Genomic DNA, 127,941 nt, shown 5'->3' with positions numbered 1-127,941 from the left:
TAATTCTTTACGTCTTAGATCATGTGAAGATTTTAAAAAAAATTTTAAGCTAAGACACAAAGTCACTTTGAGAGATTTCCCCTTAAGAGTTTAGGACTAAAAGGAGGAAATGAACGACAGAAATTTCAAAGTGAAGAGCTCAGTCAGGCCACCAGGTGGCGGTAGGAGGCAGATTTGATTGTATCCTGTCCTGCAGGGACAGGAGTGGAGGGATTGTGGGAGAAAAGAGGATGTTTTGGGTTTGTTTTTATCCAAATATTACAAGTGGAAATAAGTTACAGTGAAACAGTGGCTCATCAGGAAAAGTGCAAAAAGGACTGCTGCAAAATGGTTGCAATCATGACCTGTAGCATCACTCCCTTTTACTTTTGTTTGATTTTTTTTGTTTTTGGCCATACTGTCGTCTCCTAACTGAGTTCAGAGAGATGTTTTGTGTGCGTTATCGACCATCTGTCCAGTGAAAGGGAATAATCTGTTTTTACAGATAAAACAGGAAGAGGAGGGATATAAAGCAGTGTGAATCGCTCTCGTCGAGTGCCTCGTCGTTGCTCTTTGTCTCGTTTCTTTTCCTCAGATTAGTTTTAATAGCAGTTCATACTAAGAGTTTCTAAATATGTAAATCTATCGCTGTATATTGCTGTTTTCTTTCTTTAAGTGCACCGTTTATTTCTTTTGCCTTTTTGTTAGGTTTTTTTTCATTGGGGAAAAAAAATACTTGACAGATGCGAGGGGGATTTTTGCATTGAGGTTAGTCCCAGTGTTTTCGGTATCAAACAGACTGTACTGTACATTAAATGGATGCAAGTTGCTGGTTTTATTCAGTCTTTTCAGAACAGGGTCTGTATTTTGGGGTAATATGTCAAATGTTTTCCGTTTATGATGTTGGACTTCACTTTTTTTTGTTTTCATACATGAAAACATTATTTTTGCACAATGTCTTTTTGTGAATGTTAACCTGTTTCTGTATTGTCTTGTATTTCCTTTGTGTGTGTGTGTGTGTGTGTGTGTGTGTGTGTGTGTGTGTGTGTGAGAGAGAGAGACAGAGAGAGCGAGTGTGCGATAATGGGAGAGAGTCTGTGTGCATGCATGCGCACACATTTTTGTTGTGGAGCTGTGTTTCGACTTCTGTCTCGTCCTTACAGGTCACATTTCTTGTCGGAGAAAAAAAAACATAGTTGTTGCCTTGTCACAAGTTTGTGGCTACATATAATTTATTATACTTTTCTTTTGCTTTGCCAAACTTTCACCAAATATGACATTCTTTCTCTCTTAGTTTCATTATGTATTATTCAAAGTAAAATGCCTTATTTAGCTAGTATTTTTTGTATAGATGTTCGGTTACATCTCCATATACTAGGGACATGTTATCATGTTGGTTTGTCCTTTGCTTGTACACGGCCTTGGTGATGTGCATTATCTTAAAAAAAAAAAGAAAGAAGCCAGCAGTAATGCGAAGGTACCACTGTCCAGATCACTGCGTTAATTCCCAAAAGTCAATCAGTCATCCCTCAAAGCACAAAAGGAGAGTTAACAAAAAGTGACTGTTTTCTTACCAGTGCCTCTAAAACGACTTTCAGTAGTTTCTCTTTGTGGGCTTCACTTGATGTTGACATTTCTGTAGTGAAATCGTGCTCGGAGAAGTGAAAATGTAACTCCATGTTGGATTTCACCGTTAGCAGATGATGCCATGCTGTTCGTTAAAGGGGGATTCTGGATTATTTTCAGCCTGGTTCTCCTCTCGTGTATTCCTGCATCTCGTGTGATCCGATCACAAATGGCCGGCGATAAACACAAATACAAACAACCACCGAGACACGCTGTGATGTGGTCACTGAGAACGCTCTCTGAGGGGGTCTGGGACGCTTGTGACCACGAATCTTCTGCAGTGTGAACACCAGTGTGTCCTGATGCGTTCCCTAAAAGAGCTACTTAACTAAAGCGGTGGTTGTTTTGGTGACAGAACGCTAATTCTCTTTAATTTGCCCATTTTACGAATCATAGGAAAAAGTGTTGCGTAACCGTGCATTGTTTCGCACCATGGAAGGAGACAAACTGAATTATGCTCACAGCTAGCGTGAGAGTAGATGAAATCACAAAGCGCAATGCCCTTTGACTTCTACAAGGTTCGTACGGTCATAAAAAACCTTGGAAAGTTGTAGAATTTGCAGTTAGCAATTTCTACGCCTGGGAAAGTTTTGGAAAACTAAATATACCCTGAAAGTTTTGGAAAAGTCATGGAGTAATATTTCACAAACCTGTATAATAACACATGATGCGCCCAGAGAATGTTGGAAGTTTGAAAATCCAATGATAGCGTCTGCTTTTCCATTTTTTTTTAGCCAGTGATAAATGGTGTAATTTTGGTGATTTTTTAAGAGGGAAGGCATGTAATAAAGAAAAAAGAATAGCCAAAATTTTCTTCAAAAACTGCTCAAAATAAATTCTAAAAAATCACCCGAAAGTGAAAAAGCCCAAATGTTTTCTTCAAAAATCACCCTAAATTAAGAAAAAAATCACTAAAATGTAATCGCCAAAGATTTTTGAATTTAAAAAAAATTGCCGAAAGAAAAGAAAAAAAGTTGGCTTTTTTTCTCCTCTACAGCCTCTTAAAGACGGGAGTGTCAGCCAGGATTGCCTGCATGTATCACAATTTTTTTTTTTTTAAACTAACGCGTTATGTTCGAACTTTAATGGCATTGACATTAACATATTAACGCTGACATCCCTAATTAAAATATGTATTTATGTTATCCAACCCCCACAATCCAGCCTGCACGTTCCCTGTTTCACCAGGCCAAAACCAAACCCGGTAACAAATTATGACAAAATACTGCAAACCACCTTTTTTGCCGGTCTTTCGTTGGGTTTGTCACCTGATGCAGGACTCTGAGTCCTGTTGAGTAAAACGTTTGGAGAATAACACACAGTTTGTAAAATACCAGAAATCCCTTTAAGGACAGCCGTTAACACCCATACCACTCTGTTACTGCACGAGGCCTTCTGTTCAGCGTCCAGCCCGCCGTGGATGATAATGCACACACTCTGTATCCAACACAAGTTACGTGATTGTTCTTACGTGTTTGTTGAGACTCCTGAAGGGAGAAAAAGCATCATTGAATCAAAATGGGAACCGTTTTTTAGCTAAACTATTTGAAAACAAACTTTAAACTCCACAGCCCGTGTATGCACATCACGTCCTGTTACTGGCTTGTTCTCGTGTAAAAACTTGAAACAAACTCGTCGGTGCGGCGTGTGACGACAGTTGGAGGTCGATCAAGGCGATGGCTCTGTGTTGTCTGTTTGTGTCACACCATGCCTTCTTTAACAGTGTTCTTTTTTTGTTTCCATTTTGGTTAATTTAAATGTTCTCCAGAACGGTCACCTCAAAAATGTTGTTGTATCTCTTATCATAAATAATGTATTTATTGTATAGTTCTTGTCTTCACATCGTTGTCTCATGACTGATCAATGGCTGGTTTTGCTACTCTTGAACGCGTCCTGAAAGACAAAAGCATTTTGGTTCACATGGAAGTTTAACACATCTGCTTTTTCTTTGTCGCCCTCGTCGCCTGCTAATCTGCTTTTTTTTAAAAAATGTAATTACATGGTAAAGAGTCCCGTGAATACCTCTTTATTTTCTCAACATCTGAACTCTCTGTGCCATACCATAATAATCCAATCTAAAGCCACTCTCTGGGATTATCGGGCGGAAACAGCTTGTCCGATGCGGTAGATCCAGATGATAAAATGTTCATTTTTTTGACTCCATTTTAGGAGACTGAAATCTGTTTGGAGCGTGACGGTTCATGTGTTCTGCTTCAGCAACGGCACAAATGAACAAGAAAACAAGGCAGAAATTTACACAATTTGAGCTTTTAAGGGAATTTAATTTCTTACTTCTTTTTTCTCTGTATTAAAATCATAAATATTGGATTCTTAGTGTAGATCCAGAATCAATTAGATGCGTAAACGAGAGGACAGAAGCTGGATTGTGTTTTAGAGAGTTTGGTCTCAAAATGATGTCTATTATTAGCATCTTGTCAGTTACTAGGTAACCAAACCATGGCGTACTGGTTCCACTGGTTTACTTGCAGTCAAGAGACCGCCTGCATTACCACCATCACACTTTTTGTGATGACATCAAAGGGCCGGCTGAGTTTTGTCTTTGGTTTGAAGACTGAGTCCCCGTCAGCTGATTTGTGGCTGACTGCGACCTTTTGACCTCGCTGTAAAAGGAGGACAGTTCTGGTTTACAATCGGACAAAAATGTAAGAAATTGAATAGAAAGACAGAAAAGAGGAATGTAGTCAGGTCATGTGATACTCTTTGACTCTCACAGCAGCCGCAGAGAAAAAACAAACACACTCCAAACGCCCCAAAAAGGATCAACACGTGTCACATAAAATCTCATCATTCTCCACCAAATTTAAAATATCAAAGCCTGTTTTGCCTTGTAAAGATTATTTTCGATTAAGAAAATCGTTTGTGTCACTACATGGTTTTCTGTCTTAAATCATGACTGGCTGGTTTCACAGACACTGAAAAATTATTTTGGCAGAGGAGGTGAAATTAGAATTACAGCTCCTGGATTTTGTAGTATTAACAGGGTTCTTACGGTCATGAAAAACCTGGAAAATTCATAGAATATTGCAAAAAGCAATCTCCAGGCCTGGAAATGTTTCTGACAACCAACTTTTCTTTGAAAGTTTTGGAAATGTTATGCAATTTTGCTTCACAAACCTGTGTAATGATGCATGATGTGTTCAAGGAATGCCAGAAATGTGAAAATCCAGAGATAATTTATGTTTTTACAGTATTTGACTGTGATAAATGGTGTCATTTGTGGTGATTTTTAAAAGAAAACATGCCTTCTGCAGGTTTGGAGGGCATGTTTTCTTTAAAAATCACCCCCCCAAAAAAAAAACAAAAAAAATCAAAGAAAAAAAAATCCTCAATATTTTTTTTCTATTAACCCCCCACCCCCCAAAAAAAATTGAACGGAAAAACAAGCAGTTTATTTTCTTTAAAATTACCACAAAAAAACCTAAAAGAAATCACTTGACTAAAATAATTCCAATAAATTCAACATTAAAATATTTTTTCCGAGTTACCGTGAGCTGATTTGAGTCAGATGATTGCAGGTTTGGATCACGAGTGCGAGCTTCACCTCCTCGTCCTCGCTCGTGTCTGTAAACCAGCCGGCTCAGTTTGACAAAGACAGGACGAGTTAAATGACGTGTGACCGTCACAGCTCCTGTACCGGCCTCACTGAACCAAGTGCAATGTAATCCTCGAGGATGTTGTTCATAACGGCGGAGAAAAGACAATAAGTGGCTGCTCCTGAAGTCAGACACCCGGTCATTACTGAGTAAGTTATGTGGTGGGGTTTTATCTTTTTTTTTCTTCTTTCTTTTATTTTCTTATTTGTAACTATAGCTCTCTGTATTCCCATGTGGACCAATCTCATGAGTCAAAACATGGTATGTGTGATCTTTTATTGTGCAATAAAAGATGACTTTCAACTTTCTTTGGTCCTTCGTGAGTAATTCATTCTCTCTGTACGAAATTGCAGCCAGAATTTCTTAATTTTGTGTCAAATTTCAGGTCTGGGGACCCTGAAGTGGTCAAGCAAGGCCGATAAGTTTAGGACGTTTCTAGGATTTTAGGGCATGTTTAGGATTTTAGGATGTTTCTATGATTTGAGGACATTTCCAGAATTTAGGACGTTTTGGATTTCAGGATGTTTCTAGGATGTTAGGATGTGTTAAGGATTTTGGGACGTTTTTAGGATTTTAGGACATTTCTAGGATTTTCGGATGTTTCTTGGATTTCAGGACATTTCTTGGATTTTAGGGCGTGTTTAGGATTTTAGGATGTTTCTATGATTTGAGGACATTTCCAGAATTTAGGACATGTTTTGGATTTCAGGGCATTTCTAGGATTTTAGGATGTGTTAAGGATTTTGGGACATTTTTAGGATTTTAGGATGTTTCTTGGATTTCAGGACATTTCAAGGATTTTAGGACGTTTCTACGATTTTAGCACATTTCTAGAATTGTAGGATGTTTCTATGATTTTAGGATGTGTTTAGGATCTCAGGATGTTTCTATGATTTGAGGACATTTCCAGGATTTTAGGACATGTTTTGGATTTCAGGACGTTTCTAGGATCTTAGGATGTGTTAAGGATTTTAGGATGTTTCTAGGATTTTAGGACATCTCCAGGATTTTAGGGCGTTCTTGGATTTCAGGACATTTCTAGAATTTTAGGACGTTTCTCGGATTTTAGAACATGTTTAGGATTTTAGGAAATTTCTAGCATTTCAGGATGCTTACATGATTTCAGGACATTTTCTAGGATTTTAGGCTATTTCTCAAATTTTAGGAGGTCTCAGGTTTTAGGAAGTTTGTCTGATTTTAGGAAATTAGGGGCTCAGCTATTGCCTCCGTTGAATGCGGGGGATGCCACACTGGCGTATTTTGATGCTGTTTATGCACTCTTATGTACACTAAAAGTACAAAAACGATTCCTTGTAGTAGTCTTGTAATTTTTATTTTTAATTTGAAAATGGATTGGTGGGCCACCTGGCACTCTTTCAAATGGGCCAGAATTGGCCCGCGGGCCGTAAATTGAGTATCACTGGTGCGGGATTTAGTGGCGTTGTATAAAAACTACAATGACCGACCCCCATTGGTAAAGTTTGTTTCGTCCGTTGGCGGCTGCTGAAGAAACAACATGGCGGAGCACCTGGAGGAAGACCCGGCTGCCGCTCGGTATGAAGGACTAAACTAAAGCTGGGAAGAGTACTGGGAGTACTGGGAGTCAACGACCTACCACGGCGTTAACAGGCGTCTTATATATTTTGTTATATTTAAAATAGCAGCGTATCTCTCTGCTCAGGGTCGTCTCCTCGCGCTGCTGTCACGGCCGCCGGGTGTGCTGCCTCCACCGGGGGCCAGTCGGTGAGTTTCCCCCGCACACACCCTCACAGTGTCGGGGCTAACCGTTAGCACCACGTTCCCCAACGGTTATTAACGGTTTAACGGCAGAGTAGAGCAGTTACGGTGTCGGGGTGAGTTTGTCGAGACCGTTAAACGGCTCCGTGTCAGATGTTAGCCGCCGGCTGTGTTAGCTTAATGCTAACCGGGCAGACGTTGGGCTGAACGGGCGCAGAGCGGCTCCGGACTCCGGGGACGGTTGTTGATTGACGGTTCTTCGGGACTCAGCTAACCCAGGTGATAAGGACAGGCAGTTTGACCAGTTTTATTATGTCAACTTTGACGTTATCTGCTGATTTAAGACAGTTTACGAATTAATCACAAATTGATTTCTGCTGTGACACATTAAAAGTTGTATTGATAACCCTCTGCGGTGCTGCTGCCGCTTGGTAACATACGCATTTTTGGCTTTTTTTACGCTCAGACAATACATCCTCAGATATGTCGCAGTGATTTATTAAAGAGCCAGGGCCCTATGGAAACTAAGAGCGCTGTTTATACTGTAACATGACTTTCTGGGGGCCATACTGAGTCACCTTTATTAAAAAATTTAAAAAAAATCAAAATAACAAATGAGTAAAGTTTAATTTTGAATCTTAAAGTTTGCTGAAATATGCCACATGTAATTCTTGGACTGTTTCACTGTGGTATAATGTTGCTTGAAGGTAAACACTAGCCCTCTTTTCTTATTAGGTATGGTGTTGCTTTGAGGTAACTTACCCAAAAGTTTATACTGAAAAATATATATATTTTAAAATTATGTCTACTTAGATTTATTTATGACAAAAAAGAAACATTGAAGACTTTTATATAAATATATTTTTTAATTTTTTACCAACTGGCATCATAATGCGTACCATAGTGGGTTAAGTTAGACGTTTTTGTGAGTGTGCCATTTGAGTACTCTAATACTTTAATGTGGGCAGGCTACTGGAGTCAGGATTTGCACGGTCAGGTGAAGCTGAAAAAAGTAATGGAATTTGCATATAGGAATTTCTAATCCTGAAATAGTTTCGGAAAATTAATTTTTTTCTAACACTTTTGGAAAAATCACAAAATTTTGTTTCACAAACCTGTAGGCCTACTAAAACTTGATGGCATGTTATGTTATTAAAAATTTTTTTAAAAAATACCTGAATATTTTCTGTATATAATGTAATATTTTCTTGTTTTAGTGTGTTTAAACTAATATAACTCAATGACAGAAGCAGCTAAAGTGATTATGACAGTTGGGGAAAAACACATTTTACCTTTCAAATAAGACCATGTATGTACATGTATTAAAACTGAACAGAATCAGCTGGTCTCGGATAGGCGTTTTATGTGGATTTTACAGGAGGCTAATGAGGTTTAACAATATTTCTGTAATATTTTAATCTGTATTTGCCCTGCTTTACATTATAATACTGTGATTTACATAAAAATGCAGTTGAGACAATGTTTGTTAAATTAAGATACCTCAAAATGATTATTTATACATCTTTTTTTAATAATCCAGGCAGAGTAAAAAGCACAATGACACAAATCAATAGAAGGAGGAAATATTTTACTCCTCTGCTGTCAAATCCACAATCTTAATGTCACATGTATACCATGTTAGGAATTCAAGCATTTAAAAGAAGGCAAAACTTCTGCACTGAACACAAGTCTGCAAATAGTTATAGGTTAGCAGTTGGTAAAACTATGCAAATGAAATATGTCTGCAGCATCAAAATATACATTATTTTAAACATACATTCATGTTATGGAATAAAATTCCATTTAGTCATAGAAATATTGATAAATAGACAACTGACAGAAGCTAGCCAATGAACAGACAGGAAACGTTTTATCAGCTCTGAAAAAAGAAAGAGTTTCAAACAATTTTAGTGACGCTACACTTTACTGCAGCTTCTCTTGTGCAATATCTGATAAGACAGGCAGATAATAAAGCTGCTGAGTTACTTTATACCACTTTTAATGCATATATTGTCTCAGCCGCCTCCCTTCATATATACAGCACGTGTATATTGATAAACATGTCAACTAAGTACTTAAAATGTGATTTAAAGGTAAAATGTGAAGTTAAATGTCTTGGTAACAATTTTTACAGTTTGGGAATTCCTTCTTTTTTCTGACAAATGCAACAACAAATGCTTGTGATACACAATATCCAACACTTTTGTCTTTTTTTTTAAATTCAAAAGCCATCGACAAACTTTTCTATATTTAGAATGATGACTTTCTTATTTTATTGAGCTTTCTCTCTTTTTTCAGAGTTTACATCTCTGCCCAGACCTCTCTAAATTTGGAAACGACTCACAGGACACAGCAGGTAACATATCACCAAAATTACACATTGAGCATCTGTTCGTTCACTAACTGCGCAATAGAAGATAGAGGCTTATCGTCATCTTTAATTTAATAATAGATTTTGGATTATCATATACTGTAAAACACTTTACTTTGCCCACTTAATAGTTGTCTGCAGGTGACAACACACAGGTCGTGACTCTGCAGAATTACTGAAGCTTACACACTTTTTTGATAACTTAATGAGTTACACTGTTCAGATTAAAGCTGCTGCAGGTCAAAGAAATTAAGAGGTTTAGGTCTCGAACAGAAACTGTGTGCATTAAAGTGAGACTGTCAGGTTTGGTGAATTACAGGTTGATTTTTATTGATATTGATACCATTATTGAGGCTCTTTTTACGATCTGAGCCTCGATACCGCTGTCGATACTTTTCTGTTATTCAGTGGAAAGACAAGGCGACATAACGTTTTAAACAGAACTGGTTTTCCTTTTTTTGCCTAACAAGTGACTGTTGCTGAACAGACAAAACCTTTCTAGCCCTCAGTAAACATGGCTGATGTAACAAGACATCTTCATCGTAACATTAAACTGAAAATAGCAACAATATATCAGCAGCAGTAAATGAAAAACATTGTTTTTCCGTCTCTCCCATCCATTTTATTTTGCTGGGAAAACACATTTCTCACCCAAACAGCCGTATTATTGAAGTTTCTTGCCAAAACCTATATTTGATTTTTCTTGATGTTACATTTGAAGTGAGCCGACCTTAAACACGTCACAATGAAGCCTTATGTAACCTCATTCATTTAGCTAACTAGCTCTTATCCTGCTGATTTCAACTTTGATTTCAACATTGGATCACTAATTTTAACTGACATGACTTCTTACGATGTTTGGGGATTTAAATGACCTGACATGAGATCTAATGTTAAGTTTTAGGACCTGTGGGACACGACAGCAGTATTTATAAGCTCAAACAATATGGATTTTGGGGTTTTGAAAAAAGTGGAAGGGGGTCCTCAATAGAACCGGGTTTCGATCCCTCATCCCTTGTTCTGACCATAATTAATGTCACAGAGTTTTGTTTTTTTTTATCAGCGCATTCCTACTTGTGCATGTGGGTGTGTGAGAAACACTCCCACCAATGGTTGATCAATATTCCACTGATCAACAGGTGGTGGTAACTGGTCAGAAAACACATAAACACACCGACAAAGACGGTGAAGATGAAGGCTGTTTGTAAACATAGATGTAAACAATGCAGGTTTCAAACTTTTGAGAAAAATCAGCTTTGCAAAGGCTTTATGAAAAAAGAAATGCACTCCACATGTTTGCTAGAGCTTTTAAAGGAGAACTGGTATTTTTCAGCCTGGTCCCTATTTTCTGATGTTTTTGTGTCTAAGTGAGTTGTAAGAGCAGCATTTTTTTGAAATTGGTCTCTTATTGAGAGAAAATGCTGCAGCCAGCAGGCGTGCGCTTTTCTGTACTTTTTGCTTGTTCTTGTTTGTTTTGTTTCCAGATCTTGCGTATGGGAGGTCCCGTTCTGAAATCCTGTGAGAGGCGACTTGTTGCAGGGAGGAAAAAGGGGAAATGTTAATGAAAGCTTGAGAGAGGAGCGTGTTGTTCTGGAGCATAGAAAGCATATCTTTCTGATCAGGGATACTCTCCTAGCTTTGCTCATAGGGGCCATTTTTGTCAAATGATGGAGGGGGCCAGTCGCAGCAGCACCATACACGTGTCTAGGATTTTAAGGCATTTTACGGATCAAATTTTAGGATGATTCTAGGATTTTAGGACATTTCAAGGATTGTAAGAAATTTATCAAATTTTAGGGCCTTCCTAGGATCTTTAGACATTTCTTGGTTTTTATGACGTTCCCAGGATTTCAGGACATTTTTAGGATTGTAGGACATTTCTAGGACTTGGGGACGTTTCTAAGATTTTAGGACATTTATCAGATTTGACATGTTTGTAGGATTTTCAGACATCTCGAGGATCTGAGGACATTTCTAGTATTGTAGGATGTTTCTAGGATTTTAAAATATTTCTATTATTGTAGGAAATTTCTTTTCGGTAATCCTGTCCATTCTCTTCTGTGTTCTTAAGGACGTTTCTAATATTTTAGAGCATTAGGTGCTTAGCTAAGACCTCTGTTGGGGGTTGCAGTGGATCCTCCACTGGCACTTTTTTTGATAAACAAGCCCTTTTTCAATGCTGTTTTAAGCACTCTGGCACCATATTTATACTAAAAGTACACAAATAGTTGAATCATATTATTTTTATTGTGCGTTAGAAAATGTTTAGGGGACCACCCGGCATCCTGTCGGGGGCCAGATTTGGCTTGCGAGCCGTAAATTCAGTATCACTGTTCTAGATAAATGCTGGATTTATTCATGAAGGGACAGTTGTTTTATTGGCAACTGCCAACATTTCTTGGGTGGGGAAATTTGACTCATTGGTCACATGCATCACATTGTAAGAATTTCTTAGTCATAATATCGACTTATTTGTTTATTTTCCCTGTAAACAAGATTGTAATGAATGGCAGCGCGTTTTAATAAAGATTGCACAGTCTGATTGGAAACAAAATAAACAATGAGTTGTCTCTCAGATTACAAAGCTCCTGCTGACGTCAGCTGACTGATATTCCAACATGTGTCAGGTGCGGTGGTGAGCTGTGCGGCCGTCTCATCCTTGGGGATCCTCGTGCTCTCCGGCGCCGTCTGTTGTTCCGTTGGCCGAGTTGCCAGCGTTGTCGTTGGCCAGCAGCCATTGTCGTTTTCTCTCCCTCTTCCTTCCAAGTCCTCCTTTTTTATTCTTTCTTCTTTCTGACGGATGAAAAACAAAGTTAAAACGGTAAATAGTACAAATATTTGTGTTTCAGTCCACAGTTTATGTTGTCAGGCTTGTGCTCGTCACACATCTGTATTTGGTTACAGTTGCCCGACTGCATACTTTGTTTTATCATTTATAAACAGCCTCACCTCAAGTGCTCGTGTAGAATAAGCAGAATAATGCTGCTGTCGCCCTCTTTTAGTTTCATTTCTATATGAATAAGCCTGACTGAGTGAGACACTTCTCTGTATATATCCCTGTGTTATTAGCTACGACTTTCACTTAGTCCTTCAGCTGCTCAGTAAACATCGACTAAGTGGTTTGGTTGAATGTTGAACGTTATGTCATTTTTCAACAGCCTCTCATTGACTCAATGAAGCAGCCTCTAAGTACAAAATGAAATAGAGTCAGTAAATCTTTTAACCAGATTTAGTTTGTCCTACATCTACATGAATTCACTTTACTAAATCATGGGAATTAAGAATTACTTTTTTATAAGGAAATATAAACTAATGATTCTGCAGTTATTGTCCATAGTTTCCTTTTTTAAAATGAATGATAAAATTTGGGAATTATTTGTGGGAACAGTGTCCAGTGTTGAAGTAAGGGTTGGGCTGGTGTGAACATTTTCGAAATGGTTTGATATGAAGCCAAAAACTAGACCGGACAGGATTACTGAAGCAAGTGTTTAACTATCACGTAGCATCACATAACACCAGAGCTCTCCATCAGCACATAATCCATTAAATTTGTACTTCTGTTACTTCATGTAAGCAAACCCAGTAGCTATCAGCTGTGCGCTCGAGATCAGACTGAAGACGTAAACGGAGCACCAGTGCGACTTGCAAATTTTAGAAATATATGAACTGGAGAGCTGTTAGTTTGTTTCCTGCTCAGTGAATGAATCCTCACGCTTAAAGGCGCTGCGGTACCTGTTTTATTGTCCTGCTAATGCCAGCATCCAACTGTTGACCTGAGGCAGCTAAGTAGTAAACATTATTTCAAGGGACTTGATATATATAGTGTATCACTAGTGTATCACTAGTGTATACTGATTAGCAAAAAGTTTTTTAATTTCTGTTCAAGTGTACATCGAAAAAAATCTCCAACTCTCATTTAACAGAGAGTTTAAGTGTATCCTCTTTTTTCATGCAGAGGTTTGGAGGCAGAATAAGTGTTCAGGTTGCGAAAACTTTCAAAGCCAGAAAAAATAGACATGCATTAAGGGACCCATGTGCCTCACACAGTGCTACACTGGATCAGAGTTCACCTTATAGGCCTTAAATCCCCATAAAACTGTCTCGAATTGTTCTAACAGAAATGTGTGTGCTTTATTGTGCAACAGCAGACCTGAGAATTCACACAGCTGGTCTGCACCTTACTTTGCACATCACATGATTACATGTTTGGCTGCACTGAACAAAAGAAATGTTGGTGTCAGTTCCTCTGACTCCCTCCATCAAGAGTTCATATTTCATCAAAAGATTGTGAAAAATGTGCAAAACTGCAGAAAAGCTGTTGCTAAAAAGGTGGCTAAATATTTTTTTCATGCACTGTAAAATGTTGTTCAGGTGTTTGATAGTTACTGTGACGTATAATGTGAACTGATGCGCTGCATTCGGCCGGTTGAAGCTCTGTGCGGAGTCCAGATCTGACAGGCGTCAGTGAAATATTCTCTGTGATGAATCGCTGCTTTCAGAGGGGAATTTTGGCCTCGAGTTTACAGAAAGAGAGAAAGCTTTTTACAGATCTGATGTGTTCTCTCTTGCAGACACTCGGATAGATCAGATTTTATGTCATTTTTAAAAGCTTCAGGAGTTCTTATCTAAAACTTTAGTGGGTTAGAGCTCATTGAATGAGTATTCTGATATTTCACAATGTATCCTGACATATCGGATTCAGACTTATCCGTATATCTCATATAGCTGTCTGGTGCTATTACGGCAGGGTTTAGCCTGGATAGAAAATGTGGTTTTGATGTTCAGCGATGAAGAAGAGAGCTTCAGTATTTTTGGCTCTGATTTAAAAGTGGAATAATTTTCTGTAATATACAGAACTGAGGTTGATTTAGAGGTTGGTTGGACATCAGAGAGTGAAAATAAATGCAGGCAGAAGGGCAGGAAGGAAAGAAGAAAAGAAGACAGCCTAAAACTTTACCTCTAATTAGCTTTTTGGTTCATCTGCTGAGGGCTGTGCCCAAATCAGAATTATGTCACATGTATCAGATTTGGCCCGTTAATATGAATATTAGACTATCAGTGTCTTTTTTTCCATATAGAGTTTGATTGGGATTCAGCAGGATGTTGTTTTGTAACAACATTCACGTAATATAGTAAACAAGCTAATTATGACAATGACGGATTGGAAATATGCATCAACGTGTTTTTGCTGACACTACTGACAATGTAGGACTGGGACACTGTTTTCAATGTGGACTATTTTAATTATGACAGTAATTGGTGAAAATGAAATAATAATAATAATAATAAGTGCAAGAAAATATTGATGAATCCTGGGTTTCTACCCAAACATTCATGTGCATAGTTTAATCACAGATTTGTATGTATGCACTGTTAGTGATTGAGGCCCGTTGTCTTTCTGAATAAGGGCAAAAACCGGTATATTTTGTTCATGTTAACGCAGCTACTTTGAGTTTTATGTCTGGACAAATTGTCTCTCCCTCCCCTCCTTATTTTCCAGAAAAAAAGAAAAAAATAGCAGAATATTTTGTGCAAGTAAACAGTAATTGACTGTTAGTGAAAAACAGGAAACAAACATGCTCTCCCAATTCAGTCACAGTTTTTGTCCTGAACATCCACCCTGACCTCCGCTCTCAGAACACCACAGTCGTCCCCTGAAAGACAACAGTCAAAATTCCTGCGGTCACAATAGCTCTTCATCACGGAAACATTGCTGTTTGCTTTTGCTTTTCTTATAACTTCTCTTCCTCTTTCTTCATGTCAAACTCTGCTGGGTTTTTTTTTAAAATGTACTCCGTTTTATAGTCCTCTCCATCACGAGTATTCTTGCCGGGTCAAAACAAAAAGTCGCAGCGGCGTGATTCATGTTTATAGGATTTCCGGACATTTCTCGGATTTTAGCATGTTTTTATGATTTTAAGGATATTTCAAAGATTTTTAGAAAGTTTCTAGGACTTAAGTACTTTTCTAGGATTTTAAGATGTTTCTAGGATTGTAGGTCATGAGGGACATTGTCAGGACCTCTGTCGGAGGTACGGGGGAACCTCCACTGGTACTTTTTTGATAAACAAGCTCTGTTTTGATGGTGTTTTATGCACTCTGACACCTTATGTATACTTAAAGTTAAAACAATTCAGTGTGAAACAGTTTTTGAGTACCACTGCTATAAGTAATCTTGGAAAACACAAATGATTCAGAAACAAAATGGTTTCCTTCGTTTGGCTCTCTTCCTCTCCTTTTTTATCCAAAGCATATGTACACAAATTTTTTAAGAGATAAAGACAGTACTGATGGTACTTTCATGATGTTGAACACATTAGCTTACATCCATCAGTCTGAACTACTACCACAGTCAAGTTGGGGTGTTGTTGAAAGTGCTGCTCGAAGGCACATCACTTGCATTTCAGCAGGCAGCGCTGGAGTTCCCAGTTTCCACCCACAAACCTACACACGAGTCTCACACTGACAACGTTTTGAGCTCGAGCCAGATGCTCGCATGACATCTTAGCCGCTGGTGTAGCAGTGAAAACTTAATTCCACGCTGGAGGTCGGCTGCAGATTGCTTCTCACACGTTGCCTTGAATGATATTTTGTTGTTTATCTCTTGTGTCAGAGGCCAAAGTGATGAGGAGAGCGGTTCGGCTCCGTGTGTTTACATCAGGACGTCTCTTTTCTCCCCCTCAGTTATAGGAAGACTGCGGTGCCACGCTGTAATGCCCCGCTGTCATCTGCCCTTCATTAGTAATGAGAGCCCATCTTCAGAGATTGGGTTTTTAAATCCCCTCCTGTCTCCTCTCCTCATCCTCTTCCTTAAATCAATCAGCTCTTCCTCTCCTTTTCCAACTCTGTCTCCATGAGCTCCTTCCCTCCTTTCCTCCTCTGCCATCCCCTCATTCCTGTAATCTGTCCTTCATTAGCAATGCTGTCACAATGGCTTTGATTTTGGACGCTGCGCTGATGATTGGGAATTAAGACAGGCTGTCCTGAAATGACTCTATTTTCTCTCTGTCTGGACATTTGCGTTTACACGATTTAACCGTGAAAGTTTCAATGAAGTAATGCTGAGGAAGCGTGAGGGGCTATCATAAATGGTGTCATTGTAGTGATTTTTTTTTAAGGAAAGATGCTTTCCAATCCCACGGGCTGCAGGTTTGGAAGGCATGTTTTCTTAAAAAATCATCAAAAAATTTAAAAGAAACACAAAATCTACAGAAATCTTTAGAGAAAAAAAATCACCAAAAATAAATAAAAAATACCAAAAATCGGAAAAAAAAATCACCAAAAGTTTTAATGAAAAAAGGGCAAGAATTTATAAAGAAATTGATGATCCATTTTGTGCCAGAACACTGACAGTAGACCTGTTTGACAACGTGACCAGAGTTAAATGTTTGAGGAGCAAACTCTAGCCTAACCTAACTTTATCCACGTTTTCCTTTGTTTTCTAGCTGCTCAGATGATGATGATTTTCTGATGATTTCTTTTTAAAGGAAAACAAAAAAGCACCAACATTTTTTAAAAACATGGCATGTTTTCTTAAAAAAACAAAACCAAAAAATGAGGGTAAAATGATAAAAATGATTGAAAAATACAGTTAAAGTTGTCTGCCACTTCCCTAAGGCGAAATATTTTTTTAACAAAAACATAGGTCCCTCCACAGTGCTTAAAAATACATTTGAGATGCGTCCCCCTTTTTGCACCACCCCGTCCCCTCTCATAAAAATGAACAGTCTCTTATTTACTTTTAGATATTCAGTTTTTATCCTGTTCTTAATTCATTTAAAAGTCATGGACATTTATTGGTAAAAATGTGTATAAAGAAGCTGGCTGTGTGGCTGTGAAACATCAAAATCCTTTTCCCACAGAAAAACAACAAAGAGCAAAAGAACCTTCTGACTGTGTAATTGAGTGGTGGCATAACTGCAAATTATCCTGATCATCCCACTAATTTCCTGCCACCTTGACCCCTTTAGCTCCTGTAGGTTTTATCCAGCCTTTACTGTCTGCAGCTGGTCCAACTGGTCCAGCGTGCTGCTGCTCGGCCTCCTACTGGCACCAGAGAATAAAGACCGTATCATCCCTGTGCTGGCCTCCTCACTGGCCTCTTGTGCATAGAACCGATTTTAGGGTGTTACGGTTTGTTTTTAAGGCTCTTTTGGGGTTAGACGCTCCATATATCTCAGATCTTTTAACGCTTTTAAGTCTCCCTCGCATCTCTTAGGTTGTCTGACCTGAGGTGGTTGGCTCTTCAAGTGGTCTAGGAAGGGGAAAGGGGAAGCTGTTGCTGCTCGACTGTAAAGCTTCTCGTGCTTCCTTTTTAATTACCGTGCCTCCACTATCGGCTCAAAACACATTTCTGCCTCTTAGCTTTTGGTTATCTTGATGTTAGTGTGTTATTGTTAAAAAAAATGGTGTTTATGCCTGTTTTCACATCATTTACATGATTACATGCTTCTCCAGTTCAAAGAGGGTCTAAAAACTCTCATGTTTTCTTTTGCTCTGTCCACACACACCAGGGTTTCAGGACAGACACCAAACAATCCGGCCCAACAAAATCATCTCACTTATTATGTAATGGATACTTTGAAAATCCCATACCATACTATATCGTGTGTCAGAAGAAGATTCACTGTTTCCCAATTCATAGTATGTTTAATGTGTTATGGCAAAAGTACCAGGATGTTATACTGCATCCGCTCAGATTTTGCAGTATGCAATAGCCAGCATGCTATTCTGCCTATGATAACTTTGTGATTTGGTGTTTTTATTCTAACTTTTAAAATAATTTCATTTTAGTTGTGAGATGATTTTGTTGGTCCGGATTGTTTGGTGTCTGTCCTGAAACTCTGGTGTGTGCGGACGGAGATTCTACATAGGAGAGTTTTTAGAATGGGATATTTGAACAAACACAATATCTTTACATGCAACCACACTCACCTCCTAACTCCTCTTTCTGTTACAGTAGGTGTCTCTCTCTCTTCCACTAACTCATGCATGCACGTACGCACGCACACACACACACACACACACACGGAAATGGAGACAGTTAACCAAATGGGATGTAGCCGGTATGTCATGAGAGTGAATTACCCTTTAGCCATCTTAACTGAATCCAGCATCGCACTGGAAAACTGCTCATCACATAACAACCTAACCACACACACACACACACACACACATACATACACACACACACACACACACACACACACACACACACACACACACACAAATGTATATTCACTCATCATGCATGAACACACACAAGAATGCAAATGTTGTTTTGTGGATATTCTATTGAATTCCACTTATCCTCTAAAACAAAAGCATTAAATGTTTGACCACATCACAAACGTCAGTGGATAATCTCAGTTTTTTGGGGGGATTGTTCCGACGGTCAACTTCTCTGTTAAACAATGAAAACAGACACCAGACTCTTCTCTCATGTGTTGCCAGTATTCTTTTGACCTGAATACACCAACGCCAAAACGTCAGGATGTTTCAAACGCTTCTGTTGAATGTCTCGGCTTTAAAACTGACCAGTAAATTCCAGTTTGCGGGCAGGTTTGGTTGTTTTTGTGATGAATGGAATTTCATTGCATGCAGTACTTTATTTAAATGTCACATAGAGTTATGTAGGATGGTATATTTGATACAAAACAAAACTGACACAAAAGCCAGTACTGTTTGCATAATTTTTTTAAGTTTAAAACTGCAGCCTATTACAGGAATTAATAAACACAAATCAGCACTTAATGTCTTCCAGTGAATTTAATTCATAATTTCTTTTTTCTCCACAGGTTTTGAATCATCAGTAAAAAACAGGAAACTGAATTATGAACCCACACAACTGTGCAACTTCCAGATGACGGGGCCACTCCTGAAAGCTCTCATTAAAGTGAGTAATTGATCCTTTAATTTAGATTTCATGAACGTAATATGTAAAGTTATGTTAGTTCACTAAAATCGGCCAATCTCTGCCACCAAATTACTTCGGTCAGCAAAGTTTCCATCCTGTTTCCTATAAATATTCAAAGTAGAGAAAAAGATGTGTCTCAGATTTTAGAACTTTTCTAGGACTTTAGGATGTTTCTAGGACTTTAGGATGTTTTTCCAAAATTTTAGGACGTTCTTGTAGGACTTGAGGACATTTCTAAGATTTTAGCATGTTTCTGGGATTTGAAGATGTTTCTAGGATTTTAGGACATTTTGTAGTGCAGCTCCTTCGAGTATCTCTTTTATAAAGAGATTGGATGATGATGATGATTCTGGTAAAAAGTATATTTTGTATGATTTTAAAGCTGATTTGTGATTAATATTGTCTTGTTGTATGGTTTGTTTGTTGTAGTCGATGAATTTGGTGTGGATTTATGTCCTGGATCAGAAAAAGAAAAAAGTATAGGATTTTTCTAGAATTTTAGGACGTTTCTCAGATTTAGTAACATTTCTGTGACGTTGAGACATTTCTAAGGTTACAGGACATTGCTAGGATTTTGGAATGTTTCAAGGATTTAAGGATATTTCTCTAATTTCAGGATGTTTCTAGAATCGGAACCTTACTGGGGGTCCCATTTAGCTTTGGGCCTTATGTTGAGTATCACTGCTTTATGTGATCTTAACAATGAGGTCATATGAGTTTATTTTAGAGTTTATTTTTGGAAGGTGACGACAAACAACCTATTCAGTTATTTAGTTATGAAGACTTGTTGACTTTTTCGATTTTTCCCATGCTTTGACCACCACAGACATAATCCAGCCTGTTTACATTGTATTCTGTATACCTCATTACCATTAAGGTTAAGTGAGAACTGTGTTTTTCGTGATATGAATGACTGACCCTTTAAATTAAAATAATAACTGACTGAGATGTGGCAAAGTCTCAGAGGGATAAAATATACTAGACTAAAAGCGAAAGGATTTTTCAAAAATGCTGGTTTTATCCTCCTGAGCCTTTACTGACTCCTTGCACAACAAAGAGGTACACTCAGAACCACATGTTGTGGTGAGGTAAAAAGTACTGTACATCAGCATAACGGGTGATAAATCCACATAAAGTTATAAACGGCATAGAGCTATGTGGGCCAACATGTACGCACGCACGCACGCATGCACACACGCACACACACACTGACTTAGAACAGTAAAACCAACTGTTGGGTCACAGACAAACATGCACCCTCACATGTACGCAGGTAAATACATGGTACAGCAGAGCAACAGAAGCTGAGAGGTTAAACAAACAACCCCTAAATTTGACATTTGGAGGTTGAATCCAGATCAGAAAAATCTGCACCACGTTGCAGTTGGTGTGAAAAAAACCCAAAACAAACATCCAGCAACTGGTTTTATATGTTAGTTTTACCAATGTTGAGAGTCATTTAGTGTTTTTAAGCAAACCAGACAAGATTCTTCGGCTATGGCAGTACCATACTTTGTGATATCAGGTAATAAAGAGCTTTGACTTGACTTGACAATGGCATGGCAGTGGTATGAGCTAAAGGCTAATGTGAGCATGCTGACATGCTCACAAAAACGATGTTAATATGTTGAATATATTTTTATTATTTTAATATATATACATATATATATATATAAAACATGTTATAATATTTTTTTTGTATTGACATCCATTGCACAGCATATATCAATGAACTGGTCATTCTTAAAATGAATGATAACAATACAGTTCATCAGGCGGGGGACATAAATGTCTGGAGAAAAATGTTGTGACAATCCAGCAAGTAGATCTTGATAAATTTCACTCAAAACCCTAAATTTGAACCCTTTTGTTGGCACTAAAGAAAAAAATGCAGAGTTTCACCAAATTCAAAAGAATTAATCCTCTTGGGACCATGATTTTTATTGTGTTTTTTATGTGACAGTCAACTAGTTGCTGAGATATTACACAGGTTAAATGAAATCTTTGACCTGCTAAGTTCACCAGAGAAACAGTCTTGAAAATCAGAGGGCTTTCTCTTCTTTGGACCATGGATGTCTGTGCAAAATATCACAACAGTCTATCCAGTAGTTGTTGAGATATGTGGTCTGTGTAACTGACATCGCCATTTCAAGAGTCAAGACATGTTTTTTGCTGTTTTACAAAGTAGAACTAAAACATTTGGTGATTCTGCTTTTAGCCATTACGCTCCAAAACACTGGAACAGCCTGCTGGAGAATCTGAGGGGAAATGGACATCTCTTTAGTCTGGCTTTTATGTAGTGTCTTACTCTCACAATTTTATGGTTTATACTTATTCTATTTTTTAAGATCCATTTTTGCTTGTTTCCTGTGTTGTTGTTTTTGTTTTTGTTTCTTCAATTAAACTACAAGGCACTTTTGACTGGCTAAAAATGTAGAACTTAAACATTAACCTATATTTGTATTGTGGTTTGTTGTGGCTTTTTTTGTGGTCTGTATTGTGATTTATAGGTTTGGTATTTTCTTACTTTGGCTGTATGATGCCAACATTGTGTTTCAAGCTGAACGCCTGATATTTAATCAAAACTTCCCCATTTCTTCTCACCCAGAACGTAGTGGAAACATTTTTCCTTTTAATCCCATAGATGGAAATATTCCATAATTAAGTTATGGCGTGCTGTGTGTGTACCACAAATATAACACACACATACACACTAGCAGGAATGTCAACATCCAGCAATGCTGTAATGTGACATCATACCTGACAGCACGCAAATGTTTACCAACTCAGACGTTCTCTCATGCTGTGAATCAAAAGACACCAGAGGCTTGTGTAATAGCGTCACAGCAGGTGCAGTAGGAGCAGATCTCTCTAATTACTGTAAAAAGTACACCTGTCCTCATTTAATTTTAAGAGCGAGTCAAATAAGTCCTACTGAGGTTCTCAGGGATCACAGGGTAGCTGAAACAGATACCAGCTGAGGGAGGTGTCGTGCAGAATGATCCTCTCAGGACAAAAGATGCCTGTGAGTTGTAAAATAATTATAAAAGCAGACCGCTGAGGCATCTTTGATACATTCAGTACTTCAAAACAGTGTATACAAGGACCACCTGTGGAGCATACCGGGGCTCTAAATTCTTGATGATCTGATAAAGATTTTATAAAAGTACATTGAAAGGGACTGAATCCAGCCAAATTGAATCAGTCACACTAACACGAAACCTTATGAAAATGCCTGGAATCCACCTAGAAACATACTTTTCTCATCTCTGCCCAAAACTCTAAAGGGAAAGGGAGAAAAAAAATCTCGTTATTTGCTTTCACTCAGGCCTGCCTCCAAAATACATTGAGGACATTCAAGGCGTAAAAGTGAGAAAAAAAGTTAGTGTGCAGCGAGCTCCTTGTTCTCTAATGAATACCTGTTGTCCAGAGTTTTAGTCGCCCCGAGGCTACGTCTGCACCGGGATCGCTATGCGTTAACTTAATACATATGATACTCGGGAAAATGTACTTTAGATGGCTGTCTGTGTTGTGTTACGGTACCCTGTAAGCTCTACCCAGATCCATGTGTTGCTGGATGAGAGGGCCACTGAGTTTAGCATAGTAGCTACAGACTGTATGTTGAAGTAGCAGTGTCTGAAACCATAAAATCTAAAGCAACTCCTTGTCTATCAGGCAGGATTTGTCAGACTGAATTGTGGATATAAGATTGCTCTTTGCAATATAATCCAGTGCCATATATTAAGAATATTACTTTTTTTCCCTTCTGCCCTTAATGTATATGACAGAAATATTGAGTTGGAAAATTGATGTACCTAACATCTTCCTATCTATGTTTCTATGACCCTTTATATTACACTCTTTTGAAGTGGGATTTCTAAAAAGGTTACAAATCTGCCCCTTGATAGGGTGCCTGGTGTCTTCCTGGTGCCTGAAATGTCCTAAAGTCCTAAAATCCTGAAAACTTCCTTAAGTCCTAGAAAGGTCCTTAATATTTTAATTGTCATGAAATCCTAGAAATTTCTTAATATCCTAAAAACGTCCTTTTGCCTTAGAAACGTCCTTTAATACTATAAACATCTTTAAATCCTGGAAATGTCCTAAAATCCTGGAAATGTCCTGAAACCCTAGAAACATTTATGGGGCTGCTGTGACTGGCCCCTGGCCTCGTGTCATAATACAAAAGCTAATCGTGTATCCCTAAAGACATCAGAAAAGAATTCATTATGATTTTATTAATTCTGACAGTAACACGTCCTGATGATCCTCAGCTGTGTGACACATGAAAAGGTGTTATAAAAACAAAGCCAAACTTTGGTAAGGTTAATGCATTTCAAACAGAGTCAAAATTAAAGTTTATAAACCTAAAGATGGAACTTATCTGCACTGTCTGTGAAGCGGTAAGAAGCATTACAGAGGTTTGGGACATTAGCATAATTCTCTGTCTGAGAACACACTGTAAGTCAAATGAACTCACTCCAGTGCTCAGATGTTTTGTGTACCAACTGTTGAATATTTAGCTCCACATGTCTGAATTCAATGAGAGATAATTTAGTTCCCTCGCTGCCAGAAGTGCCCACTTTATCTGATGCACATCTGTTCTTAGTGGTGGACTAGCCTTGGAAATCTGAGCCAGACTGGCCCATCTCCACCGACCCCACAGATACTGAAACATCCATCTTTATTGAATGTTGAGCCTTAAACTCCGATTTTATAGAACCATTCATTTTACACACATCACATTCAAATGTAACAATATCTCAACTGTTGCCATCGGTCACTTTTAGACTTTGTCAGTGAAAATTTAAACTTTCCACAACATACACAACTGTGTGGTTTTAGCCAGGCAGACTAATGCAGGGATAAGCAGCACAGCATGCTTAGAGGTAAAATTTTGTGTTTGGGCTGTTGGAAACACTACAGGCACACAGCTCGAATTTTCCACCATTCCTGTCTGTTCAGAAGTCAAAGAAATACCTTGTCTCTGTCCACAGTGATCCACAGACACATCAAACAATGCAATCCACACCAGCAGCATTTTAAAGTACTTTTTTTTGACGTTCCAAAAATATATCAGATCTTTCATTTAAGAAATATGCTGATTGAAGTGAATGTCCACAGGTATCTGTTCAGATCACACAAATATTTGACTGTAAATGTTCGAATAACAATATATTAAACAATTAATCTTCAGTTTCACTTTTTAAGTGTCAGTATGACCATATCAAGGCTGGGTTAATAAAATAAAGCCTGCTTTTTATCCACTGTATTCTGAGGTTACTCAGCCTGGTAAAGACATTTTGTCCTTGCAGCAGCTGGTAGTACAGCTGGTTCTGAGGACAGTAATGCCATTAACAGCTGAAGCCAGTGTGGATCAAACGGATGATTCAGCAGCACTTACATGCAGCGATGTATAAAATCTGGTGTGATTTCAGGAGACTGTTCTCCGCAGTGTGAATACATTAGTATTTTGTACAAGAAATTTATTACATCCCATATTTACGTTTTTGTTGGGCGGGACCTTTTATGGCCCAGAGTTGTAGATCAGATTGGGACGTCCCGGACTGCACCTGTTTCGCAACACTAACCATGTGTTTAAAACTGTGATTGTTAATATATAAGCTATTCTATAATTTTGGTACGATTTTAGGAAACACCACTGCGGGTCATATTACAGGGTAAAAACAAACGACATGCCGTCTTATGGGTTGAAATATTTGTTGGATGTCAGGGTAAGAGAACAGACGATGGTTCTCAGTTCATAACATCATCACTCATACACTGACCGATAAACCCGATCCTAAATCTAGCGTGCTAATTACAGAGATTTGAGTACTATCAGCAGTGATGAAGATGTTTTCAATCTCGCATCAGAACTGATTTGAGTTATCAAAAGTACACATTTCCCCTTCCTCCATTGAAATTATACTGCAAAACAGTCGTGAGATTGATGGGAAACATCGGGTAATGACATGCAAAAAGAGTCTGATTTGAACACATCACAACATCATGGTCACAGCAGAATGCCTCAGGCCATGCTTTTGTTTGTGCCTATACGCATAAATTAAATAATAGCTGAATTATTTTGTTGTGCTAAGAGTGCCCGACCAGAAAGTGAGATCATATCCCCATAAAAAATTGATCTGGATAATATCACCGTGTCACTCCAAATGTGCCCCTGATAAAGTCACACGTGGTCTCTATTCATGTGTAATGGAGCTGCTCCAGAAAGTGTCGCTTGTTAACATCACAGACTGGAAAAGCTGTGGGAGACTCTCTTGTGAACAAATTATACAATGTGTATGCATGACAAGCTAACATCCTACAGATAGAACCTCCCATGCAATGTAATACAGTCCAACTGTCCAGTAGTCAATACTATCTTTAAAAATGATAATTTCTTTAATTTTCTGAAACTTTATTCCTCTCTATTGTAATTTTTGAGGGTGCAGTGTTGTTATTTGGTTATTTTGTATGAACACTGCAGTTACCAGAGCACCTCACATAGCTGTAATATTGTTTCATTGTACAGTGTGCTCTCTGATGTTATACATTTGTTGTTGTCCTTCGTTTTGGGTTTGACTGGTGTTCATCTTCTATTCAAAGAATCAATTCCCAATATTTGCAATTTGCATAGCAGCATAGCATAGCATGAGAAAGCGCATGCATTTTCATTTTCTGACACTTTGGTTAAAATGTGCTCTACATTTAGATGGAAATCTGAACATAGTCTCGTCACATCATGTTCAAAGACATAGTCACACTCTCACAGGTCCAACAGGACATCAACCAAAAATATTGCTAAGAATTGCTGTGAGAAGGTGATCTGGTCCTGCCATGGCTGCAAGCTGTAATGTAAACTGTAGAGGAGATCTTTTTGACATGAGGGCCCCAGAATCAACAGGTAAGAGGGCGTGCAGCTTCTGTGGAAAAAAATCCCTTTGTGTGTCTTGGTGTCCAACCTTTTGGGGGGTTGACCAATTAAAACCAAGTGAAGTCAACTCAGGCACTCTAAACACCTATTTCATACGTCTCTGAGTTGTGAGCAGTTTAGCCAAAGAATGATTTTCTTCTTATTTGTTTGATTTATGTAGTTTTTAGAGCAGGAATACTCAACTTTTCTTGGGGGCCACATTTGCAAAATGACAGAAGGCCAAGGGCCAGTAGTAGCAGCCCCATATTTCTAGGATTTCAGGACTTTTCTCGGACCTTAGGACGTTTCTCAGATTTTAGGATGTGTCTTGGATTTTAGGATGTGTCTAGGACTTTCGAATGTCTCTAGAATTTTAGGACATTAGGGACTTAGTTAGGACCACTGTCGGGAATTGAGGGGGATCCTCCGCTGGCACTTTTTTTTTTTTGATAAACAAGCTCTATTTTGATGCTGTTTTATGCATTTTTGCACCTTATGTATACCAAAAGCACAAAAACAGTTCCCAGTGTGAATCACTTTATTTTCATTGTGAATTAGACAATGATTGAGGGACCTTCTGGCACCCAACTGGGGGGCAGATTTGGCACGGGGACTGTTTTAAAGACATGCAAGTATCCAGAAAGGATGTAGGATGTAGTTTGTGCAGCTAAAATATGTTTCGCCCATTCTTATAGATCCTTTTGCAGACCCTCAGATTAGTTTTGCAAACACTTGTGGGGATCCTAACCCTCAGGCTGGGAACTACTCTTGTAGAGGGAACTGAGGAAATATGAGGTCCCAGCACCATTCCTTGTCAGTGCCAACATACGTCTGGTGTTGTTCAACATCTCAGTTACTAACTTAAGTATTGTAGATGGCCAATTGATTAATGTGCTTTTTGTTAAATTTAAACATTTTACACACTGTCCTTTAACAATTTACCTTATTTTAGAAATATATCAGTCCTAAAACCTTTATCAGGGAAAACCACATCTAAAGAAAAAAAAGTTTTATTTCTTGAATAAAGTTTATTGCAAGTTAAAGGACAGAGTGTTGAATTCTCTTCTCCTTTCCCTGTGGACATTTTATCTCCTGCGCACCTGTCTACAAGATAATGAAGGTGTGCATGAGCCTTCAAAATGCAAATTCAAACTCAGATTTACAAGCTGCAGTTTAATTGATGTCCTTACAAAAAGAAAGGAAATTTTATAAATGTAGACTTGTATTTGTTAACATTTCGCAAGTCAGTGCACATTTTGGGTCACTTCCTGTTAGTACTGTAGAATATCAGTGGCTGTGCGCTTAACAGATACTCAAAGACTTTGGTATCCCACCGGACAGCCCCGTTCCATGTGTTATTTTCAGCCTCATATTGTGTTTTGAACTAGTTTTTGGCTAGCTAGCTGTAGCGTGCAGAACTATGAGTGTGCTGTGGGACTGTACTGAGCCTGTGCTTGATTTTTATTGCATTTAGTGCATTAAACACTAAAGTACAGCTGCAGTATTCTCCTCCCAAGAGGAATCACTTGTATGAATTAAGTTTTGCTTTCTTGTTCAGCATTCAAAGTACAAAAGTAATGACCGGGCAACAAGCCACGAGGGACCTAAGTTTTGACTTATATCCATTCATTTCTATTTTGCAGGATTTAAAAAACAATGCACTGCGGTACTAATGGACTAATAATGAAGGATGGACATTTGACAGGGGAGTTCAGCCACAGTTGTTTTAGCCTATGTAAGACAGATGCAAGACAGATGCTTGCTGCTGGACTTAGATACCACAGTTTCCCTCCAGTTTACATTTGTGTTTCACTGCATCATAAAACATGTTTGAGCTTCTTTCAATTTTAAAGTAGGGGGAAATGCCTAATATATTAAATAAGCTCTACGCTGCTGCTCTCTTTCACCAAAAAGGAGACAAGTAAATCAGTGGGAGATTATCATGACCATAAATACAACTAATAAGCTTTCACACTAACACCAAACGTGTCTGTTGCCGCAAAAGTCATTTCACAAATATATGTTCAGAGCGAACCCAAGAAAAGGCTGTTTGAGTTACCAACATGTGGACAGACTATGTGTAATTATACAGCTTATGATTAGTTATTTTTTCCCAGTTATGCTGCTTAAATTTACCTCCAAGTAATTTGCGGTGTACGAAACCCTACTCGATAAAAAGGCTTTGGGCTCCTATCTGATTTAGCTGCTTTGTTTATCCTCTGATACTTAACTAAAGAGAATCACAAAATACTTTCTTTTTTTCCTTCTAAATTTTTAGGCATTGAATCCTTGCTGATTTAAATGCACATAATCCAGATCTCCACACTGGCTGTGAGAGTGGCAATACATGTTGCCAATTAATTACTGTCCTGTACTCATGGCCTTGTCTGCAACTAAGCTTAGGCTGTATCACGGTATTGCAGTATATCAGGGTATTTAAAAAACCCTTAAGGTATGTTATAAATACAGGTGGTCATCTCTCTATTAAACTCATTGTATGTAATGCACAGCATGCACCACCAGAGCTCTCCGTTCTCTATTGGTGAAACAGGCAGCTGAGCTGAAAGACACCGAGACACACAGTGGTGGAGGGAGAAATTACAGGACTGTAGACAACCGGTGGCCAGCAATAGCAGAGAGAGACCATGGGGAATAGCGGCATATTTTTCACATCTAACTTGGTGAATTAAGGATTTATTTTGATCAAACTGGAGCTGGTGATTGTTGGAAAGGTGGACTTACTAACTAGATTACTAGCAAGAGTAATCAAATTAGTTTGAGTTTGATTTTGTTTCTGTTGAGTTCAAATGAAGTGTGCTTATCATGGGTTAATGAAGCTATTAGGCCTCTTCAGTCTTCTGTGACCGAGAGGAAGTCAAATTCAAAAGGTGTACAGCTGTATTTCTCAGTTTAATAAGGAAAATAGGTTTGAGAATATGACTTTCCCTAACTTTAAAAATTTCAGGGATGTATGAAGGTGTGAAATATAACATACTGCCCTAGCCCAGCAGACAGTACTCTTCCATGTAGACGGGGTTGTTACCAGATGGTAACAGCTGCATTGTTGCTCCATGAAATTCTCGCTGTGTTTCCTTTTCTCAGATGATGTGAAGCAACATCTGCACCTCATTGATTATCCACAAAACAGGTTTGTGCGACATTTTCAAAACGTAAAAGAACAGGCTGTTCATGGTCTCTGTCTCGTTTGATGGAATATTTTAAAACAGCAGGTTTTTGATTTCTGCGCTGAGTCCTTGTCGAACTAGAGTCTCAATTCTCCATTGACCAATCAACACACTGCAGTGTTTCTACCTCCACCATCTAGTATTGGATTAGGTACTTCAAGACATTGGTGACAAAAAAAACAGGACGGCATTGAACAGTACCGTCCATAATATTTGATAATGGAAGCATAAAAATAACACTTCAGATGTGTAACAAACTGAACTTAACTGGACTATTTGGTTGGAACGAAGCTTATGTCCCTAAGGTCCTATTAACCTATTAAAAGGCTTGATTTTCTCATCAGTGTGAATCCATAGATATAACGGCTCGATGTATGTTTCCCAGGGCCAATTTGTTTAAGTCATCCATTTAAAGCTTATAGCCTACTGATGTTATACCGCTGAAGCCTATGCCCTCAGATTTACGGGGAAGACTGTTTTTTTTACTTTAGACATTGATATTGCCATGATGGCTGGACATATTTTTACCATTCAAACTGCATTTTTAGGGCTGAACCCAAATGAACTGCGGTGTCATCCTGGCCAACTTTAAGCACTGTGAGATGTCCTCAGACAAAATAACATCTAGCTGGCGCCTGGCCTTTGTGATTCAGTGAGTTGAAATGCTGTAAAATCAAGTCCTTGAGGAGACAGTTCTTAATTTTTTACAATGTTTTGTTTCTTTGATTCGTTGCAGTCCTTCTGTTTTAACAAAGAAGAAAGAGACAAAAATGCTCTGGCAGGATTTGGGAAAAACATCAGGGAGCTCAAGGATGTGGACTAAGTTGATGCATTCTATTTAACATTTCTGTAAGGGGAGACTGTAGTGATCCGACACAGAGACATGTTTGTAAGGGTGGTCTGGATGGTCTGTGCCGATCATTGATGGTTTTTTGGACTCGATAAGCCCGCAGCCATTTCATCTCAATAGTAGTTGGACCTTTTGGGCTTCTGAAAGTTTTGTATCGAACGTTATGTTATTTATATTTTTTGTGTTATATCTTTCGATCTGTTAATCTATCTCCATAGGCTATTTGGGCTGCCCAATCATCATCATCATCATTAGCTTTGGTTCATTGCAATCTGTCATTGTCTTGTTTACTGTATGCTGTGAATCCTGCTGTCACACATAAAGTCCCTCTGAACCTGTTCAAATTTAAAAACTTTATATGGGAAAATAAAGAACCATCGAATATTCACATTGAACAGTCAAATCCGATTTGACTGGCCAGTACAGCCCTTCCAAAAATCCTGTGAATTTCCTAAAATCCTAGAAATTTCCTTAAATCCTAGAAATGTGCTAAAGTTCTACAAATGTCCTAAAATCCTGGAAACAATGTAAAATCCTAGACATGTTCTAAAATCCAAAAATGTCCTAAAATCAGGGAAAAGTCCTAAAATCCTAGAAACATCTTCCAATCAAGGGAATGCTGCGACTGGCCCCTTGCTTCCTTGTATTTTGCAAAAGTTGCCCCCAAGCAAAGCAAGTTGAGTATCTATGGTGTATGTAAGGTATAGGCAAATGTGAATGGTTGCTGCCGCAAAAGCTCTAAAAAACTGACCTCGTTCCATAATAAAATTGTCACTTTTTTACTGTGTAATATTCAGTTTCTGTTAAACCTGCACATATGTGGGGGTTTTTGCTCATCGGTGGGAATGCCAGAGAGATAAATGCTGCTCGTTTACTTGACCCACCTCAATTTTGTTGGCCCATGAATCAAACTACCAACAATCCAGTTGACCGTATGCTACTCTAATCAAAAACAAAATACGCATTTCTGCAGCACGACAGCACCACCTGCAACTACTGCCTCTTCACCTCTGAACTCTTGACTCGGACTTGAACCTGTGACTCAGTTTCTCTGTCTGGGCAACCGCTTGTTAAAAGCTGTTGATAAGATAATGTGGATCCACATGGAAATATATTTGTGTCTCCAAGACATTCCCCGACAGCATAACATCTGAACAGTCTATGCTGGATGTTGCTAAATTGCCAGGAGGAGAAACAACAAAGTCCACTGTCAACCCGTGTCAGTTTGCTGCCGTCGGTGAAGAGACAGAGAGAAAACCAGAGGAGAGAGAGTGGATAAGAGATGAGACCCATGTCCTTCCTCATCATCTGAAAACAATAAGACAACAAGAGAGCGGGAATTAAAAGACTAGAGCCGTCTAATCTGGAACAACAGAGGAATGTCAGGGAGATGCCACAGCACCCTTTTATCCCAGATGTGTGCTATTAGGTCCACGGGCCGATCCTTGCGCCAGACTCTGCTGGATCAGATTTCTTCCTCTGCTAATGCCACCGGACATACGATCTGACAATGATAATGATAATTACTTCAAATGACATGCCTTCCATTGTGGAAGAAGTGGAAAACACACAGGCACGCACACACACACACACACACACACACTAAACATAAGACAATATTTGCAGAGCTTTAAAAAGGAAATTACTGTTGGCTTTCTCACCAATTTGGAAAAAGTTAACAGAACCACTCTGTACATTCCTCCACACTGTTAAAATGTTTCACAGCTTCTTGTGCTGTTTGTGTAAGAGAAATAAAATATGGAACAATAAAAAAAGGTCACAACAACAACTTAGTTTTGGAGGGGAAAGCAGAAACCGCTGCCAAGTTTGGTTTTTAATGTTTTGGAATATCTTCATGAAGTTCATCATTAATTTAATGCAGAGTTAAAAACAAGATCCAGGCACTGTCTCCAGTACAGTGGATCTCTTGCTGATGAGGGCCTTAGCGTAATGGACTAAATAGTCTGTGTTTTTATTCTCTTCGATACAAGTTTTAACTAGTATTGACAGCATTTCCACAGCACAAAGCTTTCAGAGTTTTTCTTTGCCATTGGAGTCTATTTTCAGATTTGGACCCTCACAAACACAGAACACATGACGAGCATTACGCCCTGGACGTGATTACCCCTATCTATGTGAGTTACACCAAATATGAGAGGCTTGATATCCTTGGATGGAAGTAGTGTAAAAGCGTAAACCTCTGATGGAGCTGAGGTGGTGTGATGTTTTAAGATGGTATCTTGCCGCGGAGCAGCCAACGTAAAGAAATACAAGTCCTTTTTTAGCCATGGGGAGCCGAGCGAGGTGGACGTACAGTGCAGAGGTCTGTTATCGCTCTCCTCATCTTCATAATTCATTCCCTTCTGTTTCCATCTGGAATTTTTTTTTTTTTGGTTCTCAGGACAGAAAGCCTCTGTGAGGATCTGTTGATGCGTCTTTGTGGATGGAGCTCAGTGCGATATGCCGATCCAACAATGTCATTATGCAGCAGCATCAATCAGTGATTTTTATAAGAAAGACATAACTGCAACTGGCAGGGTTCCTACAGACATGGAATGCCTGGAAAAGTCACGGATACAGTAAAAATCATAAGGAAGTCTTGAAAATAGTCATTTTTTCAATCCTCAAAAAGATGCAAAACAACCCCAAAGAGATTCAAAGCAATTACAAAGAGATGCAAAACAACCAACAAAAGATGCAAAACAACCCCAAAGAGATACAAAATGACCAGCAGGTGATGCAAAATGAACCCATAGAGATGCAAAATGACCATAACGAGATGCTAAACGACCATGGAGACGCAAAACAACGCCAAAGACACTCGAAATGACCTTAAAGAGATGCAAAAGAACCACAGAGACGCAAAATGACCACAGAGAAATACAAAATGCCTCCAAAAAGATTCAAAACATTCACGAACAGATGCAAACTGACCCTAAAAAGACACAAAACAACTACCAAAGAAATGCAAGATGACCCCATGAGAGAAGCAAAAAAACAACCTCCCAAAGAGATACACTGAAAAAAACCCAGAGATGCAAAATGACCCCCAAAGTGACTTTATAAAATCCCCAAAGAGACGCAAATACGCTCTGTCACATGCTGATTAGTGTTATATGTTTTTTTTACCATCACAAACGTTTCTTTGTTTTCTCCCTGTGTTCCCTCTCTCAACTAATGTTTGAATAGAGTTTGAATCTGATGTGTTCGAAAAATATAAGTAGACCAAGACGAAAACATTTAAATCAGCGGTCCTTGAAAAGTCATGGAAAAGTTTTTTTCTTGAAATTGTGTGAGAATCCTAAACTGGTGTCCTCTAACACTAAACGGTTCTTGTTAGTTACTTTTCAAAATTGTTATCACTTTTTCCAGAACACTCTTGTCACAAACATCCCTCTCTCAAAAACCCGTGTGGAAATTGTCTTAATATATCGTATAAACATTTTGAAAGTGGTTTCCTCCCCACAGCCTTTGCTTGTTCCACCAAATGCCGTCATCAGGAACTCTGGCTCATACCACGTTTGTGTCATATTTCATTTGCCATAAACAAAAGCTCCCAAACTGTGCTGTCATGATTCAGTCACCACAAAAACAGGTGAACTCTACATTTCCTAAAAGTTTCCTGCCAGCAGCAGCAGCACTGAACATAATGCAGGGATACTCAGCTTGCTTTGCTTTAGGACCGATTTTGCAAAACCGGAGGAGACCAGGGGCCAGTCTCAGCAGCCCTGTATGTGTTTATAGGATTTTAGGACATTTCAAGGACTTTAGGACCTTTTGGAGATTTTTGTATATTTGTAGGATTTTAGGACATTTCCAGCACCTCATTATATTTCAAGGATTTAAAGACCTTTTTAGGATATTAGGACGTTTCTAGGATTTTAGGGCATTTCTCAGATTTTAGGACGTTTCTAGGATTTAAGGACATTTCTGGGATTTTAGGGTGTTTCTGGAATTTTAGGGCATTAGCTTAGCTTAGCTAGGACCTGCACTGGCATTCAAGCTCTGTTTTGATGTTGCTTTATGCACTCCTTATGTATACTTAAAGTACAAAAACATTTCCCAGTATGATCCACTTTATTTTTTGTTGTGAATTAGAAAATAGTTGGGGGGGGGCGGACCTCAATGGTCTCCTAACTTAAGAAATAAAATGTCTTTAGCTTTCATCAAATACCTTTGATGGTGCTAACAAAGACATTAATTACAGCATGATGTTCACCATACAGAGTGTATTTTAGATCAGCAGGCACATCAGACCTTTGGCACCATCAGAGAACCCTGAACAGTTTAAATTTTGTCTGCATCAAAACAACAAAAGTTGACCAAAAATAAGGAAACTCCTCCTCTACATCACTAAGCTGCTGCTATTGAAAAAGTAAAACTGTTGACTTAAGCCTTCAAGTGTTAATTAGAAGTAGCACATGTTGGAATTTTTTTATGAGGTCCAATCTCTCCCACTTGGCATTATAAATCGCACAAGTTAGTAAACACAGCACATAACACAAGACCAAACAACGCAAGGAATTCACAGATGTTGGCTGTTCAACGTATGAAGGGAAAAAAGAAGCAGCCGGTCTATGCTGCAGTTTGTTTGTGGTTGATTTAAAATTGATATATGATGACTATTAAATGTACTGTTTGCTCCTGTCATCTCCCTCCTTCTTTCCCCTGCTCACCTGTAGGGCACTTTTTCTTCATCCTGCACCGCTGCGTCTCACTGTGGGATGGACAAAGTGATGCTGCTTTCTCTTCAGGAGTTCTCCCGGACTGCCCGCCCCCCCGGGTCCTAGTCTGCCTGCCCCATCTGAAGCCACAGGTGACGCCATTACGGAGACAGACGCTCCACTCGCTCCACTCTCCCAATGGAGCCAGGAGACAGTCCTCTAAAAGAGAAGAGGGTGGATAATTCTCAAGGTCAGACACAAAAGATTGCATTTCAAATTCACATTTATTATTATTATTATTATTATTATTATTATTATTTTAATTTCATTTAATTTTTTAAAGAGTTTTACTTTACAAAACCACAGACATGAAAGGAATACAGCATTTGGGGAAAAGAGAATTGCAGAAGCCAAGTACTCAACCAGTTTCACATGAAATTAATCCACAGAAACTAAAAAGAATACTTAAACCAGCGCCCTTGCAGGGGGCCGTGGGTTTAAAAGGCATGTTTGCTTCAAAAAATGTAAGAAAAAAAGCCTTTTTTTAAAGAAACATTCCCTGGCATGTTTTCTTTTTTGTACTGCCCTCTCATAAATCAGGAACAGTCCCTAAATTTAATTTAAATAGTCCATTCTAATCCTCTCCTGAATTCATTTTTCCAAATAATATATATTTAAAAACACTATTTTCTAGTAATGAAAAAGAAGTGACGAGAAGTACTGATTGTTGTTTTAAAGACTGTATGGTCTTTAAAATTTGCCTTAAAGTTATGGAAATTTATTGTTAAAAATGTGTGTGAACCCTGATTTTAGCAAAAGTGCACGTGTTTTGGGAGCACTGAGCACATGACTAGATGAATGAGACTTGGATCATCGAGTTTTTGTGAGTTTGTGAACTGTTGTGATGTTGTGATTTAGTGTTGCTGTTGTCAGAAGTGGCCCCTGTTTACTACAATTCATGAAGAATGCTTGCCTAATTTGGATTCTCCTGTGGAGGCATGCAAGAAAAAAACTTCAGGAAATCAAGCTAACAAGCAGTGAGTAATTGATAAACAAATGGTCGTTTTGCGGATGAAGTGTTCCTTTAAGATAGTTTTGAAGAGTAAGAAAGTTCTTAAGGCACTCTTAGGTGAAGACTTGTTGAGGTTGAAAGCGGTCAGTGTTTTTCATTATCACATGCATGACTAAAAAAGACCTTTAACTGACATTTTTCCTCTCTGAGAGTGCCAGACAAACTCTCCATTTAATTGAAAAAAAGAAAAAGAATATTGGCCGAATGTGCTCCTCCATACATTGATTAGGGAAATGCAGAGACTGAAGTAATTAAGATAAATCAATAAATTACAACCATACCCCGTGGAGTGGTAACAGTATATAAAGACTGTTTTCCTCAGACCCCTGGCAACCACATCGCTATCATTTAAGATAGATGAATGCCAGCTGAAGCATTAATACACGGGACATTACACCCGTAGTGACTGGTTGCTGATGAGTGATGTCACCCACAAAATCAGTCGCCGCAAGTTTTTCCACGCGGTCCGCAACGGAAAAAGCGGCAGCCCTGGCCAACATGGGACAACATTTCTCGGTAATCATCATTATCATTGTCAGATTTTGGGTATAAAATGAATAGATTTCCAGTGACTGTTTTCTGGAGTTGCTCGAGGTGTGTACCAACAGTCAGACATTAAACCTTAACATGGCCATGAAAACCAGATGTGGTCACGATGCCAAGGAACAACAGTAGCTGCAGATGGTGCAGGTGGACGACAGAGGGGGAATCTGGAGCCCCGAACAGCCCCGAATGATGAGTGAGTTCAACAATATATCTCACTTACTTAGAAGGGACGGATGATACATAAAGAGATATGAAGATAAATTCTTAAACTTCTCTGAAGATTTTTAATGTGAATCATGTGTTGCATTGAAAGTTTGGCTCAATATCAGAAAAGAAACTTAGCTGAGAAATACATGAGGAGGAAAAAAACTGAGTGCATGCGTGTCCACAAAACCAGACGAAGACGGGAATTAGTTCTCAGAAGAAAATCGCAAGGCAAAATGTCCGAAAGGCAGAATTTGTAGCTCAGCTGTTTTTAATGTGATAAGAAATTTGTTAACTTGTCATTTCTCTGTGAGTAGTAATTTGATCCATGTGAATGTATTTCAAAATTTGTTTTCTTGTGTCATGTTGTTCTCCGAAACTAACTGTAGTCTACCAAAACATGTGCAATTTATCAAAAAAGGTAATTTTTTTTTTTTTAACTAAAATCAGCCTTGATTTAAAAAACCCCCATTCTGATGAAATTCTCAAACTTTCACACGTGAAATACTGCAGAAAGTGTCCACAGAGCCAGAGAGGCAGCCCACAGATAAAAGGAAAGCACTGTGCAGGACCATGTCTGCTGTTCATTAAACCTCTCAGATTAGCTTCACCGACGCATCCATTGCAGAGTGGACCTGCATTTTAAAGCTGGCTGAGGGTCAATGCGCTTTTAGTTCACCAACTTCACTAACAGAAGGTAACTTTAAACAGCAATTAAAACAGGAAACAAGTCACTAAAGGTTACGCAGGGGTTAAATCTTTATGTTTTAAAGTGACTTTGTCATCTTGAGGTGGAGGCGATGGCGTATAGGCAAGAACCCTGTCAAGCTGCGGACCACTGTTTGAGTCATTGCTGTGTTTCCAACAACGTTTTGGGCAGCAAAGTGGATGTTTTGTAGGGATCTGTTGCTGTTTTTGCAGCTGCTTTTTGAGGCTCCAAACATGGGCGTTTTTCCCAACCTAGCGCTGTTTTTCTAGTGGCTTTTTAGGCAGCAAGCATTAGTGTTTTGTAGGCACCAGTCGCTGTTTTTCCAGTGTTTCTTTTAGGCACCAAAGTGGATGTTTTGTAGTGACTGGCCCCTGTTTCACATGTAGCTTTTTAGGCATTAAACAGTGTTTTGTAGTAACCTGTCACTGTTTTTCCACCTGCTTTATAGGCAACAAATGTGGGTGTTTTGTGGCAAGACGTAGTGGTTTTTCCAGATGCTTTTTAGGCACAAAATGTTTGTATTTTCTAGCCATCCATCAGTGTTTTTCCAGCGGCTTTTTAGGCACCCAACACTTTGTCAGTACTCGTTGCTGTTTTTCCAACAGGGTTATTGTCATGAGAAGTATTTGAGAGATTAAGCAGAGATTAAATTGGGTATTTACAGCCAAAATTTGATCTCTTCCTCAGCATAATACGTTTTTTGGTGCCTAAATCTAACCACATGAAATGTAACTTAAAGTTTCAATGTATTTGTTACATAATAATATACAAATGCAACCTGACCCTGGTTTGCAGATGTACAATGCCAAGAAAGAAAAAAAAAATGTGATTGGGTTGGTATTGCAAGTAGTTTATTAAGGTGACAGCTTTCCTAAGAATGAGTATGTTTACATTCACACTGGTATTTTGAAGTGTTACCCTTTGAAACATGGGATGTGAAGTTTACGTGGAAAATGTGTCTGTTTATGGTATTGGAAGAATATGTCACCCAGTATTACAGTGCGACTCATAGATTTATTTTTATAAGAAAAAGAAAAAAGATACATCAGGCTTCTGACACATGCGATACTTGTTAGTTCTTTAATGTTGGATGACAATAAGAGAAATATAATATCACCAGACTATGCTCTCTGACAATAAAATGTTCAAATGACTTATATTTGTTTGAAGTAAATCTTTACTCACCGAGGCAGTCTGTCTGATGGGCGAAGGTTCCTGCTGGGCAGCGGGTCAGACACTTGCCTTTGTATAGCTGGAAGCCGGGCTTACATTTGGTGCAGAAGTCCCGGCTGAAGCAATGCTCACAGTCCAAAGAGCGACACTCTGAGAGTAAATAAACAATCTGTGTGAAATCAAGAGGGAACATCAGTCCCCCCACCCCCACACTTACTCTGATTTTTGTTTTAGCATGACGATGACATGTAGGTGTTTAAACAAGTGTGACATGCTGCAGAAAACCACAGGTCCAAAATAAAGGCCCCATTAACGTGCATCTTTATTTCTTTAATGCAATGTATATGCAGGCAGGACACAAGAGTGAGATATCATTATTATGTTTAAACTAATAGGATGTCAGGAGGAGAAGGAGGACATGTCCGTGCTGAACAAAGAGAGAATGTATCAAAAACATTTGTCTTCCATGATCCAGAATCCAAGAGAAAAATCCCATAGGCTTTACACCTGTATTCAGATAACTATCATTTTGTAAACTTGAAGCCATTTACTATATATTCCCTCAAAATGGAAAACCCATCTCTGTCTGTTTGTTTTTGTTTTTTTTTTTAAGATCATCTGTAGGATGTATGATGCTTATGATGTGTCTGTTTCAGACACTTTAGTGCTTTGGGAAGAAGCTGCGCTCTGTTTGTCTGTCTCACTGCGCTGCTGTCGGACCATCAGCTGTTTGATCTGCGATGGTGAAATGCTGTGGCTGTCAAACACTCAGCTGCTCTAGAGTCAGAGTTGTTCACTTCATTTGGTTCGCTGCATCTCAATTCTTGTTATCATTGGCTGTTCGCGTTGTCTGTCAGAACATGGCTGGAATGCGTTCTATTGACATTCTGTGCACTACGTTTCATATTTTAATCAAGAAAGTTATAATTTATATCGACTGGTATCGTTATCGTTTTATTGCCCAGCCCTAGCTGGAGCTTATCATAATTACCTTAAGCCACTGATTTTAACTATAAATGTCGTTTATGGCTTAGAGTAAGTTTGCCGTTTGGGATAAACAAACTTCTCATGAGCTCTTTCTGAGAACTTCCTGGCATGTTTTGAGTCAAATAAATTTCTTAGTGAGTTAGACAACTTTGAATTCGGGTCAGAACTTAGGTCAGAACTTAAGTACTTTTTTATTGGCAAAGTATTTTTCTGGATTGAATTAAGAGAGGTGCATCAATCAATAACGAAGCTTTTCCAGTTGTATAAACTGTGTACATGGGTGCTGTCTGTTCTTAGTGAACTTGTAAATTCTTTTCATCTGACAAAAAATAATCAGTTCCTTCACTATTAAGGGCCTCCAGACGGGTGAGTCATGTGCACTAATGTGAGTTAGACTTAACATCAGCGAGGCCTTGATGTCTGCAGGTGAAACAACAACATACTCATGCAGCGGTTGATGTCCTTCCCTCTCTGTCCGTAGTGTCCAGCGGGGCAGGCGTGGAGACAAGTTCCATGGTGAGACATCCCCTCCCTCTGCAGGAACAGGAAGAGTCGCTCAGGGCAACGCACACAGCCGTTGTCGCGGGAACACTCCAGACAACTCCGACAGTCGTCTGATGTCTCTCTTTGAGCTGCGGGAGATGGCAGAGGGAGGATCAGGACAGAGGAAAGTGCAGCTGAAGATAAAAAGTCGAGGAGGGTAAGAAAGATAACAGAGAGTGGGGGGGGAGGAGACACCACAAATCCCCATGATGCCAAGAGAATTTCTGTAGTCCATAAAAAAATCCCCCACTGAGCTCCTTGAAATAAAGATCTGTAGATACCGCAGGCGGGAAGACACACACAGGCCGCACTATACTCGTCTTTTCACTTTAAAGACAAGAAACTGTGCAGCGAGTCTGTCTCTGGCTATTCAAACAAGTAAAATCAAATCCAAACTTGATAAACAAATTTTATTTTTATACTCCTTGTATATAGTAACCCCAAACAAAGCGTTTTAACTGATTAAACAATAATTACTTTATAATATCTATTCAGAATCATCTGGCAGCGTAAGAGCAGGTTGCCTCACTTTTTCTAAAATGCAAATTAAAATTGTTTCTGAGAAACAAAATGCAAGTGCAGGGAATTATTTTAATTCATCTATTTGATGCATATCTTCATTTTTGTTATTTTGAAGCTTATTTATAGCCTCTAACTGCTGTTGTCTATGTGATAAATGTACTTTCTAAAATAAGATAAACATGATTTAGAATATAAAGAGAAAATGCTTGCTGTAAACAACAACTTTACCTTAAATATATTACATAGGGACGCTCAAATTATTTATTATTTAGATTTTGTTTCTTTTTATTCTACCAAAATGATGGGCATACACACAATTTTTACGTTTAAATTTTATATTTCTTGTTATTGAATCTGTTGTTTATTTTCAGATCAAAGGTACTGAAACATGTAATTAACTGAGGACTGTCAACCAAAATACAATTTCCTCCGTTATAAAAATCAGGTCACTGAAATGATAATAAATTAAAATGAGTGATTTTAATACAGAACCACATCTTGTTTTTAAATGCGGACTGTTAAATTTTAGGACGCAGATTTGTTTTTACAAATTAAGGATCTGATGAAAATAAAACTAGTGTTTTTCTCAAAAAACTTTTTCTTTTTCTTTTTACTCTGTTATTCTTAAATATGGAGAAGGGCCTAGGAGGGCGGTCTCCTCTTTCCTTCTCATCCTCCTCCTCCTCCACCAGAAAAATGCGAGCATCAAACACTTGACTTCCTGCATTCTGGTGAATATATAAATGTTTATGCACCAATTTGTGCCTTTTATGAATCATTTTACGGTGTTAATGTCTTTAGATTTCTCAAATTAAAAAGTCCTCTGCTACTTTTAATGTTTTAATTGGGGGGACAAATGTTCTTGATTTAGGGGGATAAATTCCACACCTATGACTGTAGCTACAAATAGGATGCACAGTCTAGAGCAGGGATACTCAACTCGCTTTGCTTGGGGGCCACTTTTGCAAAATGACAAGAGGCTAGGGGCCACTTGCAGCAGCCTCATACATGTTTCTAGGATTTTAGTATATTCCAAGGTTTTGGGGATTTTTTTTTTAGTAATTTGGGACATTTCTCGGATTTTGAATATTTCTTGGACTTTCGGATGTTTTTAGGATCCAAGGACATTTCAATGATGTTTGGATATTTGTAGAATTTTAGGACATTTCTTAGATTTTAGGACTTTTCTAGGAATTGAGGACATCTCTCGGATATCAGAACATTTATCAAATTTTAGAATTTTTATAGGATATTAGGGCATTACTAAAATTTTAGGACATTAAGGGCTTAGCTAGGACCTCTGTCAGTGGGTGCGGGGATCCTCCACTGTGACTTTTAGGTAGTAAACAAGCTGTATTTTGATGCTGTTTTATGCACTTTGGCATCTGATTTATACTAAAAGTACAAAAACATTTCCCAGTGTGAATCATTTTAATTTTATTATGAATTAGAAAATGGTTGAGGGGGGCCACCGGACACCCCATCGGGGACCAGATTTGGCCCGCAGGCTCTATATGAGGAGTAGTATGCACAGTATGCTGCTGTGTTTTGCAGGTCTCTTGGTCCTGTAGCTGGCGTGTCAGCTTATATTTATGTTTCTTCATAAATTTGTAATATTAAAACCCATCAAATATACTGATGGAAATCAAAAAGTACACCTTTGTCCTCTGGCAGATAAAATGAGTTCAGTCCTGATTTGTGCAGCTCACTGACGATAGATTTCACATGCCTTGGTAGCATGACAGTTGGGCTTACGTCTAAGCCAAAGTAAGTCTGATTATATTATAACAGCGAGCGGCGATGTCTGCTCCCAGATACACACACCACTCAACGGACAGAGCAGGAATGCTTCCAATCCGACAGGGATAAGGGGGGATACGGAAAGACGGGCAAGGTGGGATGGAAAGACGAGGTAAAGGAATGAAGTAAAGAGGGATGGAAAGATGGGCTGAGGAGGTGAAGGGCAGGCGGTGAGTGTGCGTGAGTCTGAACAATCGCAGAGTCTGATCCTCACAAAATACCTGTGGCCGCCTGCCAGCATCTTTGTAGAGTGTGTCTCTAGGTGTGTGTGTGTGTGTGCGTACAAGAGCAACTGAAAATCTTTTAATACTTAATAAATTAATACACTAATCAAGTCACACATAGAGGTCATTGGAGGTCAAAGTTCATATAACGTTACAGACTCTGTGGAGTGGAAAAGCCTTCTTTAAACCTTGTGAGTAAAGTTTCTATGTCACATGGCCAAATTTTTTTGTTTCTTGCCATAGTTAAAGACTTGCTATATTGCTCATGTAGATGCGACTTAGCTCTAAGATATAATCTGATACGGTGCATCAAATGGTAACATTTATCTTTGGCAATCTCTTGGCAATGAAAAACTTAAGCAGAAAAGGCCCGTGAAATTTATAAATACAGTTTTCGGAAAATTTTTTCCTCTATATTTTTAAGAATAATTTTCTTAATCTACTGATTTCTTGCAATATGCCAGACATTTCTTGACAGGTTGCGCAAAGTTTTGAAAGAAATAAAAACAATTAAGGAGTTCAAAGGTTGAAATACTTGAAAGGCGCCTGAATGCAGCACAGGAGATGTGATGTCGATCGAGGTTTCAAAGGGTTAAAGAATTCATCAAGAATCCTGAAGATTAGATACGCTCAGACCCTGTAACAGCAGCAGGTTTGCCGAGCACCGCTGTGCCTTCAGTTTAGCAGCTCTCTGGCACAGACGCGTCTCCTCGGCAGCTCCGGTGGTGTAAATGTCATTCATCACATGAAAAAACGAGCGTGTGAGTTCTGTTGAACTGACATAAACTTTCAACAAAGACCACGGCTTCTTTCAAGAGCTGCCATTTTGCAGACGAGAAATCCATCACAGACGAGGCAGAAATAGAACCATCAGAGGCCTCCATAGACCAGAATGCAATGCAGCCACAAAACATTATTCACTGAGAACTCCACAGTCTTGTTTTATCAAACTCAACATTTTCACTGCCCCTCTCCTCAAATGCACTTTTTTTGGCAGGAGTGCAATACATTTACTCTTGTGACTGTAACAGTTATTTCAGTGTGCTTTTTTTCAGAGTATTTAATCCTTTGAAACCTGGAGTGACATCACTTTTCTTGTGCTGCTTTCAGATGCCTTTCACAAGTATTTAACCCTTTGAACCCTGAGCAAAGGCAAACTAGAAAGGCAACTAGCACTGTGGTAAGAAACGTTCCACAACCTGTAAGTAATCAGTAGATTTAGAAAATTACTTTAAAAAAGTTGAGGAAAAAGAAAAAAAAATAGGGGAAAACTCTGTTTATAATTATCATGATTATGTATTTAAAATCATGTTACAGAATTACTGTATTTTTAAGCACTTTTACAACATATTTTGGTGTTCTTTAAAAAAAAAATCAAACCTTATCTACAGGTAATTGTTTGTTTTTTTTTTTTGGCTTTTTGCCTTTATTAGAGATAGGACAGCTCATGCATCAAAGAGGGAGAGAGAGAGAGAGGGGATGACATGCAGTAAAGGGCCACAGGTCGGAGTCGAGCCTCTGTACATGGGCTGCCCGCTCTGCCAGGTGAGCTATCAATTTTTGGGATGATTTTCTTGTAGTTTTTACTATTTTCTTGTCAATTTTTGGGTCATTTCTTCTTTGCTTGCTCATTGTGTTCATTCTATGTTTTTGACAGAAATCAGGTCGGTTTGTTCAGGTTTAAAATGGTTAAAAATCTGTAATTTATCCTTTTCTTCAAAAACAGTCACATGAAAAGTGCAATTATATAGAGTGCTATAATACTTTAATACTTTATTGCAATAGTTCCTTCAGTCTCTTCCAGGCTATTTGTTTACATTCCACTTCAGTCCATTTTTATATTTGAACGTGACCAATTCAAGGAGATTTCCTCATTATGGAGTATGGTTATGGTGATACCGTCTATTATACCTCAACATAGTTTAAAAAATGTTGGATCTGTGGAAGACTTCATAGTTGCAGTTTTTATTGCACCACCTGGCCAGCAAGCCTACTGACGCAAATCAAACGCACCTGTACACAGGTGCATGCTGGGTGTGGCTAACATGCTAATCGTTTGATGCTGAAATGTTAACGGTGGATGCTCCAGGTGGCATATGAGTTAACTGAGGAACTTTTTCCTTCAGGGAGGTGTGTGAAGACTTCATGCTGTTTATGAAGAGGAGCGAGGGACAAAGACGCTGCATGGACTGGGACGCCGACTGGTTATTTCATGCTGCGGGAGTGAACGAATCTGTGGAGGACATCACGGTGCTCAAGACTCGCAGAACAGCCTGTCGTCCACAACGGTGAGTACAACAAACTCATTAAAGCTCCTCTCCAGTGTGTTTTGGGTTTTTTTGTGATATTTTTTACGTGTTTTTATAGTTTTTTGATATCCTGACACTTTAGTAAACAGTGTTCGCCAAATGTTTTTGACAAATAGCTTAATTTTGCTCAGAAAGTTAAAAAGTTGAGACGTGTGCTATGACTGATAATGAGAACATCACAAACAATATGTTGCCTAGCAACGTTGTGCGCGTGTGCGCGCCCCGGTGGTGTATCTGTCTTAATCACCGGTGACTGTGTGTGTTGCTGCATTTGTCATATTTTAATATCCTTTTGTCGCTTAACAGTACTTTTTACAGCCGCCATGGTGGCCATACCTTTTTTCTATATATTATCTGGATTTTTAAAAAAAATTCCTTTGAGTTTTGTGTCTTTTTTGTTTAAATCTAGTGAGGCAACACAGAGGCAGGCTGTTTTATATTTGTAGCCTAGTCGATAATCAGTTTTATGAACAGTGCCATCAACAGAAAAAGGATTCATTGTTGTTTTGGTTTGGACATAAGAGAAAAAAAATAATAGTAGTACTCAGAGTCTATCTATCTATCTATCTATCTATCTATCTTATTGAATTAACTTTAGAGTGATCAGTAGCAGGCTAAAAAGGCAGGACTTAATTTCAGGTAAACGTTGCAGGTTTTCCCACTGAGGGCAGAGTATTCAGGTGTTAAGGAGTCTAACGAGGAACAGGTAATTGAAGGATAAAATCCCAGACAGACAGTTTGTCCATCAGCAGTTTGAGTCCTGAAGATGCTGCTATCATCAGCATCAGCTGAATACACGACATAAGGTCAGACCATGAATGTGACCCAAAGTGGGTAACTTTCATGTAATTTTGGGGCTGCTTACACGGCAACCCTTCTTGCATAAAGGTTTAACTTTTGAAACCGGGTTCCAGAGTGTAATCTTATGAAAACGCCGCCCCTTCTACCGCTGAGTAATCTGGCAATGCGCGCATCCTGTGAGAACGGTGACGGCACAGCCACACTTCACGCATGCGTATTATGCTTCAGACAGATAGTCATGCACGAGTAGGGGGACAACAATAACAACAAAGGCAGACTACTGAGCTGTTTGCGCTGCTGACCGCACTGAGTTTATTAACGCTGTTGGTTCTCGTGTGTCCGTTCACCATCGTCGTCTTGTTTGTTTATTCTCACGGCCCTGTAGAAGAGCACCTTTATACGCAGGTGCGTGGTGTCGTCTTTGCTGAGTTACACCACCAACTACTGGCCTGGCGTGCACACTACAACATTTGTATTGGTTTTTTCAGTTCCGTGTACACGAGGATTGTTTTCTCAATGATTTTTTTCTAAGGAAAGACTTTTTTCCTTTTTTGTCTGGCTGTTCTTGTCTAAACTTGGCCTTAAAGATGTCACTACTCACTTAACTCACTTTTCACACCAGAGACAGAGTTAAGTGACAAACATAACAACCACTTACTGGACCACCACAACTGTAAACCACTTTAAGTGTCATTTTGCCAGTCATGTGTAAGTCACAGGGGAGGTTAAGCTGCATTTCACCTGTCAGTGCTCGTTCTGACAGGAATCTGCTTTACAGGGATACTAGTCTGATTTTCAACCAGCTTTATATCAAAAACAATGTAGATAACGTGTAGATGAACTGTGGTAAACTTTTCTTAATCTAATTCGTGCCTAGATATACCTTCTTCCTCCCTGGTAAAACTAAATGACATATTTTATGTAATTTGGCGGCGTTTCGCTGGTTCTTAGGGCTGTTGCTGGAACTACAAGCTATACTTACACATTTTTCATATTGCCCGTCAAAACTGCCGCTACCTCAAGAGTGGACTCAAGAGTATTCAGCAGATCAACAGAAACCTGTCCCTTTCTCTGTCTCTCTGCAAAAGCTGCACTTCTCGCTACATTTGGACGAGCCTTTGAACCTGGACAGGCACTGTTGGCCAGGTATGAAATATTCGATTTCGAAATGTAAACTATGAAGGAGCGGAGCCGTGTTTTCGGACACACCTTCAGAAACTCCTCAGAAATGTTATTGACAGCAAAAACATGGAAAGGTCAACATAATATTAGTCTACTGCACTGCTGGGATGACAGGTGATATCTCGGGGATAATGCAGTGCAAATAGAAACAAAAAAACCAAGGAGAGAGTCAAGGAGACATTATTGTTTCACGTTTACTCAGTGGCCCATTTAGTCAGACTTCCTTGGCCTCCTAGCCCAGTTTCTAATATATCACTTCTGTCATTGTTTTGTGGTGGTTTAGGTAGCACTTAACAATGATCTTTGACCTTGCACATGTAAAGGAGATGTTTTCAAGTAATCTCAGTTTAGCAGAGTTCAGCAGATTTATTAATAGTCGAAAATAGAGATGAGAAGATGAAGACTGAGTGAAGAAACTGTCCAGTGCAGAGAGAGACTCCCCAGAATAACCCAGGGACCCATTTCACAGCTTTGGGACCTCACTTTGAGGTCTCAACTCATCGTCTGAAAAACAGTTCTCTTCACATATGCTATCGATCTGCAGGCTTAAGGGACTTTTAGAGGCGCGGCAGGTTTAGGTAGCGTAAAACGGCAACCTTTGACCTGGCATGGGATTGCACTGGGTTTTTAACAAGCACCAGGTGTAACAAGCTCCGCTGGGGTTTCAGGGAAACATGCTAGTGTTTAAAAGGGGCATTCCACCCTAAAACTGAATTCATGTAATGCGCTGAAGGTAAGAAAGATGGTTTTAAGTTGAGGCAATAAAGTCTGATGATACATACTAAAGTAGTTTGATGCAAAGGCAAGACAACCGGAAAAGAAAGCCAAATGTATGTTGCAAGATTTCTTTTTCCTAAGACAAGGAAATGTCAGTATTCTTAAGGAGAAATGTTGCAAACCAATCAAAACAACTATTCAAATCATATTTCAGCTTCTACGAAGCATTTTATGTTTTACTCTTATAATAGAAAATCTATATCTTGAGCTTTAGAGAAGTTACATGCAGACCTTTTTTAAAATACAAATCTCGCACATGCCAATAATAAACTTGGCTTTTTAAATGGGCCTTGTTATGATCATACGATTTTAAAGATATTCATTTCATAGAGAACTCTTCAAAATACAGATGCTTGGTCATCAACTACGAAGCTCTCAGTACCCATTTAGCATCAATTTGGGACACTCAGGGACGGTGTGTCATTTTCCACTCATTACATTCAGAGTGTCTTTTCAAAATACATGTCCGTTTTCACAGGAAATGTATAGTGTCCGCTCCTACATATATACAAGCTCTTTAAAATAAACTAAAACCAATGAAGTGCTACTTAATTTTTAGATTTAATGTGAACTACGTTACACAAGACATGAACAGCTGTCTCCTAGATGAAACTCCTGTGTCTGTTTGACCAGCCCTTTCTCTTTCTAAAATTGTCAAACACAGCTGCATCTGCAGTGCTTTCAGTGTAAGATCCTCACGCATCTGGACTGCGTCAGCTAAGGATGCAGTGAGACAGAACCGTGTGTGGTGTTATATGCCAGCAGATGGCCTGATGGCCAGATGGCGCCTGCTTTGGTAGAATGCCATGTGGCTGATAGATGACAGGTGAGAATGCGGCTGGACTGAATGTGTTGCGTCGGCTAGATACACTACTGAATAACGCAGGTTTAAACACTGCCGGTAACATTATAATACAAAGAGCACGAGGGTGCCTGTAGAGTGGGGGGCGGTGGATGGATTCAGCAACATTATCTTCCCATGCGCCTCTTTTGCCTAATCCTAACCATTCGCACCAGCATGTGTTTTGGTCGACGTCCCAGCATTTGTTGCCATGTGCCTGTGTTGTCTAAACATAACCACATGCATTGTTATCCCACCATGTGCTTGTGTTGACATCAAGGTCGCCTGGAATGTAAATAGCAGAAGGATACCTAAAACGTAATATGTAGATGTAGAAGTTCACTGCAAAGCGGCAATATGTGACGACTTGGCATGAGAATGTGTTGGTCAGTCCTTTGCTACAAGGCACCATTGTGCATCTGTTTTTAGACACAGAGGACAGCTGACCCAAAACTCTGGTATTTGACAAGATGTGAGTTAGAACATCTGATTTAAAAATATATTCTTCACATGCACAGACTTAAAATTCATATATTATGCATAACAAACAATTAGCATTTTCTAACACTATCAGATTTACTTATTTTGAACAGTAGAGCAGCATGACACTACATCATACTTTTATATATCAGCCAGTCAATTTGGCTAAACTCCATGTTGTTAACAAAAAGATCACAAATATATAGGTGAGTTTAGGTGGGTTAATCCTCAATCACCTCACTAGTAGAAAAAGCAAGAATTATGTTTTAGGGTGTGATTTCCCAGTAACACACAGCAGCCGTCACTTCTGTAGACGCTGCCAAAATACCCACAATGCATGCAAAGAAAAACCTGCCAGGTGGGGTGATGTGTTAAAATAACACAAGATGTACAGTTCCTAATGACACGTGGATGTCCACACAATTGATAGCAGTTGGGTTAAAGATGTGGTGTTTTTAAAACATTTTTCACCATATGATAGAGGTTAGAGGAGCTTATGTTACATCTTTATATTCACACCGTGCTGTTAAAATAATGGTTTCCTCCAAGGTGACAAGTGCAGTAAGCTGCTTTCATTCTTGTGCCTCTACTGAATTACAGCTTGGCTGTTCTGAGGTTTTGTCTCAGACATCATACAGTCCATATTTGATCTTATATATAGTATAACTACAAGATGCTGTACCCTTGGTTCATTTCCTCATAGGGACCCCCTTCTCCTCTCTCTTCTCTCTGTCTGCTTATGTCCTCTCTACACAGTGACCTGTCCACTGACACGTCTTTCTCCTCTGTGTATGTCGTCAAATTGCTCTTTTGTTGCGCCTCTTTGTGTTTGATATTAATGCTGAAAGCACCCTTTAGCGTCCTTATGGGACACATCAGGCTCTAAGCTTATTCCAGTATAATTTCCCTTTTCCACCAAGATTAGCATGTGCACGCAGGTTTTTTACACACGGGTAAATGCGCTAAAATTGGGAAAAGACTTTTTCCCATTGCCAGTAGAGCTCAGCTATGAACATGGCCCTGTTCTTTATAATTATTTGTGGTGCATATCTGAATTTTGACTCTAAACCAAGCTGTTTTTTAAATAATTGCTGAAACCTAAATTTTTTGGTTACAGCGTAACCTTGAGGTCATTGAATGTCAGTTTTTGTACCTGACCAGTGGGTGGGATTTGCAACCAGCTCACCAATTTTGGTAAGTTTTTGTCTTGTGGGTTTTTGCTACACAAACACTTTAAGTGCAGAGAAATAAAGAAGAAGCAATATAAAATAACAAACGGGGGCTCCAGTAGTGAGCGTTGCTGCTCGGACCCCTAAAAACCCATTGACTTCCAGATGTGCTGAGAACTCATTTGTGGGGTTTTAGGACTCCTTCCTGCACCACTCCTTATTATAACACCGTAACAAAATTTACTCCTGCCAGGACACGCATGAGAAAGAAATGGTAACATCAGTGCGTCATTTCACATTGAAACTGTAATTAAGGAAATGACTAGCCCAGTAAATTCCAAAAAAAAGGTTTCACAGACCCCCTGGCAGATTTGGTCCCCCTGAATGTTGACTCCGTGGCTACAGCCTTGAATTGTATTACACAGTAAATTTGCAAAGAGAGGAGCAAACAGGACAGGGCCTGGTTGAAAATGAAAGTAGTTACTGATGTTTTGACATCAGTCCATCAGAGCGGTTGCACAAACATACACAAACACACTTCACACACATTGACTTGATTCCTCAGTTAGACAACAGGTCCTTTGGTTGTTTGTGGGTAAAAAAATGCAGATTGGAAAAACACTGAGTGATTAACTAATGATGTGCATGATGTGCAAACGTCCAAAACTTAATTTACACTGGTGGAGGAAGTATTCAGGTCCTTTTTTTAAGTAAAAGTACTAATACTACACTGTAAAATTACTGTAAAAAGTAAAAGTCCTGCTTTAAAAATGTTACTTAAGTAAATTAAGTAAATTATTAAGTATATTCCTTTATATTTTAAAATGTAAAATATAAAAGAATTAAATGCACAACAAGTTATTATTATTATTATTATTATTATTATTATTATTATTATTATTATTATTATTATTATTCCCAACAATAATAATAATAATACATTAAAGCAGAAGTCCCGAAATTATTTAAAAAACTTAAATGTTTAACATAATAGTTTCCAAATAATTTTCTGTCCATCAACTCATTGATTAATCAACTAATCATTTTAACTGTACTCGTGTAAACTGTTCGGTAGATTAACAGCAATTATTTTATAAAGTTTTTATGCTTTTGCCCACCCCCCAAACTCTTTATTTGTAAAGTAACTAGTAACAAAAACTTTCAGATAAATGCAGTTCTGTAAAAAGTACATTTCCCTCTGAGATGCAGTGGAGTGAAAACGGCATAAAAAGAAAATACTCAGGTGAAATACAAGTACCTCAGATTTGTACTTCAGTACAGTGCTTGAGTAAATGTACTTGTTACATTCCAACATGGCGTATTGATTATTATGTTGAATAATGGGAGGAAATCTTGGTTACAGAGTGATTTATGTTTACATCTGTGAGGTAAACTTTGGATCAGACCGCAGCAGACTGAGAGCGCTGGAATCTGGAAACAGAACCAGGGAAGCATTTTATCTCAAATGTTGATCAGTCTCTCTCCCTTCAAATTCTCCAATAAAAAACAGTCACAGGTGCTCATAATTACCTACAATATCCTTACAGAAACACCGATGGTGCTAATAGACAAAATAATGGCTTCAACCTCTTGACTCCTACAGTTCAATTTTCCCTCTGAAACATTTTATTTTGTCAGTCGATTGTTTTAACAGGTAAAGGAACCAAGTCCAGATGTGACGGAGGGTGAAATGGTGGGAGAGTTGTGGGGGGGGGGCAGGAGTGGAAGGTAAATGAAGGAGAGGAAAAAGGAGTGCGTGGGGGAGGGAAGGATAAAATCACAACATAAATCCCTCCAGTGTGAAGTGATGAATTCTGACAGCGGTTCAACCTGTCATTCCCACAACCAGCATTTGACCCTTTAAACCTAAAATTGGTATCTAAGTTAAAGCTGTTTTGATTTATTAGCATCAAATGCCTTCATGAAGGCACAATAGTCATTTTGTATAATTTTAAGCTGCATTTTTATCATGTTTTAATATGACCTTATCATGCAAAAGGTGTATGTTTTATAGATTTATTACATTTGTCCAGTTCTACATTGCATGCAGACTTGGCTCAGTAGTTTTTGTACAATGACATATTGCACATTAAACATTTTATTCTAGGATTTCCATAAAGTTGTGTACTTTTGAACCAGCAGTCATTTTGTTCTGCTGTAATTCTAATTTTTAAACAAATGTTGGCTCTTTTTATGAAGGGTTATAAAATAATTATGTAGTCGGAGTGAGAATCACCAGAGGCCCCACAATATGATAAATATCATGATATAACTTATAATGATATAACTGAGATTTTTAACATTTTGCATTATAGTGAGTATTTCAATGACATACAGTGTGTGTGTGTGTGTGTGTGTGTTAAATTGCAAATTATGTCCCCAAGGAAAACTTTGTCAACATTTGTTTTATCAATTAAGGTATTTTTCTCGAATTTGAGGACATTTCTAGGATTTTAGGGCAATTCTAGGATTTCAGGACTTTTCTGCGATTATAGGATGTTTCTCCGATGACTTTTCTCGGATTTTAGGACATTTCTCGGGTCCAGGGGCCGTAGATTCAGTGTCACTGATTTGCATCATAAAAGAACAACTCTTGGCATCCCTGTATTGATACAATATTACCATGCAAATTATCACAATACTATGCTGTGTCGATACCCCCGCCACCCCTAATATAAAAAGTTTGTATTCTGGTAATTGCAGTCTGACTTTGTAAAACCTTTTTTATTTGTAGCAGTATAATCTTGCTGTCACAAGCTGTTATCTTGAATGAGAGTCAGTGGTACCTGCTGGCTCCACGCAGCCCCTCTGATCATTATCTAACGCCTCACCTCTGGCCGGCTTACTGGGGCAGCGTGGAAACGTCGGAAGCCAAAATGACGGTGTAATTGAGACCGGATCCCCCTCTATTAGTCCCAAATTCCTGAGGAAATGCCGGACACCGGCGAGCGTGAGGCTCACCACATACCTGTGTGGCTGTGGTGGTCGGGGCTGTTTTCAATGAGCAGGGGGATTTCATAAGGACTCATTAGTTCACAAATCTGGTTCTGCGGTGAACTTCTAACACTGTGGAGCGTCTGCTGGTGCAGAGCTTAACAAGGAGCGACAATTCAGCCCGTGATAACTGCGAGAAAGAAATAAGTGGGAGGCAAAATGATATTAAGATTAATGGATGATCTAGATTCAGCTTGTCTTGTAGAGCGATACAAAAGCGTTTGATTTCTGGATTTGGCGCACTGGATGGAAAAGTTATTTTGATATGACAAGTATTGCGTGTTGAATATCTATAGCTGTGGTGACTGTTGTCTAAAGCTGTCTTGTTGAAGGGCCATTGAGCAATACACCAAACCTCTTAATTTATTGTCATTTATCCTGAATTAGATAAAAATAAATTAACATTGATGTTTGTTTTTGTAATTGTAGATTTATAATAGTGAAAAACATCCTGTGCTGAGAAACCTGTTTTTGCTCTTTTATCATCACATTTTAAGTGAAATTAACAGTCAAATAATTACCTTCAGCTTTTTTCAAACACCTGCTGTATCCACTTGATGATTATACAGTCGATAATAATACAATTTGTAATTTTGTTGTAAAATTAATTATGTAATTAACAGCTTTTTAAAATGGTTTAGTGTCTCTTCAAAGTTAAAATTATAGTTACTAAAGTCAGTGGTTCCCAACTAATCCAGCCGCGGGTTCCACATTTCTCCTGATTCATTAATTCTAGGTCCACACCTAAGATCTATGATCTATTCACTTTAATTTCACAAAATGTAAACAACACATGGGCTTAGAACACAATGAAATAAAACATAATGCAATAATGAAGCACAACACTGCAACCAAAAAAGTGCATAGAATTGCTTCAAGAGCAGTGACGCAGCAAAGGTGCAGCATGTTATTGGGCCAAGTACTACCAAGAAGAGGGCAATAAAATTGTTGCTGTACAGAAAAACAACAACAAAAAATGGTTGGTGTTACAAATGAGGTTAACAAACACTGTAAAATCTGACAAGTTGATCTTACTTAAAAAAGTCCAAGAAACCAATCGCCTTAAAAAGAAGTCAAGTCAAGTCAATTTTATTTAGAGCCCATTATCACAAAACATGGTTTGCCTCAGAGGGCTTTACAGTGTACGACATCCCTCTGCCCTTAGACCCTCACATCACCCAAGGAAAAACTCCCGAAAAAAGAACCCCTGTAAAGACGTAAGTAACCGTAACTATTCTTTTGTTATGTTCACTTTACATCTGTGTTTACTTGATTTTATTTTATTTTTTGTATTTACTTCATTTTGTGAAGTCAACTGAAAAATAAGAAATGAAAAAATAAACTAAGTGATAGCAACTTAATCAAACCAAGTTAGTCTGATTTAACTAAACAACGGTTTTAAATAGGAATACTAGAAATATTTAGACTATGTCTTTATCTTTTAAGATTTCAACATTACATTTTATCATAAATATCAATACTCAATCAAGCTTCAGCCAACTTCAAAAATTAATACAACAGTCCATCAAACTTGCATATTATGCACATGCCTGCAACTCCTCCACATGCAAAATCCTTTTCATCATGACATAAATACATGAAACTGTTCAGTGAAGTCTGACTAACTTGGTTTCCATAAAAACCTAAGTTGCTGTCACTTATAAAGAGCAAGTTAAATTCACTCGTCCTTTTTAAAGTTAAGTGAAAACGGCTAAAATTTAAGTAAACTTAACAATAAGATATGATGTTGCTATAAAACTAATAGTTACAATCATATAACACTAAGTCAATCGGTTTCATACATATTTTAAAGTAAAATCAGCTTGTGAGTTTACAGTGTAGGTCTTTACTTCCAAATAAAGTGAATTTTTAAAAAACTTGACACATTTACTTAGGGTCCATTCAGAATGGATCCCCAACCCACTTCTGAACCACTACCCACCAGTTGGGAACCACTGATTTAAGTCATTTGTAAATTTCTCACATTGTCAAGGAATTATAGCATTTTAGTCGCAGGATTTCTGCATGTTTACATTTTATTTCTAACGTACAGAATCCAGTTCCATCATGTTAAACATCAGCTCAGTTACCATTAAGAATCGGTGGACAGTTTACAACACAGAAAATGTCATTTTAAAGGCACATCCCCCGAATCCCGTTCAAGGTTGTTTTCCCCGGTGTACTCACCACTTTGCTTCTGCATGACGCCAGACCCCATTTTGATCACCTCACATAGCAAGGACATCACAATGGCAAAGAGTCGCAAATGCATCTGGGCTGCTGGCAAGCGCCCGCTTCAGCGCCAGGCTGCGGACATCTGCAGGGACTCCCGGGGTGGCAGGTTCAAGATTTAGTTCCACAGCGAAGGACAGCAAAAAGATGAGAAGGGAAAAGGGCAAAGACAGAGGGGGTTTAAAAGATGACGGGGCAGATGGAGATGAAGTGGAGAAGATAATCTTGCAGGCCCAAAGCAGCGATGAGAAAGATGATTGTAAAGGTGAGGGAAGAGAAGAGAGACAGGAGAGAAAATCCTCTTCTTCTTTGTCCTGTTTCACGCAGAAGATTTAGGGCTGAGATGAGGAGGCAGGCGGCCATAAACAACAAAAGAGGAGCACAGGAGAGAGACCGGAGGTGAGGAGAGCGCAGAGTCTCGGCTGCTTCCCCAGACTGGCAGCTTGGAGGGAAAACTCACCATTTAACTACCACTGTCAAATTTGCGATAAACGAGCTCCACTTATCCCGTAGCCATCTTTAACCCTTTATAGGGTTCTCAGGGCCTAAGTGGTTCCATATTTGCAGCTTGATCTTTAGCCCCCTCCTCCTGGCTCTATCTATTGTTGTTCAGTCTCTTCTTTTTATTATCCTTGTTTATTTTCTTTGCCTGCACTGGGCAAATGGGTTTTCTGTGGCAATCCTATTAAATGTGGGCAGTCAGTAAACTTAATTTGACCACCCCAAGAGGAAGAAAAACAGCTGGCGAACAGCATAGCTGAGAGTTCAGAGTTTGATTATAGCTCACCATGCTTCTGTAATTGATTTGTTGTGCCTGTTTGGGAAAGGAGTCAGGTACGTCTGCAGTTTACAGGTCTGAGATGAAGAGCCTGTGTTAAAGACAGTTTTCCAGTTACAGATATAGTATACTCATGAGTCTATGGGCGGGTTTCCATTACAGATTTGCGCAGAACTTGAGCAAAATTTGTTGATAAAACACAATTGCACAATGACTGAGTTTCAATTGAGTAATGTTATGTGGCGACTCCTCTCACGATAACATTCCAAAATGCACGGTAATGGATGTTAAAAACATTATCAGGTTTATTTCTACTGCAGCCACCACACTAGCCGTCATTATTTCCATTTGAAGGTGAAGTAAGTGTGTTATGGAGCAATAATGGAAAGGCGAACCCCTTATATGTGGGAGCAGGCACCTATGAGAGATTTCTGGGAGCTGATTGTCCACGATTTCACAGAGAAATTGTGGATTCAAAACTTCCGGATAATCCACTCAACTTTTGAAGAGTAATGAGATGCAGTAACACCTCTTGAAGCTCCTGCTGCATCATGCCCGAGGGAGCCAGTTCCTGCTGACAAGCACATAGCCATAGCATCATGTGACCTATAAAAGCCAAAAAAGTATTTTCATTGCAGTTTTGCAAAATATGGCTTTTTTAAATACTGTAAAATACCATGTCATGGGAGTGTAAAAAATTTTGGCGATAAATGGGAGGGTTTTGTTGGCGGCGGCGGGGGTGCACAAAATTGATGTGTTTCCCTTAGGTGCAGTTTATATTCACAATTTCACTTTGCGCAATTGAGGGTTAACGGAAACCCGCCTTTAGTTGATCATAAACCTTCCTCTTAGGAGATATATGTGTACATAACATGTGAACCATTATCTCCACCTGTGGTGCTGTAAATATTTTGGTAGGTTTAACTCAAAACCACTGGTCAGCTTTTGTACTTTGCATAACAGAGAGCTGTGAGTGCATAAACTTAACTGTGAGAGAAGTTTAATCATACTTCAGTCGCTACAAGCAAATAAAAAAAGTTGTTAAAGAAAATTTTGCTACTCAGAAAATACCTTAATGAACAACATTTCCTTATTATGTTGCTAAAAATATAGAATCCAGACGGCATTATGTATCATTTGATATGTATTTGCTGTTCCAAATTAGTGGTTAAAAAACAAAAAATTCTAGGATGCAGGGTTGGGTAAATTAAATCACTGATCAACAAACTTTTAGTTGTTTTCCCACATATACATTTAAAAATTGCATCTACCAACTGCAGAGTTTTCTTTCAACTAAGAGCACAATAAAAACAATCTAACTAGATCATCAAGTTGCATGAAACTGAAGATAAATCAGACTCTCTCTTTTATTTAATGTATATTTTAGTGTGTTAGCTCCATGTGGTCTCAGTGTTGTGGCTTTGACTTTGACTTAGTTGCATGTTATCCTCCCTTGTTTGTCCTTTCTCTTTATTCAGTACAACTTTAATGTTTAATGTCATGTCTCCATTTAGACTCATTTTCTTCTAAACTAAATCTGATTTACTGACTGACTCACTTCATTACCAGATCAAAGATGCAGTTTTATGTACTTGAGAAAAACTTTGTTTTTGTACACTCTAAAAAGTAAAATAGCTTTGAAGAACCTTTGGGAAGCGTCTTTTCCACAAATGTCTTCCTAATGTTTTTTGAGACCAGCAGATGCTTGCGAAAGCTTTTAATATTTTTCCAGGAAATCATTTAGAGATGTTTGTAATAGTCAGATGCGCTGTTGAACAAAGAGTCTCCCTTGATGAACTTTGAGCTTTAAAAGTGCAGCATGCCCGCATGCCTTGAGTGTTACACACACGCTGCTGTTGAACGACGACCTCATGTCTTTTAAACAGGAGTACTTTTTTTTGTGTGTTTTTTTTTCCAGCAGTCAGGGTGGCCTAACAAACCCATAAAGGAGAGGTCACAGGTTTGATCCATCCAGCAGCTAATGGATTAATCTCTAAAGTGCCTTTGAGCAAGATATTAAATCCTGCTGCTGCTTGGAGGTTGATCAGGATAAGAAACCAGCTGAAAGCCCTAAAATTCAAGTGGTTAGCCAGTAGCAGTGAAACATAGAGCATAAATTACTATGAACTTTGTGTTGAAATGAAACACCCAAATTACAATTTCACACTTTTCTTTTTTTATTTGTTACTATTATTTTTCTTCTGAATGCTAAAGATTTGTTTTGAGTTTACTGATAGTAGGACTGGCATGATATCAAATTTTATAAATACCCTGGTGTACCATAATATCATCAAAACCTAGTTTTAAGGTAACATTATGTAACTTTAATTCAAGCGTCATGTCACGCGTCCATAATATCACAAAAGTACTTTTCTTAACTCAAAACATGATCTTTTTCCTATGGACCATCTGCCTAAACCCATCCACATTGTTTCTCAGTGTTGAACAAATTTTACAACCAGTTTCCACATAGGAGGCTGCAGCCCTGGTTCCTTTGTCAAAAAACGAATTGGATTTTGGATAATTGCAGAAAATTAGCTCTGTGGCAAACATATGTTTATGATACTTACACATTTTGTTCAGCAAGATAATTTCTGTAAATGAACAACACTTTTATGATTATTGAAGCATAAATACAATAGCCAGAAAGAGCCACCAGTAGAGGCCGAAGACTGAGCTCTGGTGGTGCGTGCTGTGTACTGCATACAGTGATTTAAATAGAGGAGTGCCTGTATTCATGATGGTATTGAAAAACATATATTCTGGATTTTTAAATACCCTGGTGTACTGTAATACCACGATATTGCTAAAGCCCAGTGACAGATGGGGCCACTGACAAAGTTTGGGGCTGACACACCAAAACCAAAAGCCATGACAGATGAGGTGTGAAAAATAACAAACAAAACATTTATTGGTATTGGTTCTTCAAGTTGACATGGATGGTACCATTGGATGCTTTAGGTTGTCAAGTTAGATACCAGCGAAGGTCTTGGTATCTTGTGAAAAAAATAGAGTGCTACAGCCTCTTGAAGATGGTAATGTTGGCCTCTAATTATTTTCACCAGGAGGGGGCCAGTGGGGGACCAGCAATTGTATTGGGGGGCCCACTGTGCCAAGCATACATCAGATTGTTTTTCTGGTTACTCGTGTGAGGACTTAAAACTGTAATATGGGTTCTCTTTGTTTTCATGTTGCATGCTTTAATTGTTTGTGTAGCTAAAAGTCAGGCCAAGATGCCTCTGGAATAAACAGACAGCTGAGATGTCAAAAACAAAAGCTGTCAGCCTGTAAATGTGGCTTTTGTCGTTAACTAGTTCCAACAGAGACGTCTCTATTGAGATACGAGGTTTTAATTTGTTTCCCTCCCCACCCATTTAGCAATACTGGAATCCCCTTAGTGACTGTCAGGCTTCCACATTAAGTCTGGTTGTAATTTTTATTTAGATATTTTGCAGCCACAGCCTTTTTACGGGTTTGGACAGAGTAAACTGTGGCCTGTGGTGAAATTAGAACAAGAGAGACGTTACATGTAAGTAAGGAGATCTCTTGTTGGTATGTGGAGCTCACTGTCTCCGTCTGCTTGGCACTGATGGGGAGTTTGTTCCTACTCTGAGAGTCGGCTATTCCGAACAGGTTGAAAGCAAGATTGAGCGATTTTTGTTCTATATATATACGCAAACACAACTGACAGTGTAGACGCAGTACATATGCTTTAAACAGACAGTGGTGGTTCAGTTCTGCAGGGTTCACTTAATCAGTGCTGAGAGAGAGCTCAGTGCTTATGATTCTGATATTGCATCAAAAATAAAAAGGTTCAGGGTGGCAGCTTGTTTCCTTCTGCACCTTCTGTTAAGGTGATAAAGCTGATATGGCAGGGTAGCGTACAGGCTTATCAGAGCTTTTACTCAAAACAGCTGCTGCCTCCGGAAATGAGACTGATAAGAGCATGATGAGTGAACTAAAGCAGAAAAGTTATGAGCACTAAAACCAAAACAATGATGTAAAAGATGTTAAAATCCCTGGATGGGGAAACGCAGCTGGAGATGGGTTATTCTCTTTGGATTCATCTCAAATCTTTTCACATACAGTCATCTGACCAATTGTTAAAATGAAAATATTATTCATAATTAGGGCAGCCCTTTAAAAGTCGGAGTTTTGAATCTTCTTCTTTAATACTACTGTTTGGTACAAGCAGCTGTGGACATGCAGGCAGTGGCACAGAGGCAGAAAAAAGACCACACTGTAACGTGAAGAAGTGGTGAACTTACAGCTCACAGCAAGTTATTATGACACATTTTCTGGCTTTTGTTTGTTATCTGTTGTCTGCAAAAATGTTGAGGCTCAATTCTGATCCTTCATTAGCGCTGTTAGCTTGTTTACTACACTGAATGTCCCGCTGAGCCACTTTTAGACTTTAAAACTTGACATGTAAAAAAAAAACCAAATTGTCAAATATTATTGAACAGCAGAATCTGATTCGACTGACATAATTCTGAGTCAGGTACAGCCCTAATCATAATACCTTTCAAGAAGGCTTTAAATAATAGCAGGCTACAGCCTATTCTCATCCCCAGGCTGTCAGATAGCGATGCTTTGTGATGCCCCACTGCATGTGATATTGATACCATTGCAACTGGATGCAACCTGTTGTTTTATTACATGTTTTACATACCCAACAAATACAAAAAATTGCAAAATGTACCTAAGTAAGAGGTCATGTCCAATTGCGGCATAGAAATAAGTGCAGTTTTCCACTAACATCTGTAGTGTAAATAACATTACAGAGCCATAGACCCACAAGTTATGTTGGCTATGTTACCAAGTTATCTTTAATTGTAAGTTCGTTTTCCTTTTTGTCACTAAATATATCAAAATGAGGGGATTGTTAGCAGGTTGCTCATCCCTGTTATGTGCATGTTATTGGTAGGCACTGCTGTGCATCTCCTCATCATTTAAAAAAAGGGAATGTCATTCGATAATGGAAAAAATATGTTTTATAGAGGAGTGAACTCAAAAAACCATATAAACAACTCACTAAAACATGCAGAGTTCAGGGGATTAGAGTCCAAAAAACAATTAGGTGAAGGACCATAAAAGGGTCTGCACGCTCACCAAAAAGAAAAATAGCATTTTGGTTTGACTTACAGAAATGCTCTGTTGCACGCATTTCCTGAGTCTCAAGGCTAAGGAACACTACAAATCTGTAGTCTAAGGAAAAGTCCTCGAGGAAATGACAGAGTGGAGACTCTGTTGTTCCTAACAAGTGCAGAAAAACTTTACAACCCGTCTTTGTAACATTAATGCTTGTAACCAGCTGCCACTAAATACACAGACTTAAACATGCAGCAGTGCAAATTAACTATTTGAGGAGCATTTTTGAAATGCCTCATCGGTGTGTCAGCAGCTCAGTCTCTCGTGAGTCTGATATCAATGCATCATTTTGTTGAAAGCTGCAGGTTGACCACATCAGAGTGCACAGACTTCCCCGTCAAAGTGACTGAAGCAGGGCATTAAAATGCCCAGCTGCTGCTTCTTTATTGACTGACAGACGTTTATTCAGCCTACAGACAAAAACTTAACCAGCTGCTGACAGACTGACACTAAACACATTGTTAACACACACTAAACTTCACAGATACACAGAGTTGGCGCCTGATTTGATCATGGGGGTTAGAGGGTGAAGCACTTTGTTCTCTGTCGTGGTATTTCACCAGCAGTCAACCTTCAACCAGCACTGGCAGCAGGGGCCTGTAGTCACTCCGTCATTTATTTTGGAAAAAGGAATAAAAATGTGTGTTCTTGCTCCACATGTGCCAGTTCGCAATTAGTTGACCTTTTTCACAGCAGACATTTTGACTTTTGACTAGTAGGAAAAGCACAGGTGAAACTGATAACATGATGGCTCAGTTCCAGTAATTGTCCCTTTTTTGTGATCTGTTTTTTTATTAGTTGTATACCAGGAAGTCAAGCCCCATTGTAGTCCCACAGGTGACAAGATGGACAAAGGGGTGTGAGCACAACTCTGAGTGTGATATTGCTTTTATACAACAGTTGGACAAGCACCATTTACTAGTTAACAGTAATAAGCAACAAGAGGTTATGATTTGTTTGTTTACTTAATGATGTTTTGGCTCAACCAACACAAATAGTTCTGCAACTGCTGGAACTGAAGTGCTGCTAAGCAACACCTTGTCAACACAACAGCAACACAATATTGCCCTGCAGACTGCAAGTTATCTAGGTCTGTTATGTGCAGACCACCTACTTAGTATCATGAATATTTATCCGTGTGTTTCCATTAATTATGGTACCAGTAGAATAACAGTCCGTTAACAGCCACTCTGGCGGCCTGTGTGATTCAGTTAGTTTGATAAGACAGTACGTCGCTCCAGTGTACGTCCACTCACTATCATAATCTCCATCGCCTTGAATACCGTATCACACAGTTTGTGTGGGTGGTGTAAGATGAGTGTATCCCTGTCTCACTGTGCGTCCTTGTAGAATCTTTGACAGCTGATTTACTTCCAGGGAACGGCAGTATACCAAAAGCTGGTTGCCATAGCTGCAGACACAGGTAGAGCATCAGGCAGAATTTTGCTCAGCTATTTTTTAACGGATGCTTCCGGTCAGATGGGACTGCCTCGCTCTTCCTCTGATACAGTCTACAGTAATGTTAGATAACTGCTGACAGGTAATGTTGAGTCCAGAACATCAACAGCAGATGAAGGATACCTAGAGCGTAATATGTAGATGCAGAGGTCTACAAAGCAGCAGTATGTGATGACTTGACATGAGAATATGTTGGATTTTCTGTAAATCCACATTTGCAGTAAATTCAGTCATTCAGGGTACAGGTTTGTCCACACACAAAGACACAGTTGTCTGCATAAAAAAATGAATGGACCTCTTTAGCCTGTACAGTGAGCGTCCTCTGTGTGAAGGAACTGTCAGAAAAAAAAGAGGAAATCTACAAACCCCCTCAGTGTGATTGTAACCATTTCCCTCACAGCGGGCAGATGAATGAAACCAGCAACGGAAGGGGGATTCAAAGGCAAGGTCATGCAGAGTTTGTGTGCAGGCGTGTGTGTGTGTGTGTGTGTGTGTGTGTGTGTGTGTGTGTGTGTGTGTGTGTGGTGTGTGTGTGTGTGTGTGTGTGTGTGTGTGTGTGTGTGTGTGTGTGTGTGTGTGTGTGTGTGTGTGTTGTGTGTGTGTGGTGTGTGGTGTGTGGTGTGTGGTGTGTGTGTGTGTGTGTGTGTGTGTGTCTGTGAAACTAAATGATCCTCTGAGTGAGTAAGTTTCTGTGGCTTAAATCCTTGATCAGATAAAAAGCTGCTGTGGAGGTTTGGACTGTGTCCCCCATCGAGGTTTGTTTTGTTCTTTGATGCAGTTTGTGTGAAGAATATTAGAAATAGATGCAACCAAAAAATAAACCTTTAGCCATTGCATTGATGTTACATAGAAGAGAATAAATAATACAGAGAGTAGGCCTACTCTAGTGCTGGAGATCAGCAGGCAGTTTCCATTAACCCTCATATTGTGCAAATTGAAATTGCGAATATAAAATATGCCTAATGCAAACACGTCAATTTCCCCAAAACTCCCATTTATTGCAAAAAAAAGTTTTAACATGTATGAGGTGGTATTTTAAGTGATTCCAAAAAGTCGTATTTCACAAAACTGCAGTGGAAATCCTTTGCTTTTATAAGTCACATGATGCTATGGCTGTGTGCTTGTCAGTAGGAACTGGCTCCCTCATGATGCAGCAGGAGCTACAAGAGGTGTGATTGCATCACATAACTCTTCATAAGTTGAGCGGATCATCGGGAAGTTTTGAATCCACATTTTTCTCTGTGGAATCGAGTACTATCACCTCCCAGAAATCCATCATACGTGGCTGCTCTCATGTGTAAGGGGCTTGCCTTTCCATTATTGCTCGCATAAGATGCCTACATCGTCTTCGATTGGAAATGACAGCTAGTGCGGTGGCTGCAGTAGAACTAAACCTGCTGATGTTTTGAACATCCATCACCATGCTTCTTGGAATGTTATCGTGACAGGAGGAGTCGCACAACATCACTCAATAGAAACTCTTATAAGAAATTGTGGATTCACTTCAGGATGATCGGCTCAACTTTTAAAGAGTTATGCGATGCAGCAACACCTCCTGTAGCGCCTGCCACAGGGAGCCAGTTTCTACTCACCCTCTTTGTTGTACATCATGTGACCTATAAAAGCGAAAAAAAGTGTTTCCATTGCAGGTTGCAGGTTTTACGCATTTCCATTAGGCATTTTTCATATTTGCTGTTTCAGTTTGCACAATTTGCAGGTTAAGGGAAACCCACCTATTGTTAATTGTTCAGGAGGTTTTTACCTGGTGCCGAATTATCCGCAGATGTCTTTTCCATTTGAAAACATACAGTGGTAAAAAAAAAAAACACTGAATAAAGCAGTTTCATGTAAAAAAAGAAAAAAAATGTGTTTTTTCAATGCTGTCAGCTAATTGTGGAGAGGCTGCTAACTAGGGTCAAAACTACAGTGGTTTGTCTGCTCTGGGTTGCCGTAGAGATATGGTGGTGCATTATTTTGAACTCTGTTGAGGAGGACCTGCTCCTTATGTAGATATAAATGGCTCATTTTCAGATGATGAAAACACAGTGGTTCTTATTTCCAGGTGATAATACACTAAAGAAGACAAATGTATTGTATTGTATTCCATTTCTATCAGTATTTCCCCCTAAAACTTACATACTGGGCCTTTAATAGCTGGAACATAAAAAACAGCCGTGTAGTTGAAAGAGCACCATGTAATGTTTAAGTTTGACACATCACAGATGAACTTGCTTAAATAAGTTACTTCAAAAACATTCTTCATGTCCACTTAATAGCCTCTGTGGTTTTCCAGAGTTTGATAAATTTGTAAGAAGACACTGGTGACACCAGCAGAAAATAAAGGCGTCTCCAATCTGCCTTCCCCACGGTTTAAGATATAAATCTCATAATTTGAGGTATGAATGAGAGGAGACAGTGGGACAATGGAGAGAGGAAACAGAGGACAGCTGATGAAGAGAAGGATAGGAAGAGGGGAGAATGAAGGCTGTTCTGTGGAAAACACATAAGAGCGAGAGTGATCAGAAAAGCTGTCCTGCAAGGGAGAGAGGGAGAGAAACAGGGGGCTCCACAAGGCCATGACCACAGGGTAAATGTGCAACAGATGCTGTGTGTGTGTGTGCGTGTTTGAGTTATAGACTGTTTATTGGCACCCCATGGTAACGCGAGTTTATCTGCACATCGTATCTCTGACACCTCGACTCCTGGCTGTTTTCCCTGAAGACCAAAGTCTCTGGTCGAACACAAAAACCCTAAACACTCATAGATCAGAACATGAAATTACACATGCACAGAGCTTTACATCCACATACTGTATGCACATTTTCTAGTGTTTCAATTGAACTCTGAATATGGTTTTAAATATTGAAGTTATTATGAATCATGGATATGTAGGACATTCAAGTCATTTTTGTTGAAAAAAACTAACTGCACTTTTATATAGCTTTTTGCTTTTCACAGACGGTGTCAAATAGTGCCCAAATATATCTGGTGTACTCTCCACCCCTCATTTCTTCCTATCAGGAGCTTGAAGAAAAGTCTGAACATTTCAGGTCATTTACGATAGAGATATGAGCGGTATGCAGCTGTGATAAATGCCTCCACATGAAGCACCCTGCTGCTGCTTCCCTGCAGTATTTACTTACCTGTGGGCACTGAGAGGTAAACTCAGCTCAATTGGTCGGTCGGGGGGGGGGGCTATTCTACTGCTGTGAACTGTCAGTTAGTGGCTTTATGACACAACAACACTTACAAAATATAATTATTTAAAAGTTCTGGTTAATATAACGAAGTAGATTTTGTTTATGATCTCAACTATGAAGTTTATTTCCAATCTTGGAGTAGAGGACCATTATAATGACACAAATTTGTATATATTGTATACTGTATTACTGGCTAGTAAGGAACTTGAAAAATGTGATCATACTATTAAGTTTCATAAATTCTAAAGCATTGAAAGTTAGCACTGAAAGTGTAATCAGATTGTTGTTATTCTTTTATATTGATTGATCTTATTTAGAGAGATTTTTTAGCTCAATTTGCTTGGGCAGTATGTAATATTTTATACCTTGGTACCTTCTTGGAATTTCACATTTCAGCCTGTCAGACCAACAAATACACAATACAAACCCACAAAATGTTAAGAAAAGTAATATTCTAACACATACTTTCCAGCAGAGAAGTACAACTGTACACTAGGGCTGGGTGATAAAACGATAACGATAATAATAATAATAATATAACTTTTACTGGATTGAAATATTAGACGTAGTCGATAGAATGTCAATAGAACGCATTCCAGCCATGTTTTGACAGACAACACGAACAGCCAATAAGAATAGCGCTACGGTGAACTAAATGCAGTGAACGACTTGGACTGTAGAACAGCTGAGTGTTTGACAGCCACAGCGTTGAAACAGCCAGTTTTACAGAGGTGGAAAGTAACTTCTTTAGATTTCTACAGGCTACTTTGTGTTTACGTTTAATCAGGCTTTGGATGAATTATTTAGAAACACAAGAATGCATCGCTCTGTGTCTCATCCAGCCGCTCGCGCTGAGCTCTCGTTATTATTAACAAGGGCAGATGTAATGTTTTTGGGCCCTGGGGCCACAAGCAAATGACCTTATTTTCATCCTTTCTCTAACTGGGATTGTTGGCAGGCTGTGGGCAGCTATAGGAGAAGTAGGCCTACTCAAAAGTTTTTAATTCCAGAGTAAAATGATTAATAGCACAGAAGTTTGCTGGAAGTTGAGGTCAGAGTCCTGCAGTCAGGAGAGGTTGGCCTGTTTTCAGCACAATTTGCTTAAATTTACCTGAAGTTTGTTTAAGATGGAGTTTTTAATTTTTATATAATGCTGGAAAGTTTGATAAATGATAATAATAACTAGTTGAATACCCCTGCTGTAAACCATCTTCAAGGTGATGCCACAATTATCATCATAGATCATCAGACTGATTATTGATGATTAATTTGTAGCTCTCGCGTTTTAACAGACTTTTCAAGTTACTGTACTCAGGATAAATAAAGAGATCGTCAACAAGGAAATAATGTCTTAATTGTAAGCTGAATTAAAATTAGGATGATAACATTATATTTTCATTGTTATATTACATGTCCAACAGCAAGTTCCAGCGCGGTCACGTCTGTAGGCCTACTCAGAAGTTTTTAATTTCTGAGTAAAATGATTGAAAGTACAGAAGTTTGCTGAAAGTTGAAGTCAGAGTCCTGCAGTCAGTAGAGGTTGGCCTATTATCAGCACAGTGTACTGAAGTTTGTTTAAGACTCCAGCACTTTTAGAGTCACAGATATGCATTTATATACATGATCAAAATGGCATAATGTGCATGCATTTTCACCCTAGTCTCCTGCTATTCCATTTCTTTCTCTGTTTCAGTATTTGTTTAAACTGTATCTACATGGCTCAGGATGATACCTTATTTTGAAAATTCAACTCACTCAAAAAGTGCCAAAACTGCTGCATAAAAATTTTAATAAAATAATGTAATAGCTTCAGCATAATAAAGACACATAAAAAGGACAAAGTTAGTATATAAGAATAAAATTTGAATATAAACTCACTTGAACCCAAAGACATACACGCAGGTTGGAGAGAAAGAGACGCCCTGTTGTAGAAACACTCATCCATCACTAGAAGCTTTGAAACAGATACACCCTGGAGAACAGGCGGCTGTGTTTATTTCGTGCCTTGATGTCCAAAGATAAAAGACAGATATAAAAGAGCTGAAATTGACAGGTGCTCAATTCATACTAATGGGCTCTGAAGAGTTAAGGCGGGTAATGAAAAGGAATGGGGACCCCCTGAGCCAGGTATATGGGCTGATATAAAATATGTCGGTTTTACGTGGCACAGTCACACACACACACACACACACACACACACACACACACACACACAGAAGAGGAGGAGGAAAAATACTGGGCCAGTGGATTAAATATACACAGAATATTTTTTAAACTTCGCATTCACTTAGTTTAGAACGAAGAAAATGTTTTATTCAATAGATGATGTGGTGGGTTTATCGATGCCAGATGCACCAGTTTCAACATCTCAGGAACAGCTAATTTACAGGGATTTTTGCACTAAAATGGTTTGATCATTGGTAAATAAAAACATGCTGAAAAACCTTGTTCAGCAAAGACATTAAAAAAGGTGTGATATGTTCTAAACAGCAGGTGGTGGCTCAAAAGTTTACAGTTTGAAAATAAAGCTCATGAAACCTCATTTATAAGAAAAGAATGGTGGGAAATGTAACAAATAGAAGTACATGAAAGACTAATTCTAATTTAAGGAAACATTAAAACTGCATTCAAAAGACAATGAATAAATACATTTGGGGAAAAAAATTAAGAAGAAGAAGAAACAATGTTGCCATTCTCTGCTGTCTACTCATATAAACACATTTGCTGCATGATAAAACCCTTTTGGACATGCAGGCAAAGTACTCAACAACTTTAATTTGGCTCATAATCTTTACCCAAAACAGAGCTCTGTAATGTGATAGAATTGCATTTACACAGTCAACGTGCTGCCAAAACCTGTGCAAGAAGTGAGAGATGCTGTCAAGTCAGCATCAATCAACATCCCAGAGGAACACCGTGCTGAATCCACATCTTAAACAATTCATGCTGCTCAGAAAGCATCGAATATGTTCTACTTTGTGTTAGCAAGGTGTAGCTAATCTGTCTCCATCTGTTTATTGTTTGTATTATATCCTCCTGGCTCTGACACTTGAAGGGTTGATGTTTCCCACAGTTAGCCGCAAGGAAAGTTCACTCTTGCTTGAAAATGCGCCTTATTTTTGTAGTTTCGGCAATTTTTCCGATCAGAGGCCGACATTGTAGAGACAAAACAGTCAGACAATCAGATGTGATTTCGCAATGTGACTTCTAGGCCTGGTTGGTATCACAGTGTTACTGTAAACTAGGGTAAAATTATGTTTTTCAGTGCCATCACAAATACGGGTGCTCCTCTTTCCATTTAAGTCATTGTATGTAGTGCACAGCACGCACCACCAGTCTGCAACACTGAGCTGAAAGACACTGCAACACCTGGTAGAAAGATAAGTTACGGGACTGTAAACAGCTGGCGGCCATCAGCAGCGGATAGTGTGTAGAATAACAGCGTGTATGTAACATCAAACTTGTTGAATTAGGGATGTATTTCGACCAAAGTGGTGATGATTGTGGACAGAGTATCCAAGATTGCTTGGGTTAGTTTTATTTTGTTTCTGTTGTTTGAATGAGGTGTGTTTTATGTTGAGTTAATGAGGCAATCAGGCATGGTCAATCACCAATGATCGAGAGACAGTCAAATTCAGAAGGTGTATAGTTTTATTTCTTTGTTAAATACGTAAAATACGTATGAGAATATTACTTTTCTTAACACTTTCTGGGTTTCTATTGTGTATTTATTAGTCTAAAAAGCTGAAACTAAGTAGCCTACTCACTTACACTTATTACACAACATCATATACTGTACACCCTGGGGAAATTTCAGAAAGTAATTAAATTATTAAATATTACATACTGCCCAAGCCTACTGAATACTGAAACCTACTGAATAAAAAAATGCAGGACTTTTGCTGATAAGTATTCTGCTGTATTTCTGCCATGTTGTATTGTTACTATTACTTAAGTAAAAACTCTGAGGATTTCTTCCATCACTGTTTACAACCTGTGTGATTGTGTGTGAGCTTGTGTTGGAGCCCTGTTAGGTTTCTTGGTGTAATGATGCTGCCACATTGCCAGATCTCAGCAGTAAAGTTGTCAAAGTAGTAAAAGATAAATGGATTCATAATAATAATGATACGGAGCTGTAAAAAAATAAATAAATAAAAGAACTTTCCATAAAATTCATGCTGTCATGGCACTAAAGGGTGCTGAGATAACAGCATCCACTGAACACCACGTTTAGTACCTGCGTACCAAACTATGAACCAACATTGCAGCCATTCGTTCATTACCCAACGGGACCAATAAAAACATGTTATTCTCTGCTTAGGGATGTATGGAACAAATCAGTTCCTTGGTGCAGTGACTCAGTTTGTGCTGGATGGGAAGCGGAGCTCCCATGGAGTCTCCAAACCCAGATTCCTCTTGTGTCGACATAACAAGCTTGACTCAATCATCTCAGTGGGAAATAAAGGGGCATCACGCAACATGCTCCACACAGGTTTCATGACAAGAGCAAAAAGGGAAAAAAGAAATCACATGCTGTTTTGAGGTCGTAAGAAACAAACAAGCCTGATGTGATCATCTTAGCAGCAGGAACGCTGCTGCGTGCAGAGTATCCTTTGCTTTAGGGTGCACAGACTCAACACTTGCAGACATTCATCATGCATTAATACAGTAACAAGCACCCCGGCCTGAGATTTATTAGATAATTTGAAGAGAAACGATTAGACTGATTAGTTTTGCATTGTAGCACATAATATAATATAAGAAAATCATGAAGGTACTTTTTATTACAAAAGTGATGCTACCCCAACTGCTACAAGTCAAACTCAGTGGAGACATAATTTAAAGCAGTGTTCCCCAAAACAGAGTTGGAGCAGGGATACTCAACCTGCTTTGCTTTGCAAACTGACAGCTGGCAAGAGGCCGGTCCCCGCAGCACCATGCATGTTTATCTAATTTTAGGACATTTCTATGATTTTAGGATGTTTCCAGGATGTTTGTATAATTTAAGGACATTTGTCAGGCTTAAGGACATTTTAAAGATTTTAGGACATTTCAAGGATTTAACATGTTTTTAGGATTTTAGGACACTTCTCAGATTTTAGACATTTTTAGTATTTTAGGACATTTCTAGGATTTTTGATGTTTCTAGGATTTCAGGATATTTCTCGGATTTCATGGAATTACTTGGATTTTAGGACAATTCTTGGATTTCAAGACATTAATAGGATTTTAGGATGTTTTTAGGATTTTAGAAAAATTGCAGGATTTTAGGGCATTTCTTGGATTGTAGGATTTCAGGGGCTGAGCTAGAACCTTTGTCTTTTTTGATAAACAAGCTCTATTCTGATGCTGTTATATGCACTCTGGCACCTTAAGTATAGTAAAAGTACAAAAACAATCCCCAGTGTGAATCCCTCAAACTTTATTGTGAATTAGAAAATGTTTGGGGGGGGGGCATCAGGCACACTTTAAGGACCCAGGTGGCCCACAGGCCTTAGGTTGAGTATCACTGACTTGAAGGATCCAGTGAGGGTGCTTTTGGTCAGCTCATGTTTTTAAAGGATAGAAATGCTCAGAAATACTCTTTTTATGATGAAGTTACTGATCAAATCAGCAATGACTTCACTGAATGGCTTTCAACATGTGCGCTCCTGCCTTTTCTCTACTTTTGAGAAATATTTGAACATTTAATGCTTTTATTTGATGGCTGACAGCAGAGAGATGACAGGGAATGACATCAACAAAGACAGACACGTGCGGGGCGCTTTACGGTTCACAGTCGGCGTTAAAACCCCGAGGCCATCAAGTCTGTTGTTGGAGCTGGACCTGTTACAAACCTGTTCAGCACACACACACACACACGATCGCAGGTGCACCATGTGTTGCTGGTTTAAATGGTTGCAGTGTAAATCTATTTGACTCAACTCCCTTAAACGCGCACTTCTGAAAAACATACATTTTTTCCCATGGGTCACTTCTTTCTCTCCATCTTTTTCTGGGTTTCGCTCGCTCACCATCTGGCTGTGGTCTTATCACTGTGCCCCTTTCTCTTGTTCTTGAGGACTGTTTCTTATTTTCTATTTCTGTGTCTGTCTCTCTTTCTAAAATCTCACTTTACTTCTATCAGATGTTCGTGTTCACTATTTCCTGCCTTCTGTTCTTTTTTGCCCTCTCATCGGTACCGAGATAAAGTTTTAAAGGTCAAGACTGGACCATTTTTCAGATCTTTTGGGGCCAAATTCATAAAACTGTAGATTCATAACTCAAAGTATGTGTATGGACAAAGCCAGACATGTGCAAACGCATTCTTTTCATCAGATTTATAAAGCCGTGCGTACGCCTGACTCTGTTTTATAAATCTCGATCAGTTTGACGCTGGGCACACGGGCAAGAGCCTCATTTCCACACCCAGAGTACACCATAAGTGGATGCAGCATTGCCCTTTAACATTGGTTTACATATCCATATTTGTGCTCCTCTACCACTTATTAGACCTGTCAATGAGAAATATGATAATGAAAGAGCAATTTCACTGACTGTGTTGCATCGCTGAGGTTCTGCAACTGTGCCAGAGCAGCCGCAATTATGCACAGTGGTGGATATTTGTAGCATGCATACCACGAATTAATCACATTTCTGCAAACCATCATCGTGGTAGAATGTCAATCATTCTGATTATTAAACATCAGAAGGATCAACGGTTCATTTAAAGCGCTCATGTTGAAACTGACTTTACAAAATGCTTCAAAATGCTTGGAATCATACAATCACCAAACGATAACAAAACCAAGCTCAGTGGTGAACCCTTTTAGACCTTAGCAAATTGGTTTGATTTCTTTCAAAAACACGGGAAGAAGGCAATGAGCAATGAAAGAAGATTAATTTAGGAAAAAAATAATGAAAACTATAAGAAAATCATCTGAAAATTATATTTAAAAAAAGACAGAATGGAAAAGAAAAGAAAAGGAAAAAAAGTTTAAAAATGAATGACCTTAAAAAAGTGCATTAAAGTTACAATATTTTGTGACATAATTTGTATAATCATGATAATTAGCCATAAATATAGTTTAGTTTATAGTTTATAGTAGGCGACACATGAATAAAGGCAGTGTCCTTGCTGCAGTGGCCACAGGTTCGACTCCCGCTCAAGGCCCTTTGGTGCATGTCGTCCCTGTTCTCTCCCCCTTTTACGCTATTGATCTGTCCTATCTAATAAAGGCTAAAATGCCAAAAAAATAATCTTTAAATAGATAAATAAATAAATAATTTTCTTAATCTACTAATTGCTTGTTATTTGTGGAGCATTTACCAAGTTGCATATTGCCTTTCCCCCCATGTTTTTGAAGTAAATAAAACCAGTTAGAGAGATACTTGTGAAAGGCGTCTGAACGCTGCACAAGAAAAGTGAAGCTGATCCAGGTTTCAAAGTAAACAGTAATTTTATCACTATAAAACACACTTCAATCAAAGAAACAAAACAAACTCAAATGGCATCTTGGTTCATCTTTTTACAGTTCCAAAAATCACCAGCTCTGGTTTGGTTGAAAGATGTGACAGTAAAATGATGTGACAGCATGCTGGCTCTGTACACACTTAAATTAATGTTTATTTTAATGGAGTCTGGTGGCTATCTCAACATTGATCCAATTAGCTAAAGCAAATCATATTGAAGTAATAACCCCAGATGAAGTTATTTATTGTTCCTCCAGAGTTAAAGTAGCTCTACAAAAAAACAATGTTTACAACGAACAGTTTGGGTAATGAGTCACTGCATAAGTAGTTTAGATTATTGGGTAATTTTGGGATTGTTTACAACCAGTCTGATCTCTGTTCTAATGATGCTGCTGGAACTCAGCTTTAATACTGAGAACTGATAATGATAATAATGACGATGATAAGAGCGCACGGAGGGAAAGTGGACATTTATTAAAATGTCAGCGATCCAAATTCATTACTCATATTCAATAATAGTTTAAAAGACACGCTCACACATACATACATACACACACACACACACACACACACACAACATCACACACACACGCACACACACACACACAACACACACACACACACACACACACACACACACACACACACACTATGGCGCAGGTTAAAAGGGCTCCCATAAAAACAGCAGATTAAAACCAGCAGCAACATGAGAACAGAAGAGAAAAGACAGCTGGGGAACTAACTACTGGGCAACAAGTGGTGGTATTACACACACGCACACGCACACACACACACACACACACACGTACACACATTTACATCATATCCATGATTACACACATAGGCATGCATTTAAACCCACACATGCTCAGTAAATGTGTGTGTGTGTGTGTGTGTGTGTGTGTGTGTGTGTGTGTGTGTGTGTGTGTGTGTGTGTGTGTGTGTGTGTGTGTGTGTGTTGTGTGTGTGTGTGGGTAAAGAGAATCCAGATGTCAGTACAGGTCAGAGTGTGTGTTTGTGTGTGTGATATTTGTGTATTTGTCAGTTTGTGTAAGATGGTGTGGGTTGTGAAAAAGTTAATTGAGTCCAGCTTTGACACCAAAATAGTCCACCTCTTGGTTTAAATCAGGGAGACTCTGCTGGCTTTGCTTTGGGGCCACTTTTGCAAAATGACAAGCCCCCCTGGCCAGTCGCAGCAGCCCCATCCATGTTTCTAGGATTTTAGGACATTTCTTGGATTTTCGGATGTTTCTAGGATTTTTGGACATTTCTTGGATTTAAGGACAGTTGTATGATTTTTGGACGTTTGTGTGATTTAGGACATTTGTTGGACTTTATGACATTTGTAGGATTTTTCTGGGATTTAAGGACATTATGGTTGTAGCTAGGACCTCTGTCAGGGGATGCGGGGGATCCTCCACTGGCACTTTTTTGATAAACCGGCTCTATTTTTATGATGTGTTATGCACTCTGGGACATATGCTTAAAGTACAAAAACAATTCCCAGTGTGAATCACTTAATTTTCATTGTGAATTAGAAAATAGTTGGGAGGGCCACTTGGCACTCTTCCAGGGGCCAGATTTGAGTAAAACTGATGTAGAGATACCACATAATGAGATCAGGTGTGTGGGCACAAAGAGCCTCGGCAAACTCTTTTAGCAGAGGCTTCAAATTAAACGATCCGTCTCATCCAGCAGCCAGTTTATCTTTTTTCACCTCACATTTCATCACTGTAAGATAACAAAGTGCAGATTTTCTGAATCAATCTGCAGTGCTACATTAAGACGAAAATAAAAGCAGTTTCATGAGTTGAATAATATAGTCGTATATGAAACTGAATGTAAAAAAACACTCAGACACTTAAAACTGCCTAGCTCTCCTTTGAAAATGCAAAAATGTACATATGATTCATATATGAATCAACTACTGTTTTTGCATATTTTACATGTTAGAAATAAAGACATCAATCAGTGAATATACATATGATTTATATTTAAGTAGCTAAAAAGGCCTCTAAAGCTGTATTTGCACAGTGCAAATCAACAGATGTACATAGTTTTCACCCTAGTTGGCAGAAGCCAAACATCACACCGTGCCCCCATACCTGTAGAATGAGCAGAAGCTGTAAAAAAGTGAATATGATCTTATCCAAAACAATATTATATATTTAAGTAATGGGATTTTTTGTGTGTTTTTTATGTTGCTTTTAATCAATTTTGTTAGAGGACACAGAGAGGAGACGTGGGAACTAAAATATATTTGGCTTGAGAAGAACACAGTCACAGCGGGAAGCAGATTCCAACGAAATGTTATGTTAAATGATAAAATGTTATCTTTTTCTGCATGTTTTTGATTTAGTGCATTCTGAAATATATCACATTCAATATTTGTTTGTGTCTTTTTGTGCACTTTATTAGTCACACTGTGACTATGCCTCCAAAACTCCTCTCTGGTAAGATGCTGTTGCCTGATATTTATCAGGATTTCCGAACCACTTTCAAAATCATCCTAGAAATACTTTCGATGACTCTGTAACCAAACATTATACCTGACTCATTATAGCAGCCTTAATATGAGTCATTATATGGCAGCTGCGATCTTCAGAAGCACATAACTCCTATCAGACCTCCACAGATGAGGAGCAGCTGAGCGCTGAGGTGTTTCCTAAATGGTGCTGCTCTCTGCTGCTCTTTTATGGGAGGTGCATGTTGAGTGACAGAAAAGATCATTCTTCAGTACTGCAGATTGCTTAAACATTTCCATAATTATTGAAATAAACGTTTTCTTCAAATTTGTGACATATTCACTTTTGTACTTATTTGCACATTTTTTCTTTTTTATTGCTCTTTTTAATCTTTTAGGCGTTTTGTTTGTTCTCTGTACATACTATACATATCTTATCATTATTATTATTTTATTCTATTCTATTTTATTTTATTCGATGTAAAGTGCCTTCCTTTGTTTCTATATATATACATATATTTTCATTATTTGCCCCTTTTAACGAATATTTCATTCACTCCCTGTTATCTTCTTTGCTGCTGCAACAAAACAATTTGCCTCACACGATTAATAAAGTATTTCTATTCTATTCTATTCTATTCTATTCTAATGCATTTATAGCTCCTAAACCTCATCTACATTACAACCCAATACTTAACCCCAAACCTTACTCCAAACTCCACTGTTAAATCAAGTCCAAACCCTCTAACAGGCACTTGAATAACTGAACCCTGGACAAAATGTACTTCCTGTCCCAGACTGGAAATACTAATAAACTAACAGTGCACAAACACACAGGTGAGAGTCACCTTGGAAAGACGCCTGCCAAGCTGCAGACTATTTCTGACCAAAGCGGTTCTTTTTTCAGTGTGACATTGGTGCCATTTCCAGCTGTTTTTAGGCATTAAACATGTATGTTTTGTCACAATCCGTGACTGTTTTTCCTGCGAGGATAAAGCCGTGAAAAGCAGAGTTTTGTTGGGTTTTTTTAACCAAGACATTGCGTCTTTTCCAGTGGGGATTGTTCCCGAACAGCTGGGTATTATAAGGAAGACACGTTTGTTTCCTAATCATAACCAAGTGATTTTTGTGGCTAAAACTAGACACATGATAAAGGCCTTGTTGAAAGTAGTTTTTTGATTTATCAGTAACATAATTACTTGCAAATGCAGCATGTCTGTGATCTGAAGAAACAATACCAGCATATTTTCTGGTGATTGGGCTGGTTCGGATGCATCTTATCTGCTCTTTGATTTACTTAAGTGTGAGGCATTGTTGAAAAGTTGAGGCAGTTATATCGATTTGTTTATGATTTACAACACTGAGAAACTGCTGCGAAACAAACCGTGTATTCTACATAAAACTCCTAAACAAAAAATCTATACTTAGTGGTTCAAACCTGCTGCAGAGGGAAAACTGTTGTGTTTTGTTTTTTTTATTCTTACTGCAGTATATATGCTTTTGAATTAGGAAGTAGATCATTAATGTTCTTATAAATAACTTTATAAATTGTTGGTATTGATGGACTTGCATCATCCTGAGTGATATGATTTTATGTTTTTTATTTATTTTGATGAATCAAAGTTCGAAACAGGTGTGCTGCCTATTCAGACCAGGTGTGAATCTGTTTTTATTACTTCTGCCCTGATGGAGAACCCATAGTGTTGTGTTCAGCTACTGGTTGTTCAGTTTATGGAAGATAAAAGGTGTCCAGCAGGTGGCGGTGTTGTCTGCATATTTCTCCACCTCCAACATTAAGCCTCATTACATCCCACAGACCAGGGACACACAACCTGCTTTTCCCGACGGCCACTTTTGCAAAATGACAGAGGGCCAGGGACCTGTTAATAAATAAACATGTATTTACAAGTCTGGAGGCTTGTAACTGGTATTGACTGACACACTGTTTGTGGTTGTAATATTGGAACAGATATTATTTCACAGTGTGCTCACACTCTTTTTTTTTTTTTTTTTTTTAAACTTCTTTAAAGAAAAAAAATATGTATTTATTTGTTTTTGTTATTTCATTAATTTTTAAAAAAAAAATTTTCACAATAAAACCTTAGAAAAAGTACAACAGATTAAAACAGATTTTGCAGATGAGATAAAAACCATAAAAGGGGTTATAAAGATGTCTCACCTAAATAAACAATGCAAACAGTAATGAAGATAAAAAACAAAATAAGTAAAAAAATATATATAATGTTTTTTGTGAAATAGTGTATTAAATATTAAAAAAATCAAATTAAAACATATAAGAAAATGAAACAAAATATAATTTTTGCTGTCAAAACTTTCATTATGCTAAAGCAAACTTTGTCCTCTGTGCTGACGTGTCATGTCAAAGTCTGTTTCCCCGTCAGATAGTGTGTCGTGTAACACACTGCGATGGACTTTCGTAAAGTGACATACTTAATCTAGTTGGTCTGGTATATGTTTGAATCTCAGGTTATAGGAAACACACAGACAGTGGAAACACCTCTTATGACAAACTTTGCATGGATGCAAGTCAGTATAGTCAAGTTCAGACATTTTAGGGGACATGACCAGAAGAAAAACGTGTTGTTTTTTAAAATTTTTTTCTTTTGTTTGATTTGTAAATTAGTTTTTTAACATGGAAAATAAATGGAGAAATGATCATACAAATGAGCAGATGGACAGAAAAAGCTAATGTTTACAGATAAGCTCTATTTTCTGCCTTTTGCAAATCAGAAAGAACCTGCTCCGATATCAGCAACACTCGTCTTTACTGTTGGTGACATCAAGTAAAGTCCTCTGACTGACTGTGGAAATTTGGAGGGGCAAATGAAGTGAAAAGCATTCGTCTCCGTTTAAAACGACCATCACCAGCTGCCAGTGAGCAAGCCACTTAACCCTGAGCTGTCGAGTGGAGCTGCTCTGCGGCCGGCAGTTAAACTGAGCAGCTCCCAGGTGTCAGTAAAATATGTGAAGTGGTGCTGAGAAGCCAAAAAAGCGGTCAGATATGTTTTTGTTTTTGCTAGCAGGCAAACAAGCAAAGGCAAAAAGCAAGGAACAATTTGTAATTGTAGTTCTAACATGCACAAACACGTGTAACATATGCTGTTTTAATATTTTGTTTTTATGCCATGAACACAGAGAACATTTGATTGGCCAGACAGTGAAGTATTTATAGAGAACTGCACAGCTTTGATGTAGATGTCCTGCACACTCTTCTGTTTTATTATGAATTAGCATACGCAGAACATTGAACGGTTATTGTTTTTAGTCCAATCCAGTGATTAGACTAAAAACTCAAGACACATGGGACAAATCTGGCCGCTGATAGGGTGCTGGCTGCCCCCCATCTATTTTCTCATTGAGGATAAAAATAAAGTGATTCACACTGGAGTTTTTTGTACTTTTAATATACACAAGGTACCATAGTGAATAAAACAGCATCAAAACAGAGATGTTAATCAAAAAATGCCATTGGTCCTTCCCCCGCACCCCCTGACAGAGGTCCTAGCTAAGCCCCTAATGTCCTAAAGTCCTAGAAATATCCTAAAATCCTACAAATGTCCTAAAATCCTTGAAATGTCCTCAAATCCCAAAAAAGGTCCTTATATCCTAGTAATGTTCCAACATTTTAGAAACATCCTCAAGTCCTAGAAATGTCATAAAATCCTAGAAACATGTATGGGGTTGCTGCAACTGGCCCTTGGCCTCTGTCATTTTGTAAAAAGTGGCCCCCAGCAAAGCATGTTGAGTATTCTTGACAAAGTCTGCAGTGTGATGAATTCAAGTGCGTTTTTTTGTCAGAGTTGGGAGCTCAGTGAGCTGAGATGCCACCAAAACATTTGAAAGTGTGGCTCCTAACATTACACACATTAACATGACTGGCATCAAATGAAGTACTCTAATAATATCTGTAGCACTTAAACTGTATCATCATGGTATCATACTTTTTAAACGATACTCAGCCCTATTATTTAGCCTAAATAACAATTACCCCAAATGTTAGTCATGTCTAAGCCTTTTGTGCAGTCATGGTGAGTATAAATAGAAGTCATGCTGTTCGCATGTGTGACCACGGGCCTGTTTTCTCTTCAGTTTATCTGTTTTCCTTGGCACAGTATCTGTTCTCTAGTTTACAGTGCAGTAGTGGCCTTACGTCTGTCTGCATATGATAATCACACATGCAGAGTGCGTATACTTTTCCTGTAAACTCCAGCAGAGGTGTGAGCATTAATCGCCTCCTCTGCTTCTTCCTAAGAGGCTTATTAACCTGCTGATCACGGCAGCTCCCCTCTGTTCCAGGCAGAAATATCCAAATCTGGGTCAAAATAACATCTGGATGATGAGACGTCCTGCAGACTCGTTATATCTTCTTTATTTAACCTTGACATCGTCAGATGGGTCTGTGCTCTCTGTTTATTAGCCCGTACCGTTCTGTATCACGATAGATATGTTTTTTATTCTTTCTGGGAATGAGGGAAATTGACTGGACTGGATAAAAGTGACGTGAACTCAAGTTAAGTGGAAATGTACCATTACGTACTCTGTGTGTGTGTGTTTGTGTGTCTTTAATTGTGAAAATTATAGTTTTTTTCCCCTAGATATTTTCCACAACTTTTTAAAAAATAATTGTCTAAATCTACTAATTTTTTGAAGTCTGTGAAACATTTTTAACAAGTGCCTAATTGCCCTCATATTCCCTCTTGGGGTCAGAGGTCAAAAGGCCTCTGTGAAATGGACATGCCGTTTTTCAATCCCCAAAATTTAGCCCAGCTTAGGAGTGTTATTTGCCCCTCTCTGAGAAGCTTACATAGCATGGTGAGTGCTACCGGATTCCTGGAGTTGTCTACTTTTAGTTGATACCTGTGTCATCACGTCATCAGTCCAGCTCTAAAACTCAGTGCAGTATCGTCTGTTAAAAACAAGAATGTCGGCTAGTGATAAGCGCTATTTAAAAAGCAAAAAAAACCCTGTGTAATGTACATACCTTAATCGCATTGCTATTAACCGGTTAGGCCTGACAGCCTTAGTTTTCACATCATATATGAACTCAGATACTAATGTTTACGGTAAAAATGCATGTTTGTGGAAAAAAAATCATTGGAAGAAAGCAATGAGCAACAAAAGAAGAAATGATTCAAAAATATCAAGAAATTAATACAAAGTACAAGAAAATTTCCTGAAAAATCCTTAAAAACTGACTAAAGAACTGACCCAAAGAAAAGGGCTTACAAATTCTAATAGTTTTGCAACATTATTTCAAATCTGTAATGATGATAATCATACATATATATTTTTTCCGCAGCTTTTTTCCCTAGACATTTTTCCTACCTTGGGAAAAAAACAAACCAAAAAATCTTTCTACTAATTTCTGAAAATTACTTTTAAAACGTAGGGATTTTTTAAATGTCTACAAACAAAAAAAAGTGATTTTTTTAAATGGAGTGGTCATAATTGATGCATAAGTTTTTTTTTTTGTTTTGTTTTTTTAAACAAAAGGTCTACGGTTGTTGACACACTTGGCCTCACAAATCTAATTACACATTTTGTCGTAATAGTTGCTCCTTTTGTTCGCATTGGTAGATATTTCATTTTGGAATGAAACTCTCCAACTGTTGCACGCAAACAGAAACACAAAGGCACACAGACAGATAACAGTGAACTGTTGGCTGTGGCCTCCATTTTGCCAAAACACAGACCCAAACAAGTCCAGAAAAAGCAGCTGACAGCAGCAAGTGTCCGACCCCCCAGAGTGGCAGCAGAATGGACTTCTCTATCTTCAAACCACCAGAGAGGAAGAAAAACATGTTTCTGGAGAATGTTTTCATGACCGATAAACAGTCATGCCAAAAAGGGTTATTGAATTGTTTTGCAGCCCACGATGACAAAGAGAGACAAATGAACAGACAGACCCGAAGGGAAAGAAACAGACAGAGACAAGGACGAGAAGAAAGACACAGACAGAGATGGGGGGGGGGGGGGAACAAGACAAGATGCTACAGGTGCCGTGAAATGTGTTTCTCTGCTGATAACGTCACGAGGGACTTGATTTGGAATTTTTTAAAGTAGGCGTGAAGAAACTGTGAAATGGACATTCATCCTTTACTGAGTGGGGATCAGTCGGCGGAAGAAGAGAATAACAAAGAGGTTGGTCTCCATCCTAAATGTATGTTTCTTAGCAACTTTGGCAACAAAGAGAGCTTCTCATGATGTTGATGCGTGGTAGCTTTTATGGGCGGACACAAGAGTGCAAGATGCCCCAGTGACATTCTTTAGACTCTGTAGGATTATCAGAGAAATGCTACATATTTGGATTAACTGGCCTTTTTTACACCACAAACATTTTGATCTGTCATGCACAATGAGCACAGGTACAACATAACATTTCATAAATGGCTGAATTATATGTAAGAGAGCACCAGTATTGTGCATCCTGGTTCATGGGCTTACTGGGACACTTGAGTGGGCCATTAACGTTATTAGTTCCATCTGCGCATTTTCCACTGTGACATGTCACAGTGACCATCATAAAAAGGGCCATCTGACAGTTTACATGGAATTAAGATCTGTCATAAGGCGGGTTTTAATTAACTCTTAAATAGCGCAAATTGAAATTGTGAATTTAAAAAACACTTAATGAAAATATGGCAATTTTGGAAAAAAACTACCATTTATTGCAAAAAAGTTTTTACGCTGGCATGAGGTGGTATATCAGTTGATTGCACTTTACTGCAATGGAAACCATTTTTTTCACTGTCATAAGTCACATGATGCTTTAGCTACGTGCTTGTCGGTAGGAACTGGCTCCCTCATGATGCAGCAGGCACTTCAAGAGGTGTTATTGCATCACATAACTGTTCATAAGTTGAGCAGATCATCAGGAAGTTTTGACTCCACAATTCCTCTGAGAAAATGTGGACTAAATGTGGCCGCTCCCATGTATAAGGGGCTTGGCTTTCCATTATCGCTCTCATAACACGCCCATGTCGCCCTCAATTGGAAATATTGACAGCTAGTGCGGTGGCTGCAGTAGAAAAAAAGCTGCTAATGTTTTGAACATTTATCTCCATGCTTCTTCGAATGTTATCTCCAAAGGAGAAGTTGCATAACGTCATTCATCGGAAAAGCAGTCATCTCACAATTGAATTTTATTTCTGCTGTAAAGTTGGACATTTTAAAATTGGGGTTAATGGGGAATGACTCACTCTTGGAGCCAACCTCTAGTGGTCATTACAGGAACTGCAGGCACCTCCACTTTGGGTTGATTTTTCAGCCTTAGAGGTTGTCGCTTGTTAATAGTACACAAAGATAAAGATCTGCATACCTTCAGAATACAAAAAAATGTATGTAAATGTGCCAAAAGACAAAACTGTGTTTGGGTGATTAATCATCCAGCAGCTTTAGAAGTGAATCTATTGTTAAGCAGGAATGTCAGTAATATCTCCTACATAGTACACTCTGCTTCCATCGTCTCAGTTTGCGAGGCACAAAAACAACAGTCCTCATTACAAATGAGTAGAAATGTGGAGAGGTTATATATCACCATTAAAAATGGAACAATCATCCTGCTTTGTCATTAGCTTTTATTTGGCTTGAGACGGAGGCTTTTTAGCCTTCACATCTGACACCTTGTATTGACAGTTGATTGTTTTTTAGCACCATTCTTTATCGTTAGGCTGCTGAAAATGCGAGTAGGTGTGAGAGGACCCTTTGTTCCAGAAAGGTACGGGCTGGAAAGTGACTTTTGAAAGCCAGACATCTCAGCACCTGGTGAAGTAATCGCAGAGTAATTGCCATTAATCAAGAACCTCATCAACCCCATGCAGATGTAGTATGGTAATTTTGTGTTATGTGCCAATTGAAATCATAATTAACGTACATTTAACAGGATCCACTACAAAGCTGAAGAGAGAAAATGGGTTGAAAAAGGCAGAGTAACCGAGCGTTAACTAAAAGAGAGCAAAACGAAGAGCTGGACTGATTTGTGGAGTGACGCCAGAGAAAGTTGGCCGGTGTTTGACGTGTGCAGTAAACTCTGTCGAGCAACTTGTCGACCTCTCCAGGCCGTTTTACGAGCCGAGGGACTCCCGGCTTTGTGTGCTCTGTTAGACAAAAACAGGGTGAGTGGTCGTGCGCAGCCGGTGTCAGCTTTATGTTTTACCCAGGCACTGTGTGGAAACGAATTAAAAGTTAAGTTAATTAACTACTTGAGTAAGTAGAGCAGGCAGGATGGAGCCAAATCAATTAGCTATTGGCAGGAGAGACGGAGCTGGGGGGTACTAGAGAGGGGCCTCTACCAGCCAGAGCCAAAACACACACACACACACACACACTAAACACACTCTGAATGACTACACATGCCACACAAAATGCACACGTTGATGAATACAGAATGTAGAAACACATTCACACTCACACAGTTAACGCTTGTGAATATGCAAGTAAACACCAAATATATTTTATGATAAACACACATGCGCATATGATAGGCAAAGAAAAAGCATTGCATATGTGTTAAGATTGTCCCAACAGCATGCACATAGTGAAATAAATTAATAATTTTCCGGTCTGTTTGCAGAGGAGCCTGCGTGTTGCTTTACAGAAGGTTCGACCTGGCAAAGAAAAAGAGACAGATGTCACTAAAGAAAAAGAAAAAGCAGCGAGAGAACAGATTTCTACACAGAAGTGCAGGAAAGAAAGAAAGCCTACATGCTCAAGAAACCAAAATAGTTTGTTTTTCTTCTCCCTGTGAAAACCTGCCTGTGTGATTGTTCACAATGTATCACCTCACATGTTACTTTGTTTGGATTCCAGAGGAAGTTTTTTTACGTTGGACGCGACAACTAGGACACACTCACACATTCAGATGTACACAAACAACACAGAAAACTGGAGGGAGGGTTGGATGTTAATTAATAGAACAAGTATAGAAACAGGTCGTGCTAGCACACGTGTGTAAATGATGGTCATTCACACCATGTGTATAAATAAATAAGAGTCCACACAAATAGTTAGAGCACTCATACTCATCTCTGTCACTCAGCTATCTGCTTTGAACATATTCAATGTGTATATGTGTGTGTGTGTGTGTGTGTGTGTGTCCATTTGTACTTCACAATGGCAGGTACGGATTCTAATCTCATTATTATTTTTGGCTGTCCACCATATTAAAGGATTTTTTTTTTTTTTTTTTTTTGGCGACAGGTACAAAGGAAAATGAAAGGAACGTTGGCAGAGGGAGATCCAACAGCTCGGCAGTAGCTTCTGTCCTAAATTCTAACATCCTCATTCAACAAGGCGTGGAAATTTGCATATTCCAAACATACAAACTTTTTAAGTAGAACACCGCAAACATCAAAATATTGAGCTCCTCACTCAACTTGCTTTGACTTCTGGTCCATCTACCTCATCATGTGTTGATGCGTGACGAAGTCATGTTTAGATGAGAACGGCTCTACTAAAGACGGAAAAGTCTTTCTTCACGTGCACTGATCTGCAAAAACAACCAAAATGCTGTAGTGTGCATGCCAGGCCAGCAGTTTGTGATGTTACTTTGTAATAATACACCATAGTAAAACACCATGTGCATGTATGAATTGCGGCCGTGATGTCACCGTTTTTCACAGGATCTGCGCATTGCCAGTTTCCATGGCCACAGCAGTCGCCGTGTAAACAGCCCCTTAATCATTACTCATAGGCTACAGAAAAATGGACATGTTGGAGTTAAACCTCAGTGAGTAGAGCCTTGAAACATAGGGCAGCCATGAGAGGTCATGGTGGCATTTGATGGCATTGACTTTTGTGTTACCCTGCAATATGTTTTGCATTCCCTCTGATCCATTAAATTTAGGGATGTCCTGATCACGATTTTTGGCCCTAATTTGTTTAATTTTGAGTATCTTCCAATACCAAGTCCTTATCCATTGTTTCTATTTTTCCAGATGATACAGCTGCACAGTGCACACTTTAAGACACTCTTTCACACTTTCACTTTCTCTTTAATCTTTTTTGGCCTCGTCGCTGTCTTGAGTGAATGTATTGGTCCCTTTAAGAGAGTACTCTATTGTGTTTGTTGGTGCAGTGCAGCCTGTGTCTGAGTTACCTCATGAACTGTATTCAAAGCAGTGTTTATTTTTGTTGCCCACACATCTTTTGGGCGGATTGCGCTTCATTTATACATAAGCCATGTTGGCTTTTGGCTCGCATCACTGTAACTGTACTTAGTGAGGTTATAGTAAGCTCAACACCACTCCCTTCTCCTCCTCTCTCCTTGGGGCAGGATGGAGAAACACCATGAGCTATAGTTGAAGACAGAATGTGAGACTCTCACACTGAGGTGAAATAAAACAAGTGCTTGTAACTTTGTAAATAATGTAAAAAACAGTCTCATACTTAAGTTTTTATTTGTGGTGTGACATGTTTTGCGGCTGGTGGAGCTCAGCCTGGCTCTTACAGACACATGAGAGCTTAACAGAGGGGAGACAGAGACAGTGGAGTAGAGGAGAGATGACAAAGGTTGCGATAGAGTAAAGCCACCTGTGTGACAGCTTTCATAAAACAAAGGATCCGATATATCTTTATTAGCTAAATGCTGATCCCATCTGACAAAAAAATGCCTTGATTGGCCCTGAGTCCAATGTATGAGATTGAATTGGGACATTTATTTTGCTGGTGCTTTTATTTCAACCAACTTACAAGAAATGCATTCAACCGTGTGGGTACAAAATCAGAAATTGCAAGAAATATGCAAGTACATCAAGCACCACAGGTAGAGACTAAAAAGAGATGGAGAAAGTTGCTTTTGTTGGGTCAAGGTGGAGTGTGACAAGTTTGGCTCCTGGCTCTTCAATGAAACACATCTTTGTTGCAGTGATTTTGTAGAGAGATAGACGTTCCCTCTTCATTGTGACAGAGGAGCAGAGAGTAGTGAATGGGCTTTGGTGGATAGTTTGGTGGATAGTCGGAGGTGTTCACAACGCGTGCCAGTGTCTTAAATTAAATTAGATTGCATAGAAAAAGGCTCAAACGCATTAAGATATAGTATTGTGTATGTACAGTCCAAAAGAAAATCTTGGTGTTATACATTTCTGCCAAAACAACAGATACATTACATTTGTATGTTTCATATTTCTTATTACTAATGCAGTTTGGCTTTGATTTAACTTGTTTTAAATTTGCCAAACTGTGTCATAATGACAAATGTCTGTTCAGCCAGTTTGTATAAAATCAAACTGGTATAAGCTCTTACTCTGGTCTGGACCTAACTCTAATTACAAAGCTTTACCACATGGCATTCTCTCATTCACACACACACACACACACACACACACACACACCATGACGAACCTGCAGGTGTGATCTAGCTTTTTCTACATCAGATCAGATGTGTGTTAATCGAGTTAGTGTTAATCTACTGAACAGGCGGCTTCATTCGCACACTGACATCCTTTAGCAGCGTACAAAAGGGGCAGTCTCCCAAAAACACAAACACACACAAAATCAATCACTCTGCCTCCTTCTGTGCACACTGCTGTGTGTTGAATTGATATTCGTTTGTGGAGTCTTTTCAAAAACATTAATTGTGAACTTCTGTGCCTTTTTAAAATGACAATTACCTACATGAAACACTGAGGGATGACTTGAGGGATCCATTGTGGCTGTAACCGAGATAAAAATACAAATTTAAATTTAAAATATGTAGTTATTGGTCATATTTTCTCCCTTCCAACAGCTTTTCTCTGCTCCCTTATAGGCCTTATATCACAGAAAAAAAAAAAACATTAATTGAATGGAATGGTGTATCCTCACACCACAGACAACAAAGGGAAAGACTAAATGTAAAGTTATGTAGGTTAGGGTTAGAAAAGGAAACATGGTTTGGTATCATAATGTTATTTTCTGACCAAAAAGTTTTGTACTTAACTTAAAGTTACATACTCAACAAAGTTACATAAAAATACAAAGGTGAGGAAAGGAAACTTTGTAAACATCTGTGTATTATAAACATCTGTGAGAATAAAATGTCTACTGACAGGAATTAAATTTACGTCACAATAGTACAGAAAGTCATCTTGAAAAACAACAACAAAAAAAAAATGCACATCCGTACGTTATTTTTTCTAACTAATCGTTTCTAAATTTCCAAGTAAAATGAAAACTGCAAAAGTTATTCCATTATATAAAATGGGGATGGACGCCTCCAAACTACAGGCCAATTTCATTACTTTGTCAATTCTCCAACATACTGGGAAAACTCAAATTAACAACAAATTAACAAATTAATTAAAAAGCACAAATAGCTGACTGACAGTCAATATGGATTTAGATCAAACAGATAAACATATTTAGCACTCATCGAATTAATAAAAAAAATTACTAATCAACAGCAAAAACATCAACACCTCCAGCCAAAGACAACGCGGGTCCTCCAAAATAAAAGCACCTTGGGTTTTGCTTCAATTTATTTAATTTTAACAATACTTTATTTAACTTTACTAAAAGAATACTTAATTTAACTTTTTATTTAAACATTATAACAGTATTTTATTCAACTTTGTTGTAACAGTAGTTTATGTAACTTTATTTAATGGCAGAAGCTTTTATTGTATCTGTAGTTCATTTAATAATTTTTGTACTGTTTAATTGTAATTTGTAATCCTTTTTCAGTAGTTCAGAGGAGATTTCAAAATATTAAGCTATATATATCGTGTATCGAGATGCAGCTTCAAAATAATGTGGTGTCATTTTAAAGCCATATTGCCTAGTTTAACTTAAAGTTATGTACTCAACACTACTTCCATAGGATGGATTTAGGAATGTAAAGTTACATTAAGATAAAGAAATATGATAACGAGGGAGCTGAAAATAACCTGTCTTTTGATGCAGACATTCGCTCTCTGTACTACTAAGCTCTTAACTTCTTGCAGTGCATTGATCACATGATCACGGCCTCCCAGTTATGTGGCTTATAGACGGATTTACAAACATTGCTTTTAGTCAGTTTACAAATGAAAAGTGCAGGGGAAGAGTCTGAAATATTCGTCTCATTCTCCAGCACTCCTGCAGAGGGACTCTACTTCTCCTTCCCATCAACTTCTCTGCTCCCCCTTCGGCCTCATCTCACAGGAAACTAACCTATTTGAAGTAAAGTAATAGCTGCTGTGTCTTGACTTAGCTGGTAAAGTACATATAATTTCTGCAATGTAGTTATCTGAAGAGAAACAAAACAAACCATCCCATTGTCAAAACAAATTATGCAGAATGAATAAATAAAAAGAGGAGAGGGCATTTGAATTTTTGCCTGCAGTAAAATGTATCCGTGATGGAGCTCAGGATGCATCTCTGGGAGGCTTAAATCGCTGCATCGCTCTGTGTGGAACAGTTTATTAATCTGATGTGCAGGAAACAACATAAGGTCATGGCTGTGTTAGGTCACGATCCTCCACCAGAACAGTTAACTAATTAATAAAGAGCTGTTTGTAATTGCACACGGCACATTCCTCAAATTAGAGCCTGGAAACGGAGTGTGTGTATTATTCGTGCTGTGACTGCAGGTATCAGCTAAATCAGAAGGACCTGCAGTTATGAATGAGAAAATTGATAAGAATCACCCATCAGTATATAATATTCAATAATACGTCCTTTCCAATTTTCAGGTGATTTCCTTGTTACCTTTAAAATAAATAATAATAATAAGTTTGCAGGACAGTTCTTACCAAGTTGCTCATTATGTTTTTGCCATGTTTTTAAAAGAAATCAAACACCCATCAAACGCACAAGAAAACTGATGTCGATCCAAGTGTTAAAGGGTTAAAGTATACCTTTAACTGATTCATAAAAATAAGAATGGGGTTTTTTTGTTTAGACTGTCACAATTTGACCTTTACATTTGTCTGATCATTGATTGTCTGTTCCTGTCGGCTGCCTCTGCATGAATCCTCTTTGCACCTTGGCAGGCGCAGGCTGACTGTTTGGAAGTTTTTGGGTTGTTCTTGTGATGGTTTATGTTGTGTTGGTCTTGTGAGGGCTGCTCTCTTTTCCCAAACCCCAGAATTATGTCGCCTATATAAAGATATCTAATAGAGCATCGTTGTTGCAGTAATAAAGCCTGTGTAGTCCACAATAGCAGGCAACAGTCGCCGCCACAATTGAAACTGAAAGTTTCACTCGGGCACTCATACCTTCACACCTTCTCTGCCGGTGGTGCAGGGAAGGTGTGCCAAAAAAAGAAAAAGCCTTTGCTGGCTGACGCAGCAAATCGTGCCAAGATAACGGATTTATTTAAACAATCTGCAGGTGATAATGAGGAAAGTGGCGTAGAGGCAGGGTGTGCTTTGTGGGAATAAGTAGTGTGAATATCAGAATTTGAATCTGTTTGAGGTGGCAGGTGACCAGGAGGCGTGGGGAGGACGGAGATGGACTGTCGGTTAGCTGAAACAGCTGTAAGATCTTAAATACACTCAGCTGCTGTCCGCTCTCTACCCGGCGACCGTAGTCTACCAGTGGCATGGAGAGAGAGAGACAGAGAGCGGGGCAAAGAGGGGCTGAGTCAATCAATAAATTACAAACTCTGCAGGATTTTCCTCAAAAATGTTCAGTCAGACAGAAGTAATCCCTCTCAGTCATCACGTCTGACCGAACAGAAGTGTGTGGCGTTGTATATATCTGCAGACAATCTGCCCTCTAACTGGATGTCTTTTTATTTTCTGTGTTTGGGAAGTTTATGGATGTGTACCCCCACAGCGCTCAGATGAGGTGGGGGCTTCATTCAAAAAGGTAGCAAATGCCAAACCCTAAACAGCAGGCATCCAAGAGACACAGCACCGAAAAAACACAAATAGCGAGGCGAAACACCAAATGAGAGTGAATCTGGGGTTGACTTGGACCTGCTACTGAGTGTTTTGAAAAAGTCAATCCTGCATTGTATGCCTTTTAACCTTTAGGGTCTTGTGCTTTTCAAACTCAAGCTTTGCAAAATGTTACATTAATATGATTCTCTACTTTCATTGAATTAATTTTACCCAACATCAGTTATCATAAATATCAAATATTCATTAATTTTCAGAATTTTAACCCCTTTATATGCTAGTATATTGTCTTGATGCCACTATGTCTTAGATGAAAACAAACACAAAAAAGAAATTGCTTTTAATATACTAGATGCTATGTAGATTTTATTTTATTACCACAGCCTAGGATATGCCAGTGATTAGCGGCAACATTGATTTTTATACATTTTTATTTTTTGTGCAGTGTCAAATACTTGTACCGCTCTGCACACAAAATGCTCTTTTCAGAAACAAGCTATAAAAAATGTTAGACATTAATGATTTTCTACTTTGATTTAGTTAATAGTTTTTTAACCAACATCAGTCCTAATTAGAAATATCAGAGAATTGAACCCCTTTAAATGCCAGGTTTTTGTCATGATGCCCTTTTGTTTTTAGATGAAAAATATTTTACATTGTATCTAGTAAGAGATCCTTGGCCTAAAAATGCTGAGGACCCCTGACCTAACCCAAACAATGAAAACTAACAGATTGCATTTTTTGATTATTGATTGGTTGATCGACAAACATATTGCGTCACTTTGAATTTGGTGTTTCAGATATGGGCCGAGCTTCAGAGCAAATTCCCAGCCTGTTTTTTGTTGCTTGTATGTCCTTTGCTGTTTGGTTTATTCTGACTTTTTTTTTTTTTTTTTCAAACGTCCTGTGGTCACCCTGAAATAATTTCTTTTTATGGCCGCGGTGCCTTTTAGGAACTCGGTGAGGTTTCCTCGTGTTGCTTTGGAAACTCACACCAAAACTGGTGATTGTCAGAGCAGTTTTTAAAACCGACACATTGCGCTAATTGCAATTCAGCTCCATGTGACTCTTCCGTGCGGTTTCCTTCATAATTGTGATTAGGGTTACGACATGTGGAGTTTTCATTTGTTTGTGAAAACTGCGTGTGAAGAAGCGCTAGCTCTAACTCTGCACAGTCAGCGCCGTTATCAGCCCGCTCGCTCCCTCCCTTTCTATCATCTTGCTTCTTTTTTTGTATGAATTCCTTTGGGTTGCCATGAAACCTGCTTTGTGTCTCTTGAAACTCCGTGATAAGACAGGGGAATTAAAGAGAAAGAAAATCCACCTTTTTAATAAGAAGCCCTTTTAATTAATTCTCTGTAATTTATGGAAAAAAATTAATTGAAAACTAAAATAGAAAGTTGGCATTTTCAAAGTAAAATCTTAATGAGGGAATTAGAAACTGGGCTTCCCTGTCCTTCTCTGTTAATGAAGATCTGTACTATTACAAAAAAAAGGAAAAAAAGAGCGATAATGGTAAGGTGGGAGAGTTCACCCCTCTGATGCGCGCCGGGGGAAGAAAAGAATGATTAAATTGAAAAGTTTAAGAAGATTTTAAGCTGAACAAGCAATTTGATATCCGCTAGCTCCTGATTCTTTTTCCCATGGAGTAAATTACCTTGCATGCTTGGCAGGCAGCTCAGTCAGTGAGGAGAGGGGGAGGGGGGAGGGGCTGTCTGTCTGTCGCACTGTCTGTCAACCTGCCTGCATTACCTGTCTCCTTCTCTTCAGTTGTCTGAAGTCTTAGGTTCTTAGGTTTTTAATATGTAAATATCATGTCTTCACCCTCTTATTTTTGATGAATTGTCTTACTCAATCTCTTGTTTGCTCAGTTACATTGATGCAGTCGTTCATTTGTTAACAACTGCTCGTTTGTCTACACCAGTGATCCTCAACTTATGGCCCGCAGGCCAAATCTGGCCCCCAGTAGGGCGCTGATTGCCCCAAACATTTAAATACAATAAAAATAAAGTGATTCACACTGGGAATTGTTTTTGTAGTTTATAGCATATATAAGGTGCTAGAGGGCATAAAAAAGCATCAAATTAGAGCTTGTTTATCAAACAAAGGGCCAGTTGTTGATCCCCTGTACACCCTGACAGAGGTCCCTGCTCAGACCCTTACGTCCAGAAATTTTAGAAACGTCCTGAAATCCTAGAAACTTGCTAAAATCCTAGAAATGTCCTAAAAATCTGAGAAATCCTAGGAGTGTCCTGATGTTCTAGAAATGTCCTATAATCTGAGAAACATCCTAATATCCAAGAAATTTGCTAAAATCACAAAAATTGTCTTAAAATTCTAGAAACGTCCTAAAGTCTTAGAAATGTGTTAAATTCAGAGAAATGTCCCAAAATCCCAGAAATATCCTAAAATCCTAGAACATGTATGGGGCTGCTGCGACTGGCCCCTGGCCTCCTGTCATTTTGCAAAAGTGGCCCCTATGGCACAAAGCAAGTTGTGTGTCCCTGTACGACACACTAACACAGCAGTGTGATCTAAGGACACAGATTATCACAATGTCTACTAACACCTCAAGCAGACGTTTGTGTGTGTGTGTGTGTGTGTGTGTGTGTGTGTGTGTGTGTGTGTGTTTCTATATATGACTCCGCTCTATGCACCTTTTTATAGTGTGTGTCAATGTGTCACAGGGTTAAATGTGTGCATAAGGTTGTGTGTTTCTTTAAATACATCAGTACTGAGACATTGTCTGTACGTGCCCCCGGGGTTAAGAGACAGAGAGAGTGTGTAAGTGTGTGTGTGTGTCCGCGTTCATGTGTGTGTGTGTGTGTGTGTGTGTGTGTGAGAGAGGTTGGTAGTGAGTGTGAAAGTCAGCTCAGCCAAACAGCCTGGCCTAAACAGGATCAACCACTAATCCTTTATCTGCTTAGCTATGGAGGTGGCAGTGTGTGTGTGTGTGTGTGTGTGTTGTGTTGTGTGTGTGTGTGTGTGTGTGTGCGTGTGCATGAACTTGAAGGGTTCTACCTTATGCAGCATCACTGTTTGTGTGTGTAAGTGTGTGTGTGTGGGTGTGTATCATAATTAATGACTTTTGGGAGCTGAGAGAGAGAGGGAGTGAAAAAGAGAAAGTGAGTTGCTCTACTGACCTTCTTAAACATAAACACACTCCCACTCTCTCCAGGTCTTTCTACTAAAGTTCCATTAAGCAAGGCACCTAATGTGTGAACTGCTGCAGTGGAGCTTCTCTGGGCTCCCCTCAGGTCCTAATGTGCTGAAGTACTGAAGGTTTTTGATTTGACCCAGAAACACTCTGGTTTCGAGCTCACTGGTGTTAAAGCGACAGATCACCTCAAAATTACGTTCAATTTTCCTCCTACCTTCAGTGCTACTTGTCGGTCTAGATTGTTTTGGTGTGAGTTGCCGAGTGTTGAGAGATGTCGGTCGTAGAGATGTTCAGGGTTTTTTACGATCATTAAAAAAAAACAGAAAAATCATCAATCAAAATCAAGTTTTGGAAAACTAAATATACCATGAAAGTTTTGGAAAAGTCATGGAAATTAGTTTCAGAAACCCACAAAAAAAACATGATCCAACAATAATTTCTGGTTGTGATAAATAGTGTATTTTTGGTGAGTTTTGTTGGAGCTGAAGGATTTGGAAAGCATGTATTTTTTTCTCTGAAAATCACAAAAAAAATTAAAGAAAAAAAATTGCCCAAAGTTTATCTTATAAAAAAATCCTCAAACATTTTTAAAGAAAAAAAGGCTATTTTTTTTTGAGAAAACATAACTTTAATAGCATGTTTTCTTTAAAAAATGAAAGAAAGAAAAACATTTGTCAATTTTTTAAATTTAAAAATTACTGGTGATTTTTAAAGAGCAAAAATGTTGTAAGTAAAAATAAATAGTCAAACGTCTTTTAAAGAAAACCTGCCTTCTAAGCCCGGAGCCAGTTTTTTTTAAAATCTTGCAGCCGTGCATTTAAAGCAACATTATGCAACTTTCATTGATTGTTGAGTGTCATTCCCAGTGCCTTAAATTTAAATATCGATGCATTACACCAACCCAAACTGGAAATGAAACTCAACAATCAATTTAAAGTTGCATAATGTTGCTTTGATAAGTTGGTGGTGATAGGTCCTCTGAATTACTTATCATAATGCATTGTGGTCTGGGTGGCTGATAATATCAACAATCATCTGCAGTTTTCATTTCAGTAAGTCTTTGTCAACCTGCTGCCTGCTTCCTTTATGTGTGATAAAACACAGCTGATAATATCACGTTTCCATTCCCCATCAGTAATTGTTTTTTCAGGGTGTCCACATACTTTTGGACATATAGTGTGTATCAAGCAATACTCAAGTTTACTGGTAAGGTAGGAAAACTATAGTGAAGTGTGTGTGTGTGTGTGTGTGTGTGTGTGTGTGTGTGTGTGTGTGTGTGTGTGTGTGTGTGTGTGTTGTTTTTTTTTTTCCCAGGCTCGAGCCCGGATGGTCCTGGCCTACCTGTTTGCCCAGTTGAGTCTGTGGGCTCGGGGTGGGGGGAAACCAGGTGGACTGCTGGTGCTCGGCTCGGCCAACGTAGATGAGAGGTATTTTATTGGAGACGTTTCTGTCATATTTTATTCGTCTTTCTAAAACAAATTCTTCGCCTGTAGTTGTTTTAAAGGGAAAATAAATCGACCTCAGAGGTTCAGTGACACAAGTTAAATGAGACCGACTCAAGACTATGATTTATTTTGTGATTTTGACGCTAGCAGAGACAGAAAAGAGAGAAACGGGATAAAATACTTTGTCCTAAATATCAACGTGAGACACAGCAACCATTGTTGATTAGGGATGGAAATCTAAAACCAATTGCGTATTGTCAAATTCATCATAACCGTATGCCTCAGAGCTTATAATGATAATAATGATAATAATTATATTAATAATAATAATAATAATAATCTTTATTGTTGTAGCAAATTTCATACATAAAATGCAGCTCAAAGTGCTTTACATACCAGAGTGCTAAAATTTAAACCTCACAATAAATAGAAATATATATTTATAAATATAAAAAATAATACTAATAAAATAAAATAATAAAATCATTATGCAGCACATGGATACCATAACTCTGGAAATATGTTACAGACAGGCCAGAGGTGGAAAACAAATAAAAGAAATATTAAATAACAAAAGTCAAAACAGTAAATAAATAGAAGGTGGAATTAATTAAAAGCATGAAATAGAAATGGGTCTTGAGCTGCATCTTAAAATTATGTACAGAGTTTGATTTTCTTATTTATATGAGCAGTCAGAACAATACTTTTTGTAATTTATTTTCGGTACATGGAGACATCAGGTTGGAACTTATTTAAGACAGCAGCCAGAGAGGACAGACGCTGCTTAACCACGAAATGCTTTAAAAACAAGTAAAAGAAAGTGAAAATCAACCCTCAGTGCTGCGGGAAGCCGGTGCAGCAACACTAAAACTGGAGTGATGTGATCTCAGCCTGGTTTGTGTTAAGACTCTGGCTGCTGCATTATGTACTAATTTCTGCCCTTTAATAGTTTTTTTTGGGGGGGTAGGTTAGTATAAAGTGCAATTCAATACAGTTATCAGCTCCTTTTGTTTATGCTGGCATGTTTTTCTGCCCGTTGCAAAATGATAATGTCAAACTTGCTGTAAACAAACAAAAAGCCGTCTTCGCAGAGAGGAAGAAAACAAAACGCGTCTTCATTTCATGAAAATGTTGAAAACAGTGCTGTGGTTAATGTTTCTAATACGATCATTTCAAGTGGAAACGCCAGCAGTATGCGGAAACATTTTTCTACTCATCATAGCGTTAAAAAAAAATAAATGAATGAATGCTTTAACATTCCAGAAAAAACATGTATCTCACACTCTACACGCGTACATTACTGAGGGAAATATCACTGAGGTTGATTCAAAGCTTGGAGACCAAAGACAGCCTGCATCAAAGTTATTGAATTTAGATCAAATTTTTACAATATAACTGCAGCCAAAAACCAACCAATCAGAATACAACCAGAATACCCAGTGCAGAATATAACAGCCAGTGCTGCATTTTGTAGGTGAGATTTATTTATTTATTTATTTATTGGAAATTCACTTTTTATTGAGTTATGAAAAGGTCCAGACAGATAATTTTCTATTACTATTTCCTATTTTTCCCCTTTGCAACTTTATGCCCGATGTTCAAAAACCTCCCTCAAAGGCGAATTACAGCAAATTGGCCAAATCGATGTTTGTTGCTTTTTGTTTTGCTTTTGTTTCCTTCCATCACGTCTAAAGCTCCTTAAGCCTTTAAAACCTGAGTGTATTGGTTTATTGGTTTGATTTCTTTCAAAACTTAACAAGACATGGCCCAAAAGATTGCAAAGAAATTATGCTGATATTTTTAATGACTTTAAATATATTATGTGAGTTGTTTTTATGGTTTTCTTTATGAAAATGTTTTTACTGTGAAGCACTTTGAGATTTGTTCCAAATGTGAAATGCATCACAAATATACAAAAATACAAATGTCCTAATTCGTCATCTTTACTGTTTAAGTTATTTTTGCAGCAGGAAACTCTTTGTCTTGATCCTGATCCTGATGAAGGTTTCGTACATTTGTGTTTCACGTGAGTTTGCGTCACTTTGTCTTTCTTTTCCTCTCGCTCTCTTTTACTTCTCTTTATCCAGCTGTGATGACATTTACTTCCCGACACACCAGCCGCTCACATGGCACTTCCAAACGCCCGAGGAGGAGATCAGGTACAAATACATCGAGAATTTTACAAAAAATACGTATTTTTATACCTCTGTGTCAGCAACAGCTGTGGCCAGAGGCATTATATCGATCCCTCTGTCTGTCCATCTGTACATAAATACTATTCTTATCAACATTATACCTCAAGAACGTCTTCAAGGAATTTCTTCAAATTTGGCACAAACGTCCACTTGGACTCGAGAGTGAAGTGATTCGATTTTGGTGGTCGACAGTTGTGCTGCATTCGGAGTCGGAGTTCCTACTTGTGAACTCACAAGTACATTTTAAATGTAAGAAGTCAACTAAAAGGCAGCGTAAAGTATATTTGCATGTATTTAATTGAAATAATACATCTACTTTCAAATAGTAAAACCTGTTCTGCATATAAATTGATGTCAAATTTCAGTATTTAGTCATAAAATATTAGTATTTATTGATGATGTTAGTATTAAATATTAATAGATTATTAAAATATCAGGAGGCGGCCCTGCTGAGGGTGCAGTTGTCCACAGAGGAGCCACAGAAACGCCAGTTCGTCACTGTCTGTATTGTTTTTTTCTTTACGTTTCGTGTTGTGCACCTGGAACGCTCGAAAGTCGGAAATTGCAACTGGAAATTCGGACATCTGACTTTAAATGCAACGTTAAAGGTCAAAGATCACTGTGACCTCACAAAACGTTTTTTTTTAACTCAAGAATTTAATCACTAATTGTGACAAAGTTTCACAAAAATCTCCAACAGATGAAAATAATTCAGTAATTAAATTTTGTATCCAAAAGATGAACTTGACATTCATCAAAAAAAAAAACTGCAAAAAAACACTTTTTCTGTCTGTTACCATGGTTTCACAGACATGGATGTAAGCTGTAAGTGACTGTTTCATTGAGTCATACGACATAAAAAAGCATAATTCGAGTCCTTCTGAACGGAAAACCAGCATCATGTCGTCGTCTGTGAAAAGAGCCAGAGCTTTTGTCGCCTGTGTCGTTCAGTTTAGGTCCGGCCTGCTGGCTGTGGGACTACCTGAGGAGAAGTGGACAGGTGAGGAGGAACACACACATTCATGAAATTGTGTGTGTTTTATTGAGACCATTAAAAGAACTGAAATGAAGAAGTTGTTAGATTTTGACTTGACGGCTCTGATTTGTGTCACAGGCGGGTTTCCTGCTGCCTCTGAGCGGCGGCGTCGACAGCTCCTCCACCGCCTGCATCGTCCACTCGATGTGCGTGCTGCTCTGCGAGGCCATCGAGGACGGCAGTGAGTGTTACTCCGTCTGCTTTACTGTAACCACACAAGTTCTCTCAATGGGGCCGTTGTCGCATGTTTTTGCAAAAGATAAAGGTGGGAATATTCTGTTTCCCAAGTTCTCAACAAATGAAAAATACCAAAAATGAACATTTCTGCAAACAAGTATTGTGTTTGTATCAAAAAGCATCTGAGTTTGCACACGAAACGTTCTGCTTTCAGATGCCTTTCACAAGTATTTAAACCTTTGAATTCAAAAAACATGGACAACTAGAAACATGATAAGAAATGTTCCACAAATTGAAAAGCTAGTGGGAAAAAAAAAATTCGACTTATTAATAATAAAATATTTTTATTGAATTTTTTTAAATATATTGAAAAACATACCAGTACATAAAACAATATATAAAAGAGTGCAATACACACCTTTAGACCTACATGTACAAGATGCAAAATTCAGCCCAGCGAGAGTATAAATGAAAAATAAAAACAAAACAAAACAAACAAAAAGAAAATTTAAGAAAGGTTGCTTTCTCATTTAAGGTCTCACAAACATCAGAGGCTGACAGATACACTACTGGGGGAGCAAGTGAGAGGTTTGGAAAAATCTAAGTTGTTCAGTTTTGAGGTGCATCGTCTTTTTCCAACTGAGTGGAATGAGTCGCCTCGCAGGGAGCGCGGAAGAGGAAGCTGAACTGAAACCTGCTCGGCTGAAAGCTGCTGGGTGATGGAAGCTTTCACTCTCATCTTAAGGTTTAGAGTTTTGATGTTTCATTACGTCTAGGTTCGATTATTGCAACTCTTTATACGTGAGACTACACCAGCGTTCACTGCAACGCCTGCAGCTGATGCAGAATGCGCTGCCCGCCCGTCCGCTTCAGGATCGATGTTAAGATTTTTATTGTTTGTTTTTTAAAATACTAAATGGTATGTCCCCTCAGTGTCTCGTCGAGCTCATCAGTGTCTATACACCAGCCAGATCACTGAGGTCATCAAATGAGCTGCTTTTCATTGTTCCAAAATCTCGTCTAAACACAGAAACATGACAGAGCTTTTGCGACGGCATCTCAAAACTGTGGCGTAATTTACTATTTCTTATTAGATCGGCCCAGACTCTGTGCATCCCTCATACTTGTATTTGATTAATGTTCTGGTATGTTTGTTTTTCTTGTGCATTTTATGTATTTTTATTGACTATTTATTTTGTCTGGTACTTTTGTGCAGCACTTCCAACAACCTCGTTGTTTTTAAAATGTGCTATATGGATATATTTGACCTTGACCTATTAAACAGTCCATAAAGCAGATTCTTCAGCAATTACGAATCACCGCAACCAAGAGACATCAGAGAGCATTCAGTCGAACATGTGCACACACATTAATAGGCTGATTGGTCCGCTAGTTTGCCCGATTAGCTGCAGACACATAGATGCACACACACATGACCAACATTATCTCCGCCTTGGCAGAGATAATGTTGGCATGTGTGGCAAACCAGCGACGTAAAGAAGCAGGAGAAATGCCCCTCCCCTTTCTTTCTCTTTGTCCATCTGCCAGACAACCAGGTACTGGAGGATGTTCGCAGGGTCGTCGGGGACGACTCCTACCGTCCTCAGCACCCGAGAGAGCTTTGCGGTCACAACTTCACCACCTGCTACATGGCCAGCGAGAACTCCTCAGAGGACACGTGCAGCCGAGCCAAAGGCCTGGCCAATCAGATCAGCAGGTAGGACGCTTTAACGAGAAGATTGTAAGATGCCATGTGCTATTAATCAGGTAGCATGAAGTGCTTGAGAATCAGTTGAAGAGAGAAGTTCACGTCAACTACCCGTCTGTAGAATTTGATAACATGACAACATGAGTGGCATTTTTACGGATGAAACAGCTGATTGCGGATCCCCTAAAGGGCAGCTGGCAGCACTGGTGTCCGACACTGCGGATCTCTGACACAGTGGCTGGCAGCACAGATCTCCAACAGGCTGGGATCTCCTGGGGCTGGCACAGCGCAGATCTCCAAACGGCAGCTGGCAGCGCAGATCTCTGACAGCGGATCCTACAGCGACAGCGCGGATCTCAAAACCCTGAATTAAACATTATCATTACAAGTGATGTAACACCAGAGGACAATTATAAGGACTGCCACCACAGGCGACGGCAGGGTAGGGCTTGGTTGGGCTACAGCCCTACCAGAAATAGCCTTCGCCCCACGTCCTGGAAACAGAGTTAAAAAACTATTTAAACAAGTACAAATGAGGAATGTGGAATATGTGTTTGTCTTTCTAAAAATATATAACATACAGGAAGCCACTGTTTTTCAAAGTGGGGGCCGCGACCCTCCAGGGGGCCGCCAGGAGGTCTGCGAAAACTTTGAGGAGAAAAAGGAGGAATATTAAAAAAAAAAAAAAAAAAATCAACTAAAAACATTATGTGACAAATATTTTTTAAATATATGTATTTGTAGATGTTATTCATCGCTGCATATCAAAATCTGTCCTTTGATGGCAATCTTTTAACTTTTATTTTAAAAAATAACAATTGAATAACAAAAGAGACAAAAAAAGTTTATGGTTTATGGTTACTGTCTAATATTGTTAAGGCAGAAATGACGAGGACTGTTTATAACAGGAAAGACTGATTATTATTAATGAAATAAGAAAAACATATTAAGAAGCACTATGTTTGATTTTTGATATTCGCCATCTGTTTTTTTGCAGCACACGCATGAATATAAACATCGATATGGCAGCGAAAGGCATTCTGGGTATCTTCTCAGCGGTCACGGGGAGGTGGCCTCAGTTTCGCGCCAACAGGGTAAGCCACAGAGAAAACCTGGCTCTGCAGAACGTGCAGGTCAGACCCAAACACACACTCTGCGTCTCTGTTTCTGTCATCGAGGTGGTTTTACCGTCGTGAAGAATTCGTCTTTATTCTCTGTTCACTCAGTTTACCAGTTTTAACTCCGCGTGTCCTCGGACAGTTGAACCACAGTCCTCACACTGATGCTGCAGAGCAAAACTGTGAACGGTTTTGAGTTTTTGTAAGTGCTATAGTGTGTGTTCCTGCGTGTGTGTGCGTGTGTGTGCGTGCGTGTGTGTGTGTGCGTGTGTATGTGCGTGTGTGTGTGTGTGTGTGAGTGAGAGAGAGAGAGAGAGAGAGGAGGGATTAGTATTAGTGGAGAGGATTATCCAGTCTCTCTCTCTCTCTCTCTCTCTCTTTCATCCATCCGCAGCACTGAAGAGGCGATAAAGAGGAAAACCAACCATGGGAAGCTCACTTAGACACAGTCTTTGAACATCCTCCTCCTCCACTCCTGCACCTCCTCATTCCTCAGACTCTCCTCCCTCTTCTTTTTTTTCTTCTTTTCTTTCCATTTCCTTCTCTTTCCTTTCACCATTCCTGCTGCACTTGTATTGTTTCCTCTCCTTCACTTCTTTGCAACACCTCTTCTTCTCCAACTTGTTCTAACTATCCTTTTTTTCATACAACCACTGCAGCTCCACTCCTTTTGGCATTTCTTTTCCTTCACTCCACGGTCAAGCTTCTCCTCATCCTCCACTACAGCATCTTCTCTCCTGTCACTTTCACCCGCTCATCCTTTTGCTGCTTCCCTTTTCTTTTGGCATTTTTGCCTTTATTAGATAGGCCAGATCAACAGTGTGAAAGGGGGAGAGAGGGGGGATGACATGCAGCAAAGGGCCGCAAGCCGGACTCAAACCCACGGCCGCTGCGGCAGCGACAGTGCCATTATTCGTGGGGCGTCTGCTTTACCCACTAAGCCACCAGACGCCGCTGTCTTTGTATATTTAAGAAAAATATTTTCCTACTCTGTCTAAAAGTCTGTTTTCGAGTGAGTGCGTGAAACATGTGGTTGCATGTTGGTATCCTAGGTTTCCTGCTTTTGCTGTTGACATTTTGAGATAGCACCGCTGTGATGTCAACAAATTCACGTTTTATTAGATTTGAACAACCTTGTTTATCCCAGAAGGTCAGTTTAGTTTTACAATCTAACTCAAACCTTACAGAAAGTTACAGACAGAAACAAGCAGCAGTTGGCAGTAGTAGTATGTCAGAGGTATCAATACATCTGCAAAGATGCACATCACTAAAATACAAAGTATACAAAAAACCTAATCATTTTAAAAGACTGTCAAAATTGAGCAGCCTGAGGCGTGTTTTGTAGTGCCGGCCTGAGGGCAGGAAAGTGACAGGACGTGATAGACTGAGTGATAATCCTTTTGCTTTCTGGGCTACATATTTACTTCCAAGGGGACATAGGTTTCTCTGCTGGACTCCAGTTGTCTTATAATAATAACTTTATTTGTATAGAACTTATCTAAACAAAGTTACAAAGTGCATAAGAATAAAACAAAAATATATACTGTTACAATAAATTAATGAATGTTAAGAGCTAATATTGTGAGAACAATCCTCGTGTACATGGATCCGCAAACAACCGAAAACGCTGCAGTACACATGCCAGGCCAGTAGTTGGCAGTGTAACTTGTGAAGTGCGGCCGTGATGTTACTGTTCTCACTGAATCCGCTTATTGCCAGTTAACACTGCGACCGTGAGGAGGTTGCATTTTCAAATGATTACACTCTGGAAGCCAGTTTCAAAAGTTTGTGTTTTCAGGCCCCCAAAACACTGTTGTTGTGAGAGCAAAAGGCCAAACTGCAACAAAAGTTTAATGCAATAAGTGTCGCTGTGTAAACAGCCCCTCAGTCTAAATGTTTCTTTCCACTCCTGTTTCTCTTTTCTGTCTTTTTGCACCATATTACATTTCTCTTATCCCTTTTCCTTTCCTCCTCGCTAAAATGTTCCATCTTTCCCACACATGTGCACCCGATCTTCAAAGAAATATATTCATAAAACACATTTATTCTATGTAAAATCTAAAGCAGTTTTGCTAATTATGGTTTAATCAAGCGAGTGAGGATAATAAAAGACGCCGTATTCCACGCAGCAGCTAATTCTGCTCTTCAGCCTGCTAGCCTCACCATGCTCTGCTGTCATAATAGCTTATGTAAAGTGTTGGCACGCATCCCTCCGTGGTTAACAGGTTTAGACACCTTCTGATCCCCCTCGGGCTTAACTTCTGACACCAACGCGCCATGTACTTCTCTGTGTAAGGGCTCTCAGTGGCGACTAAAAAGGATTCACCTCCCATGACACACAAATACAGGATCGGATACATGTCGACTGAAGCTTTCTCTAAAATCACGCTCGAGAGCTGTCGACAATAATCCAGATCTGTTGCTTTCAGGGAGTCTTGCTTCACAGTACATTCGAAGGTTGTCTGACAGTCGCAGTGTCTGAAGTATAGAAAGAATCTCATGCTGGCAGAAGGTCGCGGATCTGACCTCGACAGCCAGTGTTTCCATGTGTGCTTTGAGCAAAATATTGAACCACTGACAGCTTGCTCATTCTAAGTTTTTGAGACCTACATGCCAAAAATGTAGCAGTAAAATGAACAAACATAATGGTAATGGAGGAAGCTGGCCCTGTGGTCAAAGAGACTATTCTGTAATGGAAAGCTGACAAGTGTAATCTCCCCGGCATCCAGAGCTTCCTGGCTAACGGTGCTGGATTGGTTTCAGGCTGTGGACAATTGTTAAAACTGGTTAGCTCCAAATATTTGCACCTTTGACCTGAACATGCACACCTGAGCCCTCCTCCTCCGAGTAAACCTGAAGCACTTTGTTAGAAGTCAGAATCTTATCTTAACATACTGAAGGAACAACCGCAGCAGGCACATTTTTGGGTATACCAGATTGCAGACGAGTTCATTAAGCTTTCTAAAGTTAGAAGGACTGGAATTAGACTTGTTTTTCACTGCCCCCCTATGATGCCAAATCTCTTATCTGGCAGCATGACAGAACTGTCCAATTACCTTGTTAGTGAATCCTTCACAGTGTGTAAACAGGTAACTTCCCCCAGATCAAGAGCTCCGTTTGAGGATAGAGAACACATACAGTATAAAAGCACAGACAAACAAAGATGCACATGTAGTTTACAATAAAACATACATCAGCACAACTGAAAAACATTTTTTTCAGTTACTTCATTTAAAATGGATACTTTGTCGATTTTCAACCAGCTTTGAATGTGTGGTTGAACTGTGGTAAACTTTCCTCCATCTAGCATTCTCATTTGGGAGTGTTTTGCTCTCAGGCTGGTACTCGAACTACAGGCTGTACTTTTCTTATTGCCCTACAGCCCTTGCCATCACCACGGACACAAAGAGTAAAGAGCAGCATCAAGAAGCTAACGCTGCCTTCATGTGCTCCCCGGAAATATCGTATTTACCATATTTATGTGTTACGAGCACATGAATGGCCCTCTGAGTTGTAATTATGAGTGGGAAATTGGAAAACTTTTATGATACCCAAGTTGTGACGCTTTTGTGACATTTCAGGTCGGCAGAAATGGAGGAAAGCATGGAAATAGTGTTAAAAATGAATAGCAAAAAATGTACATTTTGTTATTGTATTTCTAGTAGCTGTCATTTAATTTTAGTAGTTGCGCATTTTAGCATATCCATCTATTATCTGTAGCATGCAAACAAACTTTTAACTATAAAGCAGGCCAGGCGAGTCGATTCTTTAATTGATTCATGTATTAAATATCAATTTTTGATCACGTTAAGTGTAACATAGTATTAATGTTAATTGCTATCCATATAGAGTGACCTAGATTAAATATAAAAGTATAATATATAAAATCTAGGAAAAACAAGTATAAAATGTAAATAAACTGGAATCAGCCATCAGCATCTTGTTTAAATGCTCTCAGCATTAAAATGCAACCCGGCTTCTTTGTAGCTTCCATGTTGTTCCCATTTTACGACATCACATGAATGCAGCATTATCCGCCCCTCTTTCTCTCTCAAACTTGGACCGAAATGTCACAGAATCCTACCAAAACGGTAAAACTAGACAATACTGATCAAATATAGATTAAGATATTGTTATTGCACTGCCTGTTTATCTCCTACGGTGTTTTCAGAAACATATTTTAACACCCTGTCTAGCTGTGTTCATTGTAATAATGAGGTTCTGTGAACACGAGTTGCGTGCCATCCTGCTGATGGCATCCTGGCTGAAAAATTGGAGCTCAAACTGTAAAACTGACAGTGCCGATCAAATATAAGCCAAAATTCTATTACTGTGTTGCATGTCTCACCTCAAATGTTCTCAGTAATACGAGATCTGGCCAGCCGCTGTTTCAAACAGACCAGTCCATGTATGACGTCACCCAGGTTTCCTGCTTATTGAGCAAAAGCACAATTTCTCTGTTTTCTCTGGTCGTGTAGCACCAATTTCAAAAGTATTTGCATCTTTTTACTGCAGAGACGGCCTAGTTTTATACGAAAGCCGTCTTTATATTGGTGAAATGCTTCTTTAACTGGTGGGTTTTGATGTCTCCAAAAGAAATGAAACAATTAATTATTTGTATGGGAAAGGGTTGGAAATTAACTTTTTTGTTCACCTTCCACTGTGGCTGGTGGACTCCAAAATCTACCAGCCACTCAATAGACTACCATTGTTTTTTTTGGCTGGTGAGTGAAGCTAATCTAGCAGCCACTTGCATATTTTACCAGCATTTGGCTGGTGGCTTGTGCTAATTTCCAACCCTGGTATGGTAAGTCATTACATGTAAAATTATATAATTACACAGACTTTAAAACTGGCTTTGGTTCAGTTGTTGCTGGGCTGTGGAAATATAATGATCCACACGGAAAAATCTGAATCTACAATGTGAATATCTGCTTTTACCCACACCTGTAGCTGAAGCCCTGACTCTGCAGCTCGGGTGCTTTGGTCTGCTCATTGGTTACCTGCAGGGTGAGGAGTGGATAGGTGAAGGAATAGTGCCCCAGTTCAGGCAGTCAGTAACAGTAAGGCTCAAGCCATTCAAGGGATTAAACCACAATGCCATGGCCTCTCTAGGGTACCTGGGTAATCTTTGATAATTGTAACACTACAGTGGACCACAGAGGGATGTTAACTGTTAATTGGTGAAGAGCAGAGAATATTTTTTTTCCAGTTTCACGCTGTGGTGTAGTAGTTGTTGATGAGGTTGGTGTATTAAATGGGTAGGTTTTGAAGAGGTGGATATGCTCTCCTTTATATTCCAATGGCTTTTTGGCTGATAGGTGTGTAAACTACTGTAAACACCCAGAAACTGCGCACCACCCGGGTCAGGTGTACCCATCACGTTCTTATTCTGAAGTCATCAAATACTGCCACTTTTGCAGTGCTTGCAGCTTAAGATCCTGACGCCAAAAGCCACCTTTTGCGTCTGCCTTACACACCATTGGACAGCGTCAGCTGAGAACGCAGCTGGATAGAACTGTTTGCTGTGTTATTATACGCTAGTGGACAGCTGGATAACATCTGCCACGGCCGCATCATATGCAGGTGGTCGGCATTAGTTTAACACACTGCAAACCTGTTTCGTCTGCATGATATGTTGCAGGGAGGCGCAAGGTTACACTGCTGCTGGTAACAACGTAATATAAAACGAACAAAAGGTCTGTATCAGGTGGGTGGGAGGGTCAGTGGATCCAAAAAACCTCTGACTTTCGTGCGGAAGTCTGGTATTTGCTTCTTGTCTAAATGTGATGTTTTTTTCTACACCTTACCATGCGCCTTCTGCGTTGGTTGCCATGTGCTTGTGTTGCCTAAACATAACCATGTCCAGCGTCTTTTCATCATGTGCTTGTGTTAACATCACAGTAGCCCCATCCCCAAATGTGAACAACAGATGCAGAAGAATATCTACATAGTAATATGCAGACATGGATGTTCAATGCAAAGTGGCAACATGTGACGACTTGGCATGCAAAAAAGCAGAAAGCCACATCCCTCTGATGCTCTGCTCTCTGTTACTGTGCTGGAGTTTGTCATTAGCACAGATAGTGATGAATGATTACTGCAGAGCTAAACTCTTTTCCTGGAGAGCCAGTGTTAAACACTCTTTCCAGTCAAATCTCAACAGCAATGGGTAATCCTGACTGAAATAAAATTATAATGACAGTAAGAAGGTGACAATAGCAATGCTTTTTTTGTGTGTGTGTTATGTCATACATGTATAAAACTACTAATAACCTAAGAGGTTCATGTACACCTTAAAACAGTGTGCATTAAAACATATCAGCTCAAAGGGACAAGTAGGTGGGGCAACCATGTTTTCAGTTTTCCAGATAGGATATATAAAGGACTGAGTCATAAAGCACCAGACTTGCTGTTGAGGCTTCAGGCTCATATCCAAGAGGCGTTCTGGTCAGTCAGAGTTCATGGCAGTGACGTAACAGTCGACAGATTTGAATGGATTAAGGTGTAAATTGGTCGTCATCAGAAAAAAAGGAACCCAAACAGTTACCTCTTGCTGACACTTGGTGCCACTAAAGTACGAGGATGCAATGTGCTGTTGTGGTGAGAGAAACAGAGATGGACACACTGTTGCTTCTTTACTTGTGAGGACACACAGGTGACAGTACTGAGACCACAGTTTGAATCAGCATTGTGATCTTTTTTGGATATGAGTTTCATCTAAATAGATAAAAACCAAAGGTGTGAAAACTGTAAATAAAAAGGCAATCTACATTAACTGAACAACCAGTTAACCACTTAAGTATCATGATAATATTGTACTGTGGGGCCTCTGGTGATTCCCACCTCCTATAGTTGACTGTTTCATCACAAGATAAATGTGATTAATGGGAGAGGAACAGAGAAAGTTTAATCATACTTAGCTCACACTGGCTGGACATCTTAGTGTATACAAGCAACTATAAAACATAGCCTAAATTTTAAAACATTAAAAACTAAAATGTCACAGAATGAACAGTGTTTGTTATTGTTTTAGTAAGTTTTTGAAACATAAATAATTAAAATGGCCAGTTTTCAAAATCTAAATTAAATGGCCAATAATTTCAAATGTTTCCATTTAAATGTATGAAAATCACCCCGAAATGTCTTAAAACATGCAAGTCTCAGGACATTTATAAGAAGTCCTTTATTCCCTATACCATACAAGCCCGTTCTCATTCAGTCATCAAATACTGCCGCTTTGACAGTGCTATTGGCGTATGTTGCTGACCCCAAAAGCCACCTCTTGCGTCTGCACGATACGCCTTTGGACGGCATCGGCTGAGAATGCAGCCAGACAGAACTGGTTGCAGTCTTGTTGTATGCTTCTGGAAGACCTAATGACACCTGCTGTGGCAGCTTTATACACTTGAGAAAGCGGCCAGACAGAATCTGCAGCAGGTTGAAACAATGCAGGTAAGGATGGACTATAAAGAGTGCAACGGCACCTATAGGTAGAAAATGTGACCTTATCTTAACCAATATCACAAAAATGAAAATCTACACCAGCTTTTAATTATTTATATTATTAGTAACTGAGAGTTTTTAATCGCAGTGATCCCATTGTCCATTTAAATAACTACTTCTCTCCACCTCCTAAGTAATGTTTTGACTATAAAATAATCACAATATTTAAATGCTTAAATGAATTTTGAGGAGATTTTTTTTCATACATATTTCCGAATAAAGAGGAGTGAGCTTTTTAAATGAATGTTCTGCTTTAATTATCCTTCTGTGTAAGAGCTTTTCACTGACACTAAGTCACTGGTCACCAAAGGGATTGACTGGCCACACCAGGTCACGGTGTCGACAGCACTTTGTGGGGAATCAGTGGGCTTTACACAGCACCTCAGCCCTCAGAGAAATAAATCAAGAGTCGAACAAAAATAATTACAGATTAGAAAGAACAACCAACGAGCCTTAAAACAGAAAACAAAAGTAAAAATGCAATCACTGGGGGATTTTGAATGTGGATGGACTGTCAGCAGCACTGTGTCACTGAGTGTTAATGAGATTGACTCGCTGTGACACGGCCAGAGTCGGTCAGTCTCCTTTCTAAGGTAATGCCTGGTTATGGTCAACTGCCTTTAAAGGGACCAATTATGCTTTTACTGATTGTTTACTGCATGTCCGACAGCCCGCTCCAGCGCGGGCATGTCCAACTATCTGCTCTAGCGCGCGGAAATGTGCATCGGCTACTCCAGCGCGCGGACATGTCCAGCAGCCCACTCCAGCGCGCGGACATGTCCAGCAGCCCAGCCAGCGCGCGGACATGTCCAGCAGCCCACTCCAGCGTGCGGACATGTCCAGCAGCCCTCTCCAGTGTGTGAACATATCCAACAGTCCGCTCCAGTGCGCAGACATATCCGACCGCCCGCTCCAGTGCAGAATTGTACCACAGCGTGCTCCAACGCGGACATGTCCGACAGTTGGCTCCAGCGCACGGAAATGTGCGACAGTCCGCTCCAGCAAGGACATGTCCAACAGCCCGCTAAGAAAAAATAATCGTTCTTTAATTGTAATCAAAGTAAAATGTTCAATTAATGGTGATATTGATTTTAGGTATGAGGTTCGGACCTTTGCTGGGAGGAAATTTTAGTCACTTGACCTCTTTGAATTTTAGTAGAATAGGTCCTCCAGTTGTTGGCGCCTTTTCTACAGTATATTTGTCATGTTCAATGTCTGACAGAAAATTATTATTTAAACCAAAATTGACTTTATGATATCATCATATCTCATTTAGGAGTAAAAGGGAACCTTTAAGCTTGGCAGAAAAAGTGATTTGATGTGTATCTGGATATATATCGATATCGACTGATATGAAAAAATTATCGTGATAAGACTTTATTCCATATCGCCCAGCCCGAGTGTGAATCTGGAAATGAGCAGAGTAGTTCCTGTTGGAAGGTAAAATCTGTGGCATTTCCATTTGAATATACGTCTGTTTTTTTCCATTTTCAGTGAAATCTAGTTAATCAGGCTTGTCTATTTCTCCAAGGGACATAAACAAGTTATCATACACAGTTTATGAAAGCTTTTATTTTTCCATATCTGTATGCTACTAGATTTTCTTTATTTTATTTTTTTTCTGGTAGAGTAAAGACTCACTTGTTGGGGAGTGCGGTTTGTGTTAAGCATCATATTGGTCAAATTAAATAAACACTCTGGATGATGCAGGTAACCACTGAAAGCTGTTGTGATCAATATTTTGATATTAACAATTGATTGGCGAGATGTAATATGACAGTGCTCTAACAGTGGCAAACCCACAGAGAGTAACCACCTGACTCTGCACTTCTCTTCAGCTCTGCAGATCATTTCTGCACCCATGTTGTGGTTTTACACCCCAGCTCTAATGTTTACGACTCCAAATGAATGCTGATGTTAAGTGTCGTAGAGGTGTCTTGGTGGACGGCTATACGGGACCTCAAGTGACCAACAATTGATATATGCTGATTTATGGGATGTAATTTTTTGCATTGATTATCTTTCTCAGTTCTGACTCCTTGTGCAAAAATATGTCTTTAGTGTTCTTCACCTGCCACATAAAGGTTTTGAGTTGAGCTTTTTATGTTTGAGTTTTATATTTTATGTTTTTATGTGAAAGATGTGATTTAGTTGGATGTTTTACAGTGTAATGTTCCAACACTGAGGGGTATTGTGACACATCAACCCAGTAGGCAGAATAAATGTTGGCATTGTACTTTTCTGCAAACCACATATTTGTACATGTTTGATTGGTTTTTACTTACTGCTACTATAAACTTGTTTAAAATTCCAAATCTAATACATGATAAAAATTGATTGATTAACACTGGGAATTATTATTATTTTTAGTATATACATAAAATGTCAGGGTGCATAAAACAGCATCAAAATAGAGCTTGTAAAATCCTAGAAATATCCTAAAATCCCAGAAATATCCTGAAATCTTAGAAATGTCCTAAGATCCTAGAAACGCCCTTAGATCCAAGAATTGTCCCAAAATCCTATAAATGTTCTAAAATCTAAGAGATGTCCTCAAATTCTAGAAAATCCCTAAAATCCTCAAAATGTCCTAAAATCCAAGAAGTGTCTTAAAATCATCTAAACGTCTTAAAATCCAAGAAACATCCCAAAATCCGAGAAATATTCTAAAGTCCTAGAAATGTGCTAAAATCCCAGGAATGTCTTTAATCCAAGGGGTGTCTGTGAAATGTAATATAATCCTCGATACGTCCAACAATCATAGGAATGTCCTAAAATCCTAGAGATGTCCAACAATCATAGGAATGTCCTAAAATCCTAGAGATGTCCAACAATCGGATAATGTCCTAAAATCGTAGGAATGTCCTAAAACCCTAGAAACACGTATGGAGCTGCTGTGACTGGCCCCTGGCCTCCTGCCATTTTTCAAAAGTGGCCCCTAAACAAAGCAAGTTGAGCCCCCTGCTGTAAACCCTGCAGTGAAACTGTTATCCAGTGTGCTTCAGGAGGAAGAGTTTGGATCCAGAGCAGAGTTCACAGTAGGTCCAGAGAGATCTGTGGCTTAAGTGATTAACTCTCTGACCTCTGACCTCTGAAGGTGTGCCACCCTAATGACCACAGCGACTGCTGCTCTGGGGGCAGAAGTGCCGTCGTTGATCTCACTGCTCCATACATCAGCCTCGTCCTCAATGAATCCTTGTCATATTTTGAGCTTAAAGTCAAAGGTGCAGACCTCCTTTCAAAAACATATTTTAGTGTACAGTTGAGCTGTAAAATGAGAAAATTTGGGAAAATTTGTCTTTTCAGCTGTATCCAACATGGCAGTGGCGTCACAAACTTTCTCATTTCACAGCTAACCAGTACGATAAAATAAGTTCCTGAAAACATGTGAGGCAAGAAACAGGCCATGCTGTAAGATAAACCTAATTTATATTTCATCAGCGCTGCCAAATTTGATGGTTTGACCACAATTCACGATCACACTGATTGACAAGTATCAGATTCTTTCAGCAACTTAAAAACTTAAAATTAAACTTTTATTAAATATTTTTAAAAAGTATTATGTTTTGGGCTGTTTTCTATTTCACTTTGGTTTTTTTTTACTTCCTGTTTTTTGAACTAATTTTCAGGTGTTTTTTTTTTGTAACTTCTTACCAATTTCTTGCTAATTTTTGGGTCATTTCTTGGTTTTTTTTTTAAAGTAAATCAAGTCAATGCTCAGGCTTCAAAGGGTTAATGTTTGGTTTTTTTTGCTTACCTGCTTGGGTCTCCATCCCAGAGTGCTGATTGGCCATTTTAAACTGGAGGGTGGAGTCTCACCATGCCATATGTTTGGGTAGAAATGGGTGGTGCCAACCTTATACAAAATGGAGGGATTTCCTGGTGGTGTAGCAACACAGTGTGGAGTTGTTTTTCAGTTTTTTGTTTTTTTTTTGTAAGTCATTATGAAAGTGATCTTTTTTCTGTGTTTTTATTTTACTCTTAGCAGAATGAAAATAATGTCTGCCTGTTTTCATCGAACTTTGGCAAGAGGATTAAGTTTTTGCTTCACTTCACCCCTCTGGTTGCAGTGGTGGGACACAGAGGCCTGTGCAGAGTTGGTGGCTGAATATGGAGCAAAAGATTCGAGGAGTGCATGAGGAGCACCGAGACAAAACAGCCCGGCAGACAGCAGAAAAGGTAAGAGCTGACACTTTGTTTTACTGTTTTTCTTTCCTTATTGCCTCATTCTCCTCATATTACTACTAATACTACTAATACTACTGCTACTACTAAAAAAAAAAAAAAAAAAAAATCTTTCATTTTTAAAATGCAGCTCAAAGTATTTTACATGCGAGACTGCTTAAAACGCAAACAATATATCAAAATATATAAATATATATTATGAATATTAAGATAAATAAATTAAAAAATAAAATAAAATCATTATAAAGCACACTGATACCATAACTCTGGATATAAGGTGCAGACAGGCTAGAGGTGGAAAACAAATTTAAATACATAAATATAACAAAAATATTGAACAACAACAAAAACAGTAAAAGCACATAAAAAGCATGAAGCAATTTTACAAGAAATAACAACCATAATATGCAATAAAAATAAAAAAGAAGGTGTAAAGAAGGCACTGATCTATGCTGCCTTTCATTGCAACTTGTTCCAAATGTTTGCAATAAACATGAGTGACTCTCATAATGTCTCCGCTTCAGCATGAGAGGTGATAACAAAACAATTGCAGTATATGTAATGCAGCATATGATGATTTTGGAGACAAATGCACAAATTCTTTAAAAAATAACTGGAAGCGAGAGTATTAAGAGGGCTCGCAACTCCAGCAGTCACATTGTGCTGCTTTACTTTGACTCCAGAAACCATTTTTGTGTGAGTCTTTTTCACACAGTCGCTATCTCACCTCTGAGGGAAACTCTCGATTTCCTTTTCAGTATTAGTGGAGGGAAAACATTATTAAAAACATTTCTCAGAGCCCGAGTTTATTATTGAGTGTTGACTTGTGTACTGGAGCTGAATGTGGCCGGTGGAAACAGGGCTGGGCGTTGGTCAGAAGGCCGATAGAGATGAGGAAATGGCCTGATGAGACAACAAAAAGCACCTGAACCCCATTAACCCTCAGCTATGTATAACACCCTCAGTCTGTCAGCTGGCAGAGGAGTCAGGGACAAGCGCAGAAGCTTTCTATTACATTTCTTGCGAGATGGTTGGTGCAACTGAAAGGGAGATAAAAACATTCCCGGTCACATCCATGTCTCCGTGTGTCCACAATACTTGTGAAGCAGCACCTCTGACCTCTGATGACTATCACAGAGACAGCCGGGCTCATACCCGTGTCCTTGTGAAGAGCCGACTTCAGAAGTCGTCTCGAATGAAATGAAGCTCTCAAGAATGTGAGGACAGAGAATTTTTCCGTGAATTGGAGTATGTGTTTTATGTCATAGTATCACAGGTCTTCGTCTTTTTTTTGTCATTCTCCAGCAGTGTCAGCTGCAGCTGTGCTTGGGATGTGAATGAAAACATTTTTTCATATGCTCGGTCTAAAATATGGTGTGCGATGGTGTGGTTTTCTGTCCTTCATATTATTGCAGAAATATTTTCAAAGTGTTTTATTGTAAAAGGCGGATCAGGGTTGTCCCTTTAATCATAACGTTGGCGGTTTGATCTCAGGCTGCTTTTGTCCATATGTCAGTGTCCTTGAGCGAGACACTGAACCCCGAGCTGTGTCTGATGCGTGGGCCTACCATGGCAGCTCTCTAGTGGTGTACAAATCTGTGTGTGAATGGGTGAGAGAGAGGGAGACTGTAAAGCGCTTTGTAAATCCATGCACCGTGTAAATACGAGGAGGCTGTTTGAGTTTACCAGCAGACACAGCTAGTGTTTGGAGGGCATGTTTTCTTAAGAAGTCACAAACTTTTTTTTTTAAATCACCAAAAAATTTGATGGGGAAAATAAAATCCCTGAAATTCTTTAAAAACCACCAGTGTTTCAAGGAAAAAAAAATCTTTAAAAATCAGCTTTTTTTTTAAGAAAACAAAACTGGCCAAAATGTTTCCTTTAAAAATTGGCAAAGTTTTTCAAAGGAAGAAAAGACTTTAAAAAAGAAAAGAAAAAGAAAACAGCCATGTTTTCTCTAAACACAAAATACAGCCATTTAAAGTTGTATGCCCCTCACTTAAAGCCAAAATAAAACACACAAGTCCCTCCACCTAGATTTTTTTGACATGCCTCTCTAGTTTTGCACCATCTGTCCCCTCTCATAAATAATGAACAATCCCTTAGTTACATTTAAATATTCAGTACTAATCCTGTTGTAAATTAATTATTTTTTAAAATAATGTCTAAATTCTAAAAAACTTGTTGTATTGTAAAAAAAAAAAAAAAAAAAAAGAAAAGGTTAATCGATGGTTGTTTCAGATAATTTATGGTCTTTAAAATTTACCTCAGTCATGGATTTTTCCTGATAAAAATGTGTGTGAACCCTGACTGTAGCAGGTTTTCCTTCTGATCAGCCACAGATTAGCACATGCAGAAAGAGCACCCAGTATGTGATTAACCTGCAGTGACTGGAAAAGAAAGTGCATCCTGTTGAACATGTCTTCAAGTTTAGATAACCCCACATCGTCATCTATTACCTCACTGTCAGCGCTTCCGCTGCAATCACAGGTGACTCCTCTGCAGGCTGCCTGTGACACTAAGCCACTGGGCCACTTAATGGATTGAAATCTCCAAACATCAGAGTCGAGAACATGACCGGATCATGTTGATAAATCACTTATATTTAATACTCAGTCCCATTGTTTTTCTTTTTCTTTGATTTTGTGCCTTATGTTGATATAGCAGATTTGCTTCTCTTAGTGGCTGTTCCAGCCCTGTGGAGAACTCTGTGTGTGTGTGTGTGTGTGTGTGTGTGTGTGTGTGTGTGTGTGTGTGTGTGTGTGTGTGTGTGTGTGTGTGTGTGTGTGTGTGTGTGTGTGTGTGTGTGTTACTAATTCGATGGCCACTTAAATGGATTGACCCTTCCAGCCATGTCACACTGGTCAGCATTCAGCTCCAACAGAGCTCGTCCAAAGAGCCTCAGAGTGTTTTAGTGGCCAAGCACTTGTTACCTGCTGCTCATGAGTACTTTACTCCCTGACAAATAAAAAGCACAAGTGAAACTAGTTATTTAACATTGTAGCAGAAACATAGGGCATTTTACTGCAAAATGAGTTGATTTACTTTTTTACTGTAACTACAATGTAATGGTAATACTTTTTACATTTTCCTAAAGCAGGGTTTTGAATGCACATTTTGTTTAACCTTTTAAACCTGATGCAACTTCACTTTTCTTGTGCTGCTTTTAGATGCCTTTCATAATACCTTGAATTCAAAAATGTGGGGAAAAGGCAATTAACAACAAATTAGCAACAAACTTTATTTGTAATTATCATAATTACAAATTTAAAATTACGGAACAGAATTGTTGTTATTTTTAAGCACTTTTTTAAATGTCTTTCCTTTGTTTTTGTTTTTTTTTTTTTAACTTTATTTTTTTTAACTTTCTTCTTTTACTAATTTTTAGGAAAATGTCTTGTAATTTTTACTAATTTCTTTTTTTTCCTTTTTTTGTTGCTAATTGCCTTCTTCCCATTTTTTTTTTTTTTTTTTTTTTAAAGATTATGTTTAGGCATTTTAGCCTTTATTATATAGGACAGATTGGTAGTGTGAAAGGGGGACAGAGAGGGGACGACATGCAGCAAAAGGCCGCTGGTGGAGATTGAACCTGAGGCCGCTGCAGCAACGACACTGCCTTCACAAAGTGAGCGTCTGCTTTATCCACTCTGCCACCGACGCCCCTTCTTCCCATGTTTTTGAGTGGAATTCAAATGTCTTGATGTCACATAGCCTAAAGGTTGGAAGTAGTATCGGTTTCTAATTTTTTTTCTAAGATTGTTCAATCCGTTTTTTAACGCTCATTTTCTTACATTTAAAGGCAGAAGTGGAAATTAATTGCCGCTTTTACTGTGCTAGTCTAACAAGAATGTGATGTTTTATTTCAAGAAAACCAAGCCAAAACAAGAAAGCAGAGTGGTCGACGGTCAAAGGACATAGACCTTCAGCTGGCTCAAATAGCAACTCCAATTTAAGCCCCTAGCACAAACTCCCCGCTGGACAGATTAGTCCCAGTCCAAGTGAACTCCGGCGCTGGGGTTTGCGGCTAAATTTGAGTTGCTACAGCCACTATACTGGATGTCCGCTCTGGCTTTTCTGGTCTGGCTCCTCAACTGGGGTATAGTCTGCTAGAGGCGGCGAATGAGGCAGAGGGACCACCGGGTGCACGGCCTTGTGAATTCCTGTCTCGATTGTGGTCTGATTAAGGAGTTAGGGAGAGAGGAAGTAAGTGTGCTGCACGTAACTCTACAATGCAAAAATAAAAAAATCAGCAAGTTGCAGTCAATGTTGACATTGGGGCAGGCTCCATGGATAACACTGCAGTAATAGCTGAATGTAGCAGTTTAAGTTCACTTTAAAATGTTATTTTTATTCATTTTGGTTTACATGTACATTTTACTAAGTACATTAAGTTTATTCCATAAAGCGCCTTTTACAGTTCAAGGTCACACAGCGCTTCACTGGGACAAAATAGTGAAAAATGAGAAAATAAAAACAGTTATAAGTTCATTTACCACTTCTCAGTATATTATGCTGCTGAAATACAAGAAAGACTGACTGAGGTGATATGCATTGTTTTTGGAAATATGGTTCATGACGCATGATCTCTGGAGCTGTAATTGGTATGAAGATATCATGATAGTATTGAAATAGGAAATGAGCATATGTCCCAGACCTAATGCCACATATGTAAGGATGTAAATTTATCCTGTTGCCTTTACTGAGTGTTAAGTGTGTGTCTTAAGTGTCTTTTAACCCTTCAAAACCTAAGCAATTCCACATGATTTCCTCTAAAACATGAGAGAATGGCAATGAGCAACATAAAACAAAAATGCAAAAATGTTTTATAAAAGACTTACATGGAAATTACCTGAAAATTAGCACAAAAAAGAAATTATATAGAATATTAGAATATTAGAATGATTAATATTAGAAATTAATAAGAATAAATTAATATTAGAATATTGATATTATATATTCTGTAACACATTTTGAATATATAATTCCAATAATCATAACTAGTTTTTTGACTTTTTTTTTTTTACATTTTTAAAAAAAAAAATAATTTTCTTATTCTCTCTTTCTCCTTTCCTCCTTTTGTTACAGTAATTTTTGTTTTATTTTCTTATCACCTTTTACCAATTTCTTGCAATTTACTCATTGCCTTTTCCAATGTTTTTGAAGAGAATAAACCTGTTTGCTTGGTTTCAAAGGTTTAAATACTTGTGAAGACGGTCTGAATGCAGCACAATTGTTGTTTGTGTGAGAGCACAGCATGCTGTGTGTGTGTGTGTGTGTGTGTGTGTGTGTGTGTGTGTGTGTGTGTGTGTGTGTGTGTGTGTGTGTGTGTGTGTATATTTTGTTACTGTCCAGTGCAGCATGTGTGTGTGTGTGCGTTCATGTGCAGCATGTATGTTTTTGTTGCTTTGTGTGTTGGTCTGTGTGTGTCTTTGGGAAAGCCAATACCAAAGCGGCGGAGATGAGAAATAAATAGCATTTTTATCTGATTCCATCCCAATATCCGTTTAAGCAAAAAGGAGCAATATCTCTGCGACGGTCGCTTCTCTGAGATTTACCCCGGAAAAAAAAGAAAAGAAAAGCAGATGAAGAGCGGAGAGAGAGAGAAGAAACCACTGAGTAATCATTTTCCACCCTCCAACTGTTATTCAGTTTCTCTTTGTGAGTGTGTGTGTGTGTGTGTGTGTGTGTGTGTGTTACAGAGAGACTGTTGTGTGTATATTTGTGTGTTGGAATGTGTGTTTGGTGCATGAAATTGTCTGGGTGTGTATCTGTGTGTGTTTCAGAGCAAAGCATAGCTGAAATTCAATTGAGTTTATTGTTCAGGGAGCTTTTATGGGGATGATACATAAAAAAAATACCTGATGTTTTGTGCTCAGTAATAATAGTGGAGAAAGGCTTAAAGAGAAAAATGGAAACTCTTTTGGGATTCTAATATAATTTAATAGATTGAGTGGAGCGATTACTCTTTAAACTTGGGTTACATTCAGAGATACCTGACCAGTGTTCGCTGAAGGGGGTTATCAGGCGTTTACCTGTTGGGTTCGAGGTTGCAGGCGCTGATGAGTCATTCAGAAAGCTATAATTCAGATGTAAAAAGAATGATGACCCACAGATGGCTACAGAGGACACCAGGACGTCATGAATCTGCAGACTGTCAGACAGCAGCAGCATTTACAAGCAATCCACTCTCGTTTAGTGAGAGCAAATTAAATTCAAGAGCAACAACACTGATGGCAAACCCGTGAGATTTCTTTCCTCTGGAGCCGGAGAATCTCACTAACGTTTATTGTTAAAAACAAACTGAACTAAAAGTAAGTCGTTCTTGGATTTAGATTTAAGTCGTCCTCATGATTGTGTTTGGCCTTTCTGTCTCAGAAAGAAGTTCAAAATCGAACATTAAAGGGTAGGGATGAGTACCGAGAGCAGGTATTAGCTGGTGCGGGTACTTAAGTACCGATAAGCTCCCTGAGTAACGGTGTTGCTAACGGTATTTTCGACATAAACTGTGTAACGTTAATTAATTCTAACATATCTTGCAACCTGCCCCTCATGATGACGGCATCAGAGGATGATGTATAATGTTTATTGTAGTGCCGCTGCTTGCTGCTTTGCTCGTAGCATAGTATTAAAGCGAACGTCTGAGAAGACCGAGCAGTTGACAGTGTAGGCTCACTTTTCTAAAAGTCACGACTGTGAAGCTAAATGCACTTTGTGTCAAAGTGTAGCTGCAAGTTCAGCATTTCGTAAATATGAAGCACTGCGCTGTCTGTGATGATGTTAGCACTGCTGCTAATGGTAACGTTAGTCTGGCGGCGGAGCCCCCGGGCCCCGGTGGCTCTGATGGCTCTCAGTAGATTAAATCAGAAACCTAAGTACAACACATTTAGCATCACGAAATGAGGGGAGATGAAACCAGAAAACTGCAGGATGTCACAGAGTTGTGGCCAAGTTTATTGTGAAAGACAGACAGCCCTTCACGTCAGTGGAGTGAAGCTGGTTTAGGTTTGCTAGATGACTGCCGGAGTGAAGCTGGTTTAGGTATGATGGTTAACTGCTGATAGGTCTGCTGAGAATAAAGTTACAGGACGGGTAAAACCTTGCAGGTCACTCAGTTTGTGTCACATGTCATAGTTGCCCTGTTTGTGGCAAAAACAAAATAACTAGAATTTTTTTTCACAGCTTTAAATGCCATGTCATTATTTTCTGCACCAAATTATAAAGAATAGTATCAATAAGAGCATAGATAAGTATCGGTATCGACGGGCAGTATCAGTACCACTGTACCATACTGGATTAAAGATGAACCGTATGTGAGACCACTTTCTCATGTGCACTCGGGCATGGATTGGTGTACCTTGCCTGGGTTTGTTATAGTGTTCAGACAAATTGAACAAACTGGACGTTATGGCCAAGTGTACTCAGATCGAGGCCCCTGATGTGAAAACCACCTTCCGGCTCTTGCAGTTGAAAAAAATCATGTAATATTTAACAAGCCAGTATCAGAGGCATACTGAAGGACACATAAGCCCACCGTTGCACCTACAAAAATCAATCACACTCGACTTCTTTGCTGGACCTAAAAAGACTTTTATTTGAGCTTGTTATACACAGAAACACAGCTGCATACTGTGTGCAGCATGTTCATTTATAGCAGATATTAGATATTCATTAAACTAAGAGAACCCACTCATTAGCAGTGGCTTACATTTCATAAATGATGTAGCAAACTGATACAGCATCCCATAAATTATACAGTATTTATCCAGAAACCTCAATCTCCTGCTGATGTAAAGAGAAAGTTCAGCTGCCAAACACTCCTCAGTGTGAAGAGGAGGAAGAAAGGAGATGTTTTCATTTTGATTGTTTGAAGTTGGAAACTTGGGCCTGAGAGCTGGATGGCAGTTTGTGGATGAAGGAAATGTGATAAGTCTTGTGTCAAATTAGTGATAGGACATGTCTTTGTGTTTGGGTAAAATTGGCTGTACATTTCTAAATGTCATAGGCTTTTTTCACAGCGGGTTGGTTTGTTTGATTTTGGATCAGATTTGACTGTCAACTCTCCCTCGAAATGTTATGGTCTACTTTATGACTTTTTTTCTGTTGAAAAGATCATGTTTTGGCTTAAAATACCTGGTTTAGATGGCGCAATCACTGCTGGAAAAGCAGCATTGTCTCATTAAAAAACACCACAATGGGTCGGTAAAAACAAACAAACAAAAAAAGCACATCTGACAGCTAAAATGCAGCTGGAACGTGCACCACCACAACTGGTTTTGTTGTTGGTCTGTAACAGCTCTCTCAAGGTTGCCATCTGCACAGTCATGCAGTTGGACATCGGGTTCCTGGGTGAAAGTCCGGGGTTTGTTAGACCCATCCATAACTCCTCACCTGTGCCCTTTAGAGATTTTCCAGCTCCTTATATGTTGTTGTAACAGGCAGCATTTCAACCTGACACTGTCCAATAGTGTGTCATACAGCTGCACCAGGTGTCGTCCAGAAGTGTTACGAACTGAACCCGTACGTCTGCATGTCATACTGCTGTGCCAGGTGCCGTCTGCCTGGTCGACGTGCAGCATATCATAACATGGCACAGTTTCTGTGCGTCCGGGTTACCAACTGATCCTACCAGGTGGTGTATCATGCTGCCACAGAAGGATGTCTTTTGATGTCAGTGTGACGCCAAAATCACTGACAAAGCAGCGGCAGCTTTTGATGATTTCTGAATGAGAACGGGCTTCTAGTACAGTGATTTTGTAGAGAAGGCAGACATCTCTATAGCTGGTATCTCCAACACTCTGCAACTCACACCAAAATATCTAAACTGATAAATAACATTACAGGTAACAGAAAAAATGTGCTTTTGATTTTGGGCTGAACTGTCCCTTTAAGCCTTATAACACAACATGGCTGCCTTATCTAAAACTTTGTTTCTCTTTTATTTCTTTCACTGTTACCTATTAGCCCCCCGTATACAGACAGTGTATCAGTCACACAGTGAGTGGTCCCATTAAGACAGCGAGTCGTCTAATGGTGTCCTGTGTTAGAGCGGAGTTAGTCATAGCATTACGGTCCGGTGTTAAAGGGGAGGTGTGGTTCGTTAAGCAGCTCTAATTGAAAGAGCCTAAATCAGGTCCTGTTGAGATCTGTCCCCTGGCTACAGGACACCGGGGGAAAATGTTTTTTACTGGTGTGTGTGTGTGTGTGTGTGTGTGTGTGTTTATGAATGACTGTTTCAATGTTTAGCCTCAGACTTTGACTTGGATTTCTGCCATGAACATGATTTTTAACATAAAACTTCTGCTGTATTACCAGTAAAGACAGCGAGTGTTGTGTTTAATTCATGTTACAGTAAATTCTAGACACCACACTGGTCTTCTGCTGCTGGTTAGTGTCAGGCTCGTTTATAACACACAATTGTCATTACCTGCTTAATCACAAAGAACTTTTTGGGGCGTCCTCCATGTGCCGCTCGCCTGGTGCCTGTGCAGTGCTGCAGTGCAAAAGGGGGGAGGGGTACTGTCCTGCGCAGCGTGTGTGGGAATGAAATACAACATAACATACTTGAATGCATTTCTTGTTTACCCTTATGCTTGCTAAATATAGTGTCAAGTCGCCAAGGTGGCAACATCGTTTTCAACTAGCGCTGAAACTTCTGTTTGACTTTCGGGGGACGGACTGAGCAACATTGGTAGACTTGCAGTGTGGCACAAAATGATCTCGATTATCTTGATTCGAAAATTGAGGGAAGCCTATTTGAGACACATTTGTCATGTACACATAGAGCCCACCCTTCACTTCCCCCCGATTATCATCGTTAGCTCTTTTAGCACTGTTAGCACTGTTTATAGAGTTAGCCCTATCAGCAGCCAGCCGCCGGCTCAGCCAGGTCCATGGTGAGAACCATGTCCGAACAACTTGCTCTGAATTTCACACAGAGCACCTTTAATTCATTAACATAACGTCTTTTTACTGTGGAGTGTTGTGAGAGGACACTTGTGACGTGGACAGTCCTATTAACCTGTTTCCTCTGCATGACTCATCACCTTGAGGTGTGTGTATCCACTTTTAGTCTGAGGGGAAATGGGAGACATCAGTGTGTGTGTGTGTGTGTGTGTGTGTGTGTGTGTGTATATGCACACTGTGTCAGAGTCAGGACAGGACGTTTGTGTCATTAAGTATGTCCTCAGTCAGGGGACAGACTTAAAACTGTGTGTGTGTCTGTCTGCTCTCTGGGACAGGACAATGCGTGTGTCTCCATCTAAACATAAAATCATAAAGTCTGTCCTCAGTAAAATCGACTGTGTGAGAGCCGTAGTGAGTGTTTTTCCAGCCATGAATTTGTGTAATTTTATTCTTTTAATGCACAATTTGTACGATTTTGTGTGTTTCCGTCATAGTAGCCACCTGTGTGGCTGTGTGTGTGTGTGTGTGTGTGTGTGTGTGTGTGTGTGTGTGTGTGTTTAGATGTTTGTGTGTGTGTATGTTGACCGATAGCTGTGACTTCAGCCTCATTAAATTCGACACCTTTTAATTAAATCCTCCCCTCAAGACATGGGATAGCTCACCGTGTGTGTGTGTATTTGTGTGTGAAAGAGAGAGATGAAGAGAATGTGCACGCTCACATGTGTGTTTACAGCTTTGAGTTTTAGGACGTGCATGTGTTCATGCCTTTACTTTCCTGCATATTAAAGACATTAATGTGTGAGTATGTACATGTGTTCTCCCGCTGTTGTGTGGTTACATGCGTGGACGAGTCTGTCGGCACACACACCTTATCTGCTTGTGTGTACATCTATATGTGTGCACACTCTGTGTGTGTGGTGTTGGGTTAATTACTACTGGACGCTCAGTGATAGGAATAATTTTATGACTAGAAAGCATAGAGCCCCTAGGTGAGTGAAGGAAAGAGAGTGAGTTAAAAAAAAGTTGCAGCTTATTAAATAAATATAATACAACAACATGCACTTAAAGAATGTGCTCATCATATACAGTATATGTGCTTTGCAGCCTGAGGAAGTCCATTCGTTTTACTCTGTTGTTTTCATGCTTGGAATTGATGGGTAATATCACACATACAAACCTGCAATTACAGTGATTTGATTTCCATATTACAATGATTTAGAGCTGAGCTTTTTGCCTGTTGTGTCTATTTTGATGACTGTGTAGGTGTAGGTGTTTAATACTGTTCATTCTCTATATGGCTGCTTTTAAATATTCTTTATGATATGAACTTCCAACACGTTCTCATCCCAAGTCGTCACCACTCTTGTCAGTGGACTTTTGCGTCTGCATATTACGCTCTAGATATCCTCTTTCCTCTGCTGTTAGTCAACAAAAGCACACGGCAACCAACACCAGGGCGCCAACAGAAGCTGTAGGTTAGGTTGAGGCAACAAATGCACGTGGTTAGGCTTAGAAAAAAAGCGTGTGGTTTGGCTCTTCATTCATACAGGAAGCTAGGGTTTATCGGACCATCCACTGGCCCTCGTGCCTGCCCTATAGTGACCTTCCAGCTCCTTATATTACGCCGTTATCGGCATTGTTGCAACCTGACGCCTTTTAGCAGCGTATCATACGGCTCTGACTGGTTCTGTCCAGCCGTGTCATAAACTGTCTGCACCTGTTCGCATATTATACTACAGAGAGAGAGAGAGACCAGACAGAAGAGTGAATACTTACATTTTTAAACTTAAGTACATTTCCTTTCTATGTGGGATTTCTGATTGCAGGACTTTAAATATTTGATGCGGGTAATACTGTTGGTGCTTCTCAATATTTCCTCCTCCTGACGTTAGCAAAAAATGCATAATCTAGGCACGTGTTGTTAGCTGCTTTGTGTTGTGTCTGCTTAACAGTCATGTCCATAAAGTTGCTGAACTGAGTTTGAATGAGACTGGAGTGAATGAGAGACAGATTTGAAGAGAGACGCCCAACACTGAGAGAGAGAGAGATCATCACAGCGGCAGAGAAATTGTGGAGCGAAGAGTATGCGGATGGCGAGAAAGTGAGCGAGAGCCAGAGTCGGAGAGGAGATGATGGAGAGCAGTGGGTGTAGAGCCTCTTAGCCATCAGCATGAAAGCAGCTTTTCCACTTGTTTGGGGAGCCAAGCTCCGCTCTCTAAATAGCTGAACATCATCTGTGACATCAAGACACCGAGGGCTAACATGCACTTAAATATCTAAAATTAGGGAGCAGAATGGGCGTCTGTTTTTGCTCTGCAGCATACGGATGCAACCAAAGTACAAGTACTTATAATATTGATCCTGAACTCATGCTGAACTTTATCTTCATCGCTCAATGGGGAGTGTCATGGAATAAATTATTAACTGTTCATTTTCTTTACAGCATTAATACACAACTTTCGGCCCGTCGGCCAAATCTGGCCTCCAATATGGGGCCAGTTGGACCCCCGCAACCATTTTCCAATTCACAGTAAAAATGAAGTAATTCACAGTGGGAATGCTTTTCTACTTTTAGTTTACATAAGGTCCCAGAGTGCACAACACAGCAAAAAAGAGCCTTTTTATCAAAAATAAGTGCCAGATTGCCTGCACCCCCTCACAGAGGTCCTAGCTAAACCCTTCTTCTCCTAAATTCCTAGAAATGTCCTGAAATTCAAGCAATGTCCTAAAATCCTAGAAACATCCTAAAATCTGAGAAGTGTCCTAAAAGCCTAGAAACGACCTAAAGTTCTAGAAATGTCCTAAAACCAGAGAAACCTCCTAAAATCCCTGAAAATCTCAGAAATACCCTAAAATCCTACAAATGTCCTCAAATCCTAGACACACGTGTGGGGCTGTAGCGACTGGCCCCTGGCTTCCTGTCATTTTACAAAAGTGGCCCCCAAGCAAAGCAGGCTCAGTGTACCTGCTTTATAGAATACCAGTTTGATGTTTTGTTTGTACTGGTGCTTTCAAGCATCATGTACTTTTTTTGGTAAATGTGATGACCTCAGAAATGGCTATACATTCTGGCAGACATCAGTAATCTTTTTTTAACTGAATCTGATAATTGCCAACTAACTGGCTGAATGTGTTATTTTTCTAATCCTTTGTAATGCTCAACTTACATATTTGCAAAGCATCTGCATATTGCAAACATGTTTTAGCACAAAACGAATTAAAAGTGTAATTTCTTACCATAAGAATCAATATTTATTTGCATTCTTTATTTGCACAAGCGGTACGAGTGGTCAGAGGCAGGTGTAGATGGAAAGATAGTTCCTGCTAACATATTGATGAATGCCAGAATACACCTAAATTTCCTTCTGCAAACACTTTACAAAGATTCATTGTCAGGTTTTATGAGTGAGACCTGATGAGTTTATCCCAACAGGGTTTAAGTAGCTGTGCAGGAAGAGCTGTGAAGTTGTGCATTCAACTCATTGTTCTTTGTGCTGTAAAGACACTCCGAAGTTTTAAGGAGTCACAAGATGTAACTGCACCGCAGAGGCCAGCAGTCCATTCAGCCACAATCACATTTGTTTATGACAATCAGACTAATGCCTCTGCATTAATGTGCCGCTGATTTATTGTTATGCACCATCAACGCACAAAGGGGGACTTCTCTCATGGCTGCCATCATACAGTATGTGTACTGGATCCCATCCAATATATGCAACCACATGTGGAGAGGAAAAGAAAAGTTTTTCTGTTGTTCTTTACATTTTTTAAGAAAAGTGACAATTGTTACTACTTTGATCAACTCCCAGAGCGCATGCAGTCTCACTCTACAGGCCCTGTGATACCAACGCTCAGCGTAAATGTCAGGGAAGAGACAGCTGTTGCTTGACTTTATACTGTTTCTTTTAATCTGCTGTGTGGGTTTTAAACATTTATTTGTCATTAGGTTAATGATCAACCTTTCTGATGGTCTGTTGAATAATCCATAAATCAGAGCCCTGCACGGGACTGTTTTCCTAATCCCACTCCTGCCTGTTCCTGCTGGATTTTTAACCATTACCATCTATTCCTACAGGGTCAGCTCCCGCCCACACACTGACACCGACACTCCGACCATGCATGCCTGCACAAAAGATTATCAAGAGATCGAGTCTTCTCCCATCACACAAGGAAAACATTTTATTTTACTGTGGTATTAAGAAAGATACGCATTCATGTCAGTAATAAGTGGCAAAATTACACTCTAGTGCATCGTAACATGAATAATTACGGTTATTCTGGCGTCTCTGGGAACAGGTGTTATCATTATTATCTATAATATTCTGAGAAATACTCAAAATGCCAACTTACTTACTTTTTCTTTCATATCATAATGTCCTGCTTTTATCTTCTTGTCCACTCCTTGATGTCTCCATCTTTCATGTTAAATAATCTCCGGGACCTGCAGTTATTTATTTATTTATTTTTGACTCTTTACATGCCACAAAGAGAAAACGGCCTGTTCCTGCAAGATTTGCGTTGTGTCCTGTGGGACCCGCAGGATCCCAATTGAGTCTTTTAATCCAGTGGTTTCCAACGTTTTTCCTTTATGGTACAACATTTTCTATCATTGAAGTCCCTCCAGTATTTCAAGGGGTGCTTTGCCTGAATTTGGGTAAATTGTTGTGATCGCAGCATCGCAAAATCCTTCAGGAACTGACTGAGAAAACTGAAGAACTTTGACTAAGTCACATATTTTAAGGACATTTTGTCCTATATTCAAT

General features: G+C 39.0%; 1 protein-coding gene across 1 annotated transcript; it reads right to left on the bottom strand.

The window, feature by feature from the left end:
• Nucleotides 1–11,536: 11,536 nt before the first annotated feature.
• On the bottom strand, nt 11,537–55,460 carry rspo4 (R-spondin 4). The gene is made up of 5 exons (XM_042498450.1): nt 55,376–55,460; nt 39,990–40,178; nt 38,572–38,709; nt 34,868–35,074; nt 11,537–12,120 (listed from the first exon to the last, which is right to left on the bottom strand). The coding sequence occupies exons 1-5, from the start codon at nt 55,458–55,460 to the stop codon at nt 11,981–11,983; spliced, it is 759 nt and encodes a 252-aa protein (XP_042354384.1). The 3' UTR covers nt 11,537–11,980.
• Nucleotides 55,461–127,941: the final 72,481 nt, after the last annotated feature.

Source organism: Plectropomus leopardus, chromosome 2 (assembly GCF_008729295.1).
Source record: "Plectropomus leopardus isolate mb chromosome 2, YSFRI_Pleo_2.0, whole genome shotgun sequence".
Taxonomy (NCBI): domain Eukaryota; kingdom Metazoa; phylum Chordata; class Actinopteri; order Perciformes; family Serranidae; genus Plectropomus; species Plectropomus leopardus.
Note: the sequence above shows the minus strand (reverse complement) of the source record. Positions and strands in the feature narration are given on the sequence as shown.

What these genes read in the sequence shown, in the direction of transcription:
- rspo4 (XM_042498450.1), bottom strand. Translation starts at nt 55,460, where the DNA reads ATGCATTTGCGACTCTTTGCCATTGTGATGTCCTTGCTATGTGAGGTG. An exon ending in GGACATCAACCGCTGCATGA is followed by an intron (nt 38,710 to 39,989) that starts GTATGTTGTTGT and finishes ATTTACTCTCAG; the next exon opens with AGTGTCGCTCTTTGGACTGT. An exon ending in GAAGAAAAAGTGCCCTACAG is followed by an intron (nt 12,121 to 34,867) that starts GTGAGCAGGGGA and finishes TTCATCCGTCAG; the next exon opens with AAAGAAGAAAGAATAAAAAA.